The sequence below is a fragment of the Ictidomys tridecemlineatus genome, chromosome Y, assembly GCF_052094955.1.
Source record: "Ictidomys tridecemlineatus isolate mIctTri1 chromosome Y, mIctTri1.hap1, whole genome shotgun sequence".
NCBI lineage: Eukaryota > Metazoa > Chordata > Mammalia > Rodentia > Sciuridae > Ictidomys > Ictidomys tridecemlineatus.
Window position 1 is genome coordinate 13063781 of NC_135494.1, and position 144179 is coordinate 13207959.

The following is a 144179-nucleotide window of genomic DNA, read 5'->3' on the forward strand; positions in this document are numbered from 1 at the left end:
CAATTCTGGAAGAGCTTCAGGAATTGTTCTTCTGATGACATTACCACTGGTGAAAGCTGGTCAGTTTAACAGGTGTCAGCATGAAGTTTTAGGTGATGCAGGAGGTGGCCAGCATAGATCCAGGAAGTGTCATGGGGCACAGGAAATGTGACCTGCACAGAGACAGGGAGACGTGACCTCCAGCCACAGCCTCTTTGTCAGCCTGAGGTTAAGCATCATGGGATCCATTCCCATCTTTCCTCACTGTGATGTCATAGTGTCACCTGGATATGACAGAAGCCATCCTGGGTGCTTAAGCCAAGGTCTGATCATGGCCTGGACCAGGATAAGAAGCCGAAAGTAGCAGGTTCAGGCTACTTGCAGCCCCAAAACCCTCACCCCCTGGGTTTGTTTGTGCCAAGGTCAGGAGACATAGCCACATGTGAGGCAGGTGTGTCTGTGAAGCTCCAAGCTGCTCTGCCCACCTGCTGTCTTTCCAGCTTCACAACACCAGCCAGGGGTGGGCTCTGAGGCCCTCACCTCAGGATCCTCTTGCGTTGATCTCAGAGAGGTGGAGTTAGGGGAGCCCAGCAGTGAAAGTGCAGCCCCTGCTCATCAGGTGAGAGCAGGCCTGCTGAGAATGGGACCCTTAGGTGTTGATCACCACTGCTGGGGCACGCACACACACACACACAGACTCACACAGACACAGAAACACATACACACACCCAGACATGCACACACTCACACAGAGACACACACAGGCACAGACACAAACACACTTACATACACACATACACACACACAAATACACACACACACAGTCACACTCACACACAGAGAGACAAACACAGACATACACATACCCACAGACACATACTCACACACAGACACACACACACAGTCACACTCACACACATTCACACAGACACACACACTTACACAGGCAGACATACACATATTCATAGACACACACACTCACATACAGACAAATACACTCACACTCATAGACACACATACTACACATACTAACACATACTCACATACACAGACACACTCACATAGACCCACAGAGACATACACACACACACACACACTCACTCACACACACAGAAACACACACTCACACAAATGTACACATACACTCAAACTCACACTCACACACAGTCACACACACAGACACACACACATTCACACCCATAGACACACACAGACATACACACACTCACAGACACACACAGACACATACTCACAGATACACATACTTCACATACTGACACACAGACACCCACACACTCACACACATGCACACACACAGTTAGTCACAGCTTCCTTATAGGGCATGCCCTGTGATTTTCAGTCTGTGTCATTCTACTCTAGGGCAAGCTGAGCACCACCTCTCCTAACATCCAGAATCCAAAGTGCTCCACAATATGAGACATTGGATGGTTCCAGGGAGGTTTGGAATTGGGGATGGGATGCTCAGCTGGTTAAGTTGACTCAAAGATTCTAAAATATGAAAACCACTGAAATACGAAAGCCTCCTGGTCCCCCATATGTAAGGTAAGGGAAATGGAAAAACAGAGTTCTTGCAAAACAGTATTAGTTACCTGAGTCTTTTTAAGGGATCTCATCATCTGAACATGTCTTCCACATGGATTTAAACGTCCACAGTCAGATCTCGCCCTCTTCTGCAGGCAGCAGCATGGACTTTTTCTCACTGGTTTTTCTCCAAAACCTACAAGATATTTTAAATGACTTTGTTCAAAGGACAGAACCCATGTACTCTTGGTGTCCTGCACACTGTGGCATCTGAGATGAAGTCTGAGATAAGAGCTCAGCTAAATCTGGCCTTGACTGACCAGGACTCCTCAACTCAACTTTATAAAATGAGGCTCCCTGGTCTGGTACAGTGGTGCAGACCGGTGGTGCCAGCAGCTCATGAGGCTGAGTCAGGAGAATCACGAGTTCAAAGTCAAACTCAGCAACAAAAAGGCGCTAAGCAGCTCACTGAGACCCTGTCTCTCAAAACAGGCCTGGGATGTGGCTCAGTGATCAAGTGCCCCTGAGTTCAATCCTGATACCTGTCCCCCCCCAAAAAATGTTAAGCTCCTTTCTCAGATCCTGGGGCTGCTAATCCCCTGGATCCTTGGTGAGGAGACAGGGTATGAGAAAAAAAGGGGGAGGAGGGTGAGATCTGGGGCCCCAATGTCCCCCATGTTTGCTCTTTCTTTGTGCTACAAATGTGAGTTTTCACAACATGATGGACATATAGGGTTGTGATGGATAAAATTAAAGAAGATTTATGAAGGTAAACAATCTTGGTAACAGTGGACACTGGGAGATATAAAGAGAGGGTTCTGCAGGTGAGTTTGGGAGACATTGCACATGGCAATTCTATATTCCAACAGAATGTGGGTATTTTTTGAACATGATCCAATTTCAATCCCCTCCACTGCCACACACATACATACACACACCCACACTCACACCCAAAACACACACACACACACACACACACACACACACACACACCTCACAGTAGCCTGAGATTAAAGTTGGGAGAGAAATCATGAACATGGCTCATAATGGTAGTATAACCTTTCATTTCTCTCTCATTTAAGGACCCAAAGGTGCTACTGTGATGACCCAGGCTCATCCCTCCTGCCTCTCACTCATCCACCTCCTGCAGATCCACACAGAGCCTTTTACAGTCAGATGGATACATTGATTCTTGCAGAAGGAAGGAGAGTCTATGTCGCTTTTGATCTTTTGAGCTTCCGATTATCTCTGAGTCTCAAACAACTTCAGTAGCAGAGGGTCAGGGACAGATTTCATTCTGGACTTCAGGAGAGTGGAGACTGAGGAGGCTGGTATTATTGCTTTGTGCAAGCTATAAAAATTAACTATAAAAAAAGGTATAAAACCCCACAGCCCTCTCTGCAGGGTGGCCCAGCTGCCACATATGCTGCTTGTCAGGGGAGAAGCACTGCAGATTCTGTCTGTTGAAGAGAAATATCCTGGGATCTTAGGTGCACAGAGCATAGTCAAGGACTCTGGACCATGTACCTAGCTTAGAGCTCAAGCTTTTTTTAAGACCTCATCAGAGGGGCAGGGCAGGAGCAGAAGGGAGGGTGAAGGGTCTTCTGCCAGAGCCATGACAGTGTGCTGGGGACACTCAAGATGTTATAGGAGAAACACAAAAATGATGTTTTGGGCCTTTTAGCTCCCCTAAAAGGCCCAATTTGTCTCAGGAGTTGTAGGTCTCCTTTTCATTTCTTCCAAGGCTTCTGAATGTGACAAGCTTGAGTGTAAAGTGGTTATTTTATAGTTATTTTCTTATGTACTTACTGCAGTGATTCTGATAACCTGCTGAGGCCTACTAAATCCTAAGTGAAACTGGAAGTTCATTTTGTAAACTGAATATCATGCATGGGTTCCAGCTTTTGAACAGAGTTTTAAACATCTAGATCTAGAGATAGCAAAACCTGTATCCTATATGGACATAAATGTGAAAATAAAGAAAAGCCTATAGAAATGATGATAGTTGAAGCTGAGCTCACATGACTGAGAGGGAGGGGCTCCATATTTCAGGGTAATGGCAGGGCCATGATACTTCATTTCATCTGCTTCAAACTGTATGCTACTAACTACACTGATCCATGAACAAGTGTTTTAATATTGTATAACAGAATTTTTTAAAAAATGAACTAAATAAACAAATTATCCTACTTTGAAAAATATACTATGCTTAAGGTTTAGACTTCAAATTTAATATATTCTATCAAGAATACAACTAAAGTTAAAATAAAGAATTTGTTAGTATAATGTAAAATAAATTTCAGAGCAGTTAGAAAACTCAATCCTTAAAATTGAAAAGAATGGTCTTATTAAATATTTTTTTAATTTTAATCAATTTCATCAATGAATAGTTTTTTAATTGATGACAGGGTCAGCATAACACTATTTAAATAAGGATTTTTGGAATTTTTTCCCTATTGAAACATAAAAGTAAAATAAATTAAAAAAACTGAAAACTAAATGGGAAAACCTAATAAAAATTCTGATTACACTCCAAATTCTTCTGAAACATAAAAATGATATCTTGTCAAGAAAAGACTACTTGAGTTACAGCAGGAATCACTTGGACCTTTGTACTCCTTTTCCTACCACATCCCAGAGGGAAGAGGCAAGATAGAGAACAAAGGGCCCAATTCTCTGATCCCTCCAGTGGCCTAAGAGGAACAGAGCAGCACTTACTTGTGACTTTCTACCTCATCTGTAGACTGACTGGTGGACTGCTCTCTCTATCACTTGACTCCAAACACAGATAGGGATAAGTGCAAGGCTCAGTTCTCAGGTTAGGGAACTTTGGACAGCAGTTGTGGGTGCCACTTTGTGTGACCACTGAATGAAGGAAAAAGAATCAGGAAACACACAGCTAACCTAGCCCTAAAGAAGCTTCCACAGGATCCTCAGTATAACGAGCTCATTTCTAAATAGCCATGGATTCTAGGGAAATTGGGAGGGGAAGCACATACTCAGGCACCAGCATGCCCAAGAAAGATCAAAGCCTTTACCCAGACAGACCCCAGATCTCAGATCATCAGTGAAGTGGTTCCACATGAGAATTCAAAGACTGGGCAGGTGAACGTTTATTTCAAAGTCTGCAGTTCAACAGAAGAAGGCAAGGCACACTAAGGAGCAGGGAAACATGAGCCATTCAAAGGAACAAAAATCTTTAGAAACCATCCCAGCAGAAAAAAGACATCAGAGTGACAGGACATCACCTTTCTAATGTCTGCCTTACAGTGGCAGCTTGGAGGCTGAGGACGCCACTGTCCATTACTATTGCCATGGCATGGGGCAGACTGTGTGACTGTCAGTTAGCATCCTGGTTGCAGAAGAAATTGTGCTGATATTGCTTTTAGAATTGTGCTGTCTCACATGGAGCACACTAGGCACAGTGACTCTATAAACTTAGATTCATTTAAATTTTACAATGAACATTTCCTTTGCACTTGGATCTTTCCCATGCTTCATCTCACAGGCCATGTGTGGCTAAAGGCTGCCACAGGGGACAGCTCAAACATAGATCTCTTCATAATAGCAGGAGATTCTGTTGGCCAGTATTGGTCTAAAAAATTCACAAGGTTTTTCATGGAACTGCAGCTCAGAATACACCTTCTAAGCCACTGGGCATAAGCGTGTCCTTACTCATCTATTATAGCTGCTGTGGTTCAGCGTCTGCTCTGGAATGGTTCCGGGATGGTAGGAATGGGGCGGAATGTACATATCTAGATCAGGAAAACAGGGTTCTAGCCACCTCTGACAATATGCCCTGCAGCCCTCAGAAGCCTTTGTAAATCCACACCTGTGGCATCTTACCTGGATCACAGTGTCCAGCTCCTACTGTCCTAGGACTATTTTATTTTCTGAATATGAAATTACCTGTTTGTCTTGTGCTCTCAAGTTGGTGTCTGCACCAGAGGAGGGATCATTTTCTGTTCTCTACAGAATTCTTCTGGTGATGATAGCAATAGAAATATCTTCATCAGGAATAGAGAAGGGACTCCAGGAAGCCTCCTTGGGACCAAACTCTGACCTTGTGAGGTGCAATAACAATAAGCAACCAGTAGGTGTCAGAAGAGACCACAATTTGCAAAGAGACCCTTGCTCTTGGAAATAGTAGGTAAGTAATAGTGTGATACTGTTCCTTACCTACCGGAAAGATCTCCAGGCTTAAATAGGGGACTCTGTGTGGAGAGGAGCATGTGGAGGACTTGCCTGGGGGCTGAGGTGTGGACAAAGCTCTCTGTGTTGGTTCTCTGAGACTAAATGCCCTGCTCTGACTTTGCACCCTTATATCTAGTCACTAAGGCCACTTCTTTATTGTTAGTTAAACTGCCCCCATTCATATGTTGATGTCTCACCTCATTGTTTTTGTGTTTGCAGAAGTAGTCTATAAGAAGGGATGAAAGTTAAACAAGGTCATCCAGATGAGGCTGATCCCACAGGAACTGTATTGTTCTGAATAGACATCCAGGGAGCTCTCTGTCCATGGAGCTTTCTCCATTCCTCTAAGGCCACAAGGAGAAGCCTGTGAGGATAGGAAGGGAGCCCTAGGAAGAGAGCCTACAACAGAAGTGTCATCTGCCGCCCCTTGACTTTGGTCCTTTAGGCTGCAGAAAATTAATAAGACACACCTTTATTATCTGAGCCACTAAGACCAGGGAGATGTTTCTCCCTATGACAGTCCCTGAATATTACTTCAGAATCTCAACCTTCTCTGAGCAGGAGCAGCCTCACGACAAACCTCATGCACATGGACCTGCTGGGCTCCTCTCTCTCCTGCTCCTCTGACCTGAGGAAGGAGGACCCTCATACTCAGTCTGTGACATGTGATGTTTTTTTTCAGATGATGTTGTCCACCTGTTTTGTCTCTGATCACAGTCACAGCACATGGTGTGAACACGTGCTTGCTGTTGATACTTTAGGGTCTTCATGTTACTTCTGATTAGAGGCTAGTGAATCCTAAAATGGACCACGTCGCTAGTTTCCCTTCTTCTGTTGTAGAAGAGAGGATCTCTATCCTCTCTAGGGTCTGCCTGAGGACCAACAGGGTCCCAGTCTGGCAGAGGCACAAACCAGGCCTGGCTCCCAGCTCCTACTGGCTCTCGCTGACATGGCCATGGTGCCTGGTGCATCTGGACTGATGCTACTCTGCCAATTGCTGTTCTGTTTTTAGGGCATGTGCCTCCTCTGTTACATGTAAGACATCAATCTCACTTCAGCTTCTGCTCCACCAGGAGGCTGCTGAGGGTCTCAGGCCATCCCAGGAGGCAGACTAGGGACAGCTCTGACAGCCCCCTTCTCCATCCCTCTCTCCATGTGGCTCTGGGAAAATGATCCATCCTGTGAATGTCCCTCATCTGTTAATTGAATACTAAAGATTCCAAGGATGACTGCAGCTGGACCAAACCATAGACCATGAGATATACACACAAATTGGAGAAAATCATAGTGCCTTTTTTATGCACCCTTGAATATCTTAGAATGAAGACATTGCATAAGATATACCTAGTCAGTTTTCATTCTTAACTGAAAGTGCTTAGGGTCACCTTATTCTCTTGAGCCTGCCCCTGCTCTAGGCCAAGCCTCTTCCTGGGCACCACTAAGGCCTATGTAAACCCATTACAACTCCGAAGCATCTCTCAGGACACAAGTTCATTTGCCATGAATAGATTCATCAAAAAAAACAGGAGTCATGTCCCCAGGACTCCACAGAAGGCAGAATCCTTGCTTTGGCCATGCCAGCCACAGTCACTGACCTCCCCATGATTCTTTGCTCTCTGTCTCTCCTGAACATCCACATGCCCCAGCCTCCTAATCATTCCAATCAGAGTGGAGTTAAGACTTCTCTCCTACTGCTTGCTTTCCAAATAACTGTCTCATTTCTAGCTATTGTGTGATGTTTTATAGAAAATACCCTGGGACACACATAGAAGTCTCACCTAAGGTTGACCCTGAGCCTGGAAGAACCAAAATCTTCAAACCAACAGAACCTTAGACCAAGGACTTTGAATTAAGCCCCCTAAGATTAAGAGCTGGAGTGCTGACCATGAAACCAGAACACAGAAAAAAGTAATAAAAACTTTCAAAGATACAACTACATCCAATCAAGACCACCCAGGACATCATTGACTTCCCATAACCCTTAGAAGCCCACTTCACTGGCCAGAAGGAGATATAGGTGTAAGTTGTCCTCCTGTCTCTGTGTGGGTTGATCTGCAGTGAAGTCCATCCCTTTGTTACAACCCCAGGTCACGGTGTGTACATGCCTGTCTTCTCCACCTTTGGGGCCGCAAGCTCTGGCTTGATATCATACACACAGTGGGAAGATGTGCATTTGTTCCACCAGAGAAGCCTCTATCTATCCACTATGTGCAGCATTAGAAAGTCAATGAGATACAAATGACCTCAGCCCCTTCAGTCTGGGTTTTGTAAGCCCTATTTTTGTCAGCCAATTAGGGCTGTCATAACACAGGTTCAAAAAGCTGTTGCCTTAGAACAGCAGACAATTGCTCAGGATTTTGGAGTACAGAAGGCTGGGTCTCTTTCCATGAGACAGGCCCAGGGCACTAGTGGAAGGACTCCTGCACCAGCCAGCACTGTCTTCACTTTCTGGAGGCTACAGCTCCCCTGGCTGAGCCCCCACATCCCCACAGTGACTATGTCCCTGTTTCCATGGCCTCCCCTCTTCCATGTTAGATCTCCTGCTCTCTTATGAGAACACCCTCAGGGCCCATCTAGTTAATTCTGAATTATCCCCCCATGTGAATATCCTCCATCACATCTGCCAGGAACATTTCATATGAGGCAGGCCAGCATAGGAGAGGACCTGCACTGGTGGCCCACACTAAGAGACCTGAATGGTGAAAAACCAATTCTTCATGTACTAAAACAACTGTGTCTCCCTCCCTGCACCTTCAGCTTCTCTCCTTCATGGTCACCAGTGACCTCACTTCTCCAAGGGTCTCTGCACCCTGGAGGGGCTCACACAGGAAGATTTGCTGAATAGCCTGCCCTGTCACTATTTCCATGCAGAGGACAGACAACCAGGATGGCCCTCCACCATGGGGGAGATGTGATCTTTCAGAGGAGACTCTTGGGTTGTTTCTACCTGGACCTTGAATTGTCTTCAAGGCTGAGTGGCCCTCAGGACTCAGGGAGGGAGCAGGTGACCTCTGGCTAAAATGGGACCCACCTCATGGGTGGCACATATGTTTTGGGCCAAGTGATGTCACTACAGTTCCAAAGTATAAAAAGAATACAATGTTGGCTGTATTTTCCTTAGTTAATTTCTTGAAGTAATTTGAAATGCTTTCAGAGTTAAATAAGAATCAGATTTCTAGTCCCATGTTATCTCATCAGATGGAGGAAATTCTTAATATAGCAATATAATATCCAAAGGCTCTGATCTGGAACTAAAAAATCCAGCACTTGTCCACTGGTCCCTCCTGAGTCCTCAGCTATCCTGGGGATGGTTGAAGATCTATGCTCCCTCTTAGTTCTTCCTTTATTCCACTCAAGGTGAAGTTCAGGGATTCACTGGACTGTCTGCTCACAGAGTCCAGTGATGAAGAAGGTCAGTGGGCCCAGTCCTCCTGGGACACATAGTTGCTAGGCTTCTGTCAGCTTGGCATCTACTTTAGAAACCAGAGCTGCCCCTCACTGTCATGGCAGCAGAGTGGATAGGGACTTCTCTGCAGGTGTCTGGCTGGCTCTGGGTAACCTCACTCTATTTTCTGGAGAGGTGCCTGGGAGCTGGCAGCACCTTTGTCCCACTCAGTGTAGCTTCAAAGGGACCAGAGGCTCATGCATCCCCTGGCTACCTCTATAGAGCCACAGGTGGAGAGAGCCTGCCAGTTCCTGGGAATCCTGGAGAGTAGCTCTGCCTCAGGCCATCAGGTATGCAAATGAACTCCATGGCCAGCTGTGCCTAGGGTGTTTTAACCCCTGGATTTGAGTGCCAATTCCAGAGCAGGTGGACTTATAACAGGTGCCCAGCCCCCCTGCCTTGTCCTTGGGTCCAGAGCAGCAGGTTCTGTAGACACTGCAGGATGAGCCTCCTGGTTAAGCTCCTCTGCATCCTGATGGTGGGGTTTCAGGGTAAGCACATTCTGGTGGGAGACATTAAGCTCAGAATTTAGCTGTTGGCCTAAAGATACTTTTTGTCAGTGTGCTTTGGAAATTTTTGATGTGATATGGCGAGTTGCTTTTACTACTGAGAATCCAAGGCCGAGTCTCAGGGTGACATATAGGCAGAGGCAGGGAGCTGTGAACCTGTCTTGGGCCTCCTTGAAGATGGGGGACTGTTTTTCTAACAGTCTTTTGAGAGAAGCAACTCAGAGTGCACCCTGGATGCTGTGTCTTTGCAGGCTGCAGGGGAAAGATGACCCTGACTCAATCCCCAGAGACCCTGGCAGCCTCTCAAGGTGACTTTGTCTATATCACCTGTAGAAGCATCATGGAAGTAGGTACCTCCATGGCCTGGTACTGACAGAGACTACAGGAGGCTCCCAGGCTGCTCATTTTTGGGGCATCTTCCAGGGCTGCTGGAACCCCTTCCTGGATCTGGGCATGTGGCTCTGGTTTTGACTTCTCCCTGTCCATCCATGGAGTGGAAGCTGAAGATGCTGAGGTGTTTTACTGTCAGCAGCACTTCATCCAGCCTCTCACAGTGACTGAGCCCAAGTAGAAATGTACCCTATGTGCTCCATTCCCTGCCCTGGTTCAGACACCTGCTCCCTGCAGGAGGCGCAGCCTGAGATGTGTGAAGAGTTCTTTCTGAAGCTCTGCAGGTTCTCAGAGCTGTGCTTTCTGATCTGCTGAAGCAGGGGCAGGGGACAGTGTGCAACTCACAGTTTACCCCAGGGGAGAGTGCTGAGGGACTTATGGCTGAAGGCTTTCATCATCAATCACTTCATAATTGAGCCCCTGACCCTCAGACTGAGTGAGTGATGGTTCATTTCTTCCTGAGAGGCTGTGGCATGGTCCTGAGACCTCTGCAGCTGTGCCTGGTTGCTGCATGCAGCTCTCCACAGCAGCTTAGCTGGCCAGGAGCCTCATGCTGGCTTCATCTACCTGCCTCACAGTTGGAGTTGTCTTTCAGCCAGGGTTTCTGGGTCCTCCTCTTAATGACAAGCCAATTGGAGGATTCAAGGGTGATGGTTTTTGTTTGTTTTATTTTGTTTTCTGTCAATGTTCCTGAGCTCTTCTGCACATCACCAGAGACAGAGCACTCCTCCCCACAAGAAATAGCTGCTCACAGTCCTTGGCTAGATCCCTGCTGTGCCAGGGCCAGGCTTTCCACAGGTGTGGTGGAGAGTGTGGCTGTGAGCTGGGTGCTTCTTCTGCAGATGTTCTCTGTATCTCCAGTGGACAGCCTCAGTTTTCACATTCCAAGCATAGAAGGTGATTGGTGCATCAGGGTCAGCCCTGGGTTCTTGGGCAGTGCAGCCTTCATGTATTCTACAGGTCAAACAAGTCCAGAGTTTTGGGGTGCTCCAATCTCTTCAATTTTTGGTAGTTTAAAAATCCTCAATACTTTCTTTGGGTGGGGTGTGTGGGGAATGGAACTCAGGGGCACTCAACCACTAAGCCATATCCCCCACCCTGTTTTGTATTTTACTTAGACACAGGGTCTCACTGAATTGCCTAGTGCCTCACTTATACTGAGGCTGGCTTAAAACTTACAATCCTCCTGCCTCAACCCCCAGAGCAGCTGAGTTCTCAGGCAAGGAAAAAATACTTTCCCTCTGTGATAGGCAACAAGAATAATTATTATTTAAAATATTTGAGGGGCTGGGTATGTAGCTGGGTGGTAGAACACTTGCTGGCATGCAAGAAGCCCTGAGTTCAATCCCAACAGTGCAATATTTTAAATATTTCACAAAAGCAACAGTGAAGCCATCGAATTCTGAGATATTCTTTAACAGATGATTTCTTTTTCTCCTTCTTTCCCTTTTTTCCTGAAGTTTTATGGAATGGCCCCTGGGCCTGTCATGCACTAGGTAAGACTTCTGCCACTGAGCTACACCCCAGCCCTTGAGGGGAGAGTTTCAATTACTGACTCCATCTTCTTCTTTTTATTGCTCTATTCAGATTGTCTGTTTCTCCATGACTTAGTCTTGTTGGTTGGTTCTGTTAGAACTTTATCCATTTTTTTTAGGTTATTCTTTTTATTGGCAGAATACTGTTCATTCTATTCTCTTATGATCCTTTGAATTGCTTTTACTAGATCTAAATTTTCTTTTATTTCTAATTTCATTTGAGACTCTTTTTAATTGAGTCTAGTGAAAAATTGCCAATTATATCTATCTTTTCCTAAAACCAATATTTAATTTTGCTTCTTTTCTATTGTTGTTCTCAGCTCTCTATTTTACTCTGATGTTTTTAACGTCTGTTCTTCATGGTAACACTGGGCTTAGCTGGTCCATCTGTTCCTCCTCCCCGGGTGTAAAGCCAGCTGTTTGGACATCTCTCCTTTTTCAATGAAGGCAGCTACTGCTATAAAACTTTGTCTTTGAACAGCCTTTGATCCACCCCATAGGCTTGGGTGTGTTGTTATTATTCTCATTTGTCTCAGCACAAAAACTTTTATTTCATTTCTTCTTTGGCCATTTGGTTTTTCAGGCCCATATTTTAAAATCTGCACCCATTTCTTATTTTGCCACAATTCTTCTGTACTGAGCTATCGTTTTATGGCATTGTGTCAGGAGAAGACACTTGGTGATTTCAGTCTTTTTAAGTAGCCATGACATGTTCAGTTGTCTAACATATGCTCAAGAGAATGGTCCATGTTTAATTGAAAAGAATGTGTGTTCTGTTGCTGTTGGAAATGAAGTCTGGTAGATGTCCATTCAGTCTTTTTGTCTACAATGGTGGTTTCTCTCTATTCACTGCTGAATGTAGGAGACTCATGTGCTCTGATATGATTGTGTTGCTGTCTTCATTTCCCTGCAAATCAAATAATGTTTGCTTTCCATAATTATGTTCTCCAATGTTGGGTGCATATACACTTATATTTCCAGCTTCTTGATGAACTGGCTCTGGGGTCCTCTGTAATGACCTTTCCCTTAATTCCCTGTTCAGTTTTGTGCTGATGTCTAGTGTACCTGCTGGGACTGCAGTGGTCCTTGCTCTCTTCTGGTTTCTGAAAACTGCTTTTTGAGAAGAGTAGCTACTGGAAAGTGCAGTTTAACCAAAATAATGATGATCCTCAAGAGCTCCAGTGAGTTCAAGTTGTATAAATTAGTGTAACTGAACATAATACTGTGTTACAGTTCAAAAGCCCAACCATACTGATAGATGATGTAAAATATTTGTTAACTTTTACATATATTAATAATTTTTAGTTAAGAAATATTTCAGTATTTGGAGGCAGGAGAATCAGAAGGCAGAGGGACCACAGAGTTGAACTGTGAGGACAGAAAGGGAGTGGTTTTAATGAGCATCCAAGAACTTTCTCAGGCAAAGAAAACACACTTTAATATGACAGTGCTAGCACAGAAAGGGTTAAAAATGATATATAAAACAAGAAAAAGTTAAAATCAAAATCCATTAGTCTCTCAAACAAGGGATCACACTGGCCATAAAAATGTGCTCCAATAATGTGTGTCTATTCTGGTGCAAAGCGCCCCCAAGAGTTATGCTATGGATTTACTCCAATAAATACCCTTGCCCAGGGCTTCTAGTGTCTCCTCTAACCCATACGTCAACACAGAGACACTTTTTTAGTCATTTCTAGAAGATGATATTCCACAGTATTTTATGGAAAAGGATCACATGTTCATATTAAGGATTAAGACATGAGATCAAGTAGCTTCTTTTGTTTACTCTTTCTTAAAAGGAGGATGCCTCATTCTAACTACAAAATCTTACACAAATAAGAACCAGAATAATTAGGGAAGTTTTTCTCTCACAAGGCCAAGAAACTCCCCTGGGACTGGGTTTGGGTGCCAGCAGGATCTGAGCCCCTAGAACATCAGCTCTGCAGCTACCGGGCCAGGTCTTCCCAACGTGTGCTGATCTGCAAGTTTCCCCAGGGCCTATTTATGCTTCTCAAAGTCCTTGTGAACAGGCCTCTTGGTGAATCTGGTCAATAGGATCCTCAGGCAGAGCCCGTCTAACCATGGGTGACCTGGCCGCACTCTTCTGCCTTCTGCTGTTTTGGCATCCAGGAGATGGGGGGGGCACACGGGACAGCCTGAGCTGATGGAGTTCTCTCCTCCTAGTGTGAGAGTCTCCCAGGGTTGTTTTCACATCTGGCCCACAGTGCTCTGAGGTTAGGGGACCAGTAAAGCCAGGTCTACTCCAGAAAATGGAGTGAGACACATTTGACCACAGGAATGCTGTTTCTTCCTTCCCAGCTTCCAGTGGGACCCCGGGGCTGATGCAGTCACCAGACTCCCAGTCTGTTTCCAGGAGAGAGCACCTCCATCATCTGCACTGCCCATGAGAGCATCAGCAACTCTCTAACCTGGTACCAGTAGAAACCAGGCCAGGCTCCCAAGATTCTCATCTATGAAGCTGATAAGTGATGACCTTGCATCCCAGATGGCTTTGCTGGTGTACAGTCTCACACAAAATTCACGTCAAAATCAGCAGAGTAGAGGCTGAGGATGCTGCCAGCTCTGACTGCCAGCAGGACTCTGTAGTCCTTCCCACACAGTCACAGCCCCATGCACAAATCCTCCTCCTAGAGATAGTACAAGGAGGTCACATGGTGTCACCTGCTGCCCTCTGCCATGGGGCATGCTCAGAGGCACGGCATCTGGTGGAAAGTACTGGCTGGTCTCATGATAAAGGCCTGAAAGGGACTTCAGAATTCTGAAAGCAGGCTGTCCCATTACCACCACCATGAAAAACACTGACCAGAAGCCCACACTCCACAGCCTTTGGCCAGGGACTGAGATTTGGACATTGCTGGGTGTTGAAACCACACTAAGGGCTCACATGTCTAGTGACTGATCTCTAGTAATCCTGTACAGATTTGGCTTTGGAGGTTCTCAGAGATCAGCTTGCATTTTGGGTTTGCAGGAGTAGGTGGAAACTGACTCTGAGGCTCTGGCTACATAACTCCCACTCAGGCCTTTATTTAAATCCAGATGCAATTAAATCCAGAAAAGCAAACATGCTGCCAGTATGTGAATGTAAAGTGACCAGCTGGGTGAATATGAACTTTCTGCACCACTTACCCACTATCCTATGGGTAATGCAGGTGTCCCAGCCTCTCACAGGCCCTCCTGCTTTTTCCACTCACCTACCCATCTCCACTTCCCATCAAAACATGTCAGATCTCCTGGAACTTCCTGTCAGTGGACCTCCTGGATCTTCCTTTTGGCATGTTACTTCTTTTTATCAACAGGTTCTTGAAATTCACCTGTGTAGTGGGTGAGTTTCCAATTGGATCTTTTTCACTGAGGATAGTTCCCTATTATATATGAACATGTTGGTCATTCCTCATGTTAATGATTTGGCTTAGTTCTGACACTTTTGGTAAATTTTTAGGGACATTCTGTCAAGATCTCTTTTAGAAGTATGTATTCACTTCTCTTGGGTATAATCTTAGGAATGGGAGTGGTGAGATAGAGAGTTGGTTGGCACAGTTTAGCTTCAGTGAAAACTAAAATAAAATAGTGATATGTTTCCTAAAATAGTGAGCATGTTTGAAATCTCCCAAACTGCACCATGCTCAAAAGTTCAGCTTTTTCCCAATAATATTTGCTAGTGTTAGACTTTGTGAATTGTGTCCATATTGGTAGATCTTGAAATCGTATTGTGGTTAACATATATATATATTTTGATGAGGAATGATATTGAGTAATTTTGCAGATGTGTTTTCTTTAGCCATTTAAGTATTTTTTTAGAATGGTTAGTGATGAAATCAAAACATACAGACATTTATGCTTTTCTCCATTTTCAGTAGTTCTTTTTACATCTTGAAAATTATGTTTTGTCAGTGTATAATCCAGGATTCTCCAGAGAAATAGAATACATGTGCATGCACACATACACACACACACACACACACACACACACACACACACACACATACGAGCATACACATAGACATTCATGTACATATAAGAATATATATCTCAATCTATCAATCATCTATCTATATAGTTTAGAATGTTACATTGGGTCACATCACGTAGGCTGAAATTTTCCCCAGTGGCTGTTTTCAAGTAGCAAAACCATGGAAACAGGTAGTTTCTTGATTCAAGAATCTGGAAGTCTCAGAAGGAGAAAATACAATATGCTCCCATGTTTGAGTCCTTAGGTCCGAAGGCCCCCAAGGGTGCTTTGCTGGTGGGTTAAGTTCACACTCAAAAGCAGAGAATCTTGAAGTTTGATGCCTGCAGCAAACAGTGGTCATTTGGAGTGGTGCACATGGTAAGGAGGGGAGATGGAAAGAGATAAGTGAGTTCTTCTCCTACTTTTGTTTATTCATTCAGGCTGTGTTTTCTCTACTCACTTTCCTTAACCACCTGCCAATCATTTCTTGGAACACCTTCATGCTTGGAACACACATCCAGAAGTGTGCTTTACCTATGCATTAATCATTTTTCAATCCATTCAGGTGACACATTTTTTGACAAACACAATTAGTAAGTAATATGCACTGGGATATCTTCTCCAAGTCCATCGCTTGGTAATTGGGTTTCTATGTTTCAATTTTAAAACATTTTATTGACAAGCAAAGTCAAACCTTTGTATTCAGGGTTTCTGCATAATTGGATTCAATCAATCATAGATTAAATATAGAACTGAATTTATACCAATATTTTCTTGATATTAGCCTCTAAACAATATAGTGGAACCATTATTTATATAAAGAGATGATTTAAAGTGTATGGCATATGAAATTATCTACATCAGAATAATTAGTCCATCAGCTTTAAATTCACCTTCCAGTCTCAAGACATGTATAAAATGTGGACTTCTTTGCCAGAGAGAAACACAAGTCACCTCTATTCCTTTTCCAATAGTCTACTTTCTCTGAATACTCATAAGCCCAGCCTTTATAGTCCACAGTACTATCAGCATTCTGGTCTTTTGAGCTTTCAGCAGAATCACACAGTAAACTCTGCTCACAACAATCTAACGTTTTTTCCAACTTACATCTCTAAAATTTTCAAATTTATGCCCACAAGTTCCACATATTTTCAAAGAATCTGAAACACTTGACCAGGTTAGTCACAAAAATGACCCCCATTGTTGGTACCAATTTTTTTCAACCTAAAAATTTTATTGCTGTGACCAAAACACCAGACAAGACAACATAGAAGAGGACACGTTTATTTTGACTTGTGGATTCAGAGGATTCAGTCCATAGATTGCTGACTCCATGGGGCTGGGCCAAATTTGGGGCAGAACATATTGTTGTAATGGTGTGGAGGAGGACAACATCTCAGGACATGGCAACAAGGAGCAGGGGGAGCACCTCTAACCAGGGAAAAAAACACAACGTCAAAAGTTACATCTTCAGAGACCTGCTTCCTCCAGCCACACCTTACCTACCTACAGTTACCACCATTTAATCCACACACATGGGTTTATCCACTGACTAGGCTAAGGCTCTCCTAACCTCACAATTTTACCTCTAAACTTTCTTTCATTATCTCACATATGTGCTTTTGGGGGACACTTCATATTTAAATTGTAACAATGAAATTGAGCACCTTCAAGTATGTGTTGATTACTTGCACATCTTCTTTGAAAAATGTTTGCTGAGGTCATTGGTCCATTTTTATTTATTTATTGATTGATTGATTGATTGATTTTTGCTGTTGAGTTGTGTGAACATCTTATATATCTTGGATATTAACTCAATTGGGTTTATTTTGTTTGCAAGTATCATCTCTCATTCTCTAAATTTCCTCTTCCTCTTATTATCTCTTTTGATGTACAGAAGTTTTTAGTCCCCTTGTCAATAATTGCTATTGTTTCCTGTGCTTTTGTTGTAATATCTGGGAAGTCACTGATACACCAATGTCAAAGATCTTTCCTTATATGTTTTCTTTTAGGTTATACAGTTTCAAATCTTATATTTACATCTTTAGTCCAATTGAGTTCAATTCTGTATGTAGTGTTGCTCTAGGCTCCAGATTCATTCTTTGCTTGTGTGTGTGTGTGTGCATTTTTCCTAACACTATTTATTTATCAGACTTCCTTTCCCTATGTGTGTTCTCAGTGCTTTTATAAAGACTGATGTCTGGGCTTATTTCTGGGTTCTCAGTTTAGTGCCACGGGTCTATGTATCAGGCTGATTTCCCAGCACATTGGATTTTCATTCCTCCACTATTGCGGTACAGTTTGAAATCAGGAAGAGGGATCTGGAAAGACATTGCTTCCAGATTCTTCTTCTTTCTTGAGATTGCTTTGGCTCTTTAGGGTCTGTTGTGACTCCACACAACATTAAAAATACCTTTGGGCTTTGTATAAGAATTGCATTGAATCTCTATATCACATGGTGTAGTTTGGGCATCTTTCAATTCACCAACAAGGGATAGACAATTATTATTATTTTCTAATTTTTTTGTAGATGAACACACTATCTTTCTTTATTTGTTTATATGGTGCTAAGGATTGAACCCAGTGCCTCACACGTGTGAGGGAGGTGCTCTGCCACTGAGCTTCAGTTATTTTTGTCTTTGATAATTTCTTTAATGAGTTGTAATTAAGTCTAATGTATCAATGTTCTCCTGTGATGGTTCTATACACATGTTTTATGTTTAAAACATTACCTGCTTTAGGCTGGACCTCATCCTCAGCTTTCCCTAGAAGCTGCATTAATTTAGATCTTACCTGTGGACTGTGGTCCTCTGTTAATTTACAGTTTTATTGACAGAATATGTGTGAGAATGTTTTTCTAAAGTCCATTTAATTTTATTTTCATATCCAACTTCTCTTTGCAGATTTTTGGAAAAAGTGAAAATCAATTTTTATATCACTGTTTACTACTTTGTTAGAAATCAGGTGACACTGTACATATGGGTCCTTATGGACTCTCAGGGTTTTGTTGTTGTTGTTGTTGTTTTTGTTGTTGTTGTTTGTATATCCATTGTAATTGTCCCTAGAGTGCACTCTTATTGAAGATTTATAAGCCTGTCCTTTCTTTCTTTCTTTTTTTTCTGCTGTGCTGGGGAACAAACCCAGGCACTCTATATTCTAGGCAAATATTCTTAAATGTTCTATCACTGAGCTATATTCCTAATAATAGGTTTCAAAATAGGAGATTATTAACATTTTTCTCCTTTAAATTTTCTGTGGTCACACCAGGTACTTTAAATTTCCTTATAAATTCTATCATAGGTTCATCAATTTCAGTGAGTCATTTGTACATTTTGATTTGAATGGAGTGTGTATGTGTGTTTGTGTGTGTGTGTCTAAATTTTGGGTTAAATGCAACCTTAATATCATCAAGTTTTCTAGTTTATGAACATGATAAAGTCTAAAGTCTTTATTTATACAAATCTTCTTTAATGCACAACACCTACTGTATGTACTGACAATGAGTCCAGAGACATTGCAAAATTACTACATGTAGAAATTTTAAGTTAGATCTTTAAGAATATGTACAAATTTTGTTATTATTATATAAATATTTTTTTCTTTCATTCAAAATGTGTGTCTTTTATATCTTTGTGTGTCTTGGTGAATTTGGTATGACCTCCAGTGTAATGAAAGTGAAAAAATGGACCCTTTAAAGATAAATCTAAAAAATAAATATTGAATATTGACTCACTGATCACGATGTTAGTTGACACTTTATCAGGAGTGTAAACAGAGCCTTCCACAATTGTTAAGGGGAGCACCTGAGAGTCTGTTGATGGGTGTGTTGTGCTTCCCCATAACTCTGTAAACTTTCTGGGTTAGGAGAGACTTAGCCTAGTCAGTGGTTAAACTCATGCATGTGTATCGAACGGTGGCACCTGTAGGTAGGTCAGGTGTGCAGCTTATAAACCAACAACATCTTCCTTGTAGTTGTGGCTTCAATCTACAAAGTTCAGGCCTTTCAACAGCATCTAACACAGAAATCGTGGGGCTCTAGATTCTGTTGTTGTGGTCTCCATGGTGAAAATGGTCATTATCATCCTAAGAAGACTAATTCAGCAGGAACCTACTGCTCCTATTTCAGGGTTTCTAGATCAAGTTCCTGGGATTGTATATAAATAAAATGAAACTTATTTGGATGTAGTTCATTGCTGGCCTAGCATGTGGGAGACTCTGTAAAGATCACCAGAACAGACAAAGTAACAAAATCAACCTTAAAATCACACATTTAACCAGAAGTCAAGATATATCTTTGTGTAGACACACACTCATACTAGAGATGCAGAGTAAACACAGACATACTCACATAATTTATCTTCTAAATATTTTATATGTGACATATAATATTCCTTTCATTCATTTCTAAGCAAATTGGACTGTGGCTGAGATGAAGCTCTTGTGGGTCTTTGCTGGCACTCCTCTAAGGTCCAAGCAGGGTCTCTGCCTAGGACATTGAGCTCAGCATAGAGTGTAGCCACCCCACAGGGCCAGGCCCAGCACTGACTCCTGGTTTCTGAACCTCCCTGGCAATGGCCTCTCAGCTTGCCTCAGCCCAGGATGTAGAGCACCTTCCTTTGCTAGACCTGTTGCCCACAGCCTGAGGGCAGGGCCTCTGCTTTCCCAGGTCCTCAGTCCCACTGCCCAAAAGAGCTGCACCCTCATAGCCCAGGGCCAGAACCTGCAGCTCTGGGACGGCCCCACCTGAGCTCAGCCTGGCTGAGCCCCTGCCCAGCCTCTCCCATCTACAGCTATGGGCCAGGTTACATGGGCAATGACCACACAGACTCCATTTTACCCTGAGACTCTACCTCCTGTAAGAAGTGCTTCTCCCATTGGAACCCTGGCCTCTGTGCCCATCCACAGGGGCTGGCAAAGCAGTTTGGCAGCACAAAATGGTGATTCTCATACAATATAAAGTTATTCTCTCTGTGTTTCTCATGTTTCCTGGGCCATGTGTCCTGTCAGAGAATGCTCGTCTAGATGTTGGTGACCATTCTTTAACCTGTGCTCAACTAGAGTGATTTTGACCCACTTCTCTTCTGTTTATGATTTTAGATCCTGTTATGTTTGTTTGTGGTTGTGAACCAGCATCAGCCACGTGTGATTAATGTACTGCCATTCTTTACTTATGGTATAAAAAGTGGACTCAAACCCTGGAGCGGGTCCAAGGGTATAGACTTGTGTCTTCCCCATGAAAACATGTCCTGTCTCCTGCTTTCATATCAATGGATTGATTTATTGTGATCTCACCATGACATTACTACATAAGAAAGTCCTTCCTTCATCTAAAGCTCACTACACATTTAAACAATTGTCCACCTGCAGGTTGTCACCTTGCTAAGGAGAAACTTGACCTGAATGTACTTTTCCCAACCCCACAGTAAATATTTCATTGTAGTCTCTTTTCCCTAAGGCACTTAGCACAATCACAAGGGTATTTAAAATAGGGTGAAGCTTTTAAATCTTCCCACTTTTTCTTTAATTTACTGATCACCAGCTCTGTCCTGTTGTTTGGGGTAGGAACAGGTGAGCCCTCCCAGACCAGGGTAGGATGAAGTATCACGGGACAACTGATCATTCCAGAAATGATGGGTAAGTGAGGAAGAGAAGGGCTGGGGCTCTCACTTAGAGGTAGAGAACTGTGCAACATGCACCAGGCCTTGGTTCAGTCATCAGCATCAAAGGGGGAAACTAAAGGAAAAAAAAGAAAGAAAAGAAAAAAAAAGATTGTGGACAGTTATTGAGAATACTTTTTGATAAGTCTAAAGAAGAACAACAGTGAGACATTTTACTTGCTTTATTTCTGGAAAAGTTACAAGAGGACCTGATGGAGGACATAATGTTTAAAGACACTGCTGCCCTCTTGAGGTCATGAGGCATTACTAGGACTTATAAACACGTATGGTAATACTGGTAAAGCAGAATTATATACAGAATCTGGATCTTTACTGTGTTTACTAAGATGCTGACCATGCCCTAATTCTCCAAACTTTAATCTCTAAAGTTTGTAAAATCTCTATTGTTTATAAAATTATTCTTACTTCTCCTAAAAGATAGTTAAGTTGAAGAGTCTGCTGGCCTAAGACATGCTGGTCTGGAGAAGATGGGCATCATGATGGGTGTGAGTGTGCTCTTTGGGACTCTGGGGCAGGAAGGGTTGGGTCCTAGTGTGGGTCCCCTGCCTCTTACCCATGCTGTGCCAATGTTCAGAAACCCCAAATAGCTCTGTGAGTTTTTACATCTTTCCCTCACACTTCCTTATTTCTGTTTTTACTTCCAAAGAATAAACTATCCCCTTGATTCTGTAATGCTTCTTTGTCCTCTTCCAAGGTTCAACAACAGAGAACTGTGCTTAAGACACAAGGACAGCCTGTCCTGCACCAGAAAATGACTACAAATCACCACTCACAGCTCAGGGGGCTGAATCTGTTCTGTGGCTCCAGGGAACCATGTCCCCCCACCAAGAAATTCTGAGCTGCCCTGGTCTGAACTGGAACACCTTGAAACACTGAACCTGTGTTGATTTACCAGTAGGAGCCTGCTCTGCATCTGTGCCCAATCTGCCCAGCCCTGCTGATTTTCATGTGCCCACAGCACAGCTCACTGCCCTGAAAACTATTTTTTTAGGGGAAAGGTTTATTTTTTTTTTAATTTTTGTTGGTTGTTCAAAACATTACATAGTTCTTGACATATCATATTTCACACTTTGATTCAAGTGGGTTATAAACTCCCATTTTGACCCCGTATACAGATTGCAGCATCACATTGGTTACAAATCCACTGTTTTACATATTGCTTTACTAGTGTCTGTTGTATTCTGCTGCCTTTCCTATTCTCTACTATCCCCCATGCCCTCCCCTCCAATCTTCTCTTTCTACCCTATCTACTGTAATTCATTTCTCCCCCTTGTTTTTCCCCCTTTTCCCTCACTTCCTCTTGTATGTAATTTTGTATAACCATGAGGGTCTCCTTCCATTTCCATGCAATTTCCCTTCCCTCTCCCTTTCCCTTCCACCTCTCATCCCTGTTTAATGTTAATCTTCTTCTCATGCTCTTCCTCCCAACTGTTCTTAGTTACTCTCCTTATATCAAAGAAGACATTTGGCATTTGTTATTTAGGGATTGGCTAGCTTCACTTAGCATAATCTGCTCTAATGCCATCCATATCCCTGCAAATTCTATGATTTTGTAATTTTTTTATTCAGAGTAATACTCCATTGAGTATAAATGCCACATTTTTTTTTATCCCTTCTCTATTGAAGGGCATCTAGGTTGGTTCCACAGTCTTGCTATTGTGAATTGTGCTGCTATGAACATCGACGTAGCAGTGTCCCTGTAGTATGCTCTTTTTAGGTCTTTAGGGAATAGACCGAGAAGGGGAATAGCTGGGTGGTTCCATTCCCAGCTTTCCAAGAAATCTCCATACTGCTTTCCAAATTGGCTGCACCAATTTGCAGTCCCATCAGCAATGTACAAGTGTACCCTTTACCCCACATCCTTGCCAGCATTCGTTGTTGTTTGACTTCAGAATGGCTGCCAATCTTACTGGAGTGAGATGGTATTTAGGGTGGTTTTTATTTGCATTTCTCTGACTGCTAGAGATGGTGAGCATTTTTTCATGTATTTGTTGATTGGTTGTATGTCCTGCTCTGAGAAGCATCTGTTCAGGTCCTTGGCCCATTTGTTTATTGGGTTATTAGTTTTCTTATTGTTTAATTTTTTGAGTTCTTTGTATGCTCCGGATATTAGGGCTCTATCTGAAGTGTGAGGAGTAAAGATTTGTTCCCAGGATGTAGGCTCCCTATTTACCTCTCTTATTGTTTCTTTTGCTGAGAAAAAACTTTTTAGTTAGTGTAAGTCCCATTTTTTTATTCTAGTTATTAACTCTTTTGCTACAGGTGGCCTATTGAGGAATTTGGAGCCCGACTCCACAGTACGTAGATCGTAGCCAACTTTTTCTTCTATCAGACGCAGTGTCTCTAATTTTATATCAAGCTCTTTGATCCATTTTGATTTAACTTTTGTGCATGGCGAGAGAAAGGGATTCAGTTTCATTTTGTTGCATATGGATTTCCAGTTTTCCAAGCACTGTTTGTTGAAGATGCTATCCTTTCTCCATTTCATGTTTTTAGCCCCTTTATCTAATATAAGATAGTTGTAGTTTTGTGGATTGGTTTCTGTGTCCTCTATTCTGTACCATTGGTCCACCTGCCTGTTTTGATACCAGTACCATGCTGTTTTTGTTACTATTGCTCTGTAGTATAGTTTGAGATCTGGTATCGCTATACCTCCTGATTCACACTTCCTCCTTAGAGTTGTTTTTGCTATTCTGGGTCTTTTATTTTTCCATATGAATTTCATGATTGCTATATCTATTTCTACAAGAAATGCCATTGGGATTTTGATTGGCATTGCATTAAACCTATAGAGAACTTTTGGTAATATCACCATTTTGATGATGTTATCAAAATGCCTATCCATGAACAGGGTATATTTTTCCATCTTCTAATATCTTCTTCTATTTCTCTCTTTAGGGTTCTGTAGTTTTCATTGTATAAGTCTTTCACCTCTTTTGTTAGGTTGATTCCCAAGTATTTTATATTTTTTTCGATGATATTGTGAATAAAGTGGTTGTCCTCATTTCCATTTCAGAGGATTTTTTGCTGATATACAGGAATGCCTTTGATTTATGTGTGTTGATATTATATCCTGCCACTTTGCTGAATTTATTTATTAGCTCTAATAGTTTCTTTGTAGACCCTTTTGGGTCCGCTAGGTATAGAATCATGTCAACTGCAAATAGTGACAGTTTAAAGTATTCTTTTCCTATTTTTATGCCTTTAATATCTTTCATCTGTCTAATTGCTCTTGCCAGTATTTCGAGAACTATGTTGAACAGAAGTGCTGAGAGAGGGCATCCCTGTCTTTTTCCATATTTGAAAGGGAATGCCTTCAATTTTTCTCCATTGAGAATGATGGTAGCCTGAGGCTTAGCACAGATCACTTTTACAATATTGAAGTATCTTCCTTTTATCCCTAGTTTTTCTAAAATTTTGAACATAAAGGGATGCTGTACTTTGTTGAATGCTTTTTCTGCATCTATCAACATGATCATATAGTTCTTATCTTTAAGTCTATTGATGTGGTGAATAACATTTATTGAGTTCCGTATATTGAACCAGCCTTGCATCCCAGGGATGAATCCTACTTGATCATGGTACACAATTTTTTTGATATGTTTTTGAATCGGATTCACCAGAATTTTATTGAGGATTTTTGCATCTAGGTTCATTAGAGATATTGGTCTGTAGTTTTCTTTCTTTGAAGTGTCTTTGTCTGGTTTAGGAATCAGGGTGATGTTGGCCTCAAAGAATGAATTTGGAAGTTCTCCCTCTTTTTCTATTTCCTGAAATAGCTTGAAAAGTATTGGTATTAGTTTCTCTTTAAAGGTTTTGTAAAACTCTGCTCTATACCCATCCAGTTCTGGGCTTTTCTTAGTTGGTAGTCTTTTGATGGTTTCTTCTATTTCCTCAATTGATATTGGTCTGTTTAGGTTGTCTATATCCTTCTGACTCAATCTGGGCAGATCATATAACTTAAAAAATTTATTGATGCCTTCACTATCTTCTATTTTATTGGAGTATAAGGATTCAAAATAATTTCTGATTATCTTCTGTATTTCTGAAGTGTCTGTTGTGATATTGCCTTTTTCATCCCGTATGCTAGTAATTTGTGCTCTCTCTCTTCTTCTCTTCAATAGCAAGGCTAAGGGTCTGTCTATTTTATTTATTTTTTCGAAGAACCAACTTTTAGTTTTGTCAATTTTTTCAATTGTTTCTTTTGTTTTGATTTTATTAATTTCAGCTCTGATTTTAATTATTTCTTGCTTTCTACTTCTTTTTCTGTTGTTTTGCTCTTCTTTTTCTAGGATTTTGAGATGAAGTATGAGATTATTTATTTGTTGTTTTTTTTCTTTTTTTAAGGAATGAACTCCAAGCAATGAATTTTCCTCTTAGAACTGCTTTCATTGTGTCCCATAGATTCTGATATGTTATGTCTGTGTTTTCATTTATCTCTAAGAATTTTTTAATTTCCTCCTTGATGTCTTCTATAACTCATTGATCATTCAGTAACCTATTGTTCATTCTCCAAGTGATGCATGATTTTTTTTTCCTTCATTTATCATTGATTTTAAGTTTCATTCCATTATGATCAGATAAGATGCATGGTATTATCTCTACTCTTTTATACTGGCTAAGAGTTGCCCTGTGACATAATATATGAAGTATTTTTGAGAAGGATTTATGTGCTGCTGAGAAAAAAAAGTGTAACTGCTTGATGTTGGGTGGTATATTCTATATATGTCTATAAAGTCTAGGTTATTAATTGTGTTATTGAGTTCTATAGTTTCCTTATTCAATTTTTGTTTGGAAGATCTGGCCAGTGGTGAGAGAGGTGTGTTGAAGTCTCCCATGATTATTGTATGGTTGTCTATTAGACTCTTGAACTTGAGAAGATTTTGTTTGATGAATATAGCTGCACCATTGTTTGGGGAATATATATTTATGATTGTTATGTCTTGTTGGTGTATGGTTCCCTTGAGCAGTATGTAGTGTCTTTCTTTATCCCTTTTGATTAACTTTGGCTTTAAATCTATTTTATTTGATATGAGTATGGACACTCCTGCTTGTTTCCGAAGTACATATGAGTGATATTTTTCCTAACCTTTCACCTTCAGTCTATGTATGTCTTTTTCTATCAAATGCGTCTCCTGTAGGCAGCATATTGTTGGGCATTGTTTTGTGACCCATTCTACTAGCCTGAGTCTCTTAATTGGTTAGTTTAAGGCATTAACATTTAGGGTTATTATTGAGATATGGGTTGTTCTTCCAGCCATATTTGTTTATTTATGTTACTGAACATGGTTTGTTTTTCATCTTTGATTATTTTTCCCCCTCTACTGTTCTACCTCCCACTGTTGGTTTTCATTGTTATTTTCCTTTTCCTCCTCCTGTAATGTTTTGCTGAGAATGTTTTGAAGAGATGGTTTTCTAGCTGCAAATTCTTTTAACGTTTTTTTATCATGGAAGGTTTTAATTTCATCTTCCATCCTGAAGCTTAATTTTGCTGGATACACAATTCTTGGTTGGAACACATTTTCTTTCAGTGTTTGAAATATGTTATTCCAGAATCTTCTAGCTTTCAGAGTCTGTATTGAAAGATCAGCTGTTATCCTGATTGGTTTACCCCTAAATGTAATCTGCTTCCTTTCTCTTGTAGCTTTTAAAATTCTCTCCTTATTCTGTATGTTGGGCATCTTCATTATAATGTGTCTAGGTGTGGATCTCTTATGATTGTGCACATTCGGCGTCATGTAGGCTTTTAGGATTTGGGATTCTGTCTCATTCTTCAAGTCTGGGAAGTTTTCTCATATTATTTTATTGAATAGATTGCTCATTCCTTTGGTTTGGATCTCTATACCCTCCTGTATCCCAATGACTCCTAAGTTTGGTCTCTTTATGTTATCCCATATTTCTTGGATGTTCTGCTCATTGTTTCTTAACACTCTTGCTGAGCTGTCTATGTTCTTTTCAAGTTGAAATACTTTGCCTTCATTGTCTAATGTTCTATCTTCTAAGTGTTCTACTCTGCTGGTAGTATTCTCAGTTGAGTTTTTAAGTTGGTTTATTGCTTCCTGCATTTCTAGGACTTCTGTTTGTTTGTTTTTTATAAACTCTATCACCCTGTATAGTTGATCTTTTGCTTTTTGGGTTTGTTTATGTAACTCATTTTCTAAGTGATCTTTCATTGTCTGATTTTGCTGTCTAATGTCTTCCTTTAGACTCCAGATCATCTGAAGCATGTATATCCTGAATTCTTTATCTGACATTCCATCTGCTGCAGATATTACCTCTTCTAATGTTGAGTTAACCTGCATTGCTTGTGGTCCTTTCTTTCCTTGTCTTTTCATACTGCTCGCCTTTCTTTCTGCTTGGTGAAACTGTTGTGTTATTGACTTTTCCCCCTGTATATGTATATTATTCTTGTATAGTTGCAAAGTCTCCCTTGAAGGCATGGGCGGCGGCTCTGCCCCTTCTCCAATTGGGACAATGTGCCTATTCCACCAGCAAGTCGCTGGGCCTGATCTGTCTGTCAGTTGCAGGTCTGTCTACCTTGCAGGCGCGGGGGGCGGCTCTGCCCCTCTGCGGGTTTCTGGGCCTGTTCTGCCAGTGGGTTGCAGGTCTGCCTACCTTGCAGGTGCTGAGGTGGCTTTTCCCCTCTGCAGGCCGCTGGGCCTGTTCTGTTGGTGGTCGCAGGTCTGCCTACCTAGCAGGCAAGGGCAGCAGCTCTGTTTCTCCCCCAACCGGGGCTATGTATCTACCACGCTGTCGAGCTTCTGGGCCTGTTCTGCCAGTGAGTCACAGGTCCGCCTACCTAGCAGGCGCTGGGGTGGCTTTTCCCCTGCCCTGTTTGCTGGGCCTGTTTTGCAGGTGAGTCGCAGGTCCACCTACCTTGCAGGCACTAGGGTGGCTCTTTCCCTATGAAGGCTGCTGGGCCTGTTCTGCTGGTGAGTCACAGGTCCGCCTACATAGCAGGCACTGGGGAGGCTTTTCCTCTGTGCTTTTTGCTGGGCCTGTTCTGCCGGTGAGTCGCATGTCCACCTACTTAGCAGGCGCTAGGGCAGGTCTTTTGAAAACTTCTTAAGAGGCTGCTCCCATCTTGTGCAGGAGTCAGTCCCAATCAGGACACAGCATGGCCATGAGGACCTCTGCTCAGCTCCTGGAATCATGCTACTCTTCCTCCCAGGTAAGGAGAAACAGTACTGGGGATTTACTAATTACAGTGTTGTCAGTGCTGCCTGGCTACTCAGGAAAGTTTTCTTGCAACATTACTACTTACAAGGATATTTTTTTTGTTGTTTTCATTGTGACATCACAAGGACCCAGTCTCCATCATCCTTGTCTGTGTCTCATAGAGAGAGTAACCATCACCAGCAGGGCCAGTAAGGGCATTAGCAATGGTTTACACTGGTATCAGCAGAAACCAGGACAAGCTCCTAAGCTCCTCATTTATGGTACAAACACTTTGCAATCTGGGGTCCCCTCGAGGTTCATTGGCAGTTTATCTGGGACAGATTTTACTCTCACCATCAGCAGCCTGGAGCCTGAAGATGCTGCCACTTATTACTGTCAACAGAGTTCGGATTACCCTCCCACAGTGACACAGGCCATGACAAAAACCTCCCAGAAAGCAGAAATGTGAAGCTGGGCTGCCCCAGCTGCTCCTCCTGCTGCCTCCACCTGCTGAGGACACTGCTTAGAGGCACGAGGATATAAAGAGCACTAGGGGTTTTGGTAAAAGGGCTCAGGAAGCTCCCATCAACCCTCATTCTCTTTCATTCAGAGGAGGGACATTTACTAGGTGCTCATGGTTTCAATGTTCAGTCCATGGTCGGCCACTCCACTGCCCTGGGCCTGAGGTAGACCAGGGCATCTTGGCTGCTCCAGGCACTGTGTTTTTTCTGAGTTATTTCTGGATTTGGGGTGTGTCTGCCTTGACCTTGTCTAATGCTTATACTGGACTATGTCCCTCCATGGCCTGAGTCAGGGATTCCCTGGGAGACTGGAGATAGCACTGGGGAAATCCAGGGGTCACCTCTCACTGTGCCTTTGAAAAGAGCAGGGGCCACTTCAGTGTCATTGACAGCTTCCTTTGATTGCATGTCACACCCAAGAGTAAAACAAACAAAAGTCTACAGACAAAATTGTTAAAAAAAAATGAATAAATAAACTGAGATTGGGTCATTCAAAATGTCTCTGATTGGAAATAATGACATTCCAAGTGGATACAAATCAGCTGGTCTCTGCTCAGCAGGAGGCTCTCAGTCAGCCACATGGCCCAACACAAAGACCCATTAGCCACCCTCCCAGCCTTTCCAGTGAGGTTCCTGCAGGTGCCATCAGCCAGGGCTCACATGGCTTCTGAAGTTTCTGAGCATCCAGCCACCAGGTGGAATGACCACTGATGGGCCCTTATCTACCCCCTGTGGGTATCAGGTCAAGGACTGTGGAGGCTTATTTGGGATCACACACTGTACTGTGGGGAGTATAGATGCTCCCTTCCTAGGCCTCAGAGACTGAATTTAGTGCAGTTTGTAATTAAGCATTTGAATCTTCCTGTCATCAACAGGTTGAGCCTTCATAAAATACAGGAAACACCTGAAATAGAGAGATATGGAGGCCCCCCTCCCTCCACCATCCCTGCAGGCCCACCCTGGCCCTATGAGGCATTTTAATGTAAGCTCAGATCTGAACTGAGTACTTGAGACCATTTCTATCTACAAACATCACTCTGTCTTCCTGATGTGTCCGAAAGACCCTGCAGATGACCAAGGAAAAAAAATGGTCATTGTTAATTGACCCAAAACTCTGGAGCCTCTTGTTTCTCTAATATTTGGAAAAAAAGAAAAAAATATAATATGAAGTGGATCACATGCCTCTCCAGAGACTCTTGGAAAAATCACCACATGCTGCAACATGCTCCAGATGTGGTCAGTGGCCAGGCTTCATCCCACCTGGAAACCAGTCCACTCACCCTGAAAACCAAGGACATTTTGGAATTAAAGTTCAGGGAGGGAAGGCATAGATTGTTCACAGTGAGATGACAAACATTGTGGATAAAATGGTGAAATGACACAGATAGAAACAATCTTCAGGATAAGTGGGCATTCCTGGGGATACACTTGCTGCTGTGCATTAAGAGGAGTTCACAGACAGAAGCTTCACAGTCATTAAGATTGAATGCCCTCAGGATTGGTTGTTGTTGTTATTATTATTAGTAGTAGTATTATTAGTGTTATTAAGTGATTTCACCTAACACTCAAGAGTATGGAGCAGATTTTTTTTTGCTTTGGCCTATGTTAACTGGTTAATTTCCATATCTCCAACTCCCCTGCATTCTTCACTCCTCCTAATTAGAAATACAATATTTGGAATATTTTATTTATTACAAAGCCCTGATGTTAACTTGAAATGTTCAACCAAGTTGTCCTTGAACCACAGAGAAACTGCACAGCTTAACCCCAAACACCATGAGTTTCTGATCCCTCCATTTTTGCCTAGAGAGTGTTGAGCAGCAAAATATTGTGTGGCTTCGGGTTCCAGAAATGGTGGCGAAATTCCAATTCCTACACTGCTAACATGTAGCTGTAAACTGTGTCTCATTTTCTATAGAAACCAAAGTTAAGAAGAGTGCCTGAAATCCACTTAGAACTAATTATCTAAGGAAAGAAAAAAGCATAACAGCAAAGCATATTTCACAATATGCAAGAAAGCACCTGTTGCTCTAGCAATGACTGTAGACAAGAAACTCCTCAGGGCATTCCTCTGCATGTGGCCACTGGCGGGGGGGCAGCACACAGTAGTGAAGGCAGAGAGAGGACACACGTCCCTGGAAATCATGTCCAGTGGATTCTGATCCTGGGGTGGATTGTCACTAGCACCTCATGACTCCTTTTCTTTAATCCCCTAGGTTTGTTTACATGGCCTGGAGGATGCAGGTGGATAAGAAAGTGGACATAACAAAGATTTCACCCAGGAATGATGCTTTAGGAGTCCAGGTGTGTGGACTTTTCCTGGGAAAATATTGCCAGAAGCCCTGGTGGGTGTGGGCATCTGCCTTCTGCCTGTTGGCTGGGAGGGATGGAGCTCCCAGAGAGAGCCCTGGTCACGGTATCTGCATCTGAAGGTCTCTGGGGCTGTTTCAAGGTGTTAGTAGCAGTGAGTCTGACAACCATGTCACCTCAATGAAGCAACCAGGGGACTGGGATGCCACTGTCCATCACTCTTATGGTGGCACAGGGCAGAGCATATGCTTATAAACCAGCACACTGGGGGTCTCGGTGACATTCTTGACTGTTACTTTGGAACTATGCTGGCCTATGTGGTAAGCACTGGCCTTGAGTGACTACAAATTTAAAAGGAAATTAAAGTTTAAATTGAATATTTTAGATGCACTTGCTGTGTCTCAAGTGGTCATATACACTGGTGACTGGTGGCCCATGTTGGTCTGAAAGGTTGGTTTGACCATCTTTGATGTTGTAGATAAGAGCACAAACTTCCCAGCAGTTGGTCACAAGCCTGTGTAACCTCTGGGCCTTCTTAGTAGGCAGAGGTGGTATGCTTTTGAGTTGTCCCAGGGATCTTTCTGAGAGGGCAGGAACAAGGCTGCACTGACAGGGAGGCCAGGAGGCCTGGGATCCCCCACTCTGACTCCACACTTGCATACCCAGGAGTCTCTCTGAAGACACATTCTTGGCCTCTCACATGCACACAGAGTCCATCACTTAACCCTCTTCTCAATTATCACTTTTGAATCCCTGGTTGTCTGTTAGTCATTTGTCCTCAGCTACAAGAAAGATTATTGATATGAGCTTGACATCTGTGTTCCTTACAGAATCTGTCCCAGTGATAGATACAATAGGGTCAGCTCCCTGAGCAATAGTGAAGATAAGCAGGGAAGCCTCCTGGGTCTCAGTCTAAAATCCTAACCATGTTATGCCTAAGACTGACCAGTAGGTGGCAGACAAGCCACAGCCAACATGTCACCTTGTCTTAGAAATATTAGGAAATAGAATGGAACATACTTTATATACAACCAGAGATGTAAAAAATTGTGCTGTATATATATAATAAGAATTGTAATGCATTCCACTGTCATTTATATTTTTTTGAATAAAAAAAATCTAAGAGAGAGAGAGAGAGAGAGAGAGAGAGAGAGAGGACCACAGGACACAGCATGTGCCTCACACACAGAGTCCACCTAGCAATGATCCCACCATCCAGAGTCACATCCTAAGTGCTCTGGGTGACTCTCTTCTACTGCACCTTATTCTAGGGCAAGCCGAGCCTCTCTAGTCCTAACATCCCATATCTGAAAAGCTTAGAAATCTTGGTCATTTTGGATGGGTTCCAGTGGATACAGGATTTTTGTATGGGAATGCTCAGTTGGTAAATGATGAAAAGTTTCCAAAATCTGAAGAAACACTTGCAGGTTCCCACATTTAAAAAAAGGATCTTCAACCTGTGTTCTACTTTCCATCATTACAATGTTTGATCATAATCACATACAAACAGGAACACCATGGACCAAAATTATGTACAATTATAATGCCTTAAAATTTAAAAAAATTAAATAAATTTATTAACCCCAAATTGATTTTAAAAACATTCTATTTTCTAAAACTCTGCTTTAGGAAATATGCTTTTTGTGCATTTCCAGAGACATTAGAAGAGAAAGCTGAAGGAATTCTAGTGCAGCAGACCCTAATTGGAGGTGGTGGGTTTTTCCCTTTTTTGAGTCATTGACAAATATTAGAGAAAAGGTTAAAAGATAAAACAAGGGTCCCCTGAGCAGGAAGGCTGGTACATTGCCTGTGAGTGTTTCCTGAGGTGATGGAATGAACGCGGGTGTGAGAAGAGTAAAGAGGTTAGCTCTGGTGGCTGTGATAGACAGTCCAGTAGATATTTCATTGCAGATTAAGACAAATAGTTAGGATTCAAGAGCTGAGACCAGGTAGTGAATAGACACCCAGAGCCCAGTGAGGCTGTGGAGGGAAATTAAGGCTGAATCCTGTGGTCTCGGTGAAGCTGCTCTTCTGACAGTTGTGAAGAGCATTTTCACCATGGATACAATGACATCCTGATCAGAACAGAGGTGTCATATGCCAGTGGTCAAGGGATCATCTTGATTAACTAGAAGTCACACCTGTAAGGAGGGTGCTGCTAGTGTCAGAGCTTCACTGATGTGGAATGTGAGGTGAGGGCATCTGTAGGAAACTCCACCCATGTCCTTGATCTGTGGGACAGGTCTGTCCCCAACCTGATGCTCTGACTCAGGCCCACCATGACAGCCAGGCCACTGGGTGGATACTGTGCAGCTGTGGTGAAGCTGTCACAGCTGGATGATGGGGATTCCATGAGAATCCCTCTCAGCAAGCCAAGTGACAGAAACCAATGTACTGCATTGATCTGGTTCTACTGTGTAGACCGTGGTTAGACCTAAAGTGAACAAGAAATGATTCAGTCTTAGTTCTAATTCCAGTTTCAAATGGTAAACTGCTGACACAGATTTGATGAGTCTCCCATCTGTCTCCAGGGGAACAGCAAGCTGGAGTGTGGGCAGCTAGTGACCTTGGCACCATCAGAACCCTGGCTGACACCTAGAGGCCTCATCTGTGTTGCATTCTGCAGGTCCAGTGGTGCCCCAGCCTGGCTTACGGTCAGTTGATCATGGAGAGACTTCCCCATGACCATCAGCATCCTGGAGCTAGGATGGTGCAGTTCATTGCACTCAGTAAGGCCACAGTGGCCACCAGAGCATCCCAGATGATTCCAGGGGGAAATAACAGCTGCCATCTGCATTCAATTCTTTCTGCCTGGTACATAACTGTTCTCTCTAGTGACACAAAATCAGATTTCTGCAGTTTTCTCTGTTTTTTCTGCCCCATGGAAGTGAGAGGGTAGGAGACAGAAACCCAGCTTCATTCATGTAGGAGAGATGCTTGTTCCCTTAGGCCCTCTTTTGCTTCTCCAGGTACATGGCAGAGACTAAACACTATGGGAAGTGCTTGCTGTTATCTGCAGGTGAGCAGGAGAAAATGGAGAGTCAGGAAGATTCATAAACACCCAGGGCTATGCTCAGGGTTAATAGCAACTACACAAGCCCAATTGTGTGCCCGGGTTCCTGCATTCCTCTCCTCTCTTCCTGACCCAGTGATGGCCTCCTCTGTCCAGGACACAGCCTGTTAATGATGGCTGCAGCAGTTCTTCTCAGGTCCTGCTTACAGGGCATTTCCTCTGCATTCCAGGATAAGGCCTTGGGACACTTCTCTGTATTGTGATCCTGGAATATGAGGGTCCAGCTTCTTCCAGCTTTGAATCAGCAGAATTCATCAGCAATGGCATCTCCTGAACCCAGAGCAGGGCTCAGGGCTCCATGAAGGTGGAGATTTGTGGACACTCAGGCTCTCCTGGTGTCAGTGTCCTGTGCCCATTCACAGGACCTGATATCCTAACAACGTGTTTTGTGTCTCTTTTTCCACCGACAAAACATAAATTTTCTGTTTGCTAAAACCCAAAAGTGGAAATTTTGAAATCAGATAAAACAAGGACATACCTGAACATAAATTCCCTAACAAAGTGCTTCAGGCATTTTTCAGAAACACCATTCAGAATCACTCAAAACAGGCTTTTCCACAATAGGCCTGGGATTAGGAGGCAGCTTTTGTTACATCACAAACTCATGATCCTTTATTTTGACCTTGACACTTTTCTCAGAGGAAGCATGTGACTTGTGAAGATGAAAATGACCTTCTACACCCTTGTAAAAGTACCCCAGTACATTTCTCACTATCTAACCAACAAGCAGCTTCTCCATTGTCTGCAAACTTCACTTCTGTCCCGTGGTGGGGAATGATCTGAGCTTGTTGCTTGTGACCTCCTGGCTAGTTCACCTCATAGCTCAGACTTTCTTTTTCTAAAAACTGATGTCACCATATAGACTTCTGTTTGCACCTGCACCGGGCAGTGAGCCCCTGATTGGTGTTAATTGCTTTCATAGAAAAGGTTCTTGTTCCCAGAATAGGCAGCCTATGGATTTCAGGTCACTAGAGAAACAAGTCCCAGGAGACCACTCCTCATGAATCTCTGCAAGTACTTTCATTAGGAAATGGACCAACCTAATCCCTGCCCCTGCACCATAGGCAAGGGATTCATAGAGCTGCCATCTAGGCTTTTATCTCTTGGGCAACAAGACTCCATATGCCAAAGTATGAAAGTCCAGCTGCTTCTCTGTGGAAACAAGAAAGGGCCTGAGCTTGTCTGCCAGCTCCCTGGGTGGGAGGATGCTGCACCTCGCACACTATGTGTTCATAAGAACCACAAGTGTGTCACAGGAAGGCCTGGGTCAGTCCAAGGTCACTTGCAGAACTCTTGTGCACACACTTCCCTAAGCCTTTCTTTCTGTGGATTTCATGGACACAGAGCAATAATGACCAGGGAGGACTCAGAGACTTTATTCTTGAGTAGTGGCTGAAATCTTCTCTCCTGTGTCATGTCCTATCCCCACACAGTGCAATCACAGACAGGTAACACTGTCATGTTTCTTATGATTAAAACACTCAGGGTCACTCCAGGTGAACTGGACTGGCACAAAATAATCACATAGAAACAGAGAAATACCTTTTCCTTTGGGTTCTGTGATGGCTCTTCTGATCTTAGTGGTCCATGGAAAAAGAGAGAGTGAGCCTGTGCTGATCCATTTTATTGAGGAGAAGCCATTCAAATGACAAAAGGGGTCAGGTTTCAGGGGGTGGAGTCTAGTTTCCTGATGTCTGCTGTCAATAGGTTGACTAAAACCTAGGAAGGCCACACCAAGGGCAGAGCAAGAGAAGGGGACACACAAAGGGCATTTTCATGGAACATTCTATCCCAAACAGGGCAAAGGGATAGGATTACAAAGAAACAGGTGAGCATAGCTAAACCTCATGGGTGACATGCCTACACCTGAAGACACTTTCTACTTTCTGGGCTGGAACAATGACCAAGTCACCATGAAATGTAGTGATTGCTTCAGGACTAAAAGGCTTGGGTTATTAAGAGTGGCTTTCCACACAACCCCACAGGAAGATGCACATAGAATGTGCTTTGGGTAGGCTGGTCTCTCCAGTAGAGGAAAAGATTGTGCTGCAAGTCTCCACAGTGTGGTTTCACATTGACCAGATGGGCAGCAGATGGACCAGGATCCATGCCCCTCATTCAGGTGGAAGAATGTGCCCACCCTTCAGGGTCTCCCAGGTAAGTGGCCCAGCTTTTGGTGTCTGTGACTCAGACTTGTGGTTTTTCACATTCATATTCATGGCTCCAGAGAGGGGATGGACATGGTCTAGAGCCCAGCTCTTCCAGAGCTGAGGACTCTGACTACCATTTAAACAAGAGAAGGTGGAAATCAGTGCTTCACATGGATTCTGACCAATAGCTGCCCTCAGGATGGAGAAGTCGGTCCTTCCTTCCTGGGATCATGTGAGAGTGAGGTGAAGACCTGAGGCCACGCACCAAACTTCAGGAGGACTCCGTACAGAAAGCTCTCCCCACCTAACTGCAGTGTACCTGTGAAAAGGACATGGACATTAGTGCCCTGTCCTCTCCTATCTCCATGGCATTTCACATGTGCTTAGTCTTTCCGTAATGTCTTCTGTAGCAAATGATCCAGTGGAGACTCCCCAGCTGCTATAGAGCCAGGTCTCAGCCTCTGCCTTTTTGGATGTTCTGGTCCTGTCTCTTTCGAAGGTGCTGTTCCAGTGGTCCTATAGAATATCCTAACAAAGGACACAATGTGCCTCAGGACTGAATTCTGCTCCTGCATCCAGCATCTTGATCACTCTGCTGCCATAAAGAGGGACCCCCACTGGGAAGCTTCACCTCAGAAATGGACTTTCTCAGGACTGTGGGATCTCAGGCAGACATCAAGGCACCAGTAGGTCATTCTGCTCTCTCTTGGCTCTCACATGGCCATCCTCCTTGTCACATGGCTTTCCCTGGTGTCTCTGAGACCTTATTTCACCTTCATATAGGGACACCAGTCACACTGCATTAGATCTATATCCACAACCTCACTTTTATATAATTACCTGTGTCTCACCCTCACCAAGATTGTCACTATTTCATCTGGATATAACACACATCCTTCAAGGAAAAAAAAAGGTTTATATGCAGGACAATTATAGTGGTAGTTATGGTTAAGAAAATAACCTATTGTACACTGTTAGGTTACTTCATGGTGATGATTTCCCTTTTTAACACAAAAATATTTCATAGCAGACAGGATAAAAATAATTTGTGAGAAGGTGTTTTTAGCACAAGACTTCAGTTTGCACTTCTACACCTAAGCACACCTGTAAACACACACACACATCCATGTTTGTATGGATGTAACTTGCACATGCCCCTGTGTGTGTGTCCTGGGCATGCCACCCACTCTTCTGAGCAGGAGGCTCACCAGGCCCTGCAGGTACAGCAGTCACAGCATCATCCCAAGGAAGGGCAGACTCCAGATGCAGCAGGAACAGCTGCAGAGCCCATGGGCTCTGGGGAGATAGTGCAGAGCCTTGGAGGAGGCCAGGCAGGCCTGAGCCAAAGCATTGACACTTCTGTGCAAAGTCTGTCCAGGGCATTGCCCAGATGTCCACAGAGATACTTTGTTGCTTCTTGCTGAGGGCTCAGGCCCAAGAGGACTTCCAGGTAGTGACCCCTTGTCCTCTGCAAAACAGACACTAAGGTACTGTGCTGCCCTCCTGACTGCCAGGATGGTAGTAAGATCCCTCCCAAACCTCCTGCCACCTGATCCCCCAGGGTACTTTCTTCTTCCTTGGTCTAGTGATATCCCTCTCACTATCAATTAGAAATATGGAGAGAAGAGTCACTTCTGGTAAACTAAGAACACACAGGGTCTCATTCATGTTAGTCTTTCTTTCTGTCTCTCAGGAGAGAGGTCACTGTCTCTTACCAACTCAGCAAGAGTATTAGCAGGGTCCAGCCTGGCACCATCAGAACCAGGCCTGATTGCTGAGCTCCTGCTGGCTCCTGCTGCACTCTGAACACCCTGCTTGCCTGGGAGGGCTGTGGGGCAAAGACATAAGTCATTCTGGCACCAGCAGCCACACTTCCTTTAACAAACATGGACTTTTTTTTGTCCCCACTAGGGGACAAACTTCTATTCAAATGCTGTTGTACACAGGGCTGCTGACAGTCTGAGGACCCTCAGGGGAGCAGGCTTGGGACAGCTATGAAGTCATACCCTCCCTCCCCTCCCATCCCTCCTCCCTGGATCCTGGGCTCTTCCAGTGTCTCTCCTCTGCCCTCCTGCTTGGGTCTTCTCTGTCCTGTCCCCTCCTACTCTGAGTTCTCAACTGTCAGTACTCACTCCCTCCATGGCTGTCCTCGTATGGGTCACAACAATGTTCTCCTGCACATCCTGGCCCTTGGCCTGCCTCTGAGTCCACCTCTTAGATTCTCATGGGAGAGTCAAAGATGGTGGCTGGCGGTCTTCAGAGACCAGAAAGGAGAGCAGCAGGTGTTCAGGGCTATATGTGTGGCTGCCATGGTCTACTACGAGCAGAGTACCTGCATCTTGTCAGCTGTGACCTGCTGGAGGCACCTTTGTCTGTCTAGTCAGAGGAGTGGCCAGCAACCACTGTGGGTGTGTTTGTCCTGTGACCATAAAGTCACTGAGCCAGTTGTTCATCCTGTGTGGGGGAAGCCATCAGGGAGTAGCTGCTCTTGCCCAACTCTGGACACAGAACTTTTGTCACCTTGGGGTCAATAATAACTGCCCATCTGTATGACACCTTCTCCTACCTGTAACTATAGCCCTGTGGGTCACCCAGTATCACGAGGAATGGAAAGGTCACTTTTCCAGGCAGCAGGAGGACCCTGTGCAGATCCTGAACTTCATAGTGCTCATGCTCAGGCCTGAGAGTGGAGAGGCAGCCATGGGTTTGGGCAAGAAATGCCACCTTTAACTGCCCAGGCTTAGGATGTCCGAACTTAGAGTCCCTTGGGCAGGGTGGCACACACCTATAGACCTGGATGTCTTAAGACTGAAGGAGGGGGACTGCAGGTTTAAGAGCACCCCAGGAAAATTATAGAATCACTATATATAAATGAAACCGATTTGGGTATAGCTCATTGGTGTTCTGGCATGTAAGAGACTCTGTGTAGATGACCAGAACTGACACAGTAATAAAGGAAAATGAAAAAAAATCACACATTAAATCAAAAGTAATGGCATATCTATGTGCATACATATATTCATACTAGAGATGCAGAGTAAACACAGGTATATCCACATAAATTATATGTGGATATACCTGTGTTTAAATATTATATATGTGGCATATAATATTCCTTTCATTTATTTCTAAGTTTATTGGACTCTGGCTGAGATGAGGCTCTGGTGGGTCTTTGCTAACCCTCACAGAACAGGGGGCTGACTTTGTCCTGTGGGGCCACAAAGAACCCATGTTCCCCCAAGCAAATCTGAGGTACGCTGGTCTGACCTGGAACACTTGGACACACTGAGCCTGTGTTGATTGACCAGGAGGAGCCCGCCCTGCAGCTGTGCCCAGCCTGCCCAGCCCTGCTGATTTGCATGTGCCCACAGCAGAGCCCACTGCCCTGAGGACTTCTTAACAGGCCACTCACATCCTGTGTAGGAGTCAGTCCCAGTCACGACACAGCATGGCCATGAGTGTTTCTTCAGAGCTCCTGGGGCTCCTGCTGCTCTGCCTCCCAGGTAACGGGGGACAGTACTAGAAATTTACTAATCAGTGTGGTCAGTGCTGCCTGGCTACTCAGGAAAGTCCTCTTGGAACATCACTACTTACAAGGTTATTTCTTTTTATGTTTCCAATGGCAGGTGTCAGATGTGACATCATGATGACCCAGTCTCCATCCTCCTTGCCTGTGTCTCCTGGAGACAGAGTCACCCTCACCTGCAGGCCAGTGAGGATATTAGCAGTTATTTAAACTGGTATCAGCAGAAACCAGGTCAAGCTCCTAAGCTCCTCATCTGTCGTGCCAACAGTTTGGAATCTGGTGTCCCCTCGAGGTTCAGTGGTAGTGGATCTAGGACAGATTATTCTCTCACCATCCGCAGCCTGGAGCCTGAAGATGTTTCCATTTATTTCTGTCAACAAAACTACCATTTCCTTCCCACAGTGATACAGGCCATAACAAAAACCTCCCAGGGAGCAGAAGTATGAGCCTGGGCTGCCCCACCTGTTCTTTTTGCTGCCTCCACCTGCTGAGGGCAGAGCTCAGAGACAACAGGCCCTGAGCATTACAAGGGGTGTTTGTCAGAGGATCCAGGTGGCTCCTCTGCACCCTAACCCTTCAGCTCAGCCCCAGAAGGCAATGAGCTTATTGCTATGATAAAGAAAATAATTTAAAACATGAAGAAACTGAATTAGGCAGTATCAGGTGTTGTGCAACAAAGACAGACCTCTCCATGTATTCCACCCAGGAATGTTTTAGAATTTATTTTTGAGTGTAGTTTCTGTATCCAGGAAAATTGGGGAGAAGTTCAGGGTTCTCCTGTGTCCTCCCTGCTCCCATAGTCCCTCCATCACCACCCGAGCTTCTGTTGCTTTAGTTACGATTCATCAACCTCTGCCCACATCTACAAGTCACACCAGGGTCACTTTATGCATTCTGTGGAAATAGACAAGTGGACAGTGATGTGTGTCCTATATTAGGCCTGGCACAGTGCAGGTCCCACCCTCCTACTGTCTGAGCCCCAGCTGTTCCTCACTCCCTCTAAGTTCCTGTGTTACAGGCTGGGATGAGTCACAGCTGTGATGTGCTGAATCTCCCTGGCCGCAGCAGACTCCAGACCTCAGCCAGGGACCATGCTTCAGACAACCCATCCCTGGAGAGCCCCAGGGTCACAATCCTTCTGGCCCTCCTCCTGATATAAAAATAATTCAACAAATCTGTTTTTGATTCAAAAAGGAAAATCTAAGCAGCTCTCACCTGGGCATGGAAAACACTAGTCAAGTAAACCTGGAGCCCCAGGACTCCTAGAGATGTGGTCTGATCAGGGAGCTCAGGATCCAGGGAAGGTCCCTTCCTTGCTCAGCACCTGCAGGGGCTGAGGGGAGAGGCACAGGGGGTGTTGGTGACTGGAGCTGCAGCACCAATGGGACAATCTGTGCTTCTTCTCATGGGTCAGGGGTGACCCTACCCAACTGCTGAGTGCTGTCTCTTGGCTTGAGAGATCCTGGGAGATGCTGAGGGTCTCACAGAGGCTCTAGAAATATTTGGGGTGGGGAGCATGAGGCTTGGTTGGCAGCTCTAGACCAGGAGCCCCAAGTAACCCCCCTCCTCTGGTAACTCTGCACATTATATGGTTCTTCAGGCCCCTTTTTTCTTTGCCAAAATTACAACTTTGGCATCTAATGTGGGTCACATGGGACAGGTGTCAACCTCCTTGAGACCAGCATGTATTTTAAATTCCTGATGAACTGTTAATCTTTTGTCATTAAGCCATGGACTATCGCTTGAGCAGAGGGATCACCTGAGTTTTCTGTAGAATCTAGTCTAGTGAAGAAATAAAAGAAACTTCTTCATAAATTGGGGAGAAAAAATTCACAGTCAAGACTATGGAACCCCAGACAATAAATCTCGCATGTTGATGCTCCAGACTGTCAATAGAGAAGAAACACAGCAGACAGTAACAATTCCGGGAACCTGATTTATAAACCCTGAAATAGAAGCAGTAGGTCCCTGCTAAGTTAGTCTTCTGATGATGATGAGCATTGTCACCATGGAGATCACAACAGCAAAATCAAGAGCCCCTCATGTTCTGTTAGATGCTCTGGGAAGGCTTGATCCTGTTTAGGTTGAAGTCAGAACTACCAGGAAGATGCTATTGGTGTAACAGCTGCACAGATGTGCCCTTTGAGGCCAAGGGAGGTTGAAGACTATCTTCATGTGACACAGTCTATCAGTGACAGAGCCACATCTGACCCAGATGGCCTGACTCAGGCCAAGCCTGACAGCATTAGGCCATAGGGTAGACCCTGTGCGGCTGTGGTGAAGCTCTTATAGCTGAATGGTTTTGATTCCAGGGGAAGGTGGAGCAGCCTCAGTGCAGGAGCTCCCTTGAGATGCAGAGAAATGTCAGGAGACCAAGAGTTTAGGTTTTCAGAGAAAGCAGCAGATGGACAGGGTACAACAGAGTTTCCATACTGTCATGGAGAGAAGACCCTGAGTTGGTTGATGGCTGCATTGTGCAGGATGGAGTGGGTAGACTACAGGAGGAACCTAGGCAGAGCTCTGTGGTGCTTCTCAGCCTTCTCATCAATTTCAGAGAGAAGGAGCAGCTCTCTGGGTCTCAGGCAGCCCTGCTCCTCCAAGCAGGTGTGGTTGAACTTGCATGACTTCTGCTGGGCCTCAGGGAGGTTTGTTCTTTTTTAGTTTCTACTGAGAATATGGTGGCCTCAGGGCCTCAGGAAAGTGGGACAAGAAACAAGTGAGATGTGCACCTGAAGGTCAAGTTCTGATGGACTCCCCATTCTATCCTAATGCAGACCTGCCCTGGTGCATAGCACTGGGCACAGGTGGGGTAGAGGGTGACCTGGGGTGGCAGCTACTATTTTCCCTATGAGTTTGCCCAAGCAGCATGTCAGGGAAACTAGCTGAGTGGTGAGGCAGGAGGACCTGGAAACTCCATGACAATAAGAGCCTGCAGTAGCCTCTACTGCTTCCAGGGCTTCCCTCAGTGAGCCTCCCCTAATTCCAGGGAGAAATGCTGAGAGTCATTGGGAGAGTCCTACAGGCCTCTGTTATGTAAAAGCCAGAGGCTCCAGGCAATGGCAGTAGTGTCCCAGCCAGTGAACCTTCAAATTGGGGAAAAGCTTGGACACATGGACACAGCTGGTGTCACACACATGTCGACACACATATCAACACTGTATGAATCATATGTGCAACACTTTCCATTAGTACACAAGCTGGTGTGCCCTAGCCTGATGCACACTCATGCTGTATATTAACCTAGGAGACTTACATTCACATTGCTGAAGCATTGCTAACACTCATATATCCATGAGCATTAGTGGATATATTGGATATGCATATGCTGTGTTTTCTGGTATTAATTTTTTCTCTCCTTGACTTTATTCCTTTACCTGTTTGTGTCATTAAAATTCCTAGTCCTGATTTTCTAAATCATTCTGTTGCTCTGGTAGGATATAAATATAGTCTCCATATAAAATGCCAAGTTAAGGAATTTTCTGACTAGGTGGCTACATGATAACACCTGGAGAAGTCTGAAGGAAGTGTCTTAGGGAAAGCCCCAGAGGGACGATGCGGTTTGTCTTTAATGTGAGTTATAAGTATGAAGGCCACAGTGGGAAAACTAGAAAGGCTGAAAAGGCCCTCAGTGACACAGAGAGACTACAAAGGCCTGTGAGCCTGTCCAGGAGGAGTGTGGATAACAAAGGGTTGAAGCCACAGGGCAGCCAGGGTCAGTGGGCAAGATGGAGGGGCTGAGCTGGGCACAGTACCAGAAGGAGAGAGCAGTGAACACTGTTAGCAGTTAGTGGAAAGCAGGGCCCTAGGCCTGATGGGAGGTTAGGAAAGCATTTGTGCTGGATTTCAGGCTGCTCCCTGGGTCTCTGCTGAGTTCCTCACAGTGCTCATCAGGACTGTGCTGAGGCTAACAGCATGACAGAGTGGTAAAGTACCACGGCACACCTTGGATGCTGATGCTGTCCTGATTCTCTGTCCTGTTAGAACTTGTTGGACAGGAGGACGTGAGACATTCTATTATGTCACAGTATCATGGACGTGAACCCTGAGCAAGGGCAGCTGAAGTAACTTCTCCTACCTCAAGTTCCATGGTGATGGAGCTCCACCCAGCCAAGTGACAGCTTCGGTGCCTGTGGTGGTAACTTCTAGAATTCTGGGGACATGATCTTCTGCAGGAAGAAGCTCTAACTTCTGAATGGATGAAGATTCCATTGAGAGCTGACATTATATTAATAGCTAATTCCCTGTGGCCGAAAAAGGCTGGGGAAGCAAACACATTGAACTCCTGTGGGAAAAGCAGACATATAGGACACAAGGCTCAGAACAAGGTAATGTAGCCTGAAGGGCTGCTCATCCTGATCAGAGAAGGTTCTGGACCAAGCCCTCACATCCCCATGTGACCCATGCTGAGGAGCCCAAGTAAACCAAGCTGGATCCTCTGTAGATCAGAACCAGGAGCTGAGGTCCTCCACATTCACCAGGAGAAAAGCTGAGATCTGATGAGACATGCACATCACACAAGACGGAGAGGAGAGGGTTTTAGAGGGTCATTGCAGAAAGACTTTTCTGCCTGCTGGGCAGCACTGGTGTCCATCTCAGGGACCTAGTGCCTGGAGCCTGAGTAGTCAGAGCCAGGCCCTTGTCACCTGGCACTGGTGGTTTCTTGTACCACACACTCTGGGGCTAAAGAGAGCTGCTCAAACTACAACTCACACAGGGTAAGTTTCTCCTGGGCCTGCAGGAATGATCAGTAAGGAGCATGAGCATTGGTGGATATGTTGGATAAGCATATGCTGTGTTTTCTGGTGTTAATTCATTCTGTGGGCAGATCACCTACTCCTGGCCAGGACAGGTAAACCTACCCCCATGGAGAGGACCACTCATGGGAGATGAAGAGAGAAGTGAGACCACAGGCTTTCATGCTGTTCCCTGTAGGACTGTTCCAATGTCAGCTGGGCAGTTTAATAGCCAGGTGAGGCATGAAGAAAGAGAGGGGAAATTCTGTACCCCAGGAGGGACATCTGTCCTCAGGCTGAGCCCAGGATTCTCCTGCTAGGATCACCTGATGTTCAAGTGCAGACAGAAGGAGGCAAACTCTCTGCCCCAGGAGACCCACTGTTCCCTCACAGCTGTTTTGCATGCCCCACCCACACTGCTTTCCAGAGCCATATGAGTGACTGCTTAATGCTCTGAGGAGGTCAGTGTTAGGTGGGTCCCTAAATGAGCCATGGCATCCCTTATTCATCTCCTTTTCCTCCTGTTACTCTGGCTCCCAGGTGAGGGATCATGGGATGGTTCTGCACACCTGTGAAAAGTCTTTCATGGTGGTTGGGTCCTGTGTTCTGGCATCTCTGTTTAGCAAGCCCAGTGGATTCAAGCTCAGGGTGCTGCAGGGTCCTGGCTCTACTGTGGAGACTGGGGTATGACCTAGACTGCACAGGTGACCTTTCTGTTCCTTTCCATCTCAGGTGCCACAGGAGAAATTGTGCTGATACAGACTCCAGCCTCTGTGGCTTTGTCTCCAGGGTAAAGAGCTACCCTCACCTGCAGGGCCAGTAAAAGTGTTGGCAGCTCCTTCTCCTGGTACCAGCAGAAGCCTGGGCAGTCTCCCAGACATCTCATCTAGGCTGCAGGGCCAATGGCATATTATCACAGTTCAGTGGCAGTGGCTTAGAGACAGACTACACCCTCTCCATCAGCAGCTTGGAGCCTGAGGATGCTGCAGTTTATTACTGTGCAAGGACACACAGATTACCACAGTAGTTCAGTCCCCCACAAAAACCTCACCAGCCCTGCTGCCACCCTCTCTCTTCAGGGGCACAGAGGCTGCCCCCAGAGGCACTCACTCCAATATTTTACACTTTTCTATTTCCTTGCACCTGAAAAGTTTGTGTGAGAGAAGATATAAAAATTTCTTCAGGTCTGAAAGATTCATAGTCTCCTACACCCTCTTTTGCTCCCCTGGAAAAAATATGAGAGGTTAAAGAGAATGGGAACACTTGGTATTATCTCCCTACTTTTCCAGGTGAGGATTGAGTCTCCAGAAGAGTCATAGCATCCCAAACACAGGTGGAGTTAAAGGTGAATTCTTAAGAGTAATTTGATTTTTAGATATTTATTTTCTTCTCATTTCAACATCAACAACATCTTGCTAAATCTGTCAAAGCATAGACACTGTCAACCGAGGCTCCAGAAATAGCTCCAGGTTCTGCTCACATTTATTTTATTTCAAATCCAGGGTAAGATGAGGAAATCTTTAACACTTTCTTTTTGCTTGTGCCCACACAAAGCCTCTCAGTTATTCCTGCTCCTCCACCTATAGAGAGCCCAGGCTTCCAAGGAGGTGGGAATTGGTGGAAGGTCAGGGTTTCTGATGAGCACATTCCTCCATCCATCCTAAGGAGCTAACATCTGAATGATTTGTCAGTAATTTGTCTTTTTCCTGTCACAATCCTGGTGATGTTTGACACTGAATAATGAAGAGTGTGAATACAACTGTAGCTCAATACATCTAGACATAAATTTCTTAAATAGTCAATCACTTAGGGTGTTATTTAGAAGAAAACTCCAGATCCCATTCAAGCACAATTTGCAACAGGTTATTTCACAATGAAATGCCAAGAAAATTCCAGTTGTCCTAGTCAATAAACCTTTTCTTTTTTTATATTTCTCTCTTTGGCCAATGAACTTTCAAAGTCACAAGCTCAGTATCTCACATGCAGAACCTAATATCTACCCTCAAAGGACTATGTTCCTGTGAAGAGGCACCATGACCTCCTATACTGCATGAAGAGACTCATATTCCCCTTCTCACCTCCCAGCCCCCAGGCAGCCTCCTTCAGTTCCTGGAACCCTCTTATCCCAGTGCTGTGGAGGCAGAGTTGAGCTGAGGCCTCCTGTCCTGCATGCCAGCTGGCCTCACAGGAAATCTCACTCTTTTTGCAAACCTGGGTGTCCCAGTTTGGCTTCCATGTGCATCAGCAGTAAGGCCTGGTTGGTGTCAATTACTTTCATAGAAATCTTTGGAATCCCAGACCAGCCCATCTCTGGAGCTTATGTTTGCTAGCAAGACCCTTCCCATTAGATGGCTTCCTCATGAATCTCTGCTGCTCTCTCCAGGACAGTGTCCCTCTGCAACTCCTGCCATTGTGCATTTTCCACTCAGCTGATGGACACTTGTCCCTCTAGTAGTCTCCTCAAGTTTGATGAAGGAACTTGTGACATCTGTGCACAGACTCTTGTGTTTGAATTTAAACCTCTGACAAACGGCAGGTGTTTCACCATGTTCAAGGAAGTCCTGGTCTTTAGTGTTACTACTCTGACTTCTTGATCTTTACACTACAGTCAGCTGCTTATTAGGTTTTGTTTCATAAGAAATGGAAGAAACATATTTTACACTCCTTCTGAGGAGTGAAGGAAATTTTGTGATGATCCTAGATGTGAAAAGCAGAACAATGACATGGAGCACTGATGGCAGAACTCACTCTGAGCTCTTCCTGGACAAATGTTCAGCGTATTGTCTCAACACCTTAGTTGAGCAATAGCAATAAGAAATTTATTTTGCACAGGCTTGTGTACTGAATATTACAGAACAACTTTGAAGGAGGCTGTCAAAAGGTAAATATATCCTTGTTTTATTATTTGTGTTTTGAAAGGTCTAATATTATTAAAATAGCAGTGCATTTCTAATTCATAAGTACATTCAAAGCAACCAGTTTCAAAATCTCAGCTGCCTTTATTTATTTATTTATTCATGTCAGTCAAATCCTACAATTAACATGGGAATGTACGGGACACAGAGAGACTAAAAAATCTTGCAGTAGAGAAATACAGTGAGAGGCCTCAGTTTCTGATTATTAATATTTTTAATTTAATTTTGTTGGCTGTTCTCTGTGGTTCTAGGGAGAGAAACCAGGCCTCCCTCATGCTTCCAGTGCTCTCATAGTGACTTGACACCCTACCCTCCCTTCTCCCTACCCACAGTGCTGGGGAGCCAGGTGCTTTGATCCTGGAATAATGATAGCTGTGTGGATTTTGGGGTAGAGCTGAGGCAACACTCACACACTGGGGTAGTTGATTTTTGGCAAAGGTGGCAAGACTACACAAGGGAAAGAGTGTTGTTGTGAACAATAGACCTGGGACACAGGGACACCTGCATTCAGAAGGATAAAGGTAGGCCCTGCTACACACCATGTATGACAATAGCACAGCATGTCTCAAAGGCCTGGACTCAAGAGCAAAGATATTAAATTTTCATTAGAAAACAGAGGTAAAAATCTCTGTGACTTTGCATCAGGTGACAGTCTCTCAGCTGTGTCACTAAAGTCAGCCACCAAAGTCAGAACAGGCAAATGAGACTTGAGGAAATGGAATAGTATCTCCCCAGTGGAAACTCTGAGGAATATGTCTTTCCCAATCAGCACAGGTGATGGGCACTTGCACTTGTTCGAAGATGACCCTTCGAACAGGGAGAGAGGGGTTCAGACCCTGATACCTGACAAGGGCCACCAACCTCAGTGGGTTCTCCCTGTGGCCATGGAAACTCCTCATGGGCTCTGGGGCTGTGCAAACCCTGATTTAAAGACAGATCGCCCCCCATCCTCAAGGAGGAGGAGAGGAAGGCATGGAGGAGGCAGAGCTCCAGTCACAGGTGCTCAGTGGGCAAAGGATGGGGAACTGGGCTCACAGAGATGGACCTTCACAGAGGGACATTCACAGCCTTCATCTCACAGCTCAGGTGCCCTTGTGAAGGACATTTTCTTCTGCTTCCATCAAAAAAACAAAGAAAAAATCCAAATATTTGTAAACAGATTCAGATCATGCAGATCTGGAACAGGTCTCGAGGGTTCAAAAAGTCCTCTCTGTCAACAAATCAATTTTATCTCATAAGTTGGAAAGACATATGCTCAGAATTCAGATCTTTTCTATCTTCATTTATCAAACCTTAGTCTAAGGCTTTCTCAATCAGCTGAAGTGAACTTAGAGATTCACAGTACCACTTTGAGGTAAACTGGGAAACCACATTAGTGCAGGTCTGTGTGAATATTTATGGTCAAGGTCACTTCATTGAGAACAACGTGTGCTCCCCCAGGTTGTGTCTGGGAGCCTCTCTCTGCCCTGGTGATGCTCCAGTGTGGTTCTGGATCTAGTCCCAGTTTTCTGAGTATTCTGGGCATGGCCTCTTGACATCTTTCCTCTATAGCCACCTTTCTATTTAAGATCATATATTTTGTCTTCAAGGCTTGACAAGTCTGTCTTCAAAGTGGCTAGAATGATTGGAGACTGTTTTATTGAATTTAAATATGATTTATTGGGTTATTTACAGGGTTTCCTTTTGTTCTTTGTCAGAGTGTCTGAGTCTCCAGTAAAGAGATATTTCTCTTCCTTTGTTTTCTAATCTCACTCCTGGCATCTCCTTTTAGTTCACTGGACACTTTAGCCGTGAGCTGTGTAAATTTTATCTCTGATGTTCTGCTTCACAGTGGTGATGATGGTGTCAGGTGTAAAAGTGCTCTGAGCTGTTTGTTCTTTGATGGGTGATTTGTTCCTTTGATTTTTCATTTTCATCCATATATCGGGATGGCTATTGCTTCCTCTTTGAAGCAAAACACTCTTTCATGAGCTTCGTTTTCTTTAGAGCCCCTGGTTTGAGCAAATATCCAGATATTGATACTTAAACTCAGGGGTGGCCTCTGCTGTTCCCAGTATCAACTGATTTTTGAAAGATGCCACAGAGTAGAGCAGATTCTATGCTTATAAATTATAAATGGTGCACTATCACATGTGAATCCTCTTCACAACTGATCTTATACACTCTGAATTAAATTTTATATTGAATTTTTCAGTTGTTTTACTTTGAATGTTCAATGTCACATGTGGCTAATGGCCAGCAAGTAGGACAACTTGGATACACAGTTCACCACCATGACAGAATCAATATGAGTGTAAAGATTAATGTATTCATTCCTGGTGTTGTGGCTAGGAGCACAAAACTTTGAGCCATTGGTCACAAACTTGGGGGGTGAACTTTCTGTAGTCACACCTTGTCATCTCTCCTGGGTTACATAGCTCATCCTAAACCCTAATCTCTTTTAGACCCTTGGTTATCAGTTAGTCTTCAGTCCTGGATTAGCAGAGAAGGTTCCTGACATGAGCGGACAGCTGTTTTTCTCACAGAACTCAATATCCTGGTGGTGGTACAGTGGCATGAGCATCTTGAATGACACTGAAGACTCACGTAAAGCTTCCCTGGGAAACAGTCTCTAAAATCCTGAGGATGTTTTTTCACAGAATGACCAGTAGATGGCAGACTAAGGACAATGAACTGAGAGGGCTGCCTATTTCCACAATATTAGGGAAATAATAAAGTGTTGTATCCTCTTATCAACAGGGAGTGCCTCCTCTTCACCAGTGTGTCTGCTGTGAGAACAAACTCATGTGAGAAGCTGGCAGGGGCTGCCTGGTGGGGAAAGCTGCTCTGTGCTCTTGGCCTGAAAGCCCAGCCTGGCCCCTTCCTCTCTGTCTCCAGAGCCAATATGATATGGATGAATCCTGTTCCCTGATTTTATAGGCTGAAGCCCGACCCCAGTGTGGCTGCTGGTGAAGAAAGTGACAGTAAGGAGGTCATTAGGGTAAAATGAGATTCCTGTGGACCTGGGAACTGCCTGGCCCCTGCTCCTGGTGATGCACTGACTCTGGTGGGAAGAGAGGACCCTGATTTCCCCTCAGTGTTGTGCTGAGCACAGGGTTTCTTGCTCATGAAGTTGTTCAGCTGGTTTTCTTTTGGTCAGAATCTAACAAAATTTAATGAGAGCCTGTTTGGAGCTCATGAGGGATGTTTTCATGATCATTTCCCACCTAATATGAGAGCCAATTGAGATCAAAGCCCAGCTCCTTAATCCCTGGGACATGACCTGCTTGGGGATATCCACAAGGTCCTGTGAGATCTGATGCAGAGGTGCTAGGGTCAGAGGGAGAATTAAAGTGGCACTTCAGGATGCCTGTCCACATAATCCAAGTGGATCCTATGACTGTGGTGAGCCCAACTCCCAAAGTGCTTTCATCATGAAATTGGGCAGTGCTCGGCCCAGCTGGTGCTGCCCTGTGCTGGGTCCAACAGTCCTGTTGTGGTGAGAGGCCAAGTCACTCAGTCACTCAGGGCCCCAGGGCATGGTGCCAGGGCTCAGGGATGTTCTGAAGGCTGCTTTTAGAAAAGTAGTTGCTTCTTTCTTCTTAATCCCTGGGGATGGCCTTCTCTTCTCTAGTGCTCTGCAGGTCTCTGCTTTGACACTTTATTGAGAACTTTCCAGAGACACACACATTGTCCTCATCTAGCAAAAACCCTCCTTCCCCTAGAAATGTGCTGGGCCCTATGGCCACACAGCAGGGCTCCTGGGTCACAGCACAAGCCTGCTGCAGAGTGTCCTACTCTGGACCCCTCAGCACAGACAGGCTTCGCAGGAAGCTGATGACTGTTTGGTGCAGCTCTCCCAGCATGGAGTGTGCCATCTCAGCTTTGCACAGAGCCCAGAGAGCACTGAGCTTTCTTCTCTGTGGCTGGAGATACAGGTGAGGAATTCCTCCTCCCTCACCTGAAGGGGAGGAGCCAGCAGGTCTCAGAAATCTGGGCCCTATCATGTTCACAGTGTGAAAGATTCATCAGGTGCTGTAGGACTGCAGCCCAATCACTGGACAGCATGGGCTTCACTGGAAAATAGGTCTTTCCATCTCCTGCTCATTATGTCCAATCAACATGATGACATCATCCAGGCAGAGTCCCATGGGGTGGTGCTGCAGGGTGTCCATGTAACCAGAGTTTTTTCAGGCTGTGCTTCAACCTAGAACAAGAGAGTTCTCATTGCTTGAGGTCACACCTGAGGGCTGATGTGCTGGGGATTCCAGATGCCTACAAGGTCAGGCAGAGGTCTGTGGCAGGTGGGTCTTTGCTGTGCTGCTGGGTCCTGTGTCTGGTCCCTGTACCTATCTGAACAGACACACTTGGCTATACCATGCTCTTCTTCTGTACCTTGTGGGTACACCTGAGGCCATGACGCAACCAACACCCTGAAATCTGTCCTACCCAAGCAGAGCTGAACCCAGGTCATGTCAGGACACTGCTATGTTCAACACTTGTCACTTTTCAAACTAGTGAACACTTGTTGCATGTAACTTCCCCTTTCCTTCTAGTACAAATATATATAGGGTCATTTACAGGTCTTCCCTTGAATGCTAAATTTGCTCATTTAATGCAAAAGTTACTAGTGGGAAAAGATTATGAAGCAGACAGAGAATGACATGGAGTTGAGGTGACAGAGATGGTAAGTCAGTAGTGTTTCCTTTCTCTTCTTTCTTCCAAAACCACCTCTCATGTGGGTCACATGGCATCTCATGTGGGTCACATGGCCCAGATATCAACTGCCCTAAGATCAGTATGTGTTATCAGATCCTGCTGAACTGTTAATTTTCTGTCCTTATGCAATTGAATAATTTTTTTTGAGCAGAGGGATCACTTGAGTTTTCTACAGAACCTTTCGTAGTTATGAAAGAAGAGGAAACGTCATGAATTGGGAGAAAAGATTAATGGTCAAAAATTTGTTACCCCAAACTACAAATCCTGGTTGTTGATGCTCCACTGACCTGTCCCTAGACATCAAAGAGCAGAAAATAAATAATTCAAGGAAAATGATCCAGAAACATTGGGACAAAGGAAGTGATACCCCCCATGGGGAACACTAGGGCTTGGGAGCTCTGGCCTGCACTCAGGCCCACAGGGCTGCTAGGGCTCTGCACATCAGCTGTGTCTCCCCAAATGCAAGCTCAGGAAGATCTTCTATTTTCATTTGTGACCTGTATTAACTGCAACTTGACAAGGGAAAATTTCCCCCAGGGATTCATTGAATCAAGCCACAAAACAGGTCAACTGTGGACCAAACTGCTGGGAGGAAAAGGTCCCCTGCTCTGAGGATGACCCTGATGAGCAGTGGGATGGACTGTCCTTGTGAATTCCAGAGAGGGGACAGAACACAATGAAAGCCCATTCAGTGAATGTGACCAGACCCTTCAGGTGTCCAGAGAGGAGGGAACAGGAGTAGAATTAAGAGGTCTTGTTGTGCTATGCCAGGGTGTCCCCAGAGCCCTCAGCAAGGATCAGGTCACTGTTGAGTGCAAGGGGTCCCTTGAGGGCTGAGTTTCATGCTTCACTATACATGAAAAGAAAGGAACTGAGACTTGCTTCTAACATTACTCTACTCTCTCCAGAGCAGACCCTTAAGAAAGAGCCTGGCGGGCCTAAGAACTGATCTTCTTGGGAACAGAACAACCATCCTTTATATAAATGAGTGTTTTGGGGAGACTGAGACATGAAGGGCAGAATCATAATGGCTTCCACCTCCCTGGCCTCTTAGTCAGCAAAGCCAGTATCTGGATATACCTGAACTATGTCAGAGAGTTCACACACTCCACTCCCTCTTTGCCTTTAGTGCTATTTATACATCCCAATCATGAGATGTCCTTTCTTTCTTAATTCCTCCATACTCTTAATGTCAATAATGAAGAACTGTCTTTAGAAAAGAGAAAAGGGCTTTTCTGGATCATGGAGAGAGCAATAGGTCACTCTTCACAGAGAGTCCGCTGATTCTGTTTTATGTCTTCCAGGAAAATGCATATTCTGCTCTGGTACATTTGTGTTGGCCTGAAATGACCTTGTCAATGGGAACATCTGACCTGTGCTGAGTGACTGAGAGGAGCAGCCCTGCAGCTGTGCCCAGCCTGCCAGGCCCTGCTGATTTGCATGTGCCCACAGCACAGCCCACTGCCCTAAAGACTTCATAAGAGGCTGCTCACACCCTGTACAGGGGTCATTCCCAGTCAAGTCACAACATGGCCATCAGAGTCTCCATTGAGTTCCTGGGGCTCCTGCTGCTCTGCCTCTCAGGTAAGAAGAGTACTGGGGATGTCCTCAGCACAGTGTGGTCAGTGCCTGACTCTTTAATGAAGTCCTCCAGTAATGTGATTAATTACAAGAATGTTTATTTTTATGTTTCCAATGTCAGGCTCCAGATGTGACATCACAATGACCCAGTCTCCATCTTTTATGTCTAAATCTCAAAGAGACTCAGTCACAATCACTTGTCAGGCAAGTGAGAGTATTGGTACCAGTTTACACTGGTACCAGCAGAAACCAGGGCAAGCTCCTAGGCTCATGATCAATTATGCAACCAGTTTGGAATCTGGGGTCCCCCAAGGTTTAGTGGCTCTGGATCTTGGACAGATTTCACTCTCACCATCAGCAGCTTGGAGCCTGAAGATGTTGCCACATATTACTGTCAACAGAGTTGGGATTCCCCTCCCACAGTGACACAGGCCATGACAAAAACTTCCCAGTGAGCAGAGGTATGAGGCTGGGCTGCCCCAGCTGCTCCTCCTGCTGCCTCCACCTGCTAGAGCTCAGCTCAGCCAACATTAGAGTTCAATGGCAGGATTTTGAAGAAGGGGAGAGGAAGGATCCTTTGTCCTAAACTCCCGTTGCTCCTCCAGTGTCCCAGCAGCACAGACATGACAACACTTCTCTTGATTTAACACAGACTTTATTACTTCTGTGTAGTTCTGTGAAGAATACTTGATACACGTTCCATGGTGTCATCTTAACTGGGTGGAGAGACACGTGGAGTGTTAGTACAGCATGCTCTGTATGTGTGTGAGCCTGTTTCACATAAGATTGGTGTGATATTCAGGGACTAGGTGAAGACCCTATATGAGTGGAGGTGGTGCTGCTCAATGATGTGGAACATAGGGGTTATAGAAAGAATAAAAGAAACACACTTTTTTGTCTTCCCAAAAAGAACTTCCTCCCCCAAAGAATGTGCTTATTCTACCATGTTTGGTCACTGACTCTGCTTCTTCAGGTCTTTGTCCTGTAAGGTGATAAGTATGTGCATCTTATAAAATACCACCCTAAGGAATTTGTCTCCTTATTGTGATGCATTATAAACTCCCTACTGAAGAAGACTTGAAGGGATTGCACTGGGCAAAGCCCCAAAAGAATGGTAGCAATTATTATTTTTCCTTTTTTAAAAATTGTTATTCTTATATACACATGCCAAATTTTGATATATTATACATATATGGAGTAAAACGTATTCTAATTAGGATTCCATTTTTCTGACCAAACATGATGTGGATTTACTCTGGTCATGTATTCCTATGTGAACATAGGAATGTTATGTCTGATTAATTCTTGCTACTGTCTTTCTTATTCCCATCTTCCCTCCATCCTCCTCATTCCCCTTTGTCTAATCCAATGAACTGAGGAAAACATATAATTGTTCTGTACATCTGTGTATATTCTTCCAATGCTGTGGGTCCTGTGCCCTGGCCCTTCTGTTTAGCAAGCCCAGAAAGTTAAAACACAATGGAAAAACAACAATGTTCACAGAACAATGTGCTACAATGATCTGGGCTCTACTGTGGAGACCAGGTTGAGACCTACATTGAATTAGTGAGATGTCAGTTTTGTTTCCAAATTCCAATGTCAGGTATCACCTGAAAATGTGCTGACAAAGATTCCAGGCTTCTTGTCTCTGTCGCCAGGGGAAGAGCACTCTGAGGTATTGGAAGCTGGTGACCTTGGCACCAGCAGAACCTGGGAGGGCACCTGGAGGTTTCAACTGTGATGCATCCAGAAGGGCCAGAGATGCCGCAGCATGGCTCAATGTTAGTGAGTCAGGTTGAGATTTCATCCTGTCCTTAAGAAGCCTAGATCCTAGGGTGTGGTGTTCATTATTGTCAGGAAGGCCACAGTGGCAACCAGAGTGGTCCAAGTGATTTCAAAGGAAATTACCACAGTCCCTTTTGACTTCAGTCTCTCTCTTCCTGGAACATGACTGCTTTGTCCATAGGCACAAAGTTTAACCATCTGGAGTTTGTTTTCCCTGCTTCACTCAGGTCTCAAAGGTGCTTGGTCCATGAGGTCCTTTTATTCTTCCCTAGGCAACATGGCAGAGGTTAAACAGGCTGGGAAGTGCTTGCTGTTATCTGCAGGTGAGCAGGAGGAAATGGAGGCTCAGGAAGACCCATAAATACCCAGGGTTCTGCTCAGGGTTAATAGTGACTACACAAGCACAACAGCATCAGATGTGCCAGCATCTCTGTGACTTCTCCTTTCTTCTTAACCCAGTAATGGCCTCCTCTGTCCAGCACAGAGCCTGTTAATGATGGTTACAGGAATTGCTCTCAGGTTCTGCTCACAGGATATTTCCTCTACTTTCCAAAAAAAGGGCTTAGGCAATTTTGTGTATTCTGATCCTGCCATGTGGAGGCTCAGTCTTCTTCTGGCTTTGTATCTCAGCAAGACTCATCCAGCTGTGACTTCTCCTACACCCACAGCAGGGCTCAGGGCTCCATGGATGAGGAAATTTGTGGACAGGTAGGCTTTCCCAGAGTCAGTTTACCAAATAGTGGTCTGTGTCTCTTTTTCCTGTCATTGTTAGGACACTATTTCTAAATGCCAAATAAAGTGCTGCGTCTTTTTGAAGTAAAATCAAAGGATTTACCTCGGCCAGGGCCAAAGGAGAAAAAAGCAAACAGTTCCACAACCCTCAACCCTGACTGGGGTAGAAAGAAACTTATAAGGACTAAAATCTACAAAGAAGGGGAGCAGGAGTGCAATTATAATCACATACACGTTTCATAAAGTGGAAAGCACATTTTCTCAGAAATCACATCTTTAGTACATACTCAGGAAGGCAAGTATGGATTAGCTTCATAGTTCACAGATATTGTGGTCAGGGTGCAAGTGCGTGAGGTTGGAGGAGTCAGCTTCAATGCCAGTGGGCTCATAAAAAAGGGGGCATATTTACAGAGGGTGAATTATCTGAACAAAATGGGGTCAGCCTGGCCTAATTTTCCAATCATCCAATAACATTTGTTCCTTTTGTAGATATCATCAAATTTTTTATTCTTCATCTATGTTGGGTATGGGGTACAAATATCAGTGCATACACATGAGTTTAACAGAAGAAATGTGTTTTTTAATAAATTTGATAAGATGCATGGTCCCCTGAGCAATCCTCTAAACATTACGCCTGCTGGTCCAGCCAGGCCTCTAAAAAGAGTAGGTAGCCAGGGGTTCCATTTGTACCAACTTTAGAACAAGGGCTCATTTTCCTTTAGCCCCTGATCTCTCCCATGTAGGTTTCTTACTTTGGAAAAGTGACTTTTAATAACTCCAAGTTTTTGGCATGGAAACAGCAAGCTTCTCCCAGAGCCACAGAGAGTCCTTCTTGGGACTGAAAAATAGGGTCTAGGCCTCTTCTATTTTAAAGTACAACTTCTGCCAGAGATTGAACCTGTTTACGTAAATGACCAAAGGCTGGCTCAATGTGGCCCAAATCTATATTCACTTCCTGGGTTAGGTGAGAGAGCTCTTGTTCTCCTTTTATTTGTGTGGCTGTTCCAACCACAGTTGATGCTACCACACCTAACCTGATTAGGGCTGGAATAAAATGAGAAGGGCTCTTTTGATTTTGTAATTTATATTTGGGGCATTTCCAGTTGAGAGGGGATAGCTCCTTCTGGTCCCCTATAGGCAAAGACCTGGGGTAACACTTGTTCAGTAATAAAAATAGCTGGGTTATGAGTAGGGGTATGCAGTGAGATAACCCCAATGTCACATGTAAACCAAGTCCCATTAGGAGAAAAATATGACACAGTGGAGTATTCAGTAATATTATAGGAACAAACATTCCTGGGAAAGTTGATTTCCAAATTACCTTGGTTAGGAAAGATAAAGCAAGAGGCCTTTTGTGACATGGCACCTAGAGTGAGGAGTGGTCCACGATTAACATAATTAGGTTTATTTTTGGTTAGGTGGATTTTAGTTGATATGTCCCTTACATAATAAGGGGGTGTGGACTTGAGACAGAAGCAACAGTATTGCCTTGTGTAGGCCAAGACTTGTTAATAACCTTTAGGACAGCACGTGAAGTGGGGAAAATGTTGGGTTCCCTGGCTGCTTAAGGCAATTTGGTGGAGCCAGATAGAAAAGATTTTTTATATTGGGAGCTCCTTGGTCATGATCATAGAAAAGAGTGTCTGGTAGATCTGTTAGGGATCCTATCAGCTATAGGCCATGAGTTATTCTAATTCCTTTCTCTGAAGAGTAAATTTCCCTATGATCAATTCCCAGTTAGTATATCTGAACCTCCCAAGTATGTCCAGATTGGAGTATGTAATGCAGAGGTTGTGTAATTCTGACTCTTAAAAGGGCCACCAAGGAAAAGTTTAGGAGAATTTTATGTCAAACTGAAAACCAAGTTTTATCATTAGATCCATCTCTATAGGTGGCTATCTTGATAACAATGAGGAGGGACAATAAAAATTAAAGAGATCCCTACATTCATGTGGGGAAATCACATAATTACATATATATATATATATATATATATATATATATATATATATATATATATATATATATATCCACTTCAGGGTATAAGAATTGCCACTAAATTGGGGAAGAGCACCATCCAAATGTACAGTTAACAAAGGTCTATTTAGGTCTGTCTCACCTGGTCCAGGAATGCATCAATCTACTTGAGCTGGAATTCTGCAGGTTTGCAGGATGAAGGCATTGTAAATTTACACCTGGGGAGTTCAGTAGCCTGGGACTTAGGACACAGTCCAAGCAAGAGAAAATACATAATTAACATTTTTTCCAGTTTTTATTAAGAGTATGGATGGGGTCTCAGTGAGAGACCATTGCTTCTGCAGCAGGTATTTTTGTGAGATTCACTGGGATATGATGAATCCATGCAGTGTGCCCATCTACCTTTATGGCCATCCAGGTGGTCAGGATGATGGAGTAAGCTCCTCTCCAGCTGGGTGTCAGTTTTCTCCTTTAGAACCCTTTGATGTAGATCTTGTCTCCTTACTGGAATGGGTATTGGAAACCAGTGGCCTCTCTGTGTTGTTTCTCACACAAGAATCTGTAAGCTTTTTCTTTTAACTGCTGGAGAGACTTACAGCAGTTAACAAGAGATTGGTGGATGATTTCAGCCAAATAAATTCCACACACCTGGGGGAGCAAATGGGGTTATCTCCCACACATGATCTCAAAGGGAGAAAAATTTCCCTTAAAACGTAAATGTTTTCTTTCTTACCTTAAAAGGGGAGCATTGCTTTTGCAAAAGAGCAATGGGCAAAAGCATTGGCCAGCCGGCACTGCTCTCTAGTGCAAATTTACTGGGGGTACACTTCAGGGTCCAGTTCATGCGGTCAACCTGTCCAGAACTTTGAGGATGGTAAGCACAATGAAGATTCCAGTCTATGTTTAAAGGCTTTGGTATTCCTTGTGCTATGGCTGCAGTGAATTCTGGCCCATTATCTGATCTTACCATGACAGGTATGGTATGATTTCATTAAGAAGATATTTTATTACAGTCCATGCATTCTCATTTTTGGTAAAATATGCTTCTTTCTGGCCAACCTGATAAAGCATCCAAAAAAATGAGGAGATATTTAGTACCATTGGAGGGAGGTCTTACCTCAGTGAATTCAACTTTCCAATGGTCTCCAGGCAGCTCATCTGAATTGTGAACCCCAGGTTGGGTCTGCCTTCCTGTTTGGCATTTACCTGTTGGCAGGCTAGACATCACTCGGAGATGCCCTGGGCTGTATATTTTAGTCCTGGGATGTAGTGTGTTTCAGATAGAAAGTCAGTGATTTTTTTTCCAAATGGGTAGTTATATGTAATTCCAATATTAATCTTTTTTTCCCAAGGTTTAGGGTATCATTAGTCAGGAGTTGGGCAGAGTCTACCAGCTTTCTGATTTTGGACCCTGCCTTTTGTTATCCTGCTCTTCTTCTTCTGGTAAATAGTCTTGGGGGGAAGGAAGGCTGGTTTTGAGATATAAAGCCAAAGGGAATATGGTGACTTGTTCTGGTTTGGAGCTCAATGTCAGCCATTGAGCTGTCTCATCAGCAAAATTTTTGCCTCTGATCATTGTAGGGTCTAGTTTTTGGTGACCCCAGCAGAATATGATAGTCACATGATTAAGTAACAAAATGGCCTCAAATAGGGCTAATATCTCCTCTTTATGTTTTATGGAATTTCCCTCAGCACTTAGTAATCCCTGTTCCCTATAAATGGTTCAGTGCACACAAGAGTAGCAAAAAGCATACCTGCTGGCTATGCAAATGTTTTCTTTCTTACCTTCAGCTCACACTCAAGCCTATCAAGGCAACTAGTTCCACTCACTGTGTCAAGGTTCCTTTTGGGGGGGCTTGAACTTAAATCACTTCTGTTTCCATTGTGACCCTATCTCTGATAAGCTGCTGCCATCTATGAATGGGACAGCTTCAGCCTCAGTCAAAGGAACATTGATTATGACCAGCCTTCCTGAGCTCACCTGGTCAAGCATACCTTTGCAGTTGTGGAGGGGCTTTAGCAAGGCAGGGTTAAGGGTCCTTGTGGGGGAAAAGTGAGGCAGGGGTTGTGAAATAACAGATTCTGATATTGGATAATATGACTATTAGTCATCTATCTGTATAGTGCACAATTTAGGAGGGTCTCTACAAAGTTTAGGGTTGCAACTCTGTGGGATTATCCCAAAGTTAACCTATCTGCCTCCTTGACCTTAAGAGCAGTGGCCACTATGATACCTAAGCAGAAAAGCCATGTGGATGCTACTGAGTCCAATGTTTTAGACAGATAGGCAATTGGCCTCTTCCAGGGTCCAACATCCTGGGTGAGGACCCCTTTGGCAATTCTTCAACTTTCTGCCACAAACAGGTTGAAGGGCTTAGTAACATTGGGCAGAGACAGAGCAGAGCCTTGATTAGGGATGCCTTGGTGGTTCAAAGGGCTGCTGTCACCTTTCAGTGTGTTTTAAAGGACCAGTACTTGGAGTGGCTTCAAACAAAGCCCTTGCTTCTTCTGCAATGGATGCAATCCACAGCCTGCAGAAACCTGCCATTCTTAGAGATTCACAGACTTTTCTCTTTGTAGTGGGGTAATTGAGAGATCAAAGCCAGATTTATTGCCCAAGAATTTCCTGGTACCTTTGAGTCCAAGAGGGTACATTTATTGACAGCATCTTGTAGCCTTTCAAGAAACATGTTTGGTGCCTTGTTGGGGATCTAAAGAACCTCAGAAGTTCTAGACAAATTATTCGGCTTCTTAGAAGCCTCTTTAAGTCCTACCCACAAATGTCAGTGATAGGCATACAATTAATCCCAGCCTACCCTAGAGTTATGATCCCAATCAGGAAAGTTGTCAGAAAGAGCCTCCTCTAACAACTGTTCTTCTTTGGCTTCAGTGTGACTGCCTCCATAAGGATAGCCCTCTTGGCCTCCACCTTGATGTGGTCCTGCTCTTTTTACACCCCTGAAGTAAAAAGAGTCAGAGAGAGCTGTTGACAATCATTAAAAGCGGGCTGATGTATGCAAAAAATGAACTCAATGAGAGAAATAAGGACCTGTGGATCTCAGAGAAAGGAAGATTTGGACTCTCTGAACTATATATATGAAGGTGTAAAGGGGACATGGTCAAAGGCAGTACTCTCAACCCTCCCTGATAGAACTTCTTGGAGAAGCAACAAGAGAACAAGTGGGGCTGGGGAAGAAATTGCACCTGGGAAAGTAGCAGCAAGGGAGCACGTGAAGGGATGTTGTGGGACTGGAGGAAGAGAAGAGACTGGAGGAAAGAGACATCACCACTTCCATCAACAGATCATCTCTCTCTGAGAAGGTAGAAGTTATAAGTAACTCTGATGATTTAAAAAAACAGACAAGGGACCTTCAGGAGGAGACAGATAAATGAGAAGAAGTCTGGGGTCCACAAGAATTATTAAGCGGTGGCAACACTTTATCCTCATCTGAAGGGGATACAACAGGGACATAAAGATGCCAAAAAGATTTTTTCATAAATTTCCTGTTGCAACTCTGGGAACTTTTGATATCCTGCAAATCCAGGACTTTGGCTGATTTAATTATGCTCTGGAGGCATATTTATAACCACTTTGAAGGATGGAGAATCAAATCTAGCCTTTGCTCTATTTATGAAAACTTTTCAGGATGGCCAGGCCTGCTAGTCACCAATTTCCAGAACTTCCATAATATGAGGGGATCTAGATATTCCTCAGATTGCATCCCATAGCCTTGGCTATTCCACCTTATGAAAGATTCGAACCCCAGAATCACAGGAACCCCCTAATCAACATGGAACCCAGACAAGAGGAATTAGATGATGACACTGGTTATATCCCATACAAAAGCTAAGGTTTAGAACAACAGGCAGAAATCAACGTAAATTGAGAGACAGAAACCTAATCAGATAGTGAGTTTGTGTATCCAAGAGAACTGAGATGACAATTCACTCATGGGTCCAATCTGTTAGGAAGAGAAGAAGGTTTTCTCACTTGAGCAACAATGAAGGAGCAATTTTAGAGACAACTAGACACACACCCATGATCAACACAAGATAATTATCCATGAAAAACAAACAGTCCCTCCTCCCTTCCCAGTTTCCAGACAATCCTCACAGCTTTATGATCAGAGGCTCTGGGCCAAGCCCATGTCTTTCAGACAACCAGTTAATCCAAACCCCTACAAGGCTTTCTAATCAATCCAGGTGAAATGCCTCTCAGGATTTACACTCAACCTAGTTGACACACCTCTGGGCTTTACATTATTTCTAGATGAGACAGCACAGAGGATTTACCATCAACCTGTTTGATACAGCTTATGGCTTTGGAATCAGTCCTGTTGATATACCTTTAGGCTTTACATTCAAAGCAGAGAACAAATAAGGTACCTTTAAGCACTCGTAGCTCCTTTTGTCTTTCTTCAGACCCAAGATTCAATGGGTTACTATGTAGGATCCAAACTCCGGCCAAACATGGAGCTCCCAGTACCAGAGAAAAGAGTGTCTCTCTTTGTGTTTATGGGGTGGAGGTCCCAGAGGGCCGAGAGTCACAGCCTGGATTCTGGAAGGTATCTCACTGGGACCTTCAAATAAAACTCTGGGCCTTTCTGAAGTAAAAACAAGGGATTTATTCTGGCCAGGGCCAAAGGAAAAGAAAGCAAACAGTTCTGAAACCCTCAACCCTACACTGGGGTGAAAACAAATTAATAACAACTAAAAACCAAAGAAGGGGGCAGGAGAGGCAATTGTAATCACAAGACACACTTCATAAAGTGGAAAGTACTTATTTCAGAATTCACACTTTTAGTAAATACTCAGGAAGGTGAGCATGCATTAGCTTCATAGTTCGCAGATATTGTGGTCAGGGTGCAAGTGGGTGAGGGTGGAGGAGTGAGCTTCTATGCAGTGGGCTCATGGCGAAGCGGGACAAATTCACAAAGGGTGAGATATCTGAACAAAATGGGGTCTGGCATAATTTTCATGTCAGACCATAGCATTATGACCCAGAATTCTATTTGTTTGGAACTGAATGTGAAGATTGTGGAATATGCTGAGCGAGAACACATATGGACTTTAATTTACTAACAAACAAAGTGCTTCAGGCATTTTTCAGGAGGAAAAGTCCAACCTACCTCCTGCCTCTGCATCACAGCCAAGAGATTCACAGAGCTGACCGCCTTGGCTTTTGTCCTCTGGGCAATAAGACTCCCTGTGCCAAAGCACCAAATGCCATCTGTTCCTCTGAGGAGACTGGCAGGGACCTTAGATCTTCTGTCAGCCTCCCTGAGTCTCAGGATGCTGCACCCAGCACAGTCAGTATGTGTTCATGAAAATGACAAGTGGGTCACAGGAGAGCCTGAGTCAGTGCACAGCCATCATTCAGGTGAGACAAGGTGCCCACCCTGAAGGGTCTCCACAGGTCAATGGCTCAGCCTTTGGGGTCTCTGACTCTGACTCATGGTTGCTCACTTTGATTGTCTTCTCCTAGCTTCAGAGATGGGATGGGCATGGTGTGGAACCCAGCTTTTCAGGAGCTTAGGACACCATCTTCAAGTTAAGGAAGAGAAGTGGTGTTTCACATGGTGCTTCATGTGGATTCTAACGCCAGCTTTCCTCAGGATGGAGAAGTCCCTACAGAAAGCTATCTCCACATAACTGAAGTGCAACTGTGACCAGGACATGGACATTACTGCCCTGTCCCATCGTGTCTTAATGGCATTTAACATGTTCCCAGTAAGCCCTAGTGTCTTCTGTAGCAAATGGACAAGTGGAAACTCCCCAGCTGCTGTGGAGCCAGGTCTCTTTGGCCTCCTTCAACCTGGGATGGCAGCCTCTCCTTCCATGGATCTTGTGGTCCTGTCACTGTTGAAGGTGCTGCACCAGTCACCCTATAGAATACCCTCACAGAGGACACAGTGTCCCTCAGGACTGAATTGTGCTCCTGCATCCAGCATTGCGGTTACTTTGCTGCCATAAAGAGGGACTCCACTGTGCAGCTTCACATCAGTGGCTTTTTTAAAAATGGTGGAATCTCAGGCAGACATCAAGGAAACAGCTGGGTCATTCTGCTATCGCTTCGCTCTCTCAGATGGCCATCACATGCTCTTTCCCTGGTGTCTCTGAGATCTAATTTACTCTTCTTATAAGAACACCATTCATAGTAGATTAGACTTTAACTCAAACCTCACTTTTTCATAGTTACCTCTTCCAATATCCTGTCTGTGAGATCAGTCACACTGTGAGGTTCTGGGGGACACAACCCCAACCTTTAAATTTTGAGGGGACTCAGCTCAGCTCTTACTAGGTAGGAAGCTCTGACCTTCACATGGTCTCCTGCATCTCTCTAAACCTGGACTCGGGGTGTCACCAGAGTTCTCCAACGTTTTGCTATTTGTCCCCTTCATAACTAATAAGAATGTGTGGAGAATTCTATTTTTGATTTATGAATATCTCTTTGTCATTCAAAATATTATTATGTACTAATGTGATTGTATGTTTCTCAATGGGTCATAAGTATTGTGATTATTAATATTTTAGTACTCCAAATTCTTCATATTAGTCTCATTGATGTCCCTTGAAGATTGGTTTATGCTTTATTTTGCTATGAACCCCCTTAATATTTGGTTGTATCTTGAGTTTCAGGATAGTTCTGGATTCTGCTTTTTCTGTCCAAGACTTTCTGAATAACACATTATCCAAATTTATGATTCCCATTATTAAAGAGTAGTATTTAGGAACTATGGACACTTTTTGAGAGTGGAGTGAATTTTTCAAGACTATAAGTGTCATTCATTTATTACCCCATCACTGTATCCACACACAGAGAAACATGCTCATGTTCTATCTAAAAAATCCATTGGTTCACATTCTCAAATTTAATTACATTCTAAAACACAGAGTTTGCTTACATATTCTCCTGTCAAATCAGCCACTTCTTTTTTCAACAGTACATCTCTTACATCTAATAGCAATCCATTAATTTACTTTTTTGAACCATACCTCTTTTTAAAACCAATCTCTAGGGGTCATCTTTGTGGATAACTACAGACCTGATGAGGGCAGAATACACAGAAAAGATCATAGAATTGGGGTAAGAATGAGGATGTGAAGGAGAGGACCTCCTCCTTTGAAGACACTGGGTTCTGAGGCCACAGAGAGTGGGAGTCATAACCTGAGGATCCAGGGGACATAAGCCATGGATATGTGCAATCAAGCAGAGCCAGGAAGAGAGATGGTGCCCTTCAAGTGGGAGGTGAGGAAATCCTGACCTGGGCTGATCTTGATCAACTCAGTGGACAGGGCAGGGTCAAACAGAGGGAGAGAGTTGGTGCAGCTAGAGATGGAAGATGGGCGAGGACAGGTGGTGCCCTTCCTATAAATCAAGACCCAAAGTTTTTTGTATTGCTGGTCTTTTTCACATCTAGATCACAAATGAATCAGAGCACAGAATTGGCCATTCTGGCCACAAAAACAGTGATACATTCAACATCCAAGAAGCTTGTAAACTTCCCACACTTTCTGGGATTGTGACCTAAACCACAGCCTCTGTCATGGATGGAACAAAGCATGAACAAAACCTAAATGTTATCAAATAGTGCACTACATAAAGGACTTGAGATTGACACTGTCTTTGGCCCCAGAAAGCAGAACATTTTCTTTCAGCAATTCTGAGCTTCCCTGTATAACCTGAGTCTCAACATCCTGGAGACTGTGCTGAGTGACTGGAGGAACTAGCCCTGTAGTTGTGCCCAGCCTGCCAAGCCCTGCTGATTTGCATGTACCCACAGCACAGCCCACTCTCTTGAGAACTTCTTAAGAGGCTGCTCACACCCTGTGCAGGAGTCAGTCCCTGTCAGGACAAAACATGGCCATGAGGGCCCCTGCTCAGCTTCTGGGGCTCCTGCTGCTCTGCCTCCCAGGTAAGGAGAGACAGCACTGTGGATGTCCTCAACACAGTGTGGTCAGTGCTGCCTGGATCTGCAGGGAAGTCCTCTTGTGAAATGAATAATTCTGTGGCTATTTGCTTTTGTTTCTAATGTCAGGTGTCAGATGTGACATTCACATGACCCAGTCTCCATCATCTCTTTCTGTATCTCCAGGAGATAGAGTCACCATTGCCTGCAGGGAAGATCAGGATATTAGCTATTATTTAGCCTGCTGTCAGCAGAGACCAGGTCAAGCTCCTAAACACCTTATCTATGCTGCAACCACTTTGGAATGAGAGGTTCCATCAAAGTTCAGTGGCAGTAGGTCTGGGACAGATTTTACTCTACCATAAACAGCCTGAAGCCTGAAGATGTTGCCACTTATTACTGTAAACAATATTACCATATCCCTCCCACAGTGACACAGGCCATGACTAAAACCTTCCTGAGAACAGGAGTGTAAGGCTGGGTTGCTCCAGCTGCTCTTCCTGCTGCCTCCACCTACTGAGGGCACAGCTCAGAGGCACCAGATTCTTAAGGGCATTGAGAGCGTTTCCTAGAAGCAGAGAGGGGGGTCCTCTGCCTTGCAGTCCTCTTACTCTTCCTCAGCCCCAGTAGCTCAGACAAGACCATTCTTCTTGCACAGTCATTTGATCCCATTCAGACAGGGGACTAATTGGAATAATTTTGAAGAAATGGTCCCATTATTGAATCTAGGGTTATAGACCTGGTAATCAATGGCTGATAGGAATCTAACTACATGTTTTAAGAATGTTACTGGAAAATGTAAAAATTCTAGAAGAGTTTCTGGAATGGTTCTCCTGATGACATTCTCACTGGTGACAGCTTCTCGGACAGTTGAGCAGGTGTCAGCATGGAACTTTAGGTGCTGCAGTAGGTGGCCAGCACAAGTCCAGGCAGCCTCATGAGGCACAGGTCATGTGACATGCATAGTGAGACATGGAGACATGAACTCTAGCCACAGCCTCTTTATCATCCTGAGGGCTGAGAATCATGAGGTCCAGTCTCTTTCTTTCTTACTGTGATGTCATAGTGTTAACTGGATGTGATAGAAGCCATCCTGTATGCTTAAGCAGAATGGTCATGGTCATGAATCATAATAAACAAACTCCAGGACAGAGTTTGTTTCCTCTGTGTAGCTGTGGCATGAGATGTGAGGGACACTGGGTGGTGTCAGGTTGGGTGGATGGAGAGAGGCCTGGAGCATTAGTGTGTTAGTAGAGCATATGCAGATGGTGGATGTCATGTTCATGAGACCGAGTGAGGAAATCCTTCCTGAGTGTAGGAGGCTCAGCACAATTGCCTATGCCAGGTGGACTACAGAAGAAGCAGGGGACACTCATCCTTTATCTTCTCAAGCTCTTCCTCCTCCAGAGCATGAGCTTCTCCTACCACCAGTCTTGGACATCAACCTCAAGTCCTTTGTCCTTTGGATCTGGACTTGCACCTTCTGCCCTCTCTGGGGATCATGGACCTGCAGCCCTGGACTGGGAATGTGTCATGGTCTCTCTCCTTCTGTGGTTTTTGGCCTCTTGGCTGAAATGCAAACTGAGGAAGGCAAGGCAATGCTGGTAACAACCAGTTTGGATAGATTATCATCCTTGCAAGAAATGCAGAGAGGGAATTGTTGACAATGTCTTTTTGGAAGAGCTAAGGCCAGGCAGTTACAAGTAGATCAGAGTTTAAAATAAGTGCTTCATAAATGAATGATCATTTAAATGTCATTAAGGACCAGGGACTGTCAATAATTTGCATGAACAAACATATAGACTGGAGAGAGTCATCTTCTACTATCCCATTTAGGCTCATGAACCAATGTCATGAGGGACCCTTCTTGAACTCCTATAACATCAACTTCATCCCACACAGTTCATGTGGCTTCTGGAACTTCTGAGCATCCAACTCGCCAACCGGGCTGGCCACTGTTGACCCCCTATATCATACCTAAAGCACAGGACTAGACTGTCCCTCAATGTCGACCTGACTCCAGTAGACCTGACCAAAACTGGAGGGCTGGGAGGGATTCTTGTCTGTGCCTTTGCTTTCAGCCTGTATCTGCCAGAAATATAATATGGAGATTTTCTGAAAGCTTTAAAACATGGAAAAAGTTCTTACATATTGCACCATTGGATCAGGAACCTCAACTGTAGAAGAATAAAAACCTGAGTGGACTTGATAATGACATCATTATGTATGCAGTGGCAGCTGCATTAATGAAGGGAGAAACACACAAAAAATCCAGTTCCAATGACCGTGGGCCCTGTGAGGTTGATTCTCTTCCTGCCTGGAGTGGAGAACGATCAGAAGCACTGACCTGTGTGGTTCTGTTTCTCTCAGACATAGAAGATTAGCTCTTCAGAATTGCAATTGCAGGGTCATCCCCACCCTCTTGATCATGCCAATGAGCACCTTAGAAACTTCTGTTTCTCTCTACTCAAATTTTACTTTTCTGGTCAAAAGTTCTTGACCTAGAGATTTGTCATCGTCATTCTTGCATTAAACTGAGTGACAAGATGAACACATGATTGTTAGATCCCATAGGACAAGAGAGTAATTATGAAGAAAGTGTCCCATTTTTGAGGCTAGGACTATTCATCCTGGTGATCAATGGTTAATAGGAATCTATCTACACATTTTAAGAAAGTGACTGGAAAATGTGTCAATTCTGGAAGAGCTGCAGAAATGATCCTCCTGATGATATTGCCACTAGTGACAGCTGGTAGTACAGTTGAGCAGGTGTCAGCATGAAGCTTCAGGTGATGCAGAAGGAGGCCAGCACAGGTTCAGGCAGCATAATGGGGCACAGGGAATGTGACATGCACAGAGAGACAGGGAGACATGACCTCTAGCTACAGCCTCCTGGTAAGCCTGAGGGCTGAGAATCATGAGGTCCAGTGTCTTCCTTCCTCACTATGATGTCATAGTGTCACCTGGATATGACAGAGGCCATCCTGGCTGCTTAAGCCAAGGTCTGAACTATGTTGGCCATGAACTAGGATAAGGAGGCAGGAGGACCAGGTACAGGCTACTTTCAGCTCTAAACCCTTCACCTCTGGGCCTTTATGTGCCAAGGTCAGGAGACACAGCCATGTGTGTGGCAGGTGTGTCTGTAAAGCTGCAAGCTGCTCTGCCCACCTTCTCTCCTCCCAGCAGCACAACCCAACCAGGGGTGGGCTCTGAGGCCTTCACCTCAGGATCCTCCTGCATGGATCTCAGACAGGTGGAGTTAGGGGAGGCCAGCAGTGAAAGAGCAGCCCCTGCCCATCAGGTGAGAGCAGGTGGGCTCCAGGGTGAGCAGGCCTGCTGGGGGTGGGACCCTTAGGTGTGTGGTCACCACTGCTGGTGCACACACACACAGACACACACACACAGGCACAGACACACCCCCCACACATAGATACACACTCACACTCACACAAACAGATACACAGACACAGACATACACACTCACACCCAAACAGTCACACACACTCACACACAGAGACACTCACACACACACACTCACACACACACTCATACACACAAACAAGCACACACACACTCACACACACATATACAGACACACAGACACCCACATAAACTCACATACACACATACACACACACAAACACTCTCACACTCACACTCACACACATACACAGACACTTCCACTCAACAAACACATTTGTAGACATACACACATACACAGACACACACACTCACAAACATGGACACACACACACACACACCACAGTAGCCTGAGAATAAGGTTGGGAGAGAAATCATGAACATGGCTCATAATGCTAGGCATAACTTTCCATTTCTCTCTCATTTGAGGATCCACAGGTGCTTCTGTGATGACCCAGGCTCCTCCCTCCTGCCTTCACCATCTACCTCCTGCAGGTCCACCCAGAACCTTCTACAGACAGAGGGATACAATGATTCTTGCAGAAGGCAGGAAAGTCTGTGTGGTTTCTAAACCTTTGGGCTTTCATTTGTCTCTGGGTCTCAGGCAACTTCAGTGGCAGAGGATCAGGGACAGATTTCATATTACAACTCAGGACAGTGGATGCTGAGGAGGCTGTTGTTATTGCTGTGTACAAGCTATAAAATTAACTATAAAAATTAAGGTATAAACCCCACAAACTTTCCTGATGGGTGGCCCAGCTCCACATGTGTTGCTTGTCAGGGGAGAGGCACTGCAGATTCTCTGTCTATTGAAGAGAAAGATTCTAGAATCTCAGGGGCACAGAGAATAGTGAAGGACCCTGGACCATGTACTTAGCTTAGAGCTCAAAATCTTTTTAAGACCTCATCAGAGAGGCAGGGCAAAAGCAGGAGGGAGGGTGAAGGGTCTTCGGGAGCCTCTGGTCAGCCCAGCATGATAGAAGGTGAGCTGAATGACCACTCAGGCTTGGGCTCCCTCCCATCAGGTGCCTTCACCAGGACTAGGCTCAGAATCAGGTGGTTTGTGGCAACACAAAGGTATGTGTTTTCTTTAGCATTTATTTTGGTGTAAACCTCGTCTGCATGTGGCTGGACTTAGCAGGGCTGTGATGACCTCCTCTTTCTCACCCTTCTTTGCACTTCGTTTATCCCTGGCCCACATCCCTCTCTAGCTCAGGGTCAGGCTCAACATTTTACACCACACACCCAAGGAGGCCTCATGTCGTTTAATTTGACCAGATTCAGTCATGGGTTCTCAGATAACAAGGGAGTGCTATGAATCCCATGTATATATTTTTAAATAATGAGCCAAGTGTGAAAGAATTACAGAACTTAAAATAGAAGCCACATTCCAAAAACTGGGTAGGTGTAAGAATCTGTAAGCCAATCCTTGCTCAAGTGGAGAGAAATATTATTACTCTTAGGACCATCGCACTGAATGAGAAGGTAAATGGGACATGGTAAAGGCCAAGTCTTGTTCAACACAAAACCAAGGTCCTTGTTGGCTGGGGTGGGCACACTGCTGGGGTTGGGCTTTACCTAGAAAGCTAGATGAAATATCTTCTCTTTCTCTGAGAGAATCCCAAATGTCATAGATCCTGCCTGGCCCTCAAAATTGTCCTTGCCCACTGCAAGCCTCATGGAAATGTGGTGTGTCCTGCACTCTCCAGTGGCCCAGTGACTCAAGGGTCAGTGAAGCTCCTGTCTAAATGTGCTTCTCTCACATCACACAATCTAGTCTACCCAGTGGGGCAGGGTAGAGTTCCTACCAGGTGACCTTTCCCACAAGATAGACCTGGGGTGAGTCCAGAGAGAATGGTCACTCAGGAGGGACCTTGTGGACAAGATGGACAGGAGGTTAACCAGGAGACAAAACTGAACTGGGAAGATGAACAGACATGCAAGAGCCCAAGGCCATGTCCCTGACACACACAGAGTTGGTCAGTGCAGAATCACAGGAGTGGGGGGCACTTGAGGACTTGGCATCCTGCAACTTTTGCCCTCCAAGACCTTAGCAAATGCCCATAGGAGAAACCCAGCCTGCTGTTGAGGACTCAGCCATGTCAATCAACCTCTCAGCTCAAGGCGACCCCCAAAGCACAGTCAGGTCCTCTTCCCTAGGGCAGCCCCTCTCCCAGGACTATGTCAGAGTGCTGTGGACATTCAGGTTTAAAATGTTAAAGTGGGAACACAAAAAACAGGTAAGCTTCTGCCCCCACTAACAGGTCCAATCTGTCTCAGGAATTTTAGGCCTCCTTTTAATTTCTTGTCCCAGGCTTCTGTGACAAGCTTGAGTGTAAAGTGGTTATTTTATGGTTATTTTCTTCTGTGCTTAGTACAGTGTTTTTCATGGTCTGCTGAGGCCTGCAACATCCTAAGGGAAAGTGAAAGTTCATTTTTTAACCGAATATAATGTATGGGTTTCAGTTTTGTTGTTCAGTTTTATACATGTAGATTTAGAGACCACAAAACCTGTATACACTGTGGACACAAAGGGTGAAAATGATGAAAACTCTGAAGAAATGATGATAGTCAAACCCGAGCTCAGAATGACTGAGAGTGAGTGACTCCATATTCCAGGTAAGGGCAGAGCCTGTATGCTTAATTCCTCCTGTTTAAACTCTGTTCTAATAAATACAGTGATCCATGAACAAGAGGTTTAATATTTTAAAATAGAAATTTTTTTAAAAAGACTTGAATTAAATGAACAAATTATCCTACTTAGGAAAATATACTGTGTTTGAGGTTTCCATTTCTAACAACATATTCTATCAAGAATACAATTGAAATTAAAATAAGTATTTTTTAGTGTAATATAAGGAAAATATTGCAGAGCAGTTAGAAAACTCAATCCTTAAAATTGAAAAAAATGTTCTCGTTAAATAATTTTTTATATCTTAAATCAATTTCATCAATAAAAAGGTGTTTTTTGTTTTTCTTCAACTGACGAGAGTGTCAGAATAACATTATTTAAGTGAGAATTTCTAGGAATTTTTTTTCCTATTGAAGTATAAAAATAAAATTAATTAAGAAAACAAGGGCTGGGGATGTGGCTCAAGCTGTAGCACATTCGCCTGGCATGCGTGCAGCCCGGGTTCAATCCTCGGAACCACATACGAACAAAGATGTTGTGTCTGCCGAAAACTAAAAAATAAATATTAAAAAAGATTCTCTCTCTCTCTCTCTCTCTCTCTCTCTCTCTCTCTCTCTTCTCTCTTTAAAAAAAAAAAAAGAAGACCAAAAACTGAATGGGAAAAACTGATAAAAATTCTGATTACACTCCAAATTCTTCTGAAACAAAAGTCAAAGCCTGGTCAAGAAAAGACCACTTGAGTTACAGCAGGAATCACCTGGACCCTTATACACCTTTTCCTACCCAATCTCTGTGAGAAAAGGCAGGGTTAAGAGCAAAGTACCCAATTCCCTGGTCCCTCCCATGGCCCAGGAGAAACAGAGCAGCACTTTCTTGTGACTTTCTACCTCATCTGTTGGATTCCTGGTGGACTGCTCTCTCTATCACATGACTCAGAACTCAGACAGGGACAAGCGCAGGGCTCAGGGCTCAGGTGAAGGAACTGTGGACAGCAGTGGTGGGCACCACTGTGTGTGACCACTCCATGAAGGAAAAGGGATCAGGAAATACACAGCACACCCAGGCCCTAAAGAAGCTTTCATGGGACCCTTAGGATTATCAGCTCATTTCTAAACAGCCATGGATTCTGGGGAAACTGGGAGGGGAAGCACACACTTAGGCACCTCCATGCCCAGGAAAGATAAAAGCCTTCACCCAGGCAAACCCCAGTCCTCAGAGAAAGCCCTGACAGCTAGTGAATGGGTTTCACATCAGAATTCAAAGACTGTGCAGGTGAGTGTTTAATTCAAAGGCTGCATTTCAACAGAAGATGGCAAGGCACCCAAAGGAGCAGGGAAACATGAGCCATTCAAAGAAATAGAAATCTTTAGAAACCTCCCCAGCAGAAAAAGACATCAGAATGACAGAACGTCAACTTTATAATGTCTGCCTTACAAAGGCAGCTTGAAGACTTGGGATGCCACTGTCCATCACTCTTACTATGACATGTGGCAGACTGTGTGCTGGTCAATTACATCCTGGTGGCCAAAGAAATTGTGCTGATGCTGCTTTTAGAACTATGCTGTCTCATGTGGAGCACAGTAGCCACAGTGACTCTATAATCTTAGATTCAGTTAAATTTTACAATGAACATTTTATTGGCACTTGGTTTTTTCCCATGTCTAATTTCACAGGACATGTGTGGCTAACAGGTGCCGCATGGGAGAGCTCAGATACAGATCTCTTCAACATGGCAGAAGATTCTCTTGGCCAGTGTTAGTCTAAACAATTCTCAAGGTCTTTCTAGGAGCTGCAGCTCAGAACACAAACCTCACCAGCCACTGGAGGCCTCAGGTCCTTCCCGAGATGGTGTAGCTGTTGTGGCCTAGAATATGCTCTGGAAGGCTCTTGGGATGATGGGAATGGGGCTGCATGGACAGATATGAAACATAAGAACAGGGTTCCAGCCACCTCTAACAGTATGCCCTGCAGCCCAAGGGAGCCTTTGTAAATCTGTGGCATCTCACCTGGATCACAGTGTCCAGATGTGTCATACTGTCCCAGGACTATTTTATTTTCTGAATATGAAATTATCTGTTTGTCGTGTGCCCTCAAGTTTGTGTCTGCATCACAGGAGGGATCATTATCTGCTCTCTACAGAATCCTTCTGGTGACTGATGCAATAGAATGAGCTCCATCAGCAAGAGAGATGGTTTTCCAGGAAGCTGCCTTGTTACCATCTCTGACACCATGAGATGCAATACCAAAATCAACCAGTGGATGTCAGAACAGACCACAACTTGCAAAGAGAAGCTTGCTCTTGGAAATGCTAGGTAAGTAAAAGAGTGATACTATCCTTTACCTACAGGGAGATCCCCAGGCTTCAATTGGGACTCTGTGTGGCCAGGAGCATGTGGAGGACCTGCCTGGGGGCTAAGGTGTGGGCAAACACTCTCTGTGTTGGGGCTCTGAGACTGGATGCCCAGCCCTGCTTTTGCACTCCTCCACCTAGTCACTAGGGCCACTTCTTTAGTATTAGTAAAACTGCCCCCATTCAAATGTTGATGCCTCAACTAATTGTTGGTGTGCTTGGAGAAATGGTCATAAGAAGGAATGGAGGTTAAAGAAGGTCATCCAGGTGAGGCTGATCCCACATGAATCATGTCCTTCTAAATAGAGGTCCAGGGAGCTCTCTGTCCAGGGAGCTCTGTCCATCCTTCTTAGGCCACAAGGAGAAGCTTGTGAGGACATACAAGAAGGGAGCCATAGAAAGAGAGCCTGTGATAGAGGGGTCATCTGCTGCCCCTTGACTTTTGAACTCCAGTCTGCAGAACATTGAGAGGACACATCTTTACTACCTGAGCCACTGAGACCAGAGTGATGTGTCTCCCTATGACAGTCCCTGAAATGTGACTGGAGGCATGACAGGAAGGTGTGCCTTGTCCTTGACACTTCTCTCTCTCTCTCTCTCTCTCTCTCTCTCTCTCTCTCTCTCTCTCTCTCTCTTGTTCTTTCTCTTCCCTCTTCCTGGCTTCCTGAGGTGAGCAGCTCTGCCCTGCAACATAAGCCCTGCCATGCTGTTCTGCCTGCACACAGACCCCAGCGAAGGTGCCATAAAACCTCTGAAACCAAGAATCAAGATCAGCCTTTCCCCAGAAGGTTCTTGTGGAGGTGTTTGCTCACAGTGGTAGGCAGCTGATGAGCAAACCCTGCACCTTGTTAAAGGCAGCTTTTCCTCCTAGGTGATCAACTGGGGCACTCGTATGATTCACATGCCAAAGTGAATAATTCTAAACCCACAAGCACTTATTGTCAAAGGCATAGACAGATATCAGTAGAATCACCAGGTGAGAAGGTACAGGAGGCTGAGAAAACATCTGCGGTCTGGACCTCTCTGGAAGACTGTGAGAATACAATATTATGCAGTCTTTTTTTTTTTTTTTTTTGGTGCCAGGGATTGGACTCAGGTGCACTCAACCACTGAGCCACATCCCCAGCCCTATTTTTGAATTTTACTTAGAGACAGGGTCTCACTGAGATGCTTAGCACCTTGCTTTTTCTTGAGGCTGCCTTGAACTCACGATCCTCCAGGCTCAGCCTCCCAAGCCACTGGGATTACAGGCCTGTGCTACCATGCCAAGCTTAAATTAGGCAGCTTTTATAGACAGAGGAGATATCAGCAGAATGACAAGGTTATGAGGTATAGGAACTTAAGAGAACCACCTCCAGTCTGGTGCTACCTAAAGTACTCTGAGAATACAGAATTTACCTATATTGACAAATGAGTTCAGGATTATGGGGAGAAACAGAGATTCCCCTATTTCTAAGACCAATATCCCTAATAGCCAGACCTGCTAATTAATATCTGTAGTGTGAACTTCAATCCCTGTATTAACATCAGTCCTGCTTTGAGTATCTGTTAGCTGTATAAATCGCATGTGATACCACTATGTGGAACCCCAACATACACTACTCTGCGTCATTCAGGAAATAAGATGAGACACACTCTGGTCTGCTTTGATGAAGCTGAGGGGAAGGAAAGATGGTGAATACACAAAGAGGTATTCTCTCCCCTACTAGGCAATGTACTTTAGAGCCCGGCTGTCTCTGAGTAGTGCCCTCAGCAGGTGGAAGCAACAGGAGGAGCAGCTGAGGCAGCCCAGCCTCACACTTCTGCTTTCTGGATCCTCTGATGCTGATCCTGGATGGGAGCTCATGTTGGAAAAAGTTTGCAGGATACATCAGGAAATTGGAGCTTTCCCTGCTTCCTATTGATATCAGTGTCCAATAACTAAGGCTCTTACTTTCCTGGTGGGACACTGTGATTCTGTCTCCTTAAGCTGTAGACCTGGATTGTGATTATCTATATCCAGATTTGGTGTTCCTTGAATTTACACACTATAGCTCCTCCTCTGTATTCTTTAGTAATCAGATCAATGTCTTCAGAAAGAGAGGTCCCTTCTCTGCCAAAACACCTCATTGATACCCTTGGATCTACAATTGTTTTCCTTCATTTATGGAGAATTTCTACTAAATTCTTCCTCTATTTATGAAGACTATGTAATCTGGGTGTTACATCTGGTATCTGAGATTAAAAACACACAAACCAATATCCACATACTGAACCTTGTTATGAGAGAATGCATTTATAGACCAAGTACATCGGATCCCACTGTGCTGGAAAACTCCCCAAGTGTTGAAACTTCCTGCTTTAAAATAAAAGTAGCTGGGTGCCCAGGAGTTGTATGGGCACCCTTATGTCCATGCTGTGTCCTGACTGGAACTGAATTCTGCAGACTGTGACCACCAAAGTAGAAATCCTCGGGGAGTGGGCTGTACTCTGGGCACATGCAAATCCGCAGGGCTTGTCAGGGCTGGGCACAGATGCAAGACTAGCTCTTCTCACACATTCAGCAGAAATTCAGTGTCTGCCTGTTTTCCTGGGCATCACATATTTTCCCACAGAGTATGTTCTAATTTGGGGGGGGCAACAAATAGCCTCAGCCTTGCCCCCTCTGGATGGTCTGTTAGTTCATTCTCCTACAGCTTCAACACATTCTGAGCTTGCTAGATTCCATCTATGACAGGAACTGTCCATTAGGACACAATTTCTTCATATGCATGAGTGTTCTAGCTCCTTTTCTTGGTACCCATTAATATCACTGAGGCCAGGGCAGCTTCCGCTTTACTCTGATTCCCTGACACTGTGTTTCATTCAGGGAAGCAATAGGAAAATATGGGGAGCCACATCTATTTTAAAGAGTGTCACCTACCTGACCCAGCTGTCATGAACAGCCAAGCATATTTATTCCTCCATCTCTGAAGACTTGGTCCCACTGCTTCCATCAAAGCCATGCAAGATCAGGGATCTCTCCCTTCCCATCTGAACACTATGAGCTTCTGTCCTAGCTGCTCATGATTACACATGTCCATGCCTGCTGACCCTGGGTGCTCAGGTTCATGCTTCTGCTCGCTAGAGTCCCACAACTCAAGTAACTGTCTTCAGAGATGGATATCCTTCCTCTATTAAGTTCTCATTGACACCCTTGAATGTCTTGTGATCCCTAAGTGTGAATTTCTTCCATCACCAAGTATCTATCAGTTCCTTAAAGAACCCAGTTCTAATGGATGTTTTAGGACTGCAGGACTCAAGCAGGGCAAGGGAGAAATATGTGTGCGTGCAGTCTCATTGGTCCTGAGGGTACCCTTAATTGGGGTTAGTTGTACCTTTGACTCACTGTGGGCATCCAACAAAGAAGGAAGGGAAGAGTACTCAGACGGATGAGGTTCCTATGTAAAGAACAGAGTCCAGGCATGGTGAGGGGGACACTCTATGAGGCACAAAGTGGAGATGGCCAAGAAGTGGTATCAGAGTGCAGCAGGTGTGTGGATGTGTGGGGAGGAGTGGGGACAACCTCCAGAACCCACATTTCTCTTTATTCTTTGCTGAACTCTTTTTCACTTGCTCACATGCTTCTTTATCTCTTTATCCTGCTTAAATCCAGAGGCCCTGTGGGCAGCCATTAATAACTCTGCTCCATTATGAATGAGAAGAGTTTGGACAAGATTAAAATATGCAGGTTTCCAGAACTTTGTAGATTCAAGGGTGTCAATGAGGAGCATTGAAGTGAGGGAACCTCCCCTTCTGAAGACTTTGATCTGATTACTATATAATATAGAGGAGGAGCTGTAATCTGTAAATCCAAAGAAGATTAAATGTGGATATAGATAATCACAAGCAGAAATAAAAAGGTCACTCTTATTCCTCTGATGGACAGAGACACCTCCTGACCTTGGATGACTTGGGTGTATGTAGAGGGACACAGCATTCATGAACAATCTCTTGCTTAGCTAGAGAAGCCAGTAAGAGTGAGGACAGATCCTGCTCATTCTTATAAATTATGACCTCCCCCCCCACCATATTTGCATTGATTTTCTCATTCACAGTAAGGGCACGAGGGAAATAGACAAAAGAGGAACTGGTCTCATTTCACTAATATCTGCATGTGCTCAAGGAACCCTCATTTAACTTATTGCAGTTAATGTATTTCTGACATGACTGAAAGCCCCTGTCAGGATGAAATAGAGACCAAGAAAGCACATGGCCACCTTCAAGAGACCAAGTAATATTCTACATTCAGGCACAAGGAGGATGATGTCCTTTGTTTCCCAAAAGGAGCACATTATCCACAGCCAAGTCCATGGTGACCTGTTTACTCTAAAGACACTTGGGCCCCCTGGACCTTTGCTGAGTGACTGGCAGGAGCCTTCCCTGCAGCTGTGCCCAGCCTGCCCAGCCCTGCTGGTGCTGGAGGTTTGGTCCAGTGGGGCCAAGGTGAGAGATGATTGATCCTGTAAGAGGTGGGGCCTGGTAGGAAAGGGTCAGGTCTGGAGCTGCTGCCCCTGGAAGGACAGTGTGGTTCTCACAAACTGAGGGCATCCTCAGCAGTGTTGTCATGAGGCCACACCACAAGCCTGGCCACTGCAATGTGCAGCTGGTTCCCTCTGCACGTTCACAGCACTGTGACACAGGGGCCTCCCCAGAGAATGAGTGGGACTGCCAAGCCTAGGACCCTCAGCCTTGAAAACCATCAGTTAAACCTTTTTATTACACAGTACTTGCTTAACTCAGATGTTTTGCTATAGCAACATATAAAGGACCAATATGTGCTTCTTGTTACTAAGTTTTTAGATGCAAATTTCCTTAATGAACCGCATTGGAAATTAAGAAACTCTATCTGAAATAATTGTGTCCGAAAGTTACTCTCAGATCTCATGGATACGAACTGCTCAACAGTGTAAGATGCCAATTCTCATGCAGCAGGTGGTTCTGGAATTCTGCACTGGAACAGCTCTTAATGAGGCTGATGATGCTCTCCACCCTGAACCTTTTAAATAGGATGCAGGTCTCAATGATTTGCTTAGTGCCTCACTTTTGCTGAGGCTGGCTTTGAAATCATGATCTTCCTGACTCAGCATGGACTTAATCTCATTGCTTTACCTCCAATCACAGAAGACATGTTATTTATTCAAAGTCAGTCCACCCCCCATTGGCTCTTTCCACATAGATGTACCCAACAGGGAATTTGCATGCTGCTTTCTGGGGAGGACATTCCTGCAAGGTTTACATAAAAGCTCAGCTCTAACCTGGCCTTGACTCACCAGGACTCCTCGGCTCAGCTTCTCAAAATGAGGCTCCCTGCTCAGTTCCTGGGGCTGCTCCTGCTCTGGATCCCTGGTGAGGACAGAGGGGATGGGGAGGAGAAGTGGGAGGGGGGTGAGCTCAGTGCTTCCTACATCTGAGCTCTGTACATGTCAGTTGTGTGGATGTCACTGCATAGGATAGGGCATGTGATGTTCAGATCCATGAAAGGGAGGACATTTCAAGAGGAAAACCAAATCATCTACTGGTGAAGACAGGGACATAAAAAAAGGAGAGTGGTGTGGTCAACCTCTAGACAGGCATTGTACACGTAAAACTCTATCTTATATGACATTGGGTATTTCTGGATAGAAACCCAATCTATGTACTCAAGAATACACAAATAATTTAATTAAGAAAGAAACAAAATAATTAAAAGGTTTCATAATATTATGAATAGACTTTCATTTCTGTCATTATTTCAGGGTCCATTGGGGACACTGTGATGACCCAGAGTCCTCTCTCCCTGTCTATCACCACTGGACAGCCAGCCTCCATCTCCTGCAAGTCCAGTCAGAGCCTCCTACACAGTAATGGAAACACCTATTTGCATTGGGTTGTGCACAAGCCAGGCCTGTCTCCACAAAGTCTAATATATAAGGTTTCCAACCTGTACACTGGGGTCCCAGACAGGTTCAGTGGCAGTGGGTCTGGGACAGATTTCACACTGAGAATCAGCAGGGTGGAGGCTGAGGATGCTGGGGTGTATTACTGCTTGCAAACCACAGAGAGTCCTCCCACAGTGGGGCAACCCTGAACAAAAACTTCCGTGCCTGAGTTTGCCAGCTGCCACCTGTGCTGCTTCTCTGGGCAGCAGCTTTGCAAATTGTCAGAGAGAAAGAAACTGCAACTGGGTCCTCTAGACCTTGAGTGTCATGGCCAAAGCTCAGTCACCTAATATCAAGTTGCCACCAACTGCAAAAGCCCTGGTATATTACCAGCAGAAGGGAGACCCTGAGGAATAGAGTTGGAGTGTTCCATGTTGAAATTAATTCAGCTAAAGAGGCCCTAAGAGCTATGATAAAATACAGAGTTCTTCTGTCAAAATAAAGATGGGAAATATTTTCAGTATGAATCTAATATTCATATTCCACAGTATTTTTAATAAATAGGTATTGAATGTACTCATCCTGTTGTGTTCATGCATGCACATCATAATTAGTAACACCCAGGGGTGCTGAGGGGTAAGGGTGGGTAGTACACTAATGAGATTGAAGTCAAATTGTCACCAGCTTTTGTTAAGGTGTTAGAAATTTAGTATGTTATAATATACCCCAAATTAACAAAAATAGGGGGGGAAAGGCTATCATATAAATAGAAAAATGAGAAGCAAATAGAAATATTGTATTCCCAAAATATATTAAAGAGAAAGACGGTTGTAGTGGAGGAGATTCAGGAATTAAAAAGGCAGAAGGAAGAAAGAAAGCACAAAAGAATGGCCAAGGGAAACTCCTCCCTGTCTGTAATTTTGCTGAATGTAAATAGATGAACATCCATTCAAAATGTGTAGATTGGCAAAATGCATTGAAATTGTGTATATACATGTTCCTTTAATAATCTCACCGTAGGTCTCAGAACAAGCAGAGCTTGATAGTAAAAACAAGAGAAAACATCAAGAAAAGTAGTCATGCTACTTTTATGTATTATGTATCAGAAGTACATATTTTTTTCAAATTTGAATGGAGGGAAAAACAAAATTATACAATGATAATGGTATCTGTTCTCCAAGGTGATAAATGTTACAAACATACATGCACCAAAAATCAAGGCTCCAAACACATCTAAAAGTGAGGACTAATTTGAGGGACAAATAGACAACAATTAAGTAACAGATGGCACCCCACTATTGTACTTTCAATAGTCCCTGGGACCCCCAGGCAGAGGTCAAGTAAAGAAACGGAGACCTGCATCAATGCTACCCACCTAATAGACATGTAGGCGGATTCCACCCACAATGACTTGCTGCATGATTGCTCAAGTGCACATGGAATGTTCCCCAAGATCCTGCATGTGTTAGGTCACAAAACACATCTCAATGACATTATAAAGATTTAGAACACAGAACATGCATATTATCTCCTCTAATTATGACGGTATAAAGTTACAAGTTAATAGCCAAAAGTGAACAGGAAAATTCAGAAATATGAGGAAAGAATGAACTCATATAAGAGTTGGCTCAAATTAAATGTTTTAGTGAGCTCTTCATTTCTGGGACCAAGAGACCAGACATGAACACTGAGAGAAGAGCACGTTTTTTTTGGTTCATGGTTTTGGAGGTTCAGTCCATGGTCAACTGGCTCTATAGCCCTAGGGACAAGGTGAGGAATTATGTCACAGGAGGGACATGGCAGAGAGAAGCACCTCAGGTCATGTCAACAGGAGAGGGATAAGGAGAGAGAGGAAGGGACACAGGGAGGTCAACTCTCCAGGGCACACCCCAAGTGTCCCACCCCCTCTAGCCCTGCTCCACCTGCTTACAGTTATTCCTGACACTGTCCATTCAGACTAAGATGGACTGAAGATGTCACACTCTCCTAATCTGAATGGTTGACCCCTGAAGACGCCCAGGTTAACAGAGGCTTTTGGGAGACATTTCACATTGAAATCCTAGCAATCCACTCCTGACCTTGAAAAGCTCATGTCCATATCACAATGCAAAGTGCATTGAGTCCATCTTCAAGAATCTCACAGTCTTCCCAATTCAGCATCACCTTAAAGTCCAAGTGTAAAGTCTCTGAGACCCAAAGAAAACTCAACGTGGTGAGCTCCTGTGAAAGTCTAAAGCAAGTAACATATGTCCATTGTCCAGTGGCTGAATGTCACCTTTCCCATTTCAAAGAAGAGGAACAGGGCCACAGCAAGAAAGGATGGTGCTAAAGCTGGACTGTCACAGCAAGAAAGGATGGTTCTAAAGCTGGACTGTAAAATCCAGTTGGGCAAACCCACCCTGCATCCCCTATCCAGCAGCTGGGCATGTGGCACAGAGAAGTTCTTTCAAAAGGGTTGACACAGGACTCTGCCCCTGTGGACTTGCTGGCTACAGCCCACATGGCCTCCCTTCCCACTTGTGTCTGCTGGATTCAGAGTTTCCCTTAGCCAATGTACCATTCTGTTGGCATCTCTCAATCTCAGGGTCTCAACAGCAATGCCACCTCCATTCTCACATCTCCACAGCTTGTCTTCTCAGGGCTGCTGCAGGGAATCAGCCCTGATGCACCCCGCCTGGCTTTCAGGCCCTCCTTTGAAATCTCAGTGGAACTTCATGACCCCTGACTCCTGCATCCTGCATTCCTGCAGAACCAGCTCCATGTGGGTAAGGCCCATGTCTGCCACCATCTTGAGCTGTCAACAAGGTTTCTGGGACCATAGATATACCCTCTTCTGAGCCTGGTTGGCTGAGCACAGGAAACCAGTTCCCAGGAGCCCCCATGCAAGCAAGGTGTCCCATGGTCTCTTTTCAAAGGAAATTTAATTTTTACATCTTTCATGGTGACATTGGTGTGGTCTGTTAATTCCTGATATGTCCCTAAGCCAGTTTTTTTCCATTTTTCATGGGCACAGCACTTGTCATGGCCTGAGCCCCTACTGTGCAGAGCCAAGACTTGAGGCAGGAACTGAGCTCTTGACTCACCTGATCTACAGGGCTTGCCCACCACCATCCTCCTGCTCCTGTACCACAGGAGTTCATGGTTTTAGATAAAAAGTCATCCCACTTGCTCCCGGAGACGGTGTCAGGTGTCCTGTGTGCATGTCATGATCTGGGACTCCTTTAAGGGCAGATGCAGTGTGGGAAGCTGGGCATGCTGGGGCTGCAGGGGCAGGTCTCTTCTCTTCCTCAGCACCCTGCGGAGGCTGGGAGGATGGGCCAAGTGTGGCAGTGGTGACTGGAGCCTGGGCACCTCTGGGACATGTTGGACTGCTCTTCAGCTGCCTCAGCTGCCCTGGCCCAACTGCTGGGCATGGAAGTTCTTCCTAGGAGCCCTGGGAGACCCTCAGCAACTCTGGAAGAGTTTTGCATGGGAAGCATGAGGCTCAGTTGGCTTCTCTAGACGAGGAGCCCTCAGCCTCCCTCACCATTAAAACTGACCCCTCAGAGTCTCACAGGCCCCTTCTCTTCTCTGGCAAAACCCCAGCTTTTGCATATCCTGAGTTACACACCTGGACGTCAGCTCCCTCAAGACCAATATATTTTCTGAATCCCTGGGGCAGTGTTGGTCTTCTGTACTCAACTAGTTGAACAACTTACTAAGGAGAGGGATCATTTTGAGTTTCCTTCAGAATCTGCCCTAGTGATGGAGGGAGAAGGATCAGTTTTATGAATCTGGGATTTCCACACCCCAAAATTTCTAAGTTGCTATGCCTCAACTCTGCCACTAGGTGACAATCAAACCCCACAAAGAACCCAGCCTAGGGTCCTGACCTCAGACACCCTGGGAAAGCAACAGAGACCCTTTCCCATGAGGAGCCCTCAGGCTTCGGATCTCTGCCCAGTGCCCAGGGTCATGGCCACTGGGCCTCTGTGCACAGTGGACTAAGTCTCCTCCCAAGAAAGTCTCTGAATGTTTTCTATTTTGCTTTATAACCTGTGATTATCACAATCTGAGAAGAATGTCCCTCCTCTGAGGACTCAGGGAGTGGGGTCAGAACTAAGGGTCTGCAGTGAGCCTGGATGAGAGAGAGGACAGGGCCACAGCTCTGAAGACGGTGCAGCCATGTGTGCAGTGGGTGAGTTGTCCTCATGAATCACCATGAGGGGACAAATCATACTGCAGGCTCCACTGTAGTGTGGACCAGGCACTGGGGACCTCACATTGAGGAGGGGAAGGGAGGGGGAGGGGTGGAGAGGCAGCAATGTCAGTGCTGCCCTCAGGCTGTCCCCAGGGTGCTAAGCCTGTGTGGTCAATGATCACTCCATAGGGGCCCAGGTGGCCCTAGTGCACCTGGAGCCCCCACAAGAGGCAACACTGCTAGAGAGAGCCCATCTGAGGAGGAACAGCTGCTCCAGACATGGGAACAGCAGCTCTGAGCCTGGACTCTGGTGAATAGGCCTTCACTCAAGTGCTTCAGGCCCAGGGCCCTGCAGAGTTGTTCCAGGTCCTGGAAGATTGGCAGGAACAGAGATCCTCACCAGTAAGGCTGGAGTTCCAGGAAAGGCAAACATGAAGAAGACGGGGTCCCCACTCTCTTCACCCTCTGTGTGGGCTGAACCCAGGCCTGTGTTTGCAGGGCAGGGACTCCACCTTGGAGCAGCATCCCCAGCCCAGGGTTTGTCTTCTAGGGGGATATTTTTGTTTTGTTTTGTTTTGTTTTGGTTTGGTTTTTTTGTTTGTTTGTTTTTCTGGGAAGGGCTACAGTTAAAAGAGCTACCATCGGATCTAATTACGGCTGAACACCATATTCTGAAAGTGGACCCCGGGAATTTATTTAACACAGAAGGGCTGAGGGAAGATTAAAAATGACAGGTATTTGGACAGTTCTTTCCCCCCCCATTTTTTTTACCCCCTAAACATGTACACTTAAAAATAATCTTGATGGGGGGCAGGGAAGGAAAAGCCTCAAGTCATCCCTTGCGCCGGTTTACCAGGGCCCATTTCTTCCTTAAGAATCTAGAAAAAGAAGATGGCCGAGTGCAGAAAGAAAGCTCCTCAGCACGGGCCGCAGGGAGCCGGAGGCCTCCCGGAAGGCTCCTCTGTGAGGTGAGTAGGACAACCCTGGGGAAGCCCTGGCGCCCGTCGCCAGCAGAACCTGCGGGAGCGCGGGCATGAGGCGCTTGGCTGGAGGACCAAGAAATTAAAAAATGAGGAGAAATCGACTTGGGGAAGGTTGTGGTTTTCAGAGGAAGCTAGGGGGATATTTGTATTGTTCCCAGGTATTCAACTATTCAACATGCCACAGTGGTCAGTATTGAGTGTACAGGTCTCAGCCCTGAACACTTTTGGAGGGTGAGTTTGTGTGCAAATAACCCCTGGATACAGAAAAACTTCCATTTGAATGCCATCAGCAGACCATGCAAGACAAAGGCCATTCCACCAGGAAGAACTGTCACCACCAGCAGGGGATCACTCTCCCTAACACTGGTCCATGCCAGATTCTTCTTAAAAATCTGCCCTCAAATTCATGTCAAAAATAATATTATATCTTATTTGTTATTTCTATAATTTATAATGGATTTTCATATATTTATTTTATATTTTTATTTTCCTTCTGTAATTTGTGCATTCCTGGTCATGACCCTTTATCTTTGATTTTTTTATTTTTATTATTGATTTGAGGTGCTCTTTGTGAACTATTGATACAGTCCTTTTTCCATATAATGAACTATGTCCTATTAGGGCACTACTTGTGTTTACATCTTTTTAGTGAATCTTAAAATGCTAAAATGTAACCTTTTAATATACTCTATTATCTGCAATTTTTTTTTGTACTGAGTATTGAATCTTATGCTTAACTACAGAGCAACATCTGAAGCCCTTTTATTTTTTATTTTATTTTTTTATTTTGAGACAGGGCTTTGCTAAATTGTGGAGGCCGATCTTGAACTTCTGATCCTCCCGCCAAGGCTTACATGTTGCTAGGATGACAGGTGTACACCACTGCACTTGGCTTATTATTTGCATTTTTTCATTGATATTTTTAGTTGTAGGTGGACACAATACCTTTATTTAATTTTTATATGATGCTGAGAATCAAACCCAGTGCTCACGGATGCTAGGAAAGTGCTCTACCACTGAGCCACAACACCAGCATGTGTGATCTGTATTTTATAAACTGGTTACGTTGTTATTATCTACAGTAAATGTAATATGCATTTTACTTCATGCTATGGATTCCAAATAAAAGTATAAGTTAATAACATATTGATTTAGTAATTATATCTTACATGCAAACAGAGTTTATCCAGGTGTATGACACGTGCTCCTTATCTAACTATCATGGATCTGGCTCTGACAAGACTGAGATAGAAGGTTTGTTCACCTTCCTCTTGGTGTCAGTCCCCAGGACCATGGAGCATGTGCTGAGCTCAGCTGCCCCACAGAGCCAGGCCCAGGACTGAGCTCCTAGTCTTGGACTCTCACCTTGGCTGGGGGCTCAGAGCTCCACTCAGCATCTACAGCTGTGGAGGGATTTTCCCCCTGGCTCCCCTGCCTGGCAGCTCATGCTCTCAGCCCCACTGGCCAGGAGAGCTTCTTCCTCCCAGCCCAGGGCCACAGCCTAGCCTTCAGGCAGTGCCAGCTTGACCTGTGGGAGACCCTGTTCCAGCCTCTTCCAGTTATTCCAGGTCCTGATTCTGCTCTGTGTGTAAATGCAGGACCCCATTCCCACCATGGTAACCCAAGATGGTCACCTGAAACCCGGTCCTGCAGTCACTGTCATCCTCAGGTCTGATTCACTGAGCACCTGCTCTGTCCTGCTCTGTCCTGCTCTGCGTAGTAAGAACAGGACAGAATCTTCCAGTCCAGGACAAGAGAAGGGGTTAGAGGGCACCTGCCACCAGCTCAGAAATGAGACACAAGAGGGTAAAGAAATGGCAGCTCTGGGCACAATCTTGACCCTTGGGATGAGGGAGTGTGGAGGGATTCGCTCTGCATTCCTCCCTGGAGTGGCTGGGGACACATGAAACTTAGAGCCACTACAGGAGTCAGCAGCAGGGGCTCAGCTCCCAGCAGGCCCAGGCCATGTCCTCTATATGCTTCCTTGTGAGCTGGACTCCTCCAGGGCTCAGGCTGTGCTAAGGCAGCTGCTGGAGCTGGAGGAAGAAGCAGAGGATTGCAAAGTCATCAGGTTGATGCCACTAGTCAGCCCCCATGCTGATGGGCATGGGAATGTGATGAAGTGGCAGCAAACGGGGCTGATATGGGAGTCCCCATACCAAACCAGGACCACTTAATCCCTGGTATGAAAGACATCCAGGGGACTCTCCAAGAGGCACATTCATCAAGTAAACTTGGTATTATCTTTGTGCTTCTGCAGGACCTTGCCCAATATAAATGTAGTTCTTCTCTAGAGCCATTCCAAATGCTTTTGAATAAATCCAAATTCCGCTAATGCATTTTTTTCTTTTAAAACGTTATTTCACAATTACACAATTTCAAATGAAACCCAAGATATTCTCCCACCAGGAACATGTGAGAGCATATTAATGGCCTGATGTTCTCCTCTGTAACACTTCACTATGTATTCTCTACAAGAACCTTCTCCTATGTAATCCTCATAATAGGGATGAAATACATTGCTCAATCCAGACCTTAAGTCTTCTTCAAAATTGGACAATTGTTCTGAAATATCCTTAGTTATAAAATGTCACCAGATAGAAACAGACTCTTAAATGCAAGTCGATGCTACCTTGACCTGACCTGGAACACATGGGGACACTTGGTCAGTGTTGAGGGACTGAGAGAAGCCAGCCATACAGCTGGGCCCCTGCCTGCCCATCCCTGCTGATTTGCATGTGCCCACAGCACAGCCCACCACCCTGAGGACTTCTTAAGAGGCTGCTCACAACCTATGCAGGAGTCAGTCCCTGTCAAAACACAGCATGGTCTTGAGGGCCCCAGCTCAACTCCTAGAGGTCTTGCTGCTCTGCCCCCAGGTAAGGAGGGACACCCTGGGGATTTACTAATAACAGTGTGGTCAGTGCTGCCTGGCTACTCAGGAAAGTCCTCTTGTAACATAACACTCATAGGAATATTTTTTTTTATGTTTCCAATGACAGGTGTCAGATATGACATCACGATGACCCAGTCTCCATCCTCCTTGCTTATGTCTCATGGAGACAGAGTCACCATCACCATCACGGGCCAGTCAGGGCATTAGCAATTATTTACACTGGTATCAGCAGAAACAAGGCGGAGCCATTAAGCTCCTCATCAGAAATGCAAACAACTTTGGAATCTGGGGTCCCCTGGAACTTCAGTGGCAGTGGATCTGGGGCAGATTTCACTCTCACCATCAGCAGCCTGGAGCCTGAAGATGTTGCCATGTATTAAGGTCAACAAGGTAGCAGTTCCCCTCTCACAGTGACACAGTCCATGACAAAAAGCACCCAGGGAGCAGAAGTGTGATGCTGGGCTGCCCCAGTTGCTCCTCCTGCTGCCGCCACCTGCTGAGAGCACTGCTCAGAAGCAGCCAGGCCCAGAGCACTATAAGGAGGGTCAGTCAGAGGATCCAGGGGAAGCTCCTCTGCATCCTCACCCTTCTGCTCAGCCTCATCAGGCAATGAACTCACTGTATGATGAAGAAGGTAATTTAAGACCTGAAGAGACTGAATTAGGCAGTATCAGGGGTTGTGCAGCAAAGACACACCTCTCTATGTATTTCACATGGGAATATTTTAGACTTAATTGTTTTAGTATAGTTTAAGTATCAAGGAAAATTGGGGTGAAGTACAGTGTTCTCCTGTGTCCCCCCTGCTCCCACAGCCCCTCCATCACCACCTCAGACTCTGTTGCTTTCATTAAAATTTTTCAACCTCTGCCCATGTCTACAGGTCACACCAGGGTCATTTTGTGCATTCTGTGGAACTTGACAAATGGACAGTGACATGTGTCCAACAGTGTTGCCTGGCACAGTGCAGATTTTGCCCTCACACTCTCTGAGCTCCAGCTGCTCCTTACCCCCCTTCTCTTCTGTGGAGCTTCATGATTTTCCATCTTGTAATTTCACTTGGGCTGAGTGATGCCTGCCTGGCACTCATAGCCTGGCCTGTCACCCTGAGTGATGTGCACACAAACCTCCTCCAGGGGTTTCCATGATGTGATAGGTAGGTATTCTCTTTCTTTCTGTTTTAATTTTAAATTTTTCTTCAAACTTGGTACTGAATCCAGGCATGTAGTACCATTTAGCTACATTCACATTCCTAGTTTTAATTTTGAAACAGGATCTCTGTGAATTTTTAGGTCTTTGCTCAGTTGCTGAACCTGGCCTTAAACTTGTCATCATCCTTCCTTAGCCTCCTTGTTGCTGGGGTTACATGTGAGCATCACTGCACCTAGCTTGATCACTGTGTTCTCTTCAGTGCTGAGTAATATTCTATTTACTGGCTGTATAAGAGTATTGATTCATTTCCCTACTGAAGGGCAGGCTGTGTCTTCCAAATTTTCAATGCTGAACACAGGTCCTGTAAGTTTTTAGGTACAGAATTTTATTTTCTTTTTATACGTGTGCATTCACCATCTTTAGTTTCATATCAGATACTTGATGGTTTGGCAAAGGCCTCCACCATCCTTTGAGGTGCACTGACCAAAAACAGAGAGGTCATTCTTCACATTTTCGTTTCTTCATTTCTCATATAAAAAATCTCCTTTTCCCCCTATATCATTAATAGTTCCTCTCCACCAGGACATTTCCATCATTATGCAGTAGTTGTTGCTGCTAAGAACAAAACTCCTAGTAGGTATAATATGTCCTCATCAGCTCTACTACTTTTTTCTTCCTTTTGTTGAATCGTCACAGTCAAGTTTTCATCCCCAAACTTTCACCCAAATTTCCCTGGTGATAAGGACCCCAGTGACCTCTGCTTTGTCCAAAGCAATGATCAATCCCTCCCTCCCCCTGCTGGGGGGATTCTTGCTCCACAGGTGACCCTCACTCCTGTTGAAACTGTCCCTGCACTCCCTTCCTGGAACCTCCTTGCCTTCAGTGTTCTGAGTCTCTGGTTACTTTCCAAGATTCATTTGTGAATCCCCTTCCTCTGGCTGAATGCTCCATGTTGGAGTGCCTCAAGCAAATGGGTTTGAATTTCCTGAAAAACAGAGTAAAATTTTACATTTCCCCCCCTAAGAATTCTTGCCCATACAGTGTCAACTATTACTTTTATTAGTGCTGAATTTATGTTGTGCACTGGATTTGTAAACTGAGGCATGTTTATGCAATGATCTAAGTTCTCAGACAATGTATCTTGGACATGCTGGAAACCTTCCTGTACTTAAATTTTTTTTTTTATTGATTGTTCAAAACATTACAGAGCTCATGATATATCATCTTTCATACATTTAACTCAATTGGGTTTTGAACTCCCATTTCTACCCCAAATACAGATTGCAGATTCACATCTGTTACATACTCACATTTTTACATAATGGCATATTAGTGACTGTTGTATTCTGCTACCTTTCCTATCCCCTACTATCCCCCCTCTCCTTCCCTCCCATCTTCCCTCTCTGCCTCCTCTGCTGTTGTTCAATTCTCTCCCTTTCTCCTACCTCCCCCTTGCCCCTCATAACCTCTTATAATTTTGTGTATCATTGAAGGTCTCCTACCATTTCCATATGCTTTTCCTTCTCTCTCCCTTTGTCTCCCTCCATTCGTCTTTGTTTACTGTTAGTCTTTTCCTCATACTCTTCCTCCCTGTTCTGTTCTTAGTTGCTCTCTTTATATCAAAGAAGACATTTGGCATTTGTTTTTTAGGGCTTGGCTAGCTTCACTTAGCATAATCTGCTCTAATGCCATCCATTTCCCTGCAAATTCTATGATTTTGTCATTTCTTAGTGCTGCATAATACTCCATTGTATATAGATGCCACTTTTTTTATCCATTCATCTATTGAAGGGCATCTAGGTTAGTTCCACAGTCTAGCTATTGTGAATTGTGCCGCTAAAATTATTGATGTGGCCCTATCCCTATAGTGCGCTCTTTTAAGGTCCTCAGGGACTAGTCCGAGAAGGGCGATAGCTGGGTCAAATGGTGGATCCATTCCCAGCTTTCCAGGAATCTCCATACTGCTTTCCAAATTGGCCTCACCATTTTGCAGTCCCACCAGCAGTGTACAAGTGTACATTTTTCCCCACATCCTCGCCAACACTTATTGTTGTTTGACTTCATAATGGCTGCCAATCTTACTGGAGTGAGATGGTATCTTAGGGTGGTTTTGATTTGCATTTCTCTGATTGCTAGAGATGGTGAGCATTTTTTCATGTACTTGTTGATTGATTGTATGTCCTCCTCTGAGAAATGTCTGTTCAGGTCCTTGGCCCATTTGTTGATTGGATTATTTGTTATCTTATTGTTTAATTTTTTGAGTTCTTTGTACATTCTGGATATTAGGGCTCTATCTGAGGTGTGAGGGGTAAAAATTTGTTCCCAGGATGTAGGCTGTCTATTTACCTCTTTTATTGTTTCTCTTGCTGAGAAAAAAAAATAGTTTAAGTAAGTCCCATTTGTTTATTCTTATTATTAACTCTTGGGCTATGGGAGTCCTATTAAGAAATTTGGAGCCCGACCCCACAATATGTAGATCATAGCCAACTTTTTCTTCTATCAGACGCAGTGTCTCTGATTTGATATCTAGCTTCTTGATCCATTTTGAGTTAACTTTTGTGGCTGGTGAGAGAAAGGGATTCAATTTCATTTTGTTGCATATGGATTTCCAATTTTCCCAGCACCATTGGTTGAAGATGCTATCCTTCATCCATTGCATGTTTTTAGCCCCTTTATAAAATATAAGATAGTTGTAACTTTGTGGATTAGTCTCCGTGTCCTCTATTCTGTACCATTGGTCCACCTGTCTGTTTTGGTACCAGTACCAATCTGTTTTTGTTACTATTGCTTTGTAGTACAGTTTGAACTCTGGTATCGCTATACCTCCAAATTCACACTTTCTGCTTAGAATTGCTTTTGCTATTCTGGGTCTTTAGTTTTTCCATATGAATTTCATGATTGCTTTATCTATTTCTACAAGAAATGCCGTTGGGATTTTGATTGGCATCTCATTAAACCTGTAGAGAACTTTTGGTAATATTGCCATTTTGATGATGTTAGTTCTGCCTATCCATGAACAGGGTACATTTTTCCATCTTCTGAGATCTTCTTCTATCTCTCTCTTTAGGGTTCTGTTGTTTTCATTGTATAAATCTTTCACCTCTTTTTTTAGGTTGATTAGGTACAGAATTTTATTTATTTTTAAATGTGTGCATTCACCATCTTTAGTTTCATGTCAGAATGCCTAGTGTTATAATAATTTGTCACACTGTCTTGCACATCCTGTCTTCGTCTTGGAGATATCTTGTGGACACTCCCAAGAACAATCAGCTGCTGGGAGTGGCTTGTGACTGCAGCCAGGACCAGCTCAGCAGCAGTGATGGGGCCTTGGCTTCCCTCCTGCTGCCTGTGGGGTGCTCCTTCCTGGACTTGGCCATCCCTCTGGGGGCTGTTTTCTCATGTGTTTTAATTTGCATTTCCTTGGTGACCTGGGGTGTCACAGTGATGTTTGGACAGATGTCCACAATGTGCAATGGTCAGATTCAGCTCTCAAAGGCTTGTCACTTGTCCATCCTTTATGGTCCTTCCCCATCCTGTGTTGCAAGGTCCCTGCCCCTGTCATATCTCTATTCTCTATAGAGCCCCTCGCAGCCACTTTGGGGTCAGTGACACACTCTCTTCATGTTTCTACAACTGAGGGCTCTTGAGTTTCCTGTGATTCCTGAGGAACTGTTCCCATGATCTGGAGTTCTAGGTCAACAGTCTTCTCCTTCAACACTTGAAACTGTGTCCTTTCCTTTGACCTCCCTGTTTCCAGGGGAGAAATTCTCTGTCCATTCCATTTGCGTCTCCCATAAAGCTAAGAAGTCTCTTTTCTCTTTCAGCTTTTAAGGTCTATATCTCTGTCTTTAGAAGGTGGCAGTGTGGCTGTGGGGTGGGCTGCCAGGCACCTCCTGATTGTCTGAGTCCCTGTTCCCTTGCCCACAGGTGTGTTCCAGGAGAAATGCACCACAGCCCTCCAGGGGACACTGATTAAAAACTCCAACTTCCTACAGGTGATAGGTGACATTTGGTTCTGATGCAGAGAAATCAGATATCCTGTTGTGGCTGTAGTACCAATAGCGAAGTAGAGGTGGTGGAGAGATGTGGCTCTTGTCATGACCTTCTTCCCTGCCTCCACTCAATTAAGGATATGTTGTGTAAATATGGTGGTAGTGTGAGGGTGACACAGAGACCAGGCACTTTTCCCAGAGAAGAGAGTCTTCTAGCTCACAATGAGACTTAGCTTTCCTCTGTGCACCTTCTCTGCTGTCCCACAGAATCCATAAAGTCTACATGCAGAACCCACTCCAGAAGCCCATCTGCTGCACCCTCTCAGGATCACTGTTTCTGATTTCCTGTCTTCTCCAGGCCCTCAGCCAAGCAGCTGTCCAGGGTCCATGCACAGATCTTTGACCAGGGCATCCCCTGTCCACATGCCATATGCTCTTCCTAAATATCTACTAGCTTGCTGTAATATACGAGATCAACCAATTGTCACGAGCTGTCCATGGGTTGTGTGTGGGTCTCTCTTCATTGAAGCCTGGTGGATAGGAACATATGGTGTCTAGGAATGACCAGTGGACATTTTCTCAGGTCAATTGCCCAATGATATTGTAAATTTCTATCCCACTCTACTATGGCCCACATAGCACCTGAGACAGGAGTGACCTGCCAAGGTGCCAATCAACTTGCTGACTGCAAGACACATGAAGCAAGGATCACCCTTGACACCATATACCTGCCTTTGATGTACCCCCTTAAATAAACCACCAGAGCCATCTTTCCTCTGTCTAATTCCAGCTTTTGTATCTACTGAGTGTATCAGGGGCTTGGCTTTTGTAATATATTTCTAAATCTTTGTCTTTTGTTCTTTTCCATTTATTTTAGACTTTAAGTTTTCAGGTGGCTTACACCCTCTTTGGCAGGAAGAAAACCCCCCCAAGGAGATGCTGGGTGTGACTCTTGTGAACCCATTATTCTGGCTACACTCTGGGAATATATAATGTATGCCTTACATATACCATTTTATGAGGCTAATACATTCAGGTAAAAGCCTAGTTTGTTTTTCCCCCCTTGACATTATCTAATTGAGATGATCCCTGTGATTCCTGGAGGAAGATCATGCAGAGGTGTCAGGGTAAGGCAGAAACTTGGTAGTGGACATCAGGATAATGTCCATGATTTATAACTTGGACATGTATCTGCTGATCACTGACAGTATTACCTGCCTTTAACATAAAATAATCTATCTACTTGTTCACTCTTTGAACAATGATTATTGCAATAAAAATATCAGCATCAAAAATACAAATATAGGTCTCAGGTAATTTCATTAATGACTTCCATTTTGAACAATCGATTTTCAATATAGCAAAGATTTGATTCCAACCATTACATAACACATTATTGATGATGATATTTCTACAGTGTGCCTCCTGCCAGACATGCTCACACATTATCTCTACAGAAAATTTTCATATTGGAGAACATCATATGTTATACTCTGGAATTGTACACCATGATTGTTGAGACAAAATGTAAAACAGCCTGAGTGGGAGAGGACCTTCTGTGGGGCACTCAGGGCTGCTGTGTGTGAGTTCTGTGCACTGAATATGAAGATGCTGTTTTCAACTTCTGCTCCACTTGCTCTAGGAACATGCCCAGAACTTCCCCTCTCCTTCTAGGTCAGAGCTCAGGAGACACAGTTGTAACTAGCCACCTGGTTTTGATGTCACATAGCTGCATGAGTCAGTCCTCAGACCCCACCCTCTTTCCCAGCATGGACCTTCCCATCAAGCACCACCCTACTGGGGTCTCTCCATCCTCCTTTTTGGGGAACAATAAACCTTAGCTGACATTTTACATACAAGCTGTCTTTGTATCATTTCAAAAGATCCTTGTTGCTCTTATAAGTTTCCTTTTCATTGCCTGATTGATCTTTTTCACCTGTGAAAATTGTACCTGGAATTTACTTGAGATCACCATATTTTTATGTAATATGAAAGGCAGGACCTACTCTTGTGCTTGAGGGTTTTCAGCTGCATGGCAGAGTTTGAAGGAATAAGTAACAGCCCTCACACAGGGCAGGTGCACCTGAGCCAGTGTGTGACCCAGGAACTGCTGTCCTCATGGTCATGGGGACCAAGGCATGCAGGAAAGAGTGACTGCAGGAGGGAAATAGAGCAGAATCATTTCAATCTCTGTTTAATTCTGTGTGGAGTCTGCTGTGATGTGTGGTTTGTGGTGTGTGTGGCTGTTCCTCTGTGTGGATCAAGGAAGGCCCAGGGGCATCTGGAGATGCATCTTAGAGAAGAGGAAGGAGCTCCATGGCCAACAGGGAACAGCAACAGCAAGACCAGGAGGGGGCACTTAGGAAGAGCAGGGGAACTCAAGATCTCAAAAGAACATTGTTCATCGAAAAAAGAAAAAAAAAAATATATATATATATATAAAATTTCTGCAGTGTGTGCAACATCAACCAAGGCTTACAGTGATTGATAACTTTTTTCAAATATTTCATATAAAAATAATTAGTTAATTGGCCACAACGTACAGCCTGGTGGAGCCCACTTTCAACAGTATTGTGAAGACATAACTCTGCATGATTTTCTTCAATTCCCATCCTCTTCTTGCTCCTCACATGGGACTTTCTGATCTGTCTCCAGGGCTGGGAAAAAAACTGTTTTCTCTTTCAACTTGACCTCCACAGTGTCTGCTGTCCTGAGAGGTTCCTGTGTAGGTGACCTTAGACACTTTCACTTCCCCCTCCTGTCTCCATGTCCTCAGGCCCTGTGTTAGTGGCTGGGATGAGTCACAGCTGTGATGTGCTGAATCTTTCTGGCCACATCAGACTCCAGACCTCAGCCAGGAACCAAGCTCCTGACACACCCTCACCTGCAGAGCACCAAGGTCACCATCCTCCTGGCCCACCTCCAAATGGATCTGTTCTTGATACAAAAATAATTTCAGAAAACTTGATTAAAAAAGATAAATTGAAGCTGCTCTCACCTGGGCAGAGGACATCCAGTCATACATGACCCTGTAGCCCCAGGACTCCTACAGGGAAGGTGGGGGTCTGAGCAGGGTCCTCAGGGGGCCAGGAGTAGATCCCTCCCTTGCTCAGCACCTGCAGAAGCTGAGAGGAGAGGCCCAGTGCCTGGTGGCAACTGGAGCTGCAACACCTCTGGGACCTTCCCTGCTATTCGCCTGAGGCCCTGTGTGACCCCACCCAACTGCTGAGTGCTGGCCTGGGCCTGAGAGCCCCTGGGAGCTGCTAAGAGTCATATAATTTTCTAATTATCACACTCCTCACCTTAGACACTTATTTCTTAGACACTTATTTCTGGTGAGTCTAATCCTTGCACAATTGGCAAGAGAAGGCACAGATTTTAGACATGGAAGTGCTGAGGTCCTCCCCAGCCATCAGTGTCATCTGCCACAGAAGGTGAGAACCTCTACCCATGATGAAAATGGTGAATTAGCCCAAATAGCGACAATATTCATGATAAGTGGGCATTACTAAGGGACACACTTGTTGCTATTGGTTAAGTGGACTTGATGGACAAAAGCTTCACAGTCATTAAGATTGAATGTCCTGTGGTTGGTCATGTGTTTTTGATGATTCCAACCATCAATCAAAAACATGGAGCAGAGGTTTTGATTTGGGGCTCAGGAATCTGATTGATTTTTAAATCACTGTCTACCCTGCATTCTTCATCTCTTGTAATTATATTGAGGACATCTTGGAATATTTTATTCATCACAGTGCATTGATGATGACTGAAATGAGTCAAAAAAGTTGTTCTCGAATCACAGAGAAACTCCACAGCTAAGAACCAAAGCACCATGATTCTCTGGTTTCTCCATTGCTACCTAGAGATGGTTGAGCAACAGAATATTGTGTGGCTGATAGATTCCAGCCATGGTGGCTGATTAGCTTTGTGTGAGTTTATAAAATTAAAATTAAAGTTTAAATTGAATCTTTCAGATGCACTTGCTGAGTCTCAAGTGGTCAATACACACTGGTGGCTAGTGGCAACAGGATGTTCTGTTGGCCTTTGTTGATATAAAAGGTTGGTTTGACCATCTTTGATGTTGTTGCTAAGAAAATAAACCTCCCATCGGCTAGTCACAAGCCTGTGTGACTTCCGGGCCTTCTTAGTAGGCACAGGTGGTGTAGTCTTGAGTGGGGATCTTTCTGAGTGGGCAGGAAGGAGGCTGCACTGACAGGGAAGCCAGGAGGCCTGTGCTCCCTGACCCTGCCTCCACACCTGCATCCTCAAGAGCCTCTCTGAAGCCACAGCCTTGGCCTCTCACGTGCACCACAGAGTCCATCCCTTAACCCTCTTCTCAATTATCACTTTTGAATCCCGGGTTATCTGTTAGTCATTTGTCCTCAGCTACAAGAAAGATTATTGATATGAGCTGGACATCTGTGTTCCTTACAGAATCTGTCCCAGTTATGGATACAATAGGTCAGCTCCTTGAGGAATAGTGAAGATTAGCAGTGCAGCTTCATGGGACCCAGTCTAAAATCCTAATCATTTTATGCCTAAGTTCAACCCGTAGGTGGCAGACAAGCCACAGCCAACCAGTCACCTTGTTTTAGAAATATCGAAAAACAGAGAGTGGACCACAGCGCACAGCATGCGCCTCACACACAAAGTCCACCTAGCAATGCTCCCACCATCCACAGTCACATCCTGGGTGCTCTGAGTGACTGTATTTTACTGCACCTTATTCTATGGCAAGCAGAGCCTTTCTGGTCTTAAACTCTCACATACAAAAAGCTTAGAAATCTGAAAGTTTTGTGATGGATTCCAGTGGGTTTTGGATTATTGTATGGAAATTCTCAGTTAGTAAATGATGAAAAGTTTCGAAAATCTAAAAAACATTGAACTCTAAAGCACTTTCAGTTTCCCACATTTAGGAAAAAGGATCTTCAATGTGTGTTCTACTTTCCATCATTAAAATGTTTGATCACACGATCACATACAAACAGGAACACCATAGACCAAGATTATTTATAACTGTAATGCCTTAAAATTTAAAAATATTCTAAATAAATTTATGAGAACCAAATTGATAAACTAACCCATTTTATAAAACACTGTTTTAGGTAATGTGCTTCTTGTGCATTTCCAGAGACCCTAGAAGAGAAAGCTGAAGGAATTCTAGTGCAGCAGACCCCAAGTTGAGGTGGTAGGCTTTTTCTTTTTGTGAGTCATTTGACAAATATTAGAGAGAAGGTTAAAAGACAAAACAAGTGTCCGATGATAAGGAAGGGTGGAACAGTCTTATCTCTAATTTTAGGGACCATGTGAGATATTGTATTGATACAGACCTCAGCCTCACTGTCTCTGTCTTCAGGGGAACAGCAAGCTGGAGTGTGGGCAGCTCATGACCCTGGCACCAGCAAAACCCTAGGCAGAGACTTGGAGGCCTCATCTGTGCTGCATCCTGCAGGCCCAGTGGCATCCCAGCCTGGCTCAGGGGCAGTGAGTCATGGAGAGGCTTCCCCCTGTCCATCAACAGCCTTGAACTTGGATGCCAGAATTCCTAACTCTCAGGGAGCCTCAGGGGCCACCACAGCCTCCCATGTGATTCCAGAGGGAAATACCAGCTGCTATCTGCCTTCAATCCCTTTCTGCCTGGTATATAACCACTCTCTCCATAGACACAAAGTAAGACTTCTGCAGTTTTCTATTGCCTTTGCCCCTGAAAAGGAGATTGTAGGAGAGAGAAAACCCACCTTCATTCATGTATGTGAAATGCTTAGACCTTCTTTTGTTTCCCCAGGTACATGACAGAGGTTAAACAGAATCGGGGAGTATTTGCTATTACATGCAGGTGAGCAGGAGGGAATGGAGGCTCAGGGAGAGCCATAAACACCCAGGGCTATGCTCAGAGTTAACAGGGACTACACAAGCACAACTGTGTGCCAGGGTCCCTGTATACTTCTCTCTTCCTGACCCAGTGACAGCCTCCTCTGTCCAGGACAGAGCCTGCTAATGATGGCTTCAGCAATTGTTTTCAGGTCCTGCTAACAGGGCATTTCCTCTGCATTCCAGAATAAGGCCTTGGGACAGTTCTGTGTATTGTGATCCTCAAATGTGGGGCCCCATCTCCTTCATGCTTTGTGTCTCTGCAGAAGTTGCCCAGCTGTAGCCTTTCCTCCACACACAGAAGGCTCAGGGCTCCATGGAGGAGGGGATTTGTGGACCGGCAGGCTTTCCTGGAGCCAGTTTATTATGTCCATATCCAGGATCTGGTATCCTAACCACGTGTTGTGTATCTCTTTTTTTCCTCACAAATCTTCTCTTTGCTAGAACCTGAAAGTGGAAATTGTGAACTCAGCTAAGACAAGGACATACCTGGACATCAATTCACTAAGTCACAAAGTGCTTCAGGCTTTTTTCAGAAAATGCATTCAGAGTCCACTCAAGCATTGTTTGAAACAGGCTCTGACAGGATGGAAATGGAATAGGAGGCAGCTTTACTAACATCACCATTTCATGATCCTTCATTTAGATCCTGACACCTCCTCCAGAGGAAACATGTGACTGTGTAGAGGACAATGACTTTCTACACCCTGTGAAACTCCCCATACACATTGTCACCATCCAATACACAAGTTATTCTTCCACTCTCTCTGTCTGCCAACCCCACTACTGCCACCTAGTGGGGAAGTGGATTTGAGCTTCCTGCTCCTGGCTCCTTGCCAGCTCACCTCAAGCAACTGGCAGTTTACTTTTATAAAAACTCAAGTCACTGTATAGACTTCTGTGTGCACCAGGCAGTGAGCTCTGATTTATTTCTAACTGCTTTCTTTTTAAAAAAATATTTAACTGATTTCATTTTTAAATACATGGCAGTGGAATGGATTACAATTCTTATTACACATAGAGCACATTTTTTTTTCATATCTCTGTATATAAAGTATGTTCACAGCCATTCATGGCTTCATCCATGTGGCTTTCATGGAAAGGGTTTCTCATTCCCAGAAAAGGCATCCTTTGAGATCACTAGAAAAACAAGTCCCAGGAGAACACTCCTCTTGACTCTCTGCAAACACTTCCTGCACAACAACCAAGAGAACTCATAGAGCTTCCATTTTGGCTTTTATTCTCTAAGCAATGACATCCCATGATTCAAAGCACTGAAGCCCAGTTTAGTAACTCCTCTGAGGGAACTGGAAGGGAATGAGCTCTTCTACTAGGATCCCTGCATCTCAGAGTGCTGCACCCAGTGCACTCAGTATGTGTTCGTGGAACCACAAGTGAGTCAGAGTAGAGCCTGGGTTAGTCCAAGGCCACCTGCAGAACTGCCCTGCACACACCTCCAACAGCTCATCATCCTGTGAACTTCATGGATACAGAGCAATTGTACTCATGGAGCTCAAAGTAGTGTGCTTGGCTAACCCCCCACCTCCCTGTGTCATGTCCTGTCCCCATAGAGTGCAATTATGGGGAAATGATGCCACAGAAAACACATAGGATAATGTGTCATGAGCAGGTTGGCCTGTCCTGCATGGGAAAATATTGTGCACTGGGTCCCCACAGTGTGGTCTGGCGATGATCACTAATGGGAAGTAGGAGGAAAAAGATCCAGTGCTCCTCATCCAGGTGAGAGAAGGTGCCCACCCTTCAGGGTCTCCCAGCTCAGTGGCTGAGCCTTTGGGTGTCGGTGACTCAGAATCTTTGTTGGTCACATTCATAGTCTCCTCCTGGCTCCAGAGAGGGGATGGGCATTGTCTAGAGCCCAGCTCTTCAGGAGCTGAGGACATCCTCTTAAAATTAAGAAAGAGAAGGTGGAAATGAGTGGATTCAGACCTCCAGCTTTGCTCAGGATGGAGAAGTCTGTACTTCCTTTCCTACAGACATACTCACGTGATTGCCGTGCACCTGTGACCAGGACATGGATATTAGTGCCCTGTCTCATCCTATCTCTATGGCATTTCACACGTGCTCAGTCACCCCCTAGTGTCTTCTGTAGCAAATGGCCCAGTGGAGACTCCCCAGCTGCTGTGGAGCCAGGTCTCCTCAGCCTCCTTCAGCCTGGGGTGGCAGCCTCTGCTCTCTTGGATCTCAGGGTCCTGTCCTGATGGTGCTGCGCCAGTGGCCCTGTAGAATATCCTTACAGAATATGCAGTGTCCCTCAGGACTGAATTCTGCTTCTTCATCCAGCATTGTGGTAACTCTACTGCCATAAAATAGCCACCACCACCCCCAACACCACCACTGGGCACCTTCAACAGAAATGGACTTTTCCATGACCGTAGAATCTAAGGCAGACATAAGAGCACCAGATGGGCTGTTCTGCTCTCCCTTGGCTCTTAGATGGCCATCCTCCTGTGTTTTGCATGGTTTTTCCCTGGTGTCTATGAGACCTAATTTCTTTTCCATTAGGACACCAGTCATATTGGATTAGACCTCAAAATCAAACCTCACACTTGCATAATTACATCTTTTAACACACTATGAAGATGTGCAGGCCACAGCCCCAGCCTATGAATTTTGAGGAACACAGCTCAGCCCATAGCAGGTGGGCAGAAGTGTGCAGAGAGATACTCTGCTCTTCTCATGGCCTCCTGCCAGGTAGGGCATGACTTCATGTCCTACACCTTAGTGATTCTCTTGGAACCTGGGCTCAGGGTGTCACCAGAGTTTTCCAATGATTGTTTTTCCCTTTAAAACTATAAGATTTTCTCCTTTGAATTATCATTATACACTAATGAGTTCATATGTTCTTCAATAGTCAGAATATTGTGATCATTAATTATTTTAATACTTCAAATTCTCTAAATTTTTCTACTTGCTGTCACAGACAAATTGTCTTCTGTTATGTTTTTCTATGACCTCAATATTTCACTACATCCTGTGTTTCAAAATTATCTTAGTTTCTCATTTTTCTACCCTATATTCTGAATAAAATATTTTCCAGAAATTCACATTTCCATTAGTGAATAGTTGTTTTAGAAATTATAGGTTCCTCAGAACAGGGAGAAAGAGCAGGAAGAAAAGACTAACATTAAACAGAGACATGAGATGGGAGAGAAAGGGAGAGAAAAGGGAAATTGCATGGAAATGAAGGGAGACCCTCATTGCTATACAAAATTACATATAAGAGGTTGTGAGGAGAATGGGAAAATAAACAAGGAGAGTAATGAATTACAGTAGATGGGGTAGAAAGAGAAGATGGGAGGGGAGGGGAGGGGGGATAGTAGGGGATAGGAAAGGTAGCAGAATACAACAATTACTAATTGGGCATTATGTAAAATTGTGGATGTGTAACTGACGTGATTCTGCAATCTGCATTTTGGGTAAAATTGGGAGTTCATAACCCACTTCAATCTAATGTATGAAATATTATATGTCAAGAGCTTTGTAATGTTGTGAACAACCAATAAAAAAAAATTAAAAAAATTTTAAAAAAAGAAAGATATTTTGAAAAAAAAAAGAAATTATAGGTTCTTTTTGAGATAACAGGATGATTTCTTCAAGATGGTATGTGTCCGGAACTAGAAAAAAATTCTCCTTCAAAGATTAGCCTGACAGCCCCCTGGGAGACATGCTGCCCTGAAGGCATCCTGCAGCTACCTATCTCTCTGGAACACCCTGCGGTTATCAGGATCATCAGACATCTTGCAGCTGGCAGTTTTACCCACCCACATCCAGCAATTGCGAAGAGCTTTCCCATCCCCAGCATATAAATACCCCTGTGTAAACAATAAAAGTTTGCAGCTTGATCAGAACTTTTGTCTTGCTGTCACCTTTCGTGTCTCTTGTCCCTTTATTTCTCCCCATCTAGGTTCGCTGCCTATGTTGATGTGTCCTGCCAGATGGGAGAGGTATGGATTTTTCCATTTATCAAATCACCCCTTAACCATACACAATGATAATTGCTCACATTCTATCGACAAAATCCATGGTTTTACATAATCACATGTAAGTACATTCTAAAACATAGACTTTGTTTAATAATTCTTCTGTCAGATAAGTCACTTGTTTTCTCAACAGTGAGTCTCTTAGATCTAATTACTGATTGTGAATTTACTTACTTGAGCCACACAACTGTTCAAAACCAAGATGTAGATGATGTTTTTGTGAACACCTACAGGCTTGATCATTGCAGAGTGTTAAGGAATAGGGAACATGGTAGATTTTGCTGAAAGAAAATGTTCTACTTTCTGCTGCCACAGGTAGGTTGAAGGTTTCAGAAGAGAAGACTGCCACCTCTGAAGACACTGGACTGTGAGGCCAGAGAGAGTGGGAGTGATAACCTGAGAATGCGGAGGACATCAGGCATGGGTATGGGATATCAGAGGCAGAGCTAGGAAGAGTGCTGTGCCTCTCTCATGTAGGAGGGAAAAATATTTGATTTTGGCTTGTCTTGATAAGCTCAGTGGGACAGAAAATGGATGAACTGAGGAAAAGAGATTGAGCAGCTGGAGAAGGAAGATGAAGGAGGAAAGATCCTGCCCTTCTTATGAATCAATGAGGTTTTTTTTTTTTTGTATTGCCTTTCTACTTCACCATCAGGAACTCAGAGCAAGGAGTCAGCCACTCTGGACTCATTAATGATCTCAGGTGCCAAATGCAAGTATCTCCTAAGAATTTCCGAAGCTTCTGGGGTTGTGTCGTGGCCCACATTCTCTCTCTGAGATGGAAAGAAGCACAGATGGAACCAGATTTGTCAAAAAGCATGTCACATGCAGGACTCAACAAAAACACTGCCTTTGGCTCCAGAGAGAAGAGAATTTTCTGTCAGCAATTCTGAGCTTCCCTGTCTGACCTGGGACTCAGGACCTGGAGCCTGTGCTGAATGACTGAGAGGAGCATCCCTGAAGTTGTTCTCAGCCTGCCCATACCTGCTGATTTGCATGTGCCCAAAGCACAGCCCACTGCCCTGAGGACTTCTAAAAAGGCTGCTCACACCCTTTGCAGGAGTCAGACCCTATTAGGACCTCAACATGGCCATGAGGACCCCTGCTCAGCTCCTGGGGCTTCTGCTGCTCTGCCTCCAAGGTAAGGAAGGACAGCACTGGGGATTTACTAATCACAGTGTGGTCAGTGATGCCTGGATCCCCTGGGAAATTCTCTTTTAACATGATTAATATTGTGCATATTTGTTTTCATGTGTTCAATGTCAGGTTCTAGATGTGACATCAAATTGACCATCCTCCTTGTCTCCATCTTCCCTGTCTCAATCCCAAGGAGAAAAAGTCACTGTCACTTGCAGGGCCAGTAAGGGCATTAGCAATTACTTAAATTGTACTAGCAGAAACCAGGGCAAGATCCAAAGCTCTTGATCTATGCTTCAAACTGCTGGCAATCTGGGGGTCCCATCAAGGTTCAGTGGCAGGATATCGAAGACAGATTCCACTCTCACTATAAGCAGCCTGATTCTGAAGATATTACCACTTATTTCTATGAACAGTATGATGAGTGTCCTCCCACAGGGATACAGGCCATGACACAAACCTCCCAGGGAGTAAGTGTGAGGCTGGGCTGCCCTGGCTGCTCCTCGTGCTGCCTGCTCCTGCTGAGGACACCACTCAGAGGCATGCAGGCACTGAGAGTCATTGGTAGAAGATTCCAGAGAAGTTCCTCTGCACATGAAACCTCTTTCTGCTTCTTAGGCCAAGCAGGCAGAGATGACAGTGACTATTCAAAGGTCAGCAGTCAGATGGGATGGGCCCCAGTGGAAGTCTTACTCAAAGACAGAGACCACACCAGGAGGTTAACCTGTACAAATCCTAATGGGCATCATGAAGACTTTTTCCAAATATAAAATCCCATGAGGCTTACTTACCTGTGGTAACACTCTAGCCAACTCTTCATCCCGGAGATGCAGGAAAATGGAAGGTGGCAGTGAACCCCAAAGGGAATCAGAGGAAGGGTTAAGCCTTCAGGCTAAAGTGCAAACAAAGGACCTTGACCTTTTCTCAACACCACTTTAACATAGATTGATCTAAACTCAGACAGTAAACCACATAAGCTCCTAAATTAGAAAACCCATAGGGTGTGTCAGGCCCCCTCCCTTTTTGAGGGACTTATCTCACTTTTCCTAAAATAAATCCTACTTCATTTACCCTTCCCTTCCATTATAATCCCTGAATTTTATTACATGAAGGAAATTGGCAAAGCAAAAAACCAGTCTCTTCTCAAACCTCTGGATTCACTGGTGTTCCTCCTGATTTAATGAAGGACAAACATCAATGGATCTGAGGGGTTTGGTTTATAGTAAGACTTTGGATTTAAATAGAAATGAGAAGTCACTGTGTGTATTCCAAACAGGAAATCTTCTAAAGCACAAGGGATGGGAATCTAAACTGCTGGCTCTCACAGTTCTGGGAATGTGGTCATGAAGGGGCAGATAAAGAAACAGAACACAGAGAGGGCAACTGTGACAATGGAGGACCTTATGCTCCTGTGTTAGAGCCCAGAACACCTCTGCAGAGGTTGTCCTTGGAAGAATCATGTAATATGGATAAATTGAGTCCAAGTGGCAAGGTTTGAAAGACCAGGGCCACCTGATAGGAATGCAGATGCTGGACTTGGGAGATTTTCTGGTGCTGCCCTCAAACCAGAGCTCACTGCCACTGAAGGCCTAGCCTGGTGCCCCTGTCTTCCTGGGACCTGTATGGGAGCCCAGGTGTGTGGCTATGCCCTCAGCAGCCTGCTACACCTCATAGGTTACTCTCCAGTCTTCACTCTGTCCATGTGTCTCCTGCAGGTGCAATGGATGATGTGGAATCTTCCTCTTCTTTACCCTTCTTCTTAGATGAGGTCCCTCGGGGAGCTTCTAGACAGGTGTCAGAATCAGGGTCCTTTGAACTGTATTCCCAGAAGCCATGGTGAGTCCAGCATTTACCAGCTGCCCTTCCACTTTGGTCACTGTGGTTCAGGCTCACCATGGCCATAGGTAGCTCCCTTTCTGAGGCTTCTTGTGAGTTGATAATTTTATGTTTTCAGTGTGTAGCTAAGGCCATGATGTGGGTGTGACGGTCAATGTGTGGTCAAGGCCATTAACCCTCTGAGTCAGCACATGCACTCAAGGTCATAAAGTGTAACCTGTGATCAGAAGCCATGTGTACCCTGTTAGCCGGGGCCTTCTTTTTTTGAACTGCACATTAAAAGAGCCTAGGAAAATGGCTCAGGGATGGGGTCTGGCTACAGGTTGTTATCCCCTCTGAATAAAGGATTACCAGCATTCTCACCTGCCTCACATCCTTCAACTTCTAGATCCTGAGCCTCACTTTCTGGGACTGAGTCTAAGCCTCACAAAGGCAGTCATTATTTCCAACTCTTGGAGTTCTGTAAGGAAGGACAGGACACAGAGTACTTTCTATTTGCCACAAAGTGCCTTCAGCAAGTTGAAATCACATTATGAAAGCTTCATTAAATCACAGAGTCCACAATAAAAGAAGAAATTACAAGCAAAGATAAGGATCCTTTCCCAAAACAATGAAATCTTCCTACCAAATGAAAAGCAAGCCAAGTGTGGACATGGAGTAATTCTCATCCTGTTCAACGTGTCAGGCTAAACAGAGTCATCTGTGTCACTGAGAGCTGTTTTGAGAGCAGAGTTCCAGAGACACCCAGGCCTGCAGATGAGAATCTGCACTTCTAGAATGCGGAGTGGTCCGTACACATGAGATTGGGGGGACTACCTGTAGGATACAATTATTATAGATAGAGTTGTTAATCTGCAATAGGCAATTTAATGAGATTTCAATTTAAACACTTATTAATAAAAATACCAATTAGTAATTTTTCTGTTGCTATAGCAAAATTCCTAAGCTAAGTAAGTGCTGTGTAAAGAAAAGTTTTGTTTCATAATTTTCAAGCCTTAAAGTCCAAGGTTGGGCAGTCTCACCTGTTGTCTGCAGGTGAGGCCCCCCTGAACAGTGTCACAGCACAGTGTGTAGGTGGGAAGGGCACCAGCTGCAGGTTGCAGTGGTCAAGCCTGTGGTGTGGTCAAACTTATGGCCACCCACTCTGGAGAGGACTACCTCTGTATGTGAGTCTAGCACTTTTCCTTCCAGGGGCAGCAACTTCATTGACCTGGCCCCTCCCATCAGGCCCCTCCTCTTAAAGAACAAACCATTTCCTATCATGGCCACACTGGGACCAAACCTCCATTACAGGACCTCCTAGAGGAGGACCAATTAGGATCTCAGCAACTTCAATTTTCACCTTATAATTAATATGTAATTAATTGACATATTTGAACATATTGCCCTTAACAAAGCAGAATGTGTACAGGAAATTCTCAACTACTTGATCAACTGGTGGACCATCTTGGCTGGTCACTTGGCTTCCTCCTGCACCCTCCCATAAGAATTCTCTGGGTTTCATTCTTGTTCACAATGACTCCCATGTTTACACATCATGGTAATGCATACATGAAAATAGGAACAGGAGGGAGAGCAGGAGGGCAGAGCACCTGGATCAGGGGAGGACAAAGGACAGGATGGGAAAGGACTGGGAAAAAGACTGGGCACAGTGTGACATCCACACACCTAACTGCTATGTGTGCTCAGAATGCAGTGGCACCATTGAAGTAAAATTCCTGTTTGTGAAAATGCTGACATTTAATATTTTCACATCTACCCATTTAATTAGAATGTTTTTAACTTTAGAATTAGTATGAACAATAATCAATTCATTATATTATTTAGAAAAATTGAAAGTAAGTCATAATTGAAAAAAAATAAACTGCATAGAATTTCTGGAAATTTACATGTTATCTTATCATATAAATTTTGGTTGTCAGTCTTTAGAATCCTGAGAACAAAGAGTATAAACAGGAAAGGGTCCCTCAGTGTTTGGGCACAGCAGTCCCTGGTTCCATGTACCTGGCATGTCCAAAATTGATCCCCCAGTGAGTGACAACCGACCATGACTTAGAGAAGGTGGCGTGCTGCCTCAGAGGCCTCTGATCTCAAGATCCACCATGACACCTGAGTTTGGAGGAGCCCCTCTGGAGGATTGATCTCTAGTTTACAGATGAGAAAGACTCCTGTGGAAGATACTTTTCTCATCATCCATTGAAAATTAAAAATCAATTATAGATTTTGAGTGTAAGAGAAAGTTTTCTTTCTCCCTGTCAGGTACTTCTGATTCATGCAAGGGCCCAGGAGAGATCATTTCCAAGACTTGTTAATATTGAGCTACCACAGGAGTCTTTAGATACCTGAAGGAGATTGGTTTGTTTGGAGGAAATTTCCTGTCAGATCTAGTGGGTGTGGGATGATATCCTTCTCCAGGTTTGCTGCTAGGAGGAAGTCCAACAGCCCAGCCATCACTCTCCAGAGATTTCCCTGGACACACTGACTACATCTTCATGTCTCTGGTGCTGTATTGGTGCTTCCTACTGAACTCATAGAAAATCTACATCTTTGCCAAAGATTTTCACTTTCACTATCAGATCCTCTGCCCACTACTGCAGGCAGCATCTCCTTCATCTCTTTGGTTTCCCTTCAGCCACAGAAGACATTTTATTTGTTCAAAGTCAGTCCATACCCACACACCCTATTGGCTCTTTCCACCCATCTGCACCCACCAGGGCATTTGCATGCTGCTCCCTGGGGAGGGCTTTCCTGCAAGGGTGATATAAAAGCTCAGCTCTAACCTGCCCTTGACTCACCAGGACTCCTCAGCTCAGCTTCTCAAAATAAGGCTCTCTGCTCAGCTCCTGGGGCTGTTGCTGCTCTGCGTCTCTGGTGAGGACAGAGGGGATGGGGAAGGACAAGGGGGAAGGGGGTGAGCTCATTGCTTCCTACCTGTGATCCCTGCCCATGTTCATGGTGTGAGTTACAGCTCAAAAAATGGGGAAGGTGATGTTCAGATCCATGGAAGGGAAGAAGTATCCAGAAGGGGGGGGAAAAAAAAAAGATTTGTGTCCTGGTGAAGACTTGGACCTAGAAACAAGAAATTTATGTGGTCAACCTCTAGACAGGCATTGGACTTACCAACCTGTGTCTTATATGACATTGTATTTTTTTGGTAAGAACCCAAACTACTTACACTGCACACACAAATGATTTAGCTAAGATAGGACCAAGAGAGAAATCATGAAAATGTTTCATAATACTGTTTATAAACTTTTGTTTCCATCATTATTTCAGGATCCAGTGGGAATGTGGTGCTGACCCAGTCTCCTCTCTCTCTGCCCAACACCCATGGACAGTCGGCCTCCATCTCCTTCAGGTCCAGTCAGAGCCTCCTACACAGTAATGGAAAAACCTATTTGGAATGGCATAAGCAGAATCCAGTCCAGTCTCCATAGCTTCTGATCTATAAGGTTTCCAATCAGTTCACTATGGTCCCAGACAGCTTCAGTGGCAGTGGGTCAGGAACAGAGTTCACACTGAGAATCAGCACGGTGGAGTCTGAGGATGCTGGAGTATATTACTGTGGGCAAGGTACACATATTCATCCCACAGTGTTGCAACCCTGAACAAAAACTTCCCTTCCTGGGTGGCCCAGCTGCCACATGTGCTGCTGATCTGGGCAGCAGCTCAGCAGATTGTCTGAGAGGAAGAAGCTGCAGCTGAGGGCTCTGGACCTTGAGTGCCATGGCCACAGCTTAGTCACCACCTACCAAGTTCCCACCAGCTGCAGAAGCCCTGGTGTGTCACCAGCAGAATGAAAATTACTGGGAAAAAATGTGCTCCAAGTTGAAATGAAGTAGGCCAAAGTGTAACTAAAAACCATTCAAAACTACAGAGTTCTTGTGTCAAAACAAACACAGGAAATGATTTTTAAATCATTAGTGCAGTTTCATTATAATACTAGTCTTGTTTTTCACAGGATTTTCAGGAAATATATTAATGGTCATCCTCATTAAGCATTATGTTAACACCTGCAAAACAAACAGATGTGAATTGATATTAGTAACATAAAGGGATGAGAACTGTAAGGGAGGGCAGTGGTTTAAGGAGACTGAAGTCAAATTGTCACCAGATCGTGTTAAGATGTTATAAATTTAGTGTGTTATATTTCAACCCAAATTCACCAAAACAAAGAAAAAAATAAGCTTTCAAATACACAGGAAAAAAGAAAATGGAAAGAAAATCAAAATATTTTACCCCCAAATCAACTAAACTTAAAGGAGGATATGGACAAATAGACATGAGACAGAAAGATAGGTTTAAAAAAAATGGCAAAGGGAATTTTTTTCCCCTCTGTAATTCTGCTGTTGTAAATAAATTAACCTCTCATTAAAATATGTATATTGGCAACATTGATTGAAACTGTATGTCTACATGCTGTGTCCAATAGTCTCACACTAGGTCTTAGAGCCAGCAGACCTTGACATTGAAAACACGGGAAAATACCAGAGGCAAATATTGAGCAAGAGACAAGAAAGGAGTTTATGCTCTTGTTCAACATCTGTAAGTTTGTTAAAATTGCTTTAGAGACAAAGGAGAAAATTATGTAATAAAAACAGAGTCAATTCACCAAGAAAATAGGACACCCACATACATTTTCACTAAACATGAGGACTCCAAAACACATTTAAAAACAGGGACAGCTAGGAGGGGCAAACAGACGATAATACAGTAACAGAGCGGACTCCACTATTGTACTTTCAATCATCCCTGGGACAACCAGGCAGAGAACAAGTCAGAAAACAGAGACCTGCAGCCATGTCATCCATGTAACAGACATGTAGGAGGGTTCCACCCACAATGGCATGTTACATGATTGCTCAAGTGCACATGGAATGCTCTCCAAGATCCTGCATGTGTTAGGCCACAAAACAAATCTCAATGACGTTATAAAGACTTAGAACATAGAACATGCAAATTAGCTCCCCTGAAGAAAATGATATGAAGTTACAAATTAACAGCAGAAAGTAAACTGGAAAATTCACAAATATGAGGAAAATAACATACTTATATATAAGAACTGGGTCAAAGTATAAGTTTTACTCAGCTCTTCATCCCTGAGACACAAAAAGCAGACAGGAATAACTTAGTTGGTCACATGGCATAGTGATGTTCTTGGGTTCGGAGATTCAATACATGGCCAACTGGCTCCATATCTCTGGGATCTTGGTGAGGCAGAACATCATCGCAGAGGACATGGCAGAGAGAAGCAGCTTAGGACATGACAAGGTCTCCAGGAGAAAGGGGCTTAGGGGGCACAGGCAGAACAGCTCTTCCAGGATATCCCCCGTGACCCACTTCCACCAGCCTTTTCTCATCTGTCTACAATTAAGACAGGATCAGTCTATTCAAACTAAGATGGACTGATTATAGCTATTGAGATCTGAATATTTTACCTCTGAAGAACAGAAGATTCTGGGGGAAAATCTCATATCCATATCATAACCTGCCACTCTTGACCTCCAAATGCTCATGTCCATATCACAGTGCAAAATGCATTTAGTCCATCTTCAAGGGTCCCATAGTCTTGCCAGTTCCTGAGATCTCTCAAGCCCTCTTTCCCATTATTCATGGGCACAGTAAAAATTTCACCATTACCTAAAAGTCCAAGTCCACAGTCTTATATGAACAGCAAGAAAAACTCTTGGGGAAAAGCCAAAAGAAAATCCATTGTTCAGTGTCAAAGTGTCAACATTGCCATTTCAAAGGGGAGAAATAAAATCTAAGGAAGAAGGGATGGGACCAAAGAAAGATTTTAAAAATCCAGTTGGGCAAACCCACCCTGCAGCCCCCTATCCTGCAACTGGGCATATGGCACAGTGAAGTTCTGTTTAAAGGGTTGACACAGAGCTCTTCCCCTATGAACATGCTGGCTACATCCCACATGGCCTCCCTTCCCACTACCCTCTGCTGGATTTAGAGTTTCCCTCAGCAGCTGTCTCATGCTGTTGGCATCTCTCAGTCTCAGGGCCTCCACTGCAACACCACCTCCATTCTCACATCTCCACACCTTGTCTTCTCAGGGGCTGCTGCAGGGATTCAGCCTGATACACTGCGCCTGGCCTTCAGGGCCTCCTAGAAAATCTCAGTGGAACCTCATGACCCCCAACTCCTGCATCCTGCATTCCTGCAGAACCAGCTCCATGTGGGTGATGCCCATGTATGCCACCATCTTGAACTGTCACCAAGCCTCCTGGGACCACAGTTATACCATCCTATGAGGGCCTGGGTGGCTGAGCACAGGAAACTTCTTTTTAGTAGGTTCCCCATGCAAGCAAATTTTCCCATGGTCTCTTCTCAAAGGAAATTTTACTTTTACAACCTTAAGACAAAGATGGGTGTGACCTTGCCAGATCCTGAGATGTCTCAAGCCCCCTTTCCCATTGTTCATTGGTACAGCACTGTCATTTCCTGTGATGAGCACCTGCTGGCAGAGCCAAGACCTGAGCCAGTAACCAAGCTCCTGTCCCACCAAATGAAGGTCCCTCACCATCAACATCCTCCTGCTCCTGCAAAGGTTCATTGTTTTAGAAAAAAAGTCATCTCACCTTTTCCATAAAAGGATGGCATCTTGTCCTGTGTGCATCTGGTGACCTGGGACTCCTTTAACGACCCATACAGTGTGGGAAGCCAGGTGCACTGGGGCTGAAGGGTCAGGTCCCTTCCCTTCCTCAGCACCCTGCAGAAGGGCCAGGGCAGCAGTGGTGCTGGATCTTGGACACCTCTGGAACCTTCTGCACCATTCCTCACTTGCCCCTGCCCAAAGGCTGAGTAGGGAAGCTTTTCCTGGGAGCCCTGGGAGACTCTCAGCAGCTCTGAAAGGGGTTTTGAGTGAGAATTATGAGGTTGGGTTGACCTCTCTAGACCAGGAGCCCTCAGCCTCCCTCACCAATGCTGCTGCACCCCAAAGGGTCCCTCAGGCCCCTTTTCTTCTCTAGCAAAACCCCAGCTTTGGCATCTACTGTGGTTTCACACCTAGACCCCAACTTCCCTGAGACCAGTGTGTTTTCTAAATTCCTAGTGAATTGGTGTCTTTGGTTTGACAACTTACTGAGGAGAGGGATCTCTTGAGTTTCCCAGGAAACCTGGCCTAGTGATGGATAGAAGAGAATCAGCTTCATGAATGTGATGAATGTGTGAGAAGGAATCCACAGTCAGGACTTTGGGTCGCCAGACCCCAAATTCCATGATATGCTCTGCAACAAACCTACCACTAGATGGCAAATACACCCCATAGAGAGCAAAGCCTCAGCATCACTGGGCAAGCAGCAGAGATCCTGTTCCATGAGGAGCCCTAAGGCTTGGGGGCTGTGTCCAGTGCCCATACTCATGGCTTCTGGGTTCTGTTCACAATGGACCAAGTGTCTCCACAGTCCAGCCCCTGAATAATTTCTATGGAACTTTGTGATCTCTCTTGACCACAACCTGAGAAGCATGACCCTCCCATTGACACCAGTCTTAGAATCAGGGTGGGTCCTTGTTCCTCTGTTTTGGAAGATGAAGCACCTGAGAAGTGCCAGACAAATACAGAGAGCAAGTTTGATTTAAGGAACAGAACAGAGATGGCAGACTTCTCTGGAGTAAAGCTGGGGCCAGACCTGGCATCTGCAGGAGATGGAGTTGCATGCATTTATAATTGACCTCCACCCTCTTTATTTCTTGTATACATTCCCCAACTTCAAATTTGGTTAACTTACTGTATTATCTTTTAAAATTCATAAAGAAAAAGAATAGAAAAAATAGACATCTTATGGAAGGTACTAAGGGCATAGAAGTGCAAAACTTGTAAAACTCTGTAGTTCTAGGCTCAACTCTTATTACACTTTTTTATGAGTAATATCCAATAACTGTGTCTGTTAATCAGAAGAAATGACAGATTTTAAATTACCAGTTACAGTTTGCTTTTACTCCATATTTTATTGGTGTATTATAATTATACACAATGGTGAGTTTCATTGTTACCTATCAATTCCAGAATATAAACTAACAATGGGATATGGCCAATATGATTTCCATTATCTTCATATTTTAGTGGCCATAGACAATACACGTTTGAAAAACTATATTTATTCTTTCAAAAAAAGTCAGGTGCTGTGATATACAAGGGTCATTTCCCAAACCCTAGTATCTGACTCTCAACTGGTGACACCCAAATTGAAACTCATGCAAATCCACACTGCTAAATGTTCCAACAATACCCTACAACTGTCAGACTGAGAAAACAAGCATATTCTTTGATTCACATCCTGAGAAAATACCTATTGTACTCTAGAAAATGCATGGAAACTTCCTCCTCTTAACTACGGGTGGTATTAATAATACATTGTCCTAGTTTGGGGTTTCAGGTCGGGAGAGCAACTGGAGAGTGCCATGTCTATTAAAGGCCTCCTGAGATTCTGGATGCTGCTGCAGACCCTGGGGAAAAAGTCCTCACATGTGTCTTTGTGAGACAAAGGGTCTTTTAAATACTCCATCTGATTCACAGGGTCCATGATTGGCAAAGGTCTGTCCCCAACATAAATGGTCTGATTCAGGGTTCATCACTACAGGTTAATGTACCCTGGTTGGATGTGACTTAGCCGTGGATGAAGCTTTATAACAGTGGCCCACCATGTGTTTGAATATAGCCCTTGCTGCTCTGCAATGAGCATTATTTTTTAAAATTTTCATTCATTTGTTCTAATTAGTTATATATGACAGCTCAATACTCTTCAATTCTTAGTACACAAATGGGGCACAATGTTTACTTCTCTGGTTATACATGAAGTAGAGTCACATCATTCCTGCAATCATACATGAAACCAGGTTAATGATGTTCTTCTTATTCCACCTTCTTTCCTACCTCCAGGCCCCTTTCCCTCCTTTCCCTCCTATTTTCCAATCCAAAGTTCCTCCATTTATCTCATGCCTCCCCACATCCTGCATTATTGAGCAGCATCCACTTATCAGAGAAAACATGTGGCATTTGGATTTTGGGGATTGGTATATTTTGCTTAGCATGATATTCTCCCACTCTATTCATTTACTTGAAAAGCCATAATTTTATTCTTTTCTAATTCTGAGCAATATTTCATTATATATATATATATATATATATATATATATATATATATATATATATATATCACGTTTCATTATCCATTCATATGTTGAAGGACTTTTAGATTTGTTCCACAGCTTAGCTATTGTAAATGGTGCTCCTATAAATATTGATATGGCAGTGTTACTGTAGAATGCTCTTTTTGAGTCCTTTGAATATAATCCAAGGAGTGGGATATCTGGTTCAAATGATTGTTCCATTCTAAATTTCCTATGAAATATCTATAATGCTTTCAGATAGGTTTCACCAGTTTGCAGTACCATGAGCAATGTTAAGTGTGTGGTGTGTGCCTTTTCTCCCACATTCTCACCAACACATATTGTTGCTTGTATTCTTGCTACCTGCCATTCTACCTGGAGTGAGATAAAATATTAGAGTTGTTTCAATTTACATTTATGTAATTGCTAGAGATGTTGAACATTTTTGCATATATTTGTTGATTGACTGTATGTCTTCTTCTGAGATCGATTATATTTCTTCTTTTGTTCCTTAGCCCATTTAATGATTGGGTAGTGGTTGTTGTTGTTATTATTATTATTATTATTATTATTATTATTATTATTATTATTATTACTATTAATTTGGTGTTACTTTTTTGAGTTCTTTATATATCCTAGAGATTAGTGCTCTATCTGATGTTCTTGTGGTAAAACATTGCTCCCATTCTGTAAGCTCTCTCTTCACCTCACTAATTATGTTGCTGAGAAGAAGCTTTTTAGTTTGAATCCTACCCATTTATTGATTCTTGATTTTATTTCTTGCACTTTAGGAGTCTTGTTAAGAAAGTGGGTGTCTGATCTGACATGATGAAGATTTGGGCCTACTTTTTCTTCTATTAGGCACAGGGTCTCTGGTCCTTGACCCACTTGTAGTTGAGTTTTATGCATGGTGAGAGTTAGGGACTTGATTTCATTTTGCTGCATATGGCTTTCCAGTTTTCCCAGCACCATTTGTTGAATAGGCTATCTTGTCTCCCATGTTTGTTTTGGGAGCTTTTGTCTAATATGAGATAACTGCATTCATGTGGGTTTGACTCTGTGTCCTCTATTCTATACCATTGGTCTAGCTTTCCTTGGGATTCTATATCCCCACAAAAGAAGCAGAGCTACTCTAAGTTGTGCTTTGCAACATTTTAATCTAATAAGATTCATATTAATTCCTAAATTTTTCTGTTTACATATGAGCTTTTGTTGGTTTATTAATGTTTTCTTAGCCCATAACAAAGCACCAAGTCAAGTCTTTCCAGAGGACGTCCCTCTCGTCAACTCATACCAATTCATCAACCATCTGAAAAGTTTCTCCACTTGGTGATACTGCTTGAGCTGGATGCTGGTCAGAGCTCCACCATCTCAAGAAGATGGTTGGTAACATTGGTGAGAAAAAGGAATCTGTACCCTGGGGCCTTTTGGGGTGTCCACCTTAACTGTCATAGTATTATGGCTTTGGCTATTTCCTTCCTTTCTTGTCAAATGGCCCCTGCACTCAGGTGTTCCATGTGCGAGCTTCCCCTGGTGATGGGCCTGAACTTCACAACTCCCAGGAATCTCAGGATGACCTCTTCATTCCACTTCTCCAGCTCCTTCTGTTGCTTCCCAAGTGAGGAAATGGCCAAGCTGCCACTCTGTCAAAGTGGCAAATTTTTAGAGAACAAATGAATATTTGAATTTACAAATATAAGCCTCTAATTTTATGTTCTAGTAATGATAAAAAAATCTGAAATCAATTATGTATTCTTAGAAACTAGTAGAAGAAAGAGAAATCTAGAGCAAGCAGATAGAAGAAAATGATGTAAAGTAGAAGACAGATAAATGAAAGAAAACCAGAAAATCAGTGACACCAAATGGTGATTTCCTGAGAAGATCAAAAACTTAGCAGACCCTTACAAAAATTCATTCAGAAAAAAGATGGAAGGCAGAGATGACCTATAAAAATTTAAAAACATTATAATATGAAAACATGCCATTACTGTCAAATTATGCAATTTAAATGGAACACAACAACTCTCAGAAAGAGATAAATTATTAAGACTCAGGAATATCTAGAAAAATTGGATAGAATTATAACAAGAAATGAATTTTAAAATGTTGAAATAAAGCAAAGCACAGAGTCAGGACGTCATTGAGGAATTTAATCACATACTTGAAGTAGAAATGTCATCAATCTTACACAACTGTCTTGACAAGCAGAAAGAAGAACTTCCCACTCTGTTCTATGAGGCCAGTTTTACCCTAAGACCAAGCCAAAGGGCCTGGCAGAGAAAGAAACTGCTAGTGTCATTTGATCACTAAGGAGGTTGGAAGTTGCTTTAGTCAGCTTTTTCACTTCTGGAACCAGAAACCTGACAAGCAAAATAAGAGGAAAAGTTTATTTGGGCTCACTATTTCAATGTCTCATTTAATAGACAGCCAACTGCATTGCTCTGGGCCCCAGCTGAGGCAGAGCATCTTGGCAGAAAAGTACAGGAAGAGATACCACTTAGGATGTGGCACTGCACAGAAGGGCAAAATCTATCACTCAAAGGCACGTGCCCAATGACCAGCCTCCAGGCACACCTTGCCTGACTACAGTAACCCCCTAGTTAATCTTCAAAGGATGAATGCACAACTCATAATCTGATTATTTCATCTCTAATTACCCTTGCATTGTCTCACACATGAGCTTTTGGGGAACGTCTTATATCCACATCATAACATTGTGCCCTGACCCCCCAGGTGGGCTCATGCCCACCTCACAATGTGAAATACATTTAGGCCATCACAGTTGTTTTCATATGCTTCACAGTTTCTGGATGGCTCAAGTCCAAGTTCAAAGCAAATTCTCAGTGTGATGCCCTGTACAAATCAAAATCATGTTACATGTATTCCATAAAGCACCAAGTAAGCATTTATATTCTAAAATAAAAAAAGAAGAAAAATTTAAAAAGGAAGAAAGTCACAGGGCATACAAAGAAGGAATGGGACGAGTATACCAATATCCAGCTGGGAAAATTAGTCCTGTAGCCCCACATAAAGCACCTGAGTCACATGGTGCTCTGATATTCTCTCCAAAGGGCTGTGGATCTCCACAGATGGCTTTGTGGGTACAACCAACATGCTTTCTCTCTGGTCTTATTTCTGCTTGATTCTGCAGCTTTCCTCACCAGATGTTCTGTGTTACTGGTGTCTCTCAGTCTCAGGGATCTCCAATGGATCTTCCACTCCTTCCACTTTCCCAAACATTGCCCTCTCACAGGCACCCCAAGGGACTCTGACCTTGGCACACTTAGTCAGGCCTCCCAGGACTTCCTTTGAAATCAGTGAAAGCTTCCACAATCCTCTAGCTCATTTCTCTTGTATTTCTGCAGAACCAGCACTGTCATGTCACACGACTAAATTCACCAGGGTCACTCTGTTAATTTGGGGAATAAAGACACAGACAAAGAAAGTACTTTTTTAGGGGGGTTTAGTGACTGGTCTTCAGCAGCAGCTGATGCATGGGGGGCAACCAGGCAAGGAAGAGAGCTGGGAGGAAGTTCTGAACCCTTTTATTGGGGAGAAACCATTCAAATGAGGCAAGAAGTAAGGTTTACAAAGGAACAGGTGAATGTAACTGAACCCCCATGGGTGATGCCTACACCTGGAGCCATGCCTCATTATCTGAGTAGGCAACACCCAAGTTACTGCAACCTGGCACTGCCAAGCCAGACTGAAGGCAATAATTGGTCAAAACCTGGTGCATTGGGACATAAAGGCATCTGCATCTAGGGCTGCTCCAGAACCAGCACCAAAGGGTTGATGCCGATGTATTCCACCCTCTTCAAGAGTAGCCAAGTCTCCAGGAGCCATGGCTGAGGCGGTTTCTGAGTTTCTGGGGAGGTGACATGGTGAAACAACTCCCTGCAATATCCCAATCCCCAGTGCAAATAATCTGATTTCTATATTCCAACAAAAGTTGTATAGAAAATGTGTTTGACAGATTCTCATTAAAACAATGATCAAAAACATAATATTCATTCTTTCACTCAATAAAAAAAATGCTTACACACAGGACAACACTATGTTCACGGTCAGAAGAATTCCTGCATCATGTGAACTGTGGAGCTGCCAAAGGCACCCCTGTTTCTCCAGAAAGAAGAGTGGCCACCAGCAGCTTTGAATGGGTTTGTCCTGTGGACATGCAGTAACTGAGCCAGCTGTTCTCTTCCCTGTGGGGAAAACACAAGGGAGAAGCTGCCCATGCCAACCACTGGACCCAAAACTGCTGTCCTCTTGGGGCCCAGAATAACCACCCATGTGTATGACAACCTGCTTCTATCTGTAACCAGAGCCCCTCAGGTAACCCAGTGTCCTCAGCATTGGAAAGGTCAATGTTGACCAGCAGGTACAAAGGAGCAGGTCATGAACTCCATGATGCTCATTCTTATTCCCTCTGAGTGGAGTAGTAGCCATGGTTTAGGCAAGAGATGCCAACCTTAAATATCCAAGCTGACTGCTTCAAAATTTAACGTCCAATGGGTAGGGTGGCTCATGCCTATAATTCCTCCTACCTTAGACACTAAGGGAGGAGGAGTCCAGATTCAAGACCACCCCAGTAAAATTACAGGAACACTCTATATGAATAAACTAAAAAGATTCACTCACACATAGCTGGTGGGACTTCAAATTGGCACAACCACTATGGAAAGCAGTGTGGAGATTACTCAGAAAACTGGGAATCAAGCCACCATTTGACCCAGCTATCCAACTCCTTGGTTTTTACCCCAAAGACTTAAAATCAGCATGCTACAATAATGCAGCTGCATCAATGTTTAGAGCAGCTCAATTCACAATAGTTAGACTATGTAACCAACTTAAGTGTCTCTCAATAGATGAATGGAAAAATAAAATATATTATATATACTCAATGAAATATTACTCAGCTTTAAAGAAGAGTAAAATGATGGCATTTGCCAGTAAATGGTTGGAGTTGGAGAACATCATGCTACGTGAAATAAGCCAATCCCAAAAAACAAAGGCTGAATGTTTTCCCAAATCCTCATAGTTCAAAGCCAGAGCCTGCAGCTCTAAGTGAGCACCTCCTGAGCTCAGCCTGGTTGTGCCCTTGCTCCAGCCTCTCCCATCTACAGCTATGGGCATGGCTACATTGGCAATTACCACACAGGGTAACAACCCTTTTCTCCTGCATATACTGGCCCTTGGCCTGCCTCTGACACCACCCCTTGGATTCTCATTGGAGAGTCAAAAGTGGTTTCTGTTGGTCTTACAGAGAGCAGAAAGGAGAGCAACAGATGTTCAGAAGCTGATCATGAGGCTGACATGGTCCACTGTGAGCAGAGTCCCTGTATTATGTGAGCTGTGGAGCTGCCAGAGGCACCTCTATCTGTCCAGTCAGAGGGGTGACCAGCAGCTGATGTGGATGGGTTTCTCCTGTGGCCATGCAGTCACTGAGCCAGCTGTTCTGCCCTGTTTCGGGGAAGCCAGCAGGAGGAGCTGCCCTTGCCCAACTCTGGACACAGATCTTCTGTCCTCTTGGGGTCAAGAACAACTGCTCATCTGTATGACACCTGCTCCTATCTGTAACCATAGCCCCGTGGGTTACCCAGTGTCCTGAGCAATTGGAAGATCGCTGTTCCAGGCAGCAGGAGGACCCTGTGAAGGTCCTAAAGTCCATGTGCTCATGCTCAGTCCTAAGAGTGGAGGGGCAGCATGGGTTCAGGTGAGAGATGTCAGCTTTACCTGCCCAGGCTCAGGGTATCTGAACTTAGAGTCCCATGGGCAGGGTGGTACATACCTATAGTCTTGGATACCTTGAGACTGAGGGAGGAGGACTGCAGGATCAAGGGCACTCCAGGAAAATTATAGGATCACTAAATATAAATAAAATGAAACTTATTTTGGTGTAGCTCCTACTGGCCTAGCATGTAAGAGACTCTGTGAAGATCACCAGAACTGAATAAATAACAAAGAAAAAAGAAAAAAAATAAAGCCACACATTAAACCAAAAGTCAGGGCATATCTATGTGCAGATATATACTCATACTAGAGATGCAGATTAAACACAGATAGATTCATATAATTTATCTCCTAAATATTATGTATGTGGCATATAATATTCATTTCATTTATTTCTAAGAAAATTGGACACTGGCTGAGATGAAGCTCTGGTGGGTCTTTGCTGAACCTCATAGCTCAGGGTGCTGACTGTGTCCTGTGTCCCCAGAAAACCATGTTCCCAAAGCAAATCTGAGCTGCCTGGTCTGACCTGGGACACCTGGACACACTGAGCCTGTGTTGATTGACCAGGAGAAGCTCACCCTGCAGCTGTGCTCAGCTGCTGCAGTCTGGCTGGGCACATTTCAGGAGCCACTTGTCAAAAAAAACTAACTTTATTTTTAAAACTACAAACGCCAAATAAAACAGCTCCTCAGGAATAAAACTGTCAGAGCCCAACTGCCTCCACCGGCTTCCACAAGCCTCTCACCCACACAAACCTCCACCACCTTCCACAATCCTCCTGCTCTTGAGGCCGATTGGCTGGGTTGCATGGGCGGAGCCAAAGAAGTCCCCCAATGAGCAGCTCCGTGGTCTGAAAAGGCAGGGAAACAGCCCAATGAGCAATCAGCTAGATGTTGCTAGGGCCGCTGTGAGCCAATCTTCAGCTGGCAGTCTGAAGGGCAGGGAAACAGCCCAGTGAACATCACCGCAGAGGAGCCAATCATCTAGATGTTGCTGGGGCCGCTGTGAGCCAATCATCAGCCGGCAGCTGGAAGTTTGCTGAAAGCTGGAAGTTTGCTGGGGCCCCTTTGGCTGTGGCTCTCAACATCTCCCCCTCTCTGTTTAAACAACAAGCATGTGGCTTGGGGACCGTGCGTGCCTTAGGTTGTCCAATACTACATATGGTCCTTACCCGTCTTCGGATGAGCTGACCTCAGGGCGTCAGCCTCCTGTCTTAGGTTGGTACCATTGTAATTGGATCTTACCCGTCATTGACTACTGGTCCAGTATACAGCCACACCTATGGAGAGGTACCAGCAGGGGGGTGAGGTTCTTTGCCTCACCTCTGTTGGCCCCCAAATTTTAGCTGAATGATCATGACAAGCAGAAGGGAGGAAAATATACAAAGCCCATTGACAGCTCCTTTTGGGAAAATTGTACCACCGATGACATCATCAGCAAAAATACCGCAACACTACCACAAGTCGATGCACAAACAGATAGTTCACAATGCATACAAGTGAGTTCATAATGCATATAAGTGACAGATAGTCTAGGTAAGTTCTGAAAGCAGTTCAGTGATGGCTATTGCAGAAGCTGTAGATTAGTTTTATCTTTGTCTTCACTGGCACTAGGATGAAGATAGGAATTTTGGCAATAATGGCTAAAGAAAAAATTATGTAACATTCCAGAAGGCACTAAAAGAAAACAATTTACTTAACAATTTACATTATCTTGAAGAGAATTATTAAATATAATGAAAAGGAAAGGTGAAAGTCAACAAACAGATCTGTTAACCTGCTTATTTGTACACATATTAAAACAATGTTCAACAGCTGTTTACATAATTTAAATTAAACCATTTAAATAACGTGAATAAAAAAATATTTGGATCCATTTTTCCATGAGTGCTCATCATATATGATATATGGACATACGTACATTCAAACATATAACACAAAACACAAGTGTGCACACATAATATAATAAATACAACACATAACATAATAGTAAAGGCCTTATAACTTTTTACAGGTGAAATCTCCATTGCTATTTTTAAAAACTCTATAGTCAAAAAAAATAGAACTGATTAGCAAAACATTAACCTAGGTCTGTATGAGCTCAAAAAACAAAATAGAACTTCATGATATGGGAAAAGGCAATAATAAAACAGATATTGAAAAAAGCATCCTGGTTCTGTCTCAGATGTAAGGGTAGCCAAATTGGAGTTTGGGATATCAGCTGTTATGGATTTGAGCCAAATCATCTTCTTTTTGGTCTGTAGAAATCGCTTTAGTTAATCTCTCTGGAATCCAAATCAGCTGCTGCTCCCTGTGGAAACATAGAAACAGGCCCTCGACTCCAGATAATCACTGGGTCAGGACCTTGGTTAATCTCTCTGGAATCCAAATTGGCTGCTGTTGTTCCTGTGGAAACACACAAACAGACCCCTGACTCCAGACAATTACTGGGTCAGGACCTTTCCATTGTCCTGTTAGAATATATTTCCAAAGTACCTTGGGCTTATGTACATTTTTTGGACACATATGTCTTTCTACAGCACTAAGTCCTGATGAATCCAAATTTAAAAAGTTTAGAGTAAAAAGGGTTATTTTAAGTTTATCTTTGGGGAATATATACCCCTTCCCAATTCCGTCTTTTTGCTTTAATAAGTACATTTTAATAGTTTGATTGTCTCTTTCAACTATGCCTTGTCCCTGTGGATTGTATGGGATTCTTGTTATATGAGCAATGCCAAATGATGAGCAAAATTGTTTAAAAGAGGTAGAAGTATAATCAGGGGCATTATCTGTTTTTAACTGTTTTGGAATGCCCACAGTGGCAAAATTTTGTAAGCAATGAGCTATAACATCTTTAGTTTTTTCTCTGGCATGAAGGGAGCCCATCAAAAATCCAGAAGAAGTATCAACTGTAACATGCAAATATTTTAATTTTCCAAATTCTGGCAAGTGTGTGACGTCCATCTGCCAAATATGGTTAGGTATCAATCCTCTAGGATTGACTCCAAGATTAACTTGTGGTAAAAAGGTCACACAATTTTGACATTGTTTTATTATTTGTCTAGCTTGTTTCTTAGTTATTTTAAAACGCTTTTGTAAAGTATTAGCATTCACATGGAACCTTTTATGAAAATTTATAGCTTCTTCCAGTGTAGAAAAAATATGTATGTCATGTGTACTTTTATCTGCTGAATCATTGCCCAAACTAAGGGCTCCAGGCAATCCTGTATGTGCCCTGATATGTCTTGTAAAGAATGGATCTTTTCTGTCCCAGATTAAACTTTGTATAGTGGAAAACAAAGAGAAAACAGTAGAAGAAGGGGAAATCCTACCAGCATCTTCAAGGAATACTATAGCACTAACTATATACTGACTATCAGAAAATAAATTAAATACAGAATCTTTAAACATCACAAAAGCTTGCAATACTGCATTAAGCTCTACCATTTGAGCTGATTGTTTGGGTACTAAAAATGTAAAAGTTTGATCAGGTGTAACTATTGCTGCTGTACCATTATTTGACCTATCAGTGAATATATTTGGAGCATTCATGATAGGTGTTTTTCTTGTCATTTTTGGGAAAATTACAGGATGCAATGACCAAAAAGACAATAAAATATTAGATGGTAAGTGGTTATCAAATGTAACATTAGATTTGCACATAATTATTGCCCAAGTATTTAACGCATTAGCTAATTCATCAATTTTGATTCATAGTATATGGTGTAATAATTTTATTGGGAGAAATTCCAAATACTCCCTTTGCTGTTTTTATTCCTTTGAGTTTTAATTGTCCTAAAGCCTCAGGATACCTAGTAAGAATAGTGTTAGGAGAATAAGATAAATGTATCCATAATAATGGACCTTCTTGCCAAAATACTCCTGTAGGAATATTTTTTGTTGGTAGTACAATAAATAATAAAGGCAAACTTATATCAATTCTATCTAAATGCATATTTTCCATATATGTTTTAATGATTTTTAATGCCTTTCTTGCTTCAGGTGTTAACATTCGGGGTGAATTTGTGTCTGATGGACCTTTTAGGATATCAAATAAAGGTCCCAATTCTCCTGTTTGTATACCTAGATAAGGCCTTATCCAATTTATGTCTCCTAATAACTTTTGAAAGTCATTAAGAATTTGAGTTGATCTACTCGTATTTGAATTTTTGGTGGACGGACCATGGTTGAGGATAATAGAACTCCTAAAATATTAATTGGAAAATTTAATTGTACTTTATCTATTGCTATCTCTAGATTATAATTTTTTAATAAGTTTGTAAGTGTGGCATAACATTCTAGCAATGTGTTTTTAGCTTTGTGGGCTAATAATACATCATCCATACAGTGAAATATTTGTAGTTCAGGATTTTGATTTCTAAGTGGCTGGATTACTTTGTTAACATAAATTTGACACATAGTTGGGCTGTTAGCCATCCCTTGAGAGAATACTTTCCATTCATATCTCTGATCAGGTCCTTCATGATTCAGTGCAGGGATAGTAAATGCAAAACGTGGACTATCCTAAGGATGAATTGTAATTGAAAAAAAATATAATCTTTAATATCTATAACTAAAACATACCAAGTTTATGGCAAAGCAGACAATTGAGGAATCCCCAATTGAGCAGGTCCCATAATGACCATTTCATTATTAATGGCTCTTAAATCTTGCAATAATCTCCATTTACCAGATTTCTTTTTGATGACAAAAATGGGAGTATTATGGGGAAATACAGAAGGTTGTATATGTCCTTCAGCTAATTGTTGTTTGACCAGATCATGGGCTATTTTTATCTTTTCTTTATTCAAGGGCCACTGAGGATCCCATACTGGTCTTTCTGATTTCCATGTAATTTTTATTGTCTCAGTGGCCCTTTGTGAAAATCCCACCCATGTCTCTCTGTTCCTTGATCTATTTGTATTGGTGCTGCTATACCTTGTTCTTGTTTTTCTAATCTTTTTCCTTTCCTAAAACCTTGTCTAGCCATAATAGTGGGTGCATTTTGATTGATGTTATTTGTTAATGTCAAACCTAATTGATCTAGGACATCTCGTCCTCATAAATGTACGGGAAGATGATCCAATACATATGGCTGTATAGTTCCTTCACATCCTTCAGGATCCTTCCAATCTAATTCCATTGCACTTCTATCAGGATTAGTTGCCACTCCTAGGCCTCGAAGCGTTTGAGTGGCTTGTTGTAATGGTCAATGTTTTGGCCATTCTTGACGAGAGATGATGCTAAGGTTTGCACCTGTATTCAGTAGCTCATTAAATTCATGTCCTTGAATATTTAGTTTTAGCATGGGGTGAGAATCTAAATTTAAAGAAAGCATAGCCCAATCTACACCTGTGGAGCCTAATTCCTTGGAACCTCTTTCTACAGCATGACTGGAAAATTTATCATGTAGGCTTGGTATTATTAGTAACTGTGCTATTCTATCTCCTGGTGAAATTACTGATATACCCTTTGGAGAACTGCCTGTAATTTTTATTTCATCTTCATAATTGGGATCAATTACCCCAGGACTTATCAAAAGTCCTTTTAGAGTAGAAGAGGTGCGTCCAAATAATAAGCCTACTGTTCCTTTGGGAAGAGGTGCTTTTACCCCTGTGGGAATGATTTGAACTCCCATCTCTGGAGTTAGTACTGATCTGGCGGAGGCGCAGATGTCCAACCCTGCGCTCCCTCTGGTTTGTCTGATGAGGGATCTGATGGACAATGTGTCCTGCTCACTATCCTGGTGGGGTTCCTGGGTTCCTCCAGTGCTCTGTATATTTGTGGTTTGGGGCCCTGGAGCATTGGGGCCTCCTGTCCATTTTTTGGCAACGGAGCCCGATGCCTTTCTCCACGATATCATGGATAAACCCTTGGTCCTTATTCGTTTTTCGATATTGGAGTACCCTCTATGGTGGTTTGAGAACGGCATTCATTAGCCCAATGTCTCCCTCTACGGCATCGTGGGCAAGTACCCGGTATTCTACTCCTTTGATACCTAGTTTTGTTAAACCCTCCTCCTATGGGGCAATTCCTTTTAAAATGTCCTGTTTGTTGACAATTGTAGCATGTTCTTGGCCTGGCATATAAATACCTGTTTTACTGCAGCTGCCACAATTTGCCCTTGTTCATTAATGTCTCTGGCATCTAAAGCCTGTTTTACTGCAGCTGCCATGACTTGCTCTTGTTAATTAATGTCTCTACATAATTTAATATATGTGTTTAAATCTTCCTGTTTCAATGGTCTAATGATATCTCTGCACCAACGATTCACTTGGACATAAGCCAGTTGTTTTATTAATTGCATTGCTTGTTCTGTATTCCCAAAAACTCTGGTAGCTCTTTGAATAAGCCTATCTACAAATTCAGCGTAAGGTTCATTAGCTTCTTGTATTATCTTAGATAATAGACCTTGTACACCTCCATGTCTTTGTAAAGTCTTCCATGCCTTAATGGCATCTACAGCAATTTGTAAATATACACCAGGATCATGTGCAATTTGTTGCTGCCGATCCTCATAAGGTCCCTTTCCTAACATATCTAGATTTCTCTGAGGATAACCAGCTGCTGCATTTCGCCTAGCCATCTCCTTGCAAAATTCCTCATTGGCAACCTTTCATAACAGGTATTGTCCTCCATGTAGCACAGCTTTACAAATATTAGCCCAATCTGCTGGCGTCATGTTTAAGTTGGTAATGGATTCGACCAAGCTTACAGTAAAGGGTGCTTGAGGACCATAGGTTGTTACAGCCTCTTTTAGCTCTTTCACTGTTTTGAAATTTAAACCCTGGTAAATTCGCTGCCCTCCTTCCTCAAATACAGGGCATACTTGAGATCCTGTCTCAGGATCCCAACTATCAACTGCAGGGGTTGGGAGTCTCCTAGCATATGGAGGTGGTGCTGCTGATTAGACACTTATGCCCGCTGGTGATGCCCTCTGTTAGTAGCAGTCTCCTGTAGAGGTGGTGCTGTTGGTTGGACACTTACGCTCTCAGATAGAAAGGTGTTATTTGCAGTCTCCTGTTGTAACTTTTCCCCTGATGGCTTTTTCTGCTCTAAACTTCCTTCCTCTGTCTCACTAGCTTGAAAGACCTTCTCTTTTACTTGAATCTTTTCCTCTTTCTGACTAACTTGAGAGACCTTCTCTTTTACTTGAATCAATATGTCTTCTCCTTCCTCTACCTTTGTCTGAACTGAAGGCTTTGGACTAAGCAAACCAGATACGAACGTCCACAATAGCAATGTGCCAACTGGCAGAGTCCCTGGGTTGTTCTTTTCTATTCTTTTTAAATCTTTACTATGATGGTTCCATTGTGATATATCTAACAACTTCTCCTTAAAAAGCCATGGGCTACATTTTTGTATTATATCAAAGTATGCCCTGACTGCTCTTGATTTTACTGGGAAGCCTCCTTCCTCTAATAATTTACTTGACAGTCTTTCGGTTTGTTTTTTACTAATTTCTGATCCCGTATTTCTACTATAATACAACCCAACAAGATGACGCCAAACAAAACCAAGACAGAATGCAATAAAAATGGAAAAATAATTTATTATATCAGCCTTTCTATCCTCCTGAAATGTGTATCTTTCCTTTCTCTCTATCTGTTCCTCAAACGCAAATAGTTTTTCCTCAGATGTGAGCGGTTTTTCTTCTGTCTCACTCATCTCCAGGGACAGGCAAGATAAAACAAAAATGAAGCAAAAAAAAAAGAGTAAACTTAGAATGGCTACCCATCCTCTTGCCCTGCCCTCAGGGGCGAGCAGTTTACTTACCCTCAGTTGCTCCCCATGTGAGCCACCAAATGCCGCAGTCTGGCGGGGCACAATTCAGGAGCCACTTGTCAAAAGAAACTAACTTTATTTTTAGAACTACAAACGCCAAACAAAACAACTCCTCAGGAAAAAACCCTCAGAGCCCAACTGCCACCACTGGCTTCCACAAGCCTCTCACCCACACAAACCTTCACCACCTCCCACAATCCTCCTGCTTTTGAGGCCGATTGTCTGGGTTGCGTGGGCAGAGCCAAATAAGTCCCCCAATGAGCAGCTCCGTGGTCTGAAAGGGCAGGGAAACAGCTGGAAACAGCCCAATGAACATCACCACAGAGGAGCCAATCAGCTAGATGTTGCTGGGGCCACTGTGAGCCAATCATCAGCTGGCAGCTGGAAGTTTGCTGGGGCCCCTTTGGCTGTGGCTCCCAACACCCAGCCTGCCCAGCCCTGATGATTTGCATCTGCCCACAGCACAGCCCACTGCCCTGAGGACTTCTTAAGAGGCTGCTCACACCCTGTGCAGGGGTCAGTGTGGTGAGCCGTTCCTGCGGACTGTGGTCGCCATTACATGATGGCGCTGGCTCCGTTGTGGTCTGTGAAGGACAACTCCATATCAAAGAGAGTTGGCATGTTCCCAGCTCCTTATCAGAGAAAGTTGGCGTGTCATTTTCTAGCACCCTGTGAGAAGGGTACACGTGGCAGCTTTGCATTGGGGTTCGAGGTGCTTTATTAAGGCTGGGAGGGGCATCCAATTATTATTCCGGGTAGTAGAAGAATCATTAGAAGAATATCAAGGGCCTGAATAAACTGCTGAAAGAAGATTCCTGAGTCGCGTCTTCCTTGCGGGCAAGGGGGTCGTGACAAGTGGTGCCGAGACCCGGGAGAAAAGAAACAAAGAAACACCCAGGAACCAGAACTTTCAGCAGTCAGGGAGGCGCGCCGGTAAGTCCCAGTCCCAGGTAAGGTGGGACCCGCTGTTAAAAAGCGGAGGCTCCTCTATACATAAAGAGGGAGCATTAAAAGGTACCTGCTCCTCTGTAAAAAGAGAGGGCGTTACATCTCATAGCAATTGCACTCTGTATTTTCGTTTTTGTTTTCTGTGTATGTTCATTTTGTTTTGTGTACTTTCACTTTCAATTTCTGTGTTTTCTTGTGTTGCGTTATGGGTGCTGTGACTTCAAGTCCACTCCTTCTAGCCCTCGATGGCCTTTTACGTTCCAAGGGACTGGAGGTGAAACGCAGTACCTTAGAGAAATTTTTACAGAGGGTAGATACAGCTGCACCGTGGTTTGCATTTTCAGGCAGCCTCACTACACCCAGCTGGGATAAATTAGGCAAAGACCTTGACTTTGCTCGTGAGCAGGGCATGCTAGAGGGCGGGGTGATACCCCTCTGGAAGATGGTCCGTAGTTGTCTTACAGATGGCCGATGCCAAGAAGCGCTTGTTAAAGGGCAGGAGGTTTTAGAACAATTGCATGAGGAAAAATCAGAAACAACAGAGAGTGAAGTGTCTCAGGAAGAGGGGAGTGTGCGGGGCGTGGAGAACGGGAGGAGACTGTATCCAGATCTCAGTGTGCTGCGCACGCCCCCATGCAAAAGTGGGTCAGAGGTAGAAGATAATGAAGAGGAGGAGCTGGAGACGCTGTCCCGGCAGTTAGGGAGTTTAGGTACAGGGAACAGAGATAAGCAAGGGCTCAGGAACGGGCGGCCTCCCGATCCACCTCCGTATGGCGGGGGTGTTTCAGGCTGCCGCTGCTTTCCTCTGTTCCTCAGGGCTGGCATATCATTGCTATTGACATTAAAGACTGTTTCTTTTCTATTCCTTTACATCCTAAAGACTCACAGCGTTTTGCCTTCACCCTTCCCTCGTGTAATCACGAGGAACCAGATCAAAGGTTTGAGTGGGTCGTTTTACCACAGGGAATGTCTAACAGTCCTACGATTTGCCAGATGTATGTAGGGAAGGCACTCGCACCTCTCAGACAACAATATCCTTCCATCAAGATTATTCATTATATGGATGATGTATTATTGGCAGCCAAATTACAACAGTCAGTTTATGAGGCCTATAAAGACTTGGTGAAGTTGTTAGCTCAGTATGGATTACATATTGCACCTGAGAAGGTTCAAACAGGGGATTCTATTCAGTATTTGGGAGCGACGATTGGAAATGACGTGTTGAAACCACAAAAGGTTACTATAAGAACTCAAGATCTCCAAACTCTAAATGATTTTCAAAAACTGTTGGGAGATATTAATTGGATAAGAGGTTATTTACATATTCCTAATATCGTGCTCCAGCCTTTGTATGCTATTCTTAAGGGTGATCCAGATCTTACTTCCCCTCGTACCCTCACTAAAGAGGCCAGAGCGGCCCTTATAAAAGTAGAAGAAGCTATACAACATGCTACTCTATGCAGGCTCCAGAGTGATAAACCTTTCCAGTTATGTGTGCTTGCCACTATGCGGCAGCCTACTGGAGTACTGTGGCAAGATGGACCTTTACTATGGATCCACCCACATGTATCCCCAGGAAAATCTTTAGAATACTATCCTGATGCTGTTGCAGCGTTAGCACTTAGAGGGATTCAACAGAGCATTCAATTTTCTGGACAAGCACCTTCTTCTCTTATCATACCCTATTCTAAAGTTCAACTTAATGTTTTGTGTGCTACTCTAGACAACTGGGCTATTCTATGTTGCTCGTTTCAGGGGGATATTGATAATCATTACCCTTCTCATCCATTACTCCATTTTGTTAAAGAGCATCCCATCATTTTCCCTAAAGTAACTTCACCCACTCCAATTCCGGGGGCTGTTAACATTTTTACTGATGGCTCTAAGTCTGGAATGGGAGCTTATGTGATTAATGACTCTCCCCCTGTCCAGCATCAATTTGCTCCTGGAAATCCACAATGGGTAGAACTGCAAATTGTCATTGAAGTTTTTAAACAGTGTTCTTTTCCTTTCAATCTCATTTCGGACTCCATCTATGTGGTGCAGGCGCTCAAAATTCTGGAGGCTGTAGGAGCTATTAGTGACACCCGTACTGTGTCTGCTTACTTTAATCAGCTTCAACAGCTTATCCGTAGCCATACTGCCCCTTTTTATCCACTGCACATTCGGGCTCACACCTCTCTTCCTGGCCCGTTATCACAGGGTAATGCCTGTGCTGACTCGGCAACTAGAAGCCAGTTGGTATGCTTGGCCTCCTCCTTAGAAGAAGCTAAATTGTTTCATCACAACTTTCATGTCAATGCTATGACGCTGCGTAGACGTTTTTCCATCTCCAGAGCAGATGCTCGTCAGATAGTATTACAATGTCCCCATTGTGTCACATTTCTTCATCCTCCTACTTATGGTGTAAACCCACGAGGATTGAAGCCATTGGTCATCTGGCAAATGGACGTAACTCACATGCTTGACTTTGGCAACCTCAAATATGTACATGTTTCTATTGACACATACTCTGGAATTATTCATGCTTCTGCTTTATCGGGAGAAAAGGCACGTAATGTTATTACTCATTGCTTAGAGGCATGGGCAGCATGGGGTGCACCTGCATCCCTTAAGACTGATAATGGACCTGCTTATACTGGCAGACAGTTTACATCTTTTTGTTCTACTATGGGAGTACAACTTGCTCATGGGTTGCCTTACAATCCTCAAGGGCAAGGCATTGTTGAACGTGCCCACCGCACCTTAAAAGAAACCTTAGAAAAACAAAAAGGGGGAATAGGAGTTGACCACACTCCTAAAGAACGCCTGTCCTTAGCTCTTTTTATCATTAATTTTTTGAATTTGGATATTCATGGCCGCTCTGCGGCTGATAGACATGTGTCCCCTCAGCCCTCTGTGACTGGCTATGTTAAGTGGAAGGATGTTCTTACGGGCCAATGGAACGGCCCTGACCCCGTGCTGACATGGGCACGAGGATCTGTATGTGTTTTTCCCCAGGATCGCACGGAGCCACTGTGGATCCCTGAACGCCTGACAAGAAGAGTCTCGAGATCTACTAACCAGCAGCAGGAGGTGCCACAACAGTCCCATGATGAGGAGCTTCATTCTGATGAGTGCTCTGGCTCTGATGCTGGTGCCAACGGTACAGATGGCACCAATGCAGTGGTGGGCAGTGGCACGGGCATGGCCAATGCCAATGCCAGTTCATAGTAATTCTAGTGTCCTCCCCACTCTTTTTTCTACCTCATGTGAGATGTCTGCTCCTTGTACCTCTCCTAGAGGGGACATGGAAAATATTTTTAATCAGTCTCAAGTTAATCTCACAGGAGTTTTTTGTTTCAGTCTTGGGAACACTAATTGTATTAGCCTTAAGACCAAAAATTTGACTAACTGGGAGGACCCATTGCGGTCCAGTCGAGTCTCAGGGAGTATTCTCAGTGCTGTATTGAGCCAAGTAGTTTCAGGGAAACAATCAGGCTCAGGGACCCCCGCAACTAGCTCTGTTTTAAACATAACTACTTTAGCTATTATCTCCGAGGTATTAATCCCAATGCCTCCTTCTTCTAATAATACTTGCTATGCCACTCATTTCAAGGCCTCTCCCTACTGTACCCCTAATTTTGGTTTTCCCCCGACATTTACGCCTTGTCAGGATCATTCTTGGGAGAAACATCAAGTTGCTAAAGGTTTCTCCTTTTCCCCCCCTCTGAAGAGATATGTTTATAACTTTAACAACAATGCCAACTCCTCTACAGGAACAGGTTGGTCCTGGTTTCAATGGCTCATTTCCAATGAGAAGGGGGCTTCAGCCGATATTTCCGCATTGGCTCAATTACTAGGAGCCAAAAGTTGGCTGGCTGATGTTTCTGGCACTACTAAGGAGAGTGAACGAGGTAATAGGCTTACATCTGTTTCGTTCAACTCTCTGTTACATTATGCCACATTGCCTCCTGCAATGGTCTGTATCCAATCCCTGTTCCTGTTCCTTTTAGCTAATCACACCTCGTCGGGGATGCTGGATTGTTCTCATACTACCTGTTTCTTATCTGAGTGTTGGAATGGTTCTTGGACTGTAGCAGTAATTATGAAAATTCCAACTTTTGTCCCAATCCCAGTCACTGCGGATCCAGATAAATTTCCTATTGTAGAGCTACTTAGAGTCCGCAGAGATTTTGGAATCACAGCAGCTATAGTGACAGCCGTGGCGGCATCTGCTGCTGCAGCAGTTACGGCTGGAGTAGCCATGGCCAGTCAAGTACAAACTGCTGCCACTATTAATCAAGTTGTTCAACAAACGTCCACTATACTTGAATCACAAAATGCGATTAATCAACATATTTTGTCGGGGATTTTAGCTACCAACCAAAGAATAGATTTTCTTCAAGCTCAGGTAGAAGAATTGGCTGACCTAGTACTTTTAGGCTGCATTGACCAACGTGCACATTTATGTATAACCTCTGTCAGATTTAATGATTCCAGGAATGCTTCCCGCATCAGTGGTGGATATCTGGCCGGAAATTGGTCCATGGAAGTGGAAGACATGATCCAGTCTCAACTAACCCAGATAGCTGTCTTGAATAGTACCCGTGTCGATCCCGTGACTCTGGGTCAATTCACCAATTGGATATCTTCTGCTTTCCTTTTTTAAAGAGTGAGTGGGAGTAGGCATTTTTGGTGCACTGTGTTGTTTTGGTATGTTCCTCTGTTTGTGGTTTCTCTGTCGCCTTAAGGCTTGTAGTGCTCAAGATAAGGCTATGATCATACAAGCTCTTGCTGCTTTAGAAACTGGCAACTCGCCACAGGTCTGGCTTGCGCATCTTAAGCACTAAACTTTTGACATGGTCATTGCACCCCAAGTTATTATAACATTGCACTGGGATTGACATGTCTTTCCTCGTTATTCTCTTAGTGTCAGAAAGCCCTTGCACTCTGCCGGTCTTGCTACCATTGCACGCAGATGGGTTTCTACACTAGTGCCTTTGACATGGTCGTTGCACCCCAAGTTATTATAACATTGCACTGGGTTCGACATGTCCTTCTTTTGTCTTTCTCTTAGTGCTGGAAAGCCCTTGCACTCTGCGGGTCTTGTTGCCATTGCACGCAGAAGGGTTTTCACACTGGTCTTTATCTATCACTTTAAAGTCCGTGCCTTTCTTTCAGGGTGCTTCCAACTTGTTTGTAGTTGTACCTCTGCATGGCCACAGTTCAACCTCAGCTATTCCCTCTTACTCACCATCGTCACGATACAGGATGCGAGGCAAGGCACTGCACTTGAGTGATCCATTGAGAAGAGGGACCTCAAGGGGAGCATGTCCTATTGCATGCGGGTTTGACGTGTCTCCGCCCCGCCCCACAAAAAAAGGCGTCGGCTGATATGGTGTCAGGTCTGGGGAAGGCGCCCCCTGGGGCTGGCCCATACTATGCAGCCACTTTTGCACAGTGGGATAGGACCTCTACTCTCGCCTGTATTGTCTTAGTGAAACAAAAAGGGGGAGCTGTGGTGAGCCGTTCCTGCGGACTGTGGTCGCCATTACATGATGGCGCTGGCTCCGTTGTGGTCTGTGAAGGACAACTCCATATCAAAGAGAGTTGGCATGTTCTCAGCTCCTTATCAGAGAAAGTTGGCGTGTCATTTTCTAGCACCCTGTGAGAAGGGTACACGTGGCAGCTTTGCATTGGGGTTCGAGGTGCTTTATTAAGGCTGGGAGGGGCATCCAATTATTATTCCGGGTAGTAGAAGAATCATTAGAAGAATATCAAGGGCCTGAATAAACTGCTGAAAGAAGATTCCTGAGTCGCGTCTTCCTTGCGGGCAAGGGGGTCGTGACAGGTCAGTCCCAGTCAGGACACTTGCCCTCACATGAGGGCCCCTGCTCAGCTCCTGGGGCTCCTGCTGCTCTGCCTCCAAGGTAAGAAGGGACAGTACTGGGGATTTACTAATCACAGTGTGGTCAGTGCTGCCTGGTTACTCGGAAAAGTTCTCTTGAAACTTAAGGATCATATGAATATTTATTTTTATGTTTCCAATGGCAGGTTTCAGATGTGACATCACGATGACCCAGTCTCCATCCTCCTTGCCTGTGTCTCGTGGAGACAGAGTCACCATCACCTGTAGGGCCAGTCAGGGCATTAGTAATTATTTACACTGGTATCAACAGAAATCTGGTCAAGCTCCTAAGCTCCTCATCTATGTTGCAAACAGTTTGGAATCTGGGGTCCCCTTGAGGTTCAGTGGCAGTGGATCTTGGACAGATTTCACTCTCACCATCAGAAGCCTGGAGCCTGAACATGTTGCCACTTATTACTGTTCAACACATGGAAATAAATAAACACTTTTTAAGTAAATAGATGTAAAGGCAAGAGTAAGAAAATTATCTCAATAATTGCAGGAAAAGCATTTCACTAAATACATGGTCAAAACACTAGAAAACTATGTATAGTAGAGATATATCTTAACACTATAAAAGCTGTCTATCCTACACACAAGGGAAACTTATACTGAAAACAGAAAACTGGGAGAACAAAGGATTACAAACAGGAATGTGGACCCACAGCAAAACAACAACAAAAGAACAAAAGGGTAGGGGCAGGGGTGTCAGAAGCACAGAAGGATGTAGCCAGAGCAAAGAAAAGACATAGTATTTTTTTCCTCTTCTTCCCATTTCTTTCAAAAACAAACACAACACACATGCACACACAACTGTTTCTTCCCTATTAGAAACATAAATAGTACAAAATCGAACACTCTGTTTTTCTCTCTTCAAAAGGCAAAAAAAAAAAAAGTAAAAGAAAAGGCAGGCTACAGGCTGCTTCCCAAGAGCCGGCTTACACAGGAGCAGCCAGGGCACTCAGATTTGTGCAACACAGGGAAGCTTGGGCAACAGAGGCAGCTCCAGGGGGAACAGAGGCAGTGTGAAGGGGGCGTCATTTGCTCGACCCCTAAGGAGCAGGGGGTCCAGCTTGTCAAAGTCCAGGGTGCCCTCTCCAAGTTCTGGGAACCCCCGGGGATATCCCTGGGGACCACGCTCTCTCTGTGTCCTGTGTCCTGGGCATCCTCAGGGAGGGGGTCGCCAGGGCTACATCCTCTCCAAGTACTGGGAGCCCAAGCCCCCCCACCAACCCACCCCTCAAGGAGGGGGTCACACACACATCAAATAGAGCAGTAATCTCCAAGATATAAGAAGACCTCAACAATATTAATGCCAAAAAAGTGACATAACCCATCAATAAATGGACTAAGGAACTGAACAGACACTTCATACAAGAAGAAATACAATTGATCAAAAAACATATTAAAAAAGACTATCATATTTAGCAATTAGAGAAATCCAAATCAAAACTATTTCAATACTTCATTTGACTAGAATGTAGTCATAATGGCAATTATCAAGAATACAAGCATTAATAGTGTTCATGAGGATATGGGAGAAATAGTACACTCGTACATTGCTGGTGGTCACATCAATGTAGAGTAGGTCATTTCACAATGTCTAAACCAGGGAACCAACCTAGCTCCCTTCAACAGAAGAATACATAAATAAAATGTGATACACACACACACACACACAAACACAAACACATACATACACACACGCACACACATGTGTGTGTGTGTGTGTGTGTGGAATATTACTCAACCCTAAAAAGAATGAAATTATGCCACTTGCCAGCAAATGAATGGAACTTGAGAATACCATGCTAATCTAAAAAACCATCAGAAACGTTCCAAGCGCTGAATATTTTATCTGGTGTGCAGATGCTAATTCACAATAAAAGAGACTAGAGAAGATTAAATGCACTTTGGATTAGAAAGAGAAAAGAGTAGGGAGGAAAAGAGGTATGAGGTTTTGAAGGATAATGAAATGGATCAGATGTTATTACCCTGCATGCTTATACAATTACATGACTGGTGCAATTCTACAACATGTACAACAAGAAAAACGTGAAGTTATACTCCATTTATACATGCAGTGCCAATGCATTATGCTGTTATGTATAGATAATTGTAACAAATGCCAAAAAGATAGAATCAAACAAATTGCAAACTATAAAAATTAAAACACTGTTGTACTGAAATAGAAGGCAACGTATAGACCAATGCACAGAAAAGAGAACAAGGATAAGCCCGGACATTCCCATCACAATCATCTTTGAGGAGGGGGTCAATAATACATAATGGATAAAGGATAGTCCCTTAACAAATGGTGCTGAGGACACTCTATGCCCACATGGGGAAGAAAGAAAACCAAGACTTTTCTTACACCATATCAAAACATCAAGTCAGAGAGAAAAATATATAACAGTGAGACATGAGTCCGTAAAATTCCTGGAAGAAAATGCTTGGGTTCCATTTACTAATTTTTTTCCATCCTACTAAGGTGACAAATATGATCTTTACTCTGATTTGATCACTACACAGTGTTGCATGTATCAAAATATCATGCTATACCACACAAGCAAATGAAGATGCTATTTTTCAATCTAAATTAAAAAAAAAAAGAAAGAAAGAAGAGCATAAGTTTGTGAGCAAAATATAAAAGAAAACCCAGAAGAAACACTTTACAACATTGCTTTAAGTAATGGTGCTTTGGCTATGACAGTAAAATGACAGAGGACAGAACCATAAACAGACTAGTATAATTTTATTAAACCAAAAGCTTCTGCACAACACACTAATGCATGAACAGAGAAAATATTTAACTGTTAGAATGAGAGAAATTACTTACACATCACCTGAGAAGAGTATAAAGTCTAAAACACACACACAAAAAAATCCCTATGAAAAACCAGTACACGAGCTGGGCATGTTGGGACATACCTTGAATATCAGTGGATTAAGAAGCTGAGGTGGCAAGATAACAAGTTAAAAACCAGCCTCATCAAGTTAGCCAGGCACTAAGCAAGCAACTGAGACTGTGACTCTAAATTAAAAATAAATAAATAAATAAATAAATAAATAAATAAATAAATACTCTGGGGATGTGGCTCAGTGGTTAAGTACTGTGGATTCAATCTCTAGTGGCAAAACCAAAAGGAAACAGAATAGTATGTTGCTTCCAAAGGAATGTGATTCAGGTAAAATTGGTGCTAATCTTCAATGGATATAAAAGTTTAATTGTATAAGATAAACAACTTCTAGATATTTGCAGAATACTTCTGTACTTACACTTTACAATACTATAATGTTCACTTATATATGTTTTCAGAGTACATATATCCTACTTAGTGTTCTTACTATTGTGCAAGAGAGGAATGAAGGAAGCAAGTGATGGAGGGAGGAAAGAATAATGGAGAGAGAGGAGGAGGCAGAAGACAGAGAAAGGAGGCCTAGCCCCATGATGCTCTTCTACACAGTCAGGATTTCTGCTCAAAGTGGACCTGTCCTTTATTGAATATTGTGCTATTGCTATCATAATTTTTATTTATTATATCTTACTACTTACTTTTCATAAATTCCAAGAAGACAATGGACCACAGGTATGAACACAGCACACAAATGTAACCTGCAGATATATCACATTTGGCCACCTCATGCTTACTGAGATTTCATTCTCATCAACATAGAAGTCCAGTGGGCCAAGAAATATGGGAGCTAAGAGAAAGTTAGGTCCAATGTGACCATGTCCTATCCACAATTAAGTAAAAAAAGGGAGGATGATAAAACCCAGGGAGACCACACATTAATGTCCAAACAGAATTAGACTTAAATATAGAAAGAAGACATCTTTGTCACTAAAGATACTTCACTGTGTCAGCCCATCTCTCCAGCTGAAGATAAGGGAAAGTAGGGTGATCCACAGTCAGTTTTCTTCCAGTTATTTCAAACTCATTAACAAACCAGGTGGAAAAACTTTCACAGTTATCAAGGTGTAGTAAAAACAACTGCACTGGTTCTGTGTAACACATTCACTTCTTTGGTATTAATGAACCCAACATGTATGTGCAAGCTCTACAATGTGACTTTTTAGTAAGTTTGCATTTAGAATTGATGTGGTATACTTAAAGATGAATGTTAGAAATCTTGCTAATAATTAAAAATGTTATAATAAAAAGGACAATTATAAGACAGACAAACTGTACCGTGATATATGAAGAGATCAAGATCATAGAAGAAATAGATTGCTGTGGCATGATGTCAATGGCACAAGTCACCTGCTTTTAGACAGAGACTCTAAGTTTTCATTTTGCATTGGACCTGAAAAAGTACACGTTTCCCTAAAAATACCAGTAAAAAGGTATATATTTCCCTAGAGAAAGTGCTGATTCTAAGATCTGGTAAGATAAATTAAAAAATGAGCCTTAACATATGAAGGAGGAAGAGAAGAAAGAGTAGGAGGAGAGTCTCCCAAGGTGTCCCATATGTGGATTTCTGAAAAGTGACATAAAAACTAAGGTAAAAGATCCTGAAATAGTGAAAGTTGGAAAAATATGACCAATAAAACAAAAACCTTTTACAGTAAATTATAAGTGAAAGCAGAAAATGAGTCTATATTTACTGATAAAACATAATAGACTTCATTGATAAAAAGTGATGGAAACAGACAACTCTTTTATATAGAATAGTTCAAAACAATGCAGGATAATAGCATCCTCTCCTACATGTGAAGCTTAGAATCCTTGTCATTTTATGGATGGGCAAATTCAGTGACTTGATTGCAACAAATAATGAAGGAATAAGGACAAAGTATTACATTCCCAAAGAATGAACCTGGCACAAATGACTTTTCACAATGGATGGACTGTAGCAATTTAAATGTTTCAGTGACCATCAGGTAACCTCATCATGCTGTAACAACAAGGCATTACAAATCCATACTATTCCTTCCACAATTATTATTATTTTTTAACAAATAACATAATTTTATTTTCTCATAGTTCTGAAGACTGGGATGCACAAGATCAAGATGCTAGCAGGTCCAACTGTCTGGTGAAAATTTGAATACACATTCTTCTCATCAGTGCATGGAACAGTCTCCAAGATGGATCATAGGATAGGCCCCAAAATAAGTCTCAACACATGTTAAAATATCGAATTAATATCATTTAATTTTTCAGTAAAATGTAATAAAATTAGAAATTGATAACAAGAAATTATTTGGTTTATTTTTCATATATTTTTATAGCTGCCAGTGTTTCACCTGCATTTGACTTGATTTTTTGCTTCCTGCAATTCTGTTGACAGTAAGTTGACATCATTAATATAAGACTTTGATTATTTGTGCCACTGTTGCCTTGAAAACATTGAAAATGATTTAAAGATGAGCTATTTTTTTCCATACTGGCGAGAATTAACTCACCCAGTTCAAAAAAATAAAGATTTGACCTGGAATACAAACTGATATGTATAGCTTTACTTAAGATTAAATTTTATTTCATTTTTTTATTAGTTATTCAAGACAATACAATGATCTTGACATATCACACATTTGATTCAAATAGGGAATTAATTCTCATTTTTCCACGTCTACAGATTGCAGGATCACATTGGTTATACATCCATGTGTATACATACAGCAATCCTAGTGTCAGTTGTATTCTTCTGCCCTCCCTATCCCCCCTCCCCTTCCCTCCCCTCCCATCACATCTCTCTACCCATTCTACTGGGACACTTATCTCTTTCTCTTTTTTTCTTCCCTTCCCCCTCAAACCGTCGTATATGTCCATATATCTATTTTGTGAAAACATTCGGATCTCCCTCCATCTTCCATGCAATTGCCCTTCTCCCTCCCATTCCCTCCCACCTCTTTTCCTTCTTTCGTGTAATCTTTTTCTCATGCTCTTTCTCCCTTATATCAGTGAAGACAATCAGCATTTGTTTATTAGGGATTCGCTAACTACGCTTAGCACAATCTGCTCTAATGCCATCCATTTCCCTGCAAATGCAATGATTTTGTTATTTTTTAGTGCTGAATAATATTCCATTGTGTATAAATGCCACATTTTTTTATCCATTCATCTCTTGAAGGGCATCTAGGTTGGTTCCACAATCTAGCTATTGTGAATTGTGCTGCTATAAACATTGAGTAGCTGTGTCCCTGTAGTATGTTCTTTTTGGTCTATTGGGTATATTCAGAGAAGGGGAATAGCTGGGTCAAATGGTGGTTTCATTCCCAGCTTTCCAAGGAATCTCCACTTATTTAATTAGTTCTCTTTATAGGTGATTGACAGTGACCATTTTCACAAGCAGGAAACAAACCATAAGAATACCCTCTCCCTCAGTGTTGAGTACCTACCTTTCAGTGATCAAATAGAATAATTAGTTTTAATTTGTTTTTAATTAACAAATATTTATTGCATATGTTAATGAAATTGAGCATAATAATTCCAAATGCATGGTACACAGTGATCATATCTAATTATCTATTTTCTACTTTCATTTCTTGCCCTGACCCAGCACCCTTCCTACTATCCAGAAATTACTACATGGCTTCCATATTCCTTTTAAAAAGTCAACTTCAGGGTGTAGGTAGCAGACATGGTAATAAAAAAAAGATTTCTGAAGCCACAAACAAGCAATTGCAGGAATAATCTCTTTCCACATCTCAGAGATCATAAATGTTAACATCTGACTAAGTCTCTCTTTATCTCATTGTGCACAATTAGAAAAACAATCTCCAGCTATTGCCTTCACTAAGCTGACCCTAATTTTTCCATAAATCATCCAATTGCCCTCAGTTCCAACAACCTAAGAAAAGGGATTTCACTGAGATCATCATAAACCACTATGGTGCCAAATCTCAAGGTCTCTCCTTTGCCACACTTTTAGTGGTTTCCAGAACACAAGGTTCTGCCTTTCTTTTAAAATTCATCTCTTCCAAAAATCCATGTCATTACATTTCCCTGGTTTTCTATCTCCTTAACTAGATGCTCTCACTCTCTGCCTTTTTCATAGACTTTTCTTCTCCATTGATTAATATAGGTTTCTCTGAGCCCTAGCTCAGAGAAATGGTCCCTGTACTTCTATATATTCACCCACACCCAGGGTCATGCTCAGTCTCATGGCAGTATTTTCCAAATTCCTCTGCCTCCCAAATATTCATTTTCTTTCCAGTCCTCTCCTGTCACCTTCAGACATGTTCAATTGGATATCTAGGAAAAATCACAACATCAACACAAAAGCCTTCTTCAAGACTAGCACTCTTTTCCCTGCCTCATGTGGTCTTTCTGCCCCATACAGGATTGGGTATCAGCAACTACCCTAGAGTACTCAAGTCAAAAATTCAGCAATTGTCCTTGGTTTTTTCACCATTACACTCACCCCAAACCATATCCAAACCTTGCTTATCTTAAAGACAATATTATAAACATATATGCGTGTGAGACAGAGAGATTCATATATTCAAAATCATAAATATATAAGTATACAATTATATGTATATTAAATATCTATAAAATAAATAATTATAAATAAGTAAATCAGGTTAAACTAATTTTATTCCTATTACCAAGTCATGCCATCATATTATATCATACATATTCTATTGGTAGTCATACCCATGGGGACAAGTTCTGCTAAATGATCACAAATTCTCATATCAAGGAACTTAAAATCTGCTTTTCCCAAAAAAAAAACCACTGATTATTCACTTAGGCCTACATATGCCCAATAAGTGAGATAAAACTTGGCATCTCTGAGATATATTTATTCTATTTATTGGCTTATAATAATCCCAGCATAGAAAAGAGAAAGAAATACCTGCAATATTAGTAAGGACTCCTGAAACATTCCAGGCACAATAGGTGTAGGAAGAGGCCATGACTGAATTGAAACCCTTACCTCACTTTTGAATAAAATTTTGAAAAAAAATACAAATACACAAATACACAGACACACACACACATACACACACAAAAACATACATATATACACTGGGTAGTAAGTGTAATACTCCCTTTCTTAGCTGGATGATTAATTTTATACATGCAATTAATGAGGATTTGTATGAAA